The 144,179-nt window shown below is 40.5% G+C and overlaps 1 protein-coding gene and 1 long non-coding RNA gene across 3 annotated transcripts; one reads left to right on the forward strand and one right to left on the reverse strand.

Moving 5' to 3' along the window:
- Positions 1-20,143: 20,143 nt before the first annotated feature.
- Positions 20,144-86,143, forward strand: CEMIP2 (cell migration inducing hyaluronidase 2). Of its 2 annotated transcripts, none has more exons than XM_071581678.1 (24): positions 20,144-20,668; positions 37,003-37,339; positions 41,683-41,823; positions 42,355-42,916; positions 45,627-45,796; positions 47,097-47,285; positions 49,919-50,088; positions 52,441-52,650; positions 53,028-53,233; positions 53,794-53,863; positions 57,513-57,641; positions 59,297-59,385; positions 61,257-61,388; positions 61,879-61,914; positions 62,603-62,758; positions 68,563-68,740; positions 69,233-69,448; positions 70,135-70,343; positions 70,899-71,084; positions 79,567-79,786; positions 80,384-80,482; positions 81,615-81,763; positions 82,448-82,554; positions 83,303-86,143. In XM_071581678.1, the coding sequence occupies exons 2-24, from the start codon at positions 37,015-37,017 to the stop codon at positions 83,497-83,499; spliced, it is 4,146 nt and encodes a 1,381-aa protein (XP_071437779.1). In that variant the 5' UTR covers positions 20,144-20,668; positions 37,003-37,014; the 3' UTR covers positions 83,500-86,143. The 2 variants fall into 2 exon arrangements, with proteins under 2 accessions (XP_071437779.1, XP_071437778.1); XM_071581677.1 differs by lacking the exon at positions 20,144-20,668 and adding an exon at positions 21,284-21,456.
- A 42,816-nt stretch (positions 86,144-128,959) lies between these two features.
- Positions 128,960-131,352, reverse strand: LOC139685091 (uncharacterized). The gene is made up of 3 exons (XR_011700027.1): positions 131,316-131,352; positions 129,472-129,544; positions 128,960-129,018 (listed from the first exon to the last, which is right to left on the reverse strand). It is a non-coding gene; the product is annotated as an uncharacterized lncRNA (long non-coding RNA).
- Positions 131,353-144,179: the final 12,827 nt, after the last annotated feature.

Here is a 144,179-nt window from a genome sequence, read left to right on the forward strand (position 1 = left end):
ACTGATAACAGATGGGCTGCATTTTGATGGCCTGCAAATTACAGGCAAATGATCAAGTGTCACCACAAGAACTATCTGATTATGCCAGGAATATTATAGTACCCTGTAACTAAAAGAGGCAGAAAAGGGGGCATAGCTGTTTTGCTGCTTTTGTTTCTGTGTTTTGTGAAGCAGAACAGAAAGCCTGACTAACAGTGTTTTGTCTTCAGTATATGCAGCTGTGCTGGATTATGCTGATGAGTATAGGTTCTGTTCTCTTTTGCACCACTTATGCTTGATTATGTATTGCCTGGTTTTTCTGATGTGTTTTAAACCTAGATTTGTCATATGTTATTTACTTCAGGGAGTTAAAACTGGGGTTAGGCAAAGCCTGGCTTGTACTGAAGATTGTATTATGATAATAAACTTGTTAGTGACAGAAGGCAACTCTGAGCTGATGCAGCTAGGAGGAAAACATTTGACATCTTGGTTGTTTTTTCCTTAAAACCGTCGTTTTGGTGAAAATGACAGTGGGCCATTGTTTAATGTTATAAATGCAATTGTCTTCTGATAAATAAGAGTTGATTCAGCATTCATTAGCAAGACAATATCTGTATTTTAGTGAAAAAGAAAAGAGAACCTCGTGGTCTCATTCTTGTTTGTTTTCTTTAAGATACAAATATTTGACAGTAAACCGTCTTTTTCAGTTCTGGAAACTGTAGCAAATCAACTTTTGTAACATTCATTTATGTAAAAATATGAAATTACCTTCTAAAGATGGGGTCTTTTGGGACATGTTTTGCTGTGTTACATTCACAGCTACATAAAGCATCCCTCCTTTTACTTTCTGCTTGGTGCAGCAGAGAATTCTAGTGTATGTCCAGTTATGTACTCTTACTGACTAATTTAAAACTTGATTTTCAATTTTTTAGTGTTGAAAAAAATTGCATGTGTACTTTTGGGCTCCTTTAGTTGAATGATATTGGACAGCAGGCTGCCTTTCATTTGGAATATTCCAAGTCCTACAGATATTAATTTTTCTCACTATACAGTAGGCATTGCTAATATCTTAAAGTTGAAAATAAGGTAAACAGCGTGTAAGTAGGGATTTGATCCGTTGAAAACTACAGAAAAGGAGTTGTGAACACTGGTGTACTAGAAGCTATCCATGAACCAACAATGCACTCTTACAGCAAGGCAACCAACAGTATCCTGGTCTCTGTCAGGCACAGACTTCCCAGCAGGTCATGGGAAGCGATCCTGTCCCTGTATTCTGCACTGTGAGTGCAGACACATGTGAAGTGCTGGGTTTAGATCTTGGTTCTTGAATGTGAAGAAGATACAGATGTACTGGAGCAAGTTCAGTGCAGAGCCACAGCTATGACTGACAACATAGGAAAAGAGGCTAAGAGAGCTGGGGGTGTTCATGGTAGAGAAGAAAAGGTCTCTCAGGATATTAGTTGTGCATGAATATCTGAGGGAAGGAGTGGAGAGAGGTGGACATATCCTAGTACTTATCACTAAGAGGGCAGGAGTCAGTGATCACACACAGAAAAAGAGGAACTCTAATCTGAAATCATAGTACAACTTGTTCTTTTCTGTGTGGAAGATTAAACACTGGAACTGACTGTGAAAGGTCTCATCTTTGCAGATAGTTACGACTCAGCCGAACACAGCCCTAGGCAAGCTTGCAATAGCTGACCCTGCTCTGAGCACAAGAGTTGGAGTAGATGATCTCCAGGGGTCCCTTTCAGCCTTAACCATTCTGTGGTTTTTGTGAGGTATGCAAATCATTTAGATGGTTGATGTTACACATATTTGTGTGCCATCACTAGACCAGCGCAGAAGTGGAGACTGTTTAGGTGCTCCCTACTTTTGATGCTTTAAGCAACAGTGTGATAGGGTGAGTTCTACAATTGCTGGAAATAATGAGACTGAGCACCGTAGAGAGTTCAGAAAAACCCCGCAGTATTTTTATTAACAAGAGTGACCAACAAAGAGAAGGGAAAGAGAAAGAGGAAGACTAAAACAATGAGCCTAAATGTGTAAGCACTCCAGTTACGAAAGAGTTACTCACGTAAGGTTGTCTTACCAACTCTAGACACTCCCCCGAAGGCAGGGGCTACATCTTCTAAGCATTGGCAGACAGCAGGCATCCCAGCTGTCTTCTCAGGGAAAGAACTACCAATGCAAAGTACACGAGCTCTCTCGCCTTTTTTGTTGAGCCCCCTGGAGATGTCTGCCCGGGGGGATGAGGCCTCCACCCCCCCCTCCCCAGGAAGAAGTCACAGACCCTGCTGCTCCCTCTCGCTCCCTCTATTTTTTTCTCTTTCTCCTTATTCCCCCCCATCAGCCCTCCAACCAATAGGAGAGACTCAAGTAACTTTAGTTTATGCAAGGTCTGTCTTCAAGGACGAAACTTTCACCTTATCAGCCCCTACTCCCCAGAACTTGGCAGGAAGAGGATAAATCTTTTCACAGGTGGCAGTGGCAAAAACACAGACCAAAATGTCAACAGTTTTAATTCCCAATACAAACAAAGCAACAAAGAATCCTGCAATGGAAAGAGCCCTTTTTCTCTTGAGCCTGAGTCCATCACTGTTTGATGCACTGCTGCTGAATCAGACTAATACAAAAATTAATACTACAGACAGTGTCTTCAGAGATCACATTGCTACAGTGTACTACAAATGGTGCAAAACTAGATGCAAAGTATAAGCATGCTGTCCTGAAAGAAGGAAAAGTGCTTGAAAGATAACTTAAACATTTTCAAAGATGGGATTGTTACATTCACAACTATTATGATGCTATGTGCTTGGTAAGCAGCAGAGGAGACTTAATGGAGATGGGATTGTTTGGGTTTTTTTCAATAAAATTGGATAATAGAGTTTGTTGAATAGTACTTGTAAAACAAAAATGAGAAGTTGTTTATGGTGAAGTTTGTCATGAGCTAGTAACTGTGCATCAGGTTGCTCCTCATCATTTAAAAATTTCAAATAATGTTTGACTCTTTCCAGTTGTTAAAAGCTAGTGTGAAAACTAATAAAGCTTAAGTAGCACCAACTTGAAATGTTAGCATGATATAGCCATAGAACTCTTGACATATAAAACTTTATAACCAGTTTGTGTTTTGAGATTATTAATTGTAAAATAGCCATACAAAGGAACAATGTTTCCCTATTAAGAAATGCTGTTGTATGATTATAATAAACTCTACACTGTACCCCTTTCTTTTTTAATTTTTGGGTTTTTAATATTTCTCAGCTAAGGTATCTTCTTTATTTCTGTGAAAGGAAGTAAAGTTCTAGCAAACTTCTGGTAAAATGGCAAGAAAAATGCTTTAAGATAGAGGGCAGTATAAAAGAAATGGTCTTAAAAACATATTACACTACCAGTGAGGAAGGGCCAACCATAAAAAATTATCTCAGCATCAACTTCTTCGCAGAGGCATTAGTAACATGTCTTAGTCTAACAATCTATTTCAAAATAATTAGAAAATCTCAAAAGGGTTTTGTTGCCTAGAAGAGGTTTTGTGGTTGGTAAAGGAGGCATCATACAAATTACTGTAATTTTAATGTTTTGTTTTCAACTTTTTTTTTTGCTGAAAGAGGGCAAATAGTTTTCTAACCTTTAGGGAGCACTGCAGAGAAGACATGAAAAAAATGTTATTGAAGTCAATTTACCTTTGTATTATACTAGAAGCTGCGTGCATCAAAAGTAGATAATTGTGCCTTATCTCCTAGAGCTTTGGGCATATTCATGTGAATGTAATCAGACTGTCATACTGGGAGATTTTTTACTTAAAAACCCACAAATGCACAAAAGCTTTTCTTCTGGAATCAGGGAAATGGTGGATTTACTATATTGTAAAAATGAACTATGCCAAAGATCCAAACAAATCTTAAGCTAGAACAGCATTTTAAGGGCAAGTCTTTCTCCAGAACCTTAGGTATTGCAAAGGTCCCTGGTTGGGCAAGTCATCTGCTTTTAAAGGTCATTCAGTCTAAGTACACTATAAATGTAAATGCTGTAAGCCATTTTAAGGAGAGAAAGCAGAGTGTGGACTAAAAATCGCTCAAAGATTTTTCATAGCATTAGTGATTTGGAGGCACATATGATGCATTGCAATTTTGCCCCAAATATTTATTAAAATTTTTACTAAATCCATTTGGTAGATGCTGCACACTATTCAGAATAGGAACAGAGCTGTGGTGGTTACTCCTGTAAAACAGCCTCCAAAGATAGTGCTGTTTTGATATCATTTATAGTTCCAAAGCAAAAAGAATTGGAGTAATTCTAAAATTGTTAGGATTATATGGAGGCTACATTTTTTGTGTTTCTGTATAGTCACAAAGGCTAGAGGGTTCTGCTTCAAGGAGAAGTTGAGATTCACTTGTCAGTAGTTTGAGCTCTTTTGAGACCTGAGATATCATAAGACATGGTAAAACCACAAGGACTGACAAATCTGAATATGTGGCCCTGGAGGCAACTCCAGAATAACGCAGATAAAGTAAACATTAAATCTAGGCTATGATAATTTCAGACATTGGTGTCATAATGCATTATTGTTGTGCTCAGTTTTCAGTTACTAACTGTGAGGCAATGCAAGGCATTGTTCATCAATTGCAAAATTGCATTGTGTTTTTCAATAAGCATCTGATCTGTGTCATATATGCTTGCTTTCTATATAAGTTTGAATAACCAGGTATGTTTACATGGGTTGGTCTCTTGTCCCAAGAATTAAGTGGTAGGACAAGAGAAAATGGCCTTGTGTTGCTCTAGGGGGAATTGGATTGGATTAGACATTAACAAAATTTTTTCACTAAAAGGACTGCTGAGGATTGGAACAGGCTGCCCAGGAAAGTGATTTTGTCACCTTCTTTGGATGTATTTAAAAGATGAGTAGACACAGCACTTGGGAACATGGGTTAGTGCTGTGTTAATGGTTAGACTTGGTGACCTTAAATATTTGTTCCAACCTTAACAATTCTGTGAATTCCATGTTTGGAGAATAGCTGCTTTAAAATAACCAGTCACATATGGACAGTAGTGTTCATGTGGGAACAAGGAATTATGACTCTGATTATTGCTTTGTCAGTATTCAACAGCTATACTAGTCAAGTTTTCTCTGGTTTTGTGTGTGTGGTATGCAAGGACTTGGCCATGAGAATGTATGGTTAATGGTAGTTTTGTTGTTCTTTCATTTAAATTGTGTCACTTGTCCTGAATTGTAATTAGTACAGTATGACTTCAGTGAATAATAACCAACAATCACTAAGATGTGTTTAAGCATTTAATTACTTTTTTTTAAAAACACATTTCTATGTATCATAACTCTGTTAGACATATAGCTGTTGGCTAAATCTATACTTTCATTGTAGTCAATCATGTGATGATTTATGATAGCCTAGAATTGGATTCTTATTATTAGTGAATGATTTAGCTGGCTGGAGTGCTTTTCTGCACTTCCCTTTTACAAGTTCATAGGAGTTTTTTTTCCTGTTATGTAGGTCTGATTAAAAACAAATTTAGTTATGATGGTAGGAGTTGTTCCACTGCCTTAGACTTCCATGAAACATAGAGACATCTATTTCCACATTTAAGTTTTATGTCCTTGCAGCTTTCTGCACTGTGTAGACTGTATGTAGAGCAACATAATATGGGTGCACACTAAAGTTTTTACTTAAGCAAACATACAAATTTCTTATATATCAGTTTTTCTGCAATAACCCTGTGACCTTACCAACAATAAATGCATTATTACTTATGCTTCTTTCCTTTAATTGTATCACATTTACACATGACTTAGAACACACAAACAAATTGGCAACTAATGCACAATAAATGCTTTTCTTGCAGTAAATTCTCGTTAAAAGTGCTCTAATGTGTCAGGTAAGTTGTCAGTATGTCCCAGTGTTCTGACTACAACATTGCTAGTCAGAGGTGCAATTTAGGAAGAGCTTTTAGATCTGTGTACTGTCTAATGTCAGATCTTCATATGCTCCACTGGCATCCTAAATTATAGAAATAGAAATGTTAAGTGCTATGTCCGAACGTATATCCTTTAATATCTTTCAGATGTGACTATGTTTATTCCCTTTTTGAACTTCTTGATACTGCTGTTCCATGGCTACAAATCCAACAGTTTCATCACTGACTCTAAAAGAAGTACTTTTTTTCCTATTTTAAATCCATCCCCTAAAATTGTCACTGCTAAATGAATGTCCTCCATTTTATGTTTGCAGAACTTGGCGAACAATTCTGCCACCATCTTGCCCAACTTCCTTCTAGCAGGTTCCACATTTTTATTTGTAAAGCAAGTGCTTCTTCTCCTTAATGAAATACTTTTCCTGTGTCATGTCCTGTTCGAAAAGTAGTACACACTAAATGTAGTACTAAGAATCTCCATTACTGAAAATTGTGCACATACTTTCAAATAATCTGATAAAGAGAGACACAGTGTATATAAATAGTGTATAAATACATAATTTAACTTGTATATTATGGATCAGTATTTCTATAGGCATGTTTTTATTGACTTTTGAGACCATTACTTTAGAAAAGGAGATAGCGTTTATGGAATATAAGTGCTGATGCTGTTTCTGCAATAAAATAATTAAAACAATCATTATTAGAATAAAGTATGTCAAAAAAGGAAAATATTCTCTCCAAAGCACATAGTTTTGGTTTTCTTTTCTAAGTATGGTTAAACCAGTGAAACTATGTATCAGCAAATATTTTGAGGACTAGTTCAATGGTCATCTTTAACTTGTTAGTAAAGTTACCTGATATGTACTATAGTACTTTTACTTGATATTTCTACTAAAAATGTGCATATAATTTTTGTAGTTATCCTTTCTTTTAGGAATTCTTCTAAGAGGAAAAAAGATTAGGTGCTTTAAGTGTCCACATTACTATTTATTGGTTTATGCTTCACTGTTACTGATAATTTCTTATGCCACTGTGTGTGTTGAAACACTTAGGTTGATAACTTTTTGGAAAGTGCAGCAGCAGAGAAACAAATAATGTCAGACTACAAAGGCTCTTGACTATTAAGTTGCATGTTGCCAGATTGCTTATTATGTTTGCTGCTGTAACAGTATTAAAATTAAAGTAATTGCCATGTGCAAATATTGCCAGTCTGCCCTTGAGTTTTGTCTTGTTCTTTAGCTGCAGCTCTTGGATGGAAACAACAGTTTTTTCCTGCAGGCTCTAACCTGCTCCTTTTTTCACCCTTACACTCTTCTTGTCTAGCTGACCCTATACCAGTCTCAGCGCTTCACAATCCTATACATCATCTCAGAAATCTAACTTGCTGCCAGAAGTGGATGAGACTCCACTGACTGCATGCCATGTTCTGTCTTTCAGTGATGCAGAGGAGCACAGACAGGAAGAGACTTGCTGCAGCAATGTTCAGCTATTCCTGATTTCATAAGGGGAGGTTTGTTGCCAAGCAGAAGGGTAGCTGGAATGTCAGAGGAAACAGAACACTACAAAGGCATGTCACTACTCCTAAGTATTTCTCTTCCATTTCGTTGTAGGAAAATAACAGGAAAAAGAGGATGTTGAAAATACAAAGTTGCGCTTCAGAAAAAGAAAAAAGGTTAAGGTTCATCTGAGGGATAGGAAACAGGCCTGGTGAAAGCCCAAAGATGGGTTTGCAAATCAGATAAAAAGAGTTTGTGGTTAGGTAGAGGGAGGGCAAAACCAGCAAAATGAGATGGATTAATGTATTATGTACATTATAAAACATACACAAAATCAAAATTAAAACAGTAAAAGATAAAGATGAAACAAACAATATTTAAGAAATAGAATCATAGAATCATAAAATCATAGAATCGATTGCGTTGGAAAAGACCTCCGAGATCATCGAGTCCAACCCTTAATCCAACTCCCATCCATTTACTAGATCATGGCATTCAGTGCCACGTCCAATCTGCGTTTTAAAATCTCTAGGGATGGTGAATCCACCACCTCTCCGGGCAGCCCATTCCAATGCCTGATTACTCTCTCTGGAAAGAATTGTTTTCTGATATCCAACTTAAATTTCCCCTGGCACAGCTTAAGCCCGTGCCCACTTGTCCTATTGCTGAGTGCCTGGGAGAAGACACCAACCCCCACCTGGCTAGAACTTCCCTTCAGGTAGTTATAGACAGTCATGAGGTCACCTCTGAGCCTCCTCTTCTCCAGGCTAAACAACCCCAGCTCCCTCAGCCTCTCCCCATAGGGCTTGTGCTCCAGTCCCTTCACCAGCCTTGTTGCTCTTCTCTGGACCTGCTCCAGCACCTCAATATCCTTTCTGAACTGAGGGGCCCAGAACTGAACACACTACTCAAGGTGTGGCCTCACCAATGCAGAGTACAGGGGAAGGATCACTTCCCTGGTCCTGCTGGCCCACACTATTTTTGATCCAGGACAGGATGTCATTGGACTTCTTGGCCACCTGGGCACACTGTTGGCTCATGTTCAGCTTCCCGTGAATTAGTACCACAAGGTCCCTTTCTGCCTGGCTGCTCTCCACCCACTCTGTTTCCAGCCTGTAGCGCTGCATGGGGTTGTTGTGGCCAAAGTGCAGGACCCGGCAGTTGGCCTTGTTGAACTTCATCCCATTGGAATCAGCCCATCTCTCCAGTCTGTCCAGATCCCTCTGCAGAGCCCTCCTGCCTTCCAGCAGGTCGACACTCCCTCCCAACTTGGTGTCATCAGCAAATTTGCTGATGATGGTCTCAATCTCCTCATCTAAATCATCAATAAAGATGTTAAACAGGACTGGACCCAACACAGACCCCTGGGGAACACCACTGGTGACTGGCCGCCAGCTGGATGCAGCTCCATTCACCAGCACTCTCTGGGCCCGACCCTCCAGCCAGCTCTTAATCCAGGAGAGGGTACACTTGTCCAGGCCATGGGCTACCAGCTTTTCCAGGAGTATATTATGGGAGACAGTGTCAAAGGCCTTGATGAAGTCTAGATAGACCACATGCAGAGCCCTAGCCTCATCCACCATGTGGGTCATCTGATCATAAAAAGAGATCAGGTTGGTCAGACAGGACCTGCCCCTCCTAAACCCATGCTGGCTGGGTCTAATCCCTTGTCCATCCTGAAGGTGCTGTGTGGTTGCACTCAGGATGAACTGCTCCATAACCCTGCCAGGCATGGAGGTCAAAATAGTTTATTTCCTTTTTTATATTCCTGCAACCCATTTGGTTGTCTTGCCCACATAATGGGATGTGCTTTTCCCTACTACACAAATACTTTGGGGACAACTGAGCTGGAGTCTAATGCAAAGTTTAAAGCTTTATAATGAGCTCCGTCCAAAGCTATTGCTTACATTTCTGATGGCCTTGGTGGTATCTCAAGGTGCAGAGCTGCCTCAGCTCTTAATGAGTACTTCCAGGAGTGTGTAAGAACAGATTCTGATATAGCTGGTTAGGACAGTCAAAATCAAATATATGATCATTCAGCATGACCACAGCAGAATTTTCTGGGTTCTGTGAGGATGACAATTACAGTTTCAAAAAAATATATACAACTCACTGAAGGCAGTGACCATGACTTTGGAAGTTTCTAATCTGTTACAGCCAAAGTAGACCTAAAACTGTTTGATAAAGACATTCAGAATTTTATTTTAAGTTTTTGGATTTTTATAAGATTCTTGTCAAAGTAGAATCAGTAAATTGAGTTGTGTGAGTCCTTTGAATTAGACCTGCAAACATGCTTTCAGCTGCACAGATAAGATTGGACTCACTTCTTCAGGCGTAACTTTATTTACATTATGTTGACTCTTAGTTTTCAAATGTGTTTACTGTAACACAGTAGTGTTACATTCAAAACTTCATTAATAAATCATAATGGGCTTTCTTGAGAAGGGAAAGTCTGCAAACACTTGCCTGTATTTTGTCATTTTCCCATGTACTTTCCTATGGAAATTCATGTAACAAAGGTTTTGGGAAGGTAACAGCTGTAAGAATATAACCATAGACTTGTATTTAAAGAATGTGAATTTGTATCTGTTTGATACCATTTATATTTAATGTTTACAAAATTCATTTTCTTATGCCTAGGAGCATTAACAAAAGGCAATGTTGACAGTGAAGCAAATTTTGTTAAAACAATGGATTATTTAAAGGTATTTTCAGATTAGATTTCTACTGAAAGCTTTCTGACTTTTTTTGTGCCCTCTGCTGACAAATACCTGAATTACCAGACTTTAATACATTTAACATGCTAACCAGAAGAACCTTTGTTACCAGTAGATTGTCTGATACATTCTGCAGTTCAGTGGAACGGCTCTGGCTTTGAGCGGTCTCGGAATGTAGGAATTTGTGCCAGCAGAAAAGCTGGCAAATAATATCAACACCTTTGGATAAATTTATTATATTTCAAATATGTAATTGGATTTTAGTGTTTGGGGTTTTTTTCTGACTTTCTTGTCATTTTACGTTTTTGTAAGAGTCCATCAATGATATTGAGTGTTCGTGTTATTAACTTAAGGACCAGAAGGAGTAGATCCCCAAAAGATGCATTAAATTTTCTTGGGCTTCACCTTTCTGCTGAGAGTATCAGAAAAGACAGTAATTGTTACAAAACTGACACTGGTTTGGGTAGAATTGCACTGAGAAGATTGCTTGTCTTCAATATGTTTCCCCACAAGGGCATCAGGCAATTCCTCTGTACTTTGTTTTTAACCCACTTTATAAACACAAATCCATCATTCTTTTCATCTGCTGGAGTACTGATTGAAGTTGACTCAAAGATAAAAGGTATCCCGTTAGGTCTCTGCTACCCTTTAAGCAGTATTTAATGGCTATACTGTTTGTCAAACAATATTGACAGAATTATAGGAAGACCATACTGCATTGTGAACTAGAAATTGTATTACCAATGAGATAAACTTATAAAATAAAGTTTCCTATACAGCTATTTATAGATTGTGTGTTTGGAATTTAGTTCTATATAGAATGCATTCTGTAAAATTTTATATAAAATCTGTTTCCCAGAAGAGGTTTATGAGTCTTTTCAACAAGGAAGAGCTAGTAAACTCTTCAATATACCAGACTATAGGTATCAAAAACATATGCTGGACCGCAAAAGTTCTTGAGTTTATCCCTCTCTTCCAAACTAACCCAAGCCTAGTCCTTTTGATTTGCCTCCTGTGTTTTGAACCTGTAATGGGCACACAAGTTATATGGTAAAACTCTAGCTTCAAAACAGACACTGAAGTACATTTTTAAAAGAAAGGTTAGATTCTGATGTTAGATTCTGACCATAACACTCTAGAGATAATAAAAGAGTCTAGAGACTGTAAGGCAAATAAGTTCAACCTAATGAAGGTGGCATGGAAGCTAACAATGCCAAATGTGCTTGAGTTTCCTCATATCCTTATGTGCTGCTGACTTGCAGGACTAGTTCTGAGATTCCCCATACTGGGGCTTGGGGCTGTCAAGGACAGATATCTGAGGTCAAAACCAAGGTATCTTGTTGTATGTGACATGGGAGATCACATCTTTGGCCTCTTAATTCACAGCTTCTCTGAGTTTAACACATTTTTAATCTGGAGATTTCAGTGCTGCTACTGAAATATTTAATTTATTGCTGAGTGTCAGCCAGACATCAAATGTATCAAATATATCAGCTTTAGATTTGCTCTGTCCACAGTAAAATGCAGCTTTTTCATTCCTAGTGATTTCAAGATATTTAAAGCTTTGAGTCTTGGACTACTTTGTACTAAGTTTCTGTTCCTTCCAGTTTCTGTGAAAAGTCTAGGAATCATCTTTTCCAGGGGTGACATGCCTTGGCCATGTTCACATCCAACAGAAAGAAAAGTGACATTTAAATACTTCTCTAACTTGAGTTCTAGCTCAAGAATAGTTCAAAGAAAAGCCTCCTGTGAAGTTTCAAGTGTTGTCAACTGTATATGAAAAAGTCAGCATTTTATTCACAAAATAAGAAAGCTTGTAGCTGTCTACGTACCTCACTGAGGGAATATTTCAAATTACAGCTAGTGAAAAGGATGTCATGTATACCAGAATGAAAATAAAATTCTTTTAAAGGAAAGAAGAAACTTCAATCTCCTGGCAAGCAATTCCAGATAGCAAGTCAGTATGTGTTCCAATCCATGTTTGGACTAGAATATGGCCCTAACTAATAGGGATAAGGAGTCATCAGCCACGCTAACATTTTTATTTTGTTTTTCCTCCCCCCAATCAGGATTACTAATATTATTAATATTTCCCTTTAAAATTTGATTACTGACTTTCAGGATTAGCACCCATGAGATATATGGGAGCTGTTCACATCTCATGTATTTTGTTGTATGAGTACAGCAATCTCTGTTATTAAATTAATATGCATATTTTGAAAATTAATTGTAAGTTAAGGCTTTCCAAGGCAGATATTAGGACTGTTTGAATCTATTTGTATAGTATCTCACAAGAAACTTAGACATTAATTGTAAATACATCAGATAAAATAGAATTCCTTTTTGGAGGGGTGAGAGATGAGTGGCAAACCAAAGCTTAAACTCTGGAGACCAATTAAAACCATTTTAGAAAAAGAGGTCATTGCCACTGAATAATCCTCGAAACATGTATCTAGCAAAATGTTCCTGAGTATTTACTATACAGGATAGATGAATCAGGTAGTCCTGCTTCAAATTCAGCAGTATTCTCTGAGAAGAGATACAAAATAAGGATGTTGAAAGGTATTTGTGTCTGTTTGTGTCTAATTTTAATTTATTCAAGTTAATGTTTTGCATTGGGGAAATGGTTTTAAAAGTGGAAGTGATTTTTGTACTCTGGCTTTCAGAAAATTTATAGTTTATTATCACATTTCTCAGGTTCTGAAAAAGTATTACCTTTCCCTGGTTACATGTGACAGACTTCTGAAGATGACCAGATGTAAGGTGGTATCAAAAATGCAAAATAAACAGCCTGAAACCTCTTTGAAAGTCTAACTGTAGTGGGTTGACCCTGGCTGAATGCCAGGTTTGTTCACCAGCCATTCTATCCCTTGCCTCCTCAACTGAACAATGCAGGGAAGATATAAGGAAAGGCTTGTGAAGCAAGACAAGCACAGGGAGAGTTAATTCACCAGTTACCATCATGGGAAAAACAGACTCTACTTGGCGAAATCAACTTGATTTATTTCCAATCAAATCAGAGTAGGCTATTGAGAAATAAAAACCAGTCCAACCTTCCCCTGACTTCTACCTTCTTTCTGGTCTCGCCTTCACCCACAAATTCTCGACCTCCTCTTTGCCAGTGGCTCAGGAGGATGGAGAATGGGAATTATGCTCAGTTCTTCACATGTCTCTACCTGTCCTTCTTCCTCACACTCTTCCCCTGCCCCAGCATGGGATCCCTCACACGAGGGACAGTCCTCCACAAGCTTCTTCAGTGTTAGTCCTTCCCATGGGGTGCTGTTCTTCATGATCTACTCCAGTGTGGGTCAATTCCATGAGGTCAGTCCTTCAGGAACAGGCTGCTCCAGAGTGTGCTCTTGCTCCATGGAATTGTTCAGAAGTAGGACTTAACTATAAAATATTGGTGCCAATCCATCTTGTATATCTGCTTAGTAAATATGCTTCTACTGCAATAAAATAGACAAGACAATAAGGGAGTTGAACAAAAAAGCAAGTTTGGTAGCAAGAGAACTTGAAGGAAAATTAAAGGGTCAGCAGAACAGAACTTCTGTGACCGAGTAGCCTAAAGTGTATAAAAGCATGGCAAGCTTGCACCGAGAATGCTTCCTTGTCTTCAGCACGTGATATACTTTATAACAGGTTTTTTCCTGTCTTCCACTCCCCACCCCCCACCCCCATTGTGTATCTAAAATTAAATGACCATGTTTGACGAGACAAGAGGAAAGTGATGTTCTATTTTCTTCAAAATAATGTATTGCAAACATTATTTTTTGCATTGCTTCTCTTTTGTAAATGACGCAGAACAGAAACATGCTGTTCAGAACAGAACACAATCTGAAGGGTAGCTCCTTCTTAAAAACTTACTGATGTGATTGTCATAGGATATAGTACTTACAGATTCTTGGGAAATCTGAAGTAAAATTTATGTATAAAATTACAGGCTCTTCCTGTTCAGAAATGACATCTTGACATTGCAATGAATACTAATAAGAAAGCATCAGCTCAATATTCAGTGGTGACCAACGAAGTGAAAGTACTTCAGAGATGATTTAGGGAGAAAGGAGAGTAAAAAAAAAAAAAAAAAAGCAGTTTTTGCAGTCCATGGTGTCTAAATTCTGGAGCATACTGCTATTCTCTTTATGCCTTCCTTAAACAAATAGGCAGCAAAATTGGCAAAAGAACAATAAAGACGGTGAACTATGAAACAGATTCCATGTAAGGGACACAGAAATATGTTCTGTTTATTATTATTTCAAAAAGACATGAGCACAGAAGAACGTGATGGAGTGTCTTGGAAAAGGTGAATTATGAGTAACCGTTTCTTTCAACATAAGAACTGTAGGATATCATATGAAATGAGTAAGAGGAAGCTCTGAACCCAACAAAAAGAGGTATTTATTCTTACAAGAGGCAGTTCTGCTACAGAGCTCCTTGTCACAGGACATTCTAGGAAATTTTGTAGTTTGAAAAGCAACAGGTTACTGTAGCAGAAGCTGGTAAAAATAAGCATATGAACAGTGATACAATGCTGCAAATCACTGGAAGATGGGGAATTAGTTTACCAAGTGTTGATGTGTGTTTCCTCAACCTTTTTTTTTCATATACTCTCATAATCTCTTGTCATCAGCTGTGTTGGAAAGAGTCAACTTTGTTGAACCTCTGTTCTATATTTTAATATTGTTTTACCTTTTTCCTAAAGAAATAGATCTGCAAAACCAGTGGTGCTTTCACCTCAAGCTCTTGTTTAGGAGCTGACTTTGAAAAAGTAACATGATTTTTAGGATTATTGAATGTCTGAACCTGAAATTCCAGTTGCTTACGGGGATACATGTTCTGCAGGACTGCAAATGCACCTGATAGAATCAAAGGATTCATTTCTGTCGGGGAAACAAATAGTTCTTGTTTTTACATTTGGTTGGCATTCATATGAGACACTTCAATTCCTGTTTTTTATATAAAATCCCAAAAGGTCAGGATGATATCCTCTGCAGGGAAAACAACAGATAACTTTTCCTGTAATCATGATTAGCCTTTGTATTTGTTCCTTTCCAAAAGGAAAAAAAAAAATCAGACACTTGGTGATACACTGTGTTGGCAGAATACTGAAAATTTACTGGAAACAAACTCCTCTGACTTTACATACACATGTGATTACTTTGTTACAAAACAAGGTAAGCATGACTGCTTTCTTCTACAATATTACTTAAATATGTGTCAAATGTGTTTCTGCTGTACTTAAGATAACTTTTTATAAAAACGTAAAATTTTGAGGACTCTGCTTTGAATATGTATTAGAATTGAGAGCCCAAAGCTTTGTACAAGGATTTGCATTAGCAAATCATCTTGTGCAAGAAATGTGTCTTGGAAATTTCTGTTTTGAACTTTTGAGTGAACTTTTTTCAGCATCCTAAAGCTGCAGTTTGCCACTTATATTTTCAAATACACAAAACGTATTCCTACCTACATATGTTTCTTCTTGGAGGAATCAAGGTGCCAGGAAATACAGGGTTTCAGCACGTTCTATATCTGGTTTTGGCAAAAAATTTAGAAGCATTATAGCTTTGTTTTTTTTCCGAATGTGCTAATGTTTTTTTAAATATGTAATATTCCTGAGCATTTATCCTTGTGAAAATATTTATGTCTTCTCTTCAGTCAGATACATAATAAATAACCACTTAAAATGCATTTTTTCTACAGACAGAGTCTTTTCCTAAGGTTAAACCAACACAATTTTGTCATGTATCTGGCTTATTAGTATGTATCTGCTAATGTGAATGCAGACCAGAAATCTATGCTTTAAATTCAGAGAGTTTTAATTAAAATCACTCTCTATTAGGATAAAACAAAGCAAGAAAGTCAGGACATACATTTCTTAGATAGAAATATTATGTGCATATTTTAGAAGCAATTACACTAGGCACATGAGATGAAACACAAATGACCATAGGTATTTCAAATAGCTTTAAGTAAAGTTTAGCAGGCAATGTTTAGGAAATTATGCATGTAATAATTTTTAGTCTGCCTTATGGATTGTAGAATGTTTTATAATCAAAAATTTTTGACAAGATGTTTAAGGGTCTGTAGACTGTCCCTTTTGACTCATGAGAGCTCCCAGATTCAACTTTCAGTGGTCTGACTAGCCTAACAGTGTATCTGGTTACATATGGTTTTTGTTTCTTGGCCAAACAAGCAACTAGACCCAGTAGTCCTTATGGTTATGTTTCTGGTAATTCATTTAGCAATCAGTTTCCATCAATATTTACCTTAAATGCAAGCCAAATTTACTATTGCACTTACCTTGTAAAATTGACATAAATGTCAATCCAATTCACATTAAAATAAATATTGAAATGACACCTATAGGGAGAAACCTTCCAAAAGAAAAAAATGTTTAAATACAGAAGATAATCACAATCACATGTTTTCAATAACATTGAACTAAAATGTAAACACAATGAGAAAGCAGAATCTGCGTTTCTTAATGTGAGTGGATGGATTGTTTTACTAGGGAATTGTGACTTTTATTCAGATGTTTAAAATTAATACAATATGGACTTGTTGCATTTTCTTTCATAAAACTGCACTTTAGAGCTGTAAAAGAAAATGTGCAACTTCCTTGTACCTGTATCTGCTTCTGGTTTTCTTGGATTTTTTTTCCTTTTGTCTCAATTATATGCTTCTCTTCATGTATGTTTATGTAAATCTCCTTCCCCTCTCCTCCTTCTTATTTATTCTTTATACTTATTTTCAACTATTTTTTTAAAAAAAAAAACAATTTATTATATCTCCTTTCACCCTATGCAGCCTATACTCCCTTCATTAGCAGAAGATTTTTTAAATTATTTTGCTGATTCACTACCAGGATCTGATTTTAAAGGAGAAAATCTAAAAGCCAGTAGATATATATCAGGTTTTGTTGTTAGGTTTCAACAGTTTCTCATCTTTACATGATCCAGGATCTTGAAATTCTGGCATGATTCTCTTCTGTAAAACGTTCAGTAACAGCCAAAGGGAGGGAGGAGAAAGAGAAGTAGGATTTAGGCAGAACTCAGAAATGGGCTGCACTGTTTTCTAAACTTCCAAAAAGCAAACGAGTTGTATATGGGTTTGTTTCAACATAAGGAAAGAGAAAGGCAAAATCATTCAATGGGCAAGAGAAAATGGTACACTGAAACTGTTCCCTACTAAAACCTGGTTACAAATTACCTCTACATCCCCCCAGTATGCATTTTAAAATCCCATCTTCTCCCTTAAACTGTTGTTATACTTTGTTAACTGCTGTTAACTTTGGTTGAAGTACAATATGGCAAGTAAGAACAGGCTTTGATCAAGAGTAAACCTTCCCTCAGCCTATGCAGCTTTTGTATTTAATTTAATTTTTTTTCTCCTTTTTTGCTACACAATATGTTGAACTCACAGAGAGGTAATTAAAAATCCATGTGTTTTGTATGATGATTTAAAACATAGCTACTATATGGAAAAGGTATTACCACAGAGTGTCTGGAATATGCCAGAAAGGCTTAAGTAAGGTCACAAATATGTACATTTGTTCTCTTGTCTCAGTAGGCCAATGGTAATATTTTCTAAATCACAAGGATCTTGATGGGAATTCAGAGAATAGGACATAATTTTAACTTGTAACTGGATATACTTACCACTTCTCCCCTGTCTCCTAGTATCTCTTTCTGTTCAAAATGGCAAAAGCTGGCTTTCTTCTCTCTTGTTTAGAAATCATTAGACCATAGTGATGACATTGATAATCCCTTTCAAGTCTATCTTCTGGCATTTTAAAGCCTTGGTTTTATACATTTGCCTGAAGTTTTTTTTCTGCTGAAACTCCAAGCAGTATGGTGAAAGAAGTCATACCAGATGGAGGTGCACTAATGCTTTAGTGCAGCATAGGGGTTTGATACAGAGATTTCAAATACTTAGGTAACCTCGAAGTCTGATCTTTTGCACACTCGCAGTGTTTAGGGATTGTTTTATTCAAATGTGTCTCTTAAAAAAATTATAATATTTGCTGACAATTCCATTCTGTTGGAGACCTACAGCTGCCAGAAAGGTTGTAGTGAGGTGGGTGTCAGTCTTCTCCCAGGTAACAAATGACAGGATGAGAGGAAATGGCCTCAGGTTGTACCAGGGGAGGCTTAGATTATACGTTTTGTTTTGTTGTTAGGTTCTTTTGTTTGGTTGTTTTTTTTCCCCAGAAAGGATTTAAAGCACTGAAACAGATTGCCCAGGGAAGTGGTGGAGTCACTATCCCTGGAAGTGTTCAAAAAACCTGTGGCTATGATACTTGAGGACATAGTTTAATGGTGAACATTTAGTTATGCTAGTTTGATGCCTGGACTTGATGCTCTTAAAGGTTTTTTTTTTCCAAGCTTATTGATTCAATGATTCTATGATCCAATGCTTTTAAAGGTGACAGATACTTGTGATTTTCCTAAGACTAGCAAGAATGTGTTGTGTGGGTTGTCTAAAACATATACACACGCTTGTGCACTCATACACAGGCATACATATATAATGCAATATATTTTGCTTCAGACTATATAAAGTATGTAGAAGTGTTTCTACTCTATGCTGTCATACAGTAGTACTGGCAAAAAACATCTACATAGGTATCACTGGAGTGAACTTTTTTCAGGCTTCTGGCTAGGAATGTTGATCAGCAGTCTGTGTTTCTTCATTGTGAATATATGTATATTAAAAAGTAAATACTTCCTGTTCTTGGACTTATGTCTTTCCAGAGGATAAGCAGTGCTTTTTGTAATAAAATTGTCTGAGAAATAGCACATTTGTAGAATCTTTTTCTACTATTTAATGAGATCTGGGAAGATATGCTTTTAGTAAAATCACCAGGACATTTTTCGTAGAAGTACTGCATTAAGTGAAAATAATTTCTTAAAGGAGAAGAAAGGCTTGATCCTAAATAATTTGTGAAATACAGAGATAATGACAAACTAAATTGCATCAATGTTTTATTACAATTGGCATTCCTTAGGAATAATTCAGCACTACTTTTTGTACAGGATTATATCATGAAGGATAATTGAAAGAGTGTTTTGATATTAAAAAAACAAACCTCCAGAAGGTGAGACACATCCTAAAACCAGTACAGCTGCTACTTATTTACTACACTTTCACAGCACAGAAACACAGTTTGCCCATGTAAGTAGAGAATGAAACCTTCAGTGTCCACTTCATGGACATACATAATATTGCATGTGTAAAATGGGTGTCTATTTTAGCCTTCAGTGCCATGCTGATAAAATGTGTCTACTTTCAATTTAATTTCAGCCAAAATAATTGGCAAATGTAAATATTCAGTTTGCAGGTGTGTTTGTCAAAAAGTGGCAAAGTTTTACAATCACATGTGTTAGAATGATTCCTGGGCATTAAAACAAAATTAAGCTAATGAAGAAGGAATAGAAACACAGATACATGACCAAAGTGAAGATGAAACTGTCTTATTCATATACCTAAAGGCTTTCCTCACTGTGGTTTAGTGAGAAGGGCAAGTTAGGAACTGTCTCAACTCCTTTTGCATCTATACAGAAAAATCCCCATCATGAGTAAAGAATTACTGTAAATCTCAGTCCTGAAACCCTTGGCCTGAAGCTCAAGCTGCCCAGCAGAGCTGCAGTCACAGTTCCCTTCTGAGATAGTGAAGTTGCTCGTTCCATCTCGATCCCTTCGCATGGTAGCTGGTGTTCCACGGTGTGGTGGTTTACAGTGATACCATCCCGAACGCTGCAGTCCTGATGAAACATTGCAAGCAACGGGTCCTAGTACGAGCTCCAAGTTTTCTGGCTAATTAAGCTGATTTGCAGTCTTATTATTTAGGCGCTAGATGTCGCCGTGTGCTGTAAGTACATGCGGGTAAGCAAAGAGGAAATAGCTAGAAACAAAGTTACATGGTGCACTGTTCACAAACCTATAACTGAGTTATGACTTTGTTTTCACCTGTCTGGAATTTTCCCAAGGAAATAATTATGTTGGCAAACCCTGGCTGTATTTCCCGACACATTTCATTGAAACATCTCGAATGTGATTAGGGCGCTTTTTACTATTTTTTTCTTTTTTTCTTTTTCTCTCACGATTTTTAATACGTTCGGCCCAACTTTCGCGCACAGGAAACAGTGGGAGGTTCCAAGGTTAAGAGAAGCCCATTGTCAGATCTACATCAAAGCCTGGGAGGCTAAGGTACCCTGGGAGTCTGGGTCCCCAGCAAAGGCAAGTCCTGGAGCTTCACAGTCGCTCTGAATTTCTAAACCAATTGATGCTCTTTGCTGTGTAGCAGCTATAGTCACGGGTTCCTTGCAATTCAGAACACTTTGGAGTTTAGTTTGATTTTACTCCAAATCAGACACTTAAAGGAAAAGAAAAGAAAAGAAAAGAAAAGAAAAGAAAAGAAAAGAAAAGAAAAGAAAAGAAAAGAAAAAAGAAAAAAGAAAGAAGCAAACCAAAACACCAGAAAGCGGTGGAATCAGATTTTCCAGTCATCCTTCACCAGATCAGACTAGCCCGAGTAGGACTGCTGTAAGTAAATGTGTTCGGTCTCCACGGTCAGCCCGCGCGGACCTACACCTGCCCCGCGCCCCTGCTGTCTGATCCTGCTGCCTCCCGTGCGCTCCCAGTGTCGCTCTATCCTCTCTCCGCTGCTTCTACGAAGGCAACTCGCTGTATTCTCCGGCTTCTTCATCTGCTTTCGTGTCCGGTGGACCTTTCACAGCGCTCCGGCACCACCTGCGCGCTTATACTGCGGATTTCTTTTTCTAAACTCGGACATGGACATCTAGCGGTGTGTACAGTATTTAGGTGTAAATCAGTTTCTCTCTACCCTGCCAGGAGGAGACTCGTAGGTCAGGGCAGGGGTGCAAAGCACCCTCCGTGCCTCCTCTTGCTCCCTTAGCCCCGGCTGCTGCAGGAGGCGGCCTCTGGTCTCTCCGCAGCGGGCGGGCCGGGGGAGCCGTCCCGCCAGGAGCCCCCAAGCCGAGCCGAGCCGAGCCGGGCGGGGCCGGACAGCGCTGTGCCCAGCGGGGCGCGGTGCGGAGCCGGGGCCGGGCGTCCCCGCCGGATGCGAGGGGCGGCCCCGCTCCGCCCCCGGCGTGGGGGCGGTCGGAGCGCGGGGGGCGGGGCCGCAGCCGCCTCCGCTCGGGGCTGGCGCTGGGTTCGCCCCGCGGGGGTTTTGGCCGCTGCCAGTTGCGTAAGGGCAGCAGCCGGGGCGGAGAGCGGCGGGACTTGGCGAGCAGCCGGTGGCCTCCCGCCGTGTCTCGGGCGGGGAGCGCCATGCCGCCGCCCTGAGCGCGCCGCCGCGCCGGGCCCAGGTGAGAGCGCGCCCGGCCCGGCCGGGGTCGGGGCCACCGGCGGGCGGGGCTGGGCCGGGCCTGCCGGCGCCAACGGTCCGTCCGCCGGGCCTGGGCCGGGCTGCCGCCCCTGGCCGGCCGGGCTCCGCCGAAGTGGCCTCTTTTGTTCCCGAGGCCGGCGGGAGGGGAGGGAAGGAAGGAGTGGAGAGCAGAGGGAGGGAAGGACGGGGCGGGGAGGGCCGGGCAGCAGCCGGAGAAACCTCCCGGAGGAGCCCCCGGGGCACTCGGCGGGGACGGCCTGTGCCCGGCAGGTGTTGGCTCCGCGCCCCTCCGCCGGGGCTCGGCAGGTGCGGCGCCGGGGCCTCGCCGGCGGGGTCGTGGCTTTGTTGGTGCTCCTGGTCCGATGTTGCCGGAATCGGGGTGGGAAGCGACTGTTCTTAGACCAGCATCGTGGCAGTGACTGCGCTGGAACTTGTTAGGCATCCCCGAGTAACTGGGTTACCGTGGAGTGCCTTCCCTGTGACTGATAACCAGAAGCTGCTTTACTTGCCCAGGGGCACGGAAAAAACTGGGAGTTGTACATTATCCCAGCCCTTCCAAGAAAAGAGGGTGTCGGTGGTGAAAGCGCCGCATTTATGCTACATCACAGCGTAGGACAGGGCTGTGTGCTGAATATACTATCCTTGTTTGTATTTTACATGTGAATTAGTGACACGGATTCTTTAAAAGGGAAGAGATATTCCTAAGTAGTTATAAAACCAAAGTAGCACCTGGGGCGTGACAAAGACTAAATGAAGATAAATAAAGATGAAGTACTACTTAGTATTTTTGTGTAGCATTTGTCAAGTTTTAATGAATCACAGAAAAAAACCTTGCAACAGCTTAGCTACAATACTGATGTGAAATGGCCCATGGGTAGCATTAGCAAGGAGGGGAGGTTCATCTTTGTGCTTAGGAGAAGCAGCTCTTCAAACTGCTTTGTCCACATAGATCCTGTCCACTGCCTGCGTGGATAGAAAGTCCGCCTGAGCAAGTTTGTTGTACCTGTTTCTCCCTACTAATACAGCAGCCAGCAGACTCTATACCACGGAGTCTGAGCTAGGCAAAGTGTCCAGAGGAATAGCAGTTTTATGTAAAGTACACGTAAAGCCCCGAGGTACAAAGGGGTTCAGGGGGAAGAGGACAAAGATGAGGGGTGTTGTGAGGTTCATGATGAAATGAGAGCTTTTTCTGAAATCCAGCATATGATCTGAACAGTAGCTGTGCAGTGTGCTGCTTTTAGATGTGAGTAGATATTTTCCAGTGGCAGACTGTAGGTTTGTTTAATTATAAATATTAACACTTTAGCATTTCAGTGTTTTGTGAGGAAAATGGTGGTGAGGGTTGGCTGGAAGCTTTTAGCCAGTTCATCAGTCTTGTTACTAGTTGATGGAGACGCTAACTAGTGGAAGATGGTGGCCCCTGTGTGGAAATGGCATTTTTTCAGAAGGTCCTGTGAAATCCGTTAAAGGTCTCCCAGCTGTAACAGGTCCTATGGTTGGAAGAGTTCCCTTTTGGTGACACAGTTCACATTTCTTCCAAGTTGACAAAGCAGGGGATAGGGCAGAAGAACAAAGCAGTTGTTTTTCATCTAAGGCAAGATTATAAAAAAACGTAGAGGGCAAGCTGTGGGACTACCTTAGTTATTTTACAGCTTTTTTTTTTTTTAATTGAGTTTATACATGTTTGAGTAGCTTATATTTAAAAGGAGGTTAGGAAGTCTTATTCCCTTGAGTAATGAAAGGGTACAGTGGGACAGGTGCTTTTCAGTCTGATTTAAATACTTGAAAAAAAATTAACCAACAAAAAGGCAAAGAAATGCCTGTATGCCTTCTACAATCTGGAGTAGAAACATTCTTTAATTACAATTAATTATTAATTTGCTTTTAACACAAAGCACAGTCATTAGCTTCCTTTATTGTATGTCTAGCATGTTTCAGAAAAAATATATTAAACAGTTTTAATGTGCTTGGTTTTGTGTGTTTTAAGCTAAATCTGTTCAGCTTCTTGCTTTGGAAGACTTGTTTGCAGTAAACAAGCAGTGTTGTGCAGGTCCTTATTTTTTCACTATGTGAGAAATGAAAGATGGGTGTCAGAGATGTCAAGGATGTTATTTGGTGACTCAATTATGTCTGTCTTACCTGTTGAGTAGGAGGTAGCCCTTTGCTTTACCTGTAAATTGGCTCTGACCACGCTCTAGAGCTCCATCTCTGCTTTGTCCTGCCTTGTACAGGAACTGGAGAGAAGTAACTTGGTCCCCATTGTTTGATGGGGGCTGATGCTACAGCCTCCATGGCTGTGAGGGTACATCCCTACTACCCTTGTCCCACAGCTAAAGGAGTTTCTTGGATAGGCCTCGTAATGCGTGCTTTCAAAAAAACTTGTCCCACAGTGCTCGTGGTAATGCTCTTCTTCACCTTGGTGCTTGTACCAATGATTTAAAAAATTCAGACAGAAATTAGTAGAAAAATTGTGACTTAATGAATCTCACTTTCTATATGTTAAAAATTATAGGATTATGTTCTGAAGTATATCAGGAAAGTTCATGCTTTGCGTTAGTAAGGCAGTTCTGTAGAATCATCTGAATTATGCACCAAAGCATGATTAAAGTCAGGATTGTAAATTGCAGATTCTTGTTTGGAGTCAAGTCAAAATTAGACTCGATCCATTCTCAGCTTATTTTTACTAAAAGGGATTTCACTACCAATTTAATTGAGGTATTTTTGGCAAGACAGATGGGAATGAATTGTTTGTAGATGTCGGTGTAGAAATCCACTGAAATACTTTCTTGGAATACTAATACTGAGAAAGGAGAAATGGAGAAGGAGTAGAAAACTATATACCTTGATAAAAGATGTGAGGAAGAAAAGTGATGTGTGTTCCAATATGGAAAGGAAGTGCTGAAGGCATTAAAGAATGCATACTTTAGAATGCGTAACTGATTTTATTCCTTTGTTGTGAAGTAGTTTAGTGAAAGAGAACCTGCTAGTAGCTCTTCTATCTTTTTGGCACGTGGGATTAAGAAAGGGAACATGAAAAGAAGTGTAGTGCAGTACTGCAAGATGACCAGCTATACCTGGCAGGATATTGTAGTACTTAGTGGCTAGGTGCAAAGTTCTTGGAGTTTCCTATAACAGAATTTACCAGAGTAAGCCAAAATACGAATGTAGTCACCAGCTCAGCAGAATGCATACTTAATGATGGATTACAGGGAATTGTTTTGCTCTTTGAAGACATATTTATGTTTTGAGCTATCCCAAATAGCTGTTTGTGATTCTTATGAAAGGGAAATGGTAGAAAATGTCTTTATAAAATTGTCCAAAATTTTCATGTTGTACAAGTTAAGTTGCTGTTTCTTTTTCACCAAGCTCTTGACTCTTGATTCCTGATACCTTGGAACCATGGAGGATGTTGGCATTCAGATATACAGTGAAGTTACTCTTAACAGTTTATCAGTAGAAACTCTTTTCACGAGGCTCTTACTTTTAAGTCTTTGTGCCCCCGCGGATTGTACTGTTCCCTGCTGCTGGATGTCACCATTCCTGCAGCAAAGTGAAAACTGTACCTGTGTTTCAGGTACTGGCTATCAGGCTTTCATGTTAATGTAAGCCATCAGGTTAAGGTGCATTTTGTGCTGATAATGTCAACACACAATTGCAGTGACGGAGCTGAGGGAGATTTGACCCTTACAAGAGAATGGGTGATTTTGGAAAAGTGAAGGCATGAAGGTTTAATGAGACCTCTTAATGGCCCAGCTGAAGTGCATGTACACCAATGCACACAGTATGGGAAACAAACAAGAGGAGCTGGAAGCCATAGTGCAACAGGAAAACTATGACATAGTTGCGGTCACAGAAATGTGGTGGGATGACTTGCATGATTGCAGTGCTGCTATAGGGGGCTACAAGCTGTTCAGAAAGGACAGGCAGGAAAGGAGAGGTGGAGGGGTGGCTTTATATGTTAGAGAGTCTCTTGACTCTGTTGAAGTTGAGGTCAGTTGAGGTCTGTTGAAGTTGACGAGGTTGAGTGCCTGTGGGCCAGAATCAGGGGGAAGGCCAACAAGGCTGACATCCTCCTGGATGTCTCTTACAGACTACCCAACCAGGATGATGGAGATGAATTATTCTACAAGCAGCTGGCGGATGTCTCAAAATCTCCAGCCCTTGTTCTCGTGGGTGACTTTAACCTGCCAGATATCTGCTGGGATCTTAATACTGCAGAGAAGAGGCAGTCTAAGAGGTTCTTGAAGTGTATAGAGGACAATTTCGTTCATCAACTGGTAAATGAGCCTACCAGGAGGTAAGGCCCCAGTAGACGTACTCTTTACAAACAAAGAGGGGCTGGTGGGTGGTGTAGTGGTTGGAGGCCGCCTGTGGCATAGTGACCATGAAATAATAGAATTTTCAGTCCTCAGGGATGTAAGGAGAGCCACCATTAAAACCTCTACTTTGGACTTCCGGAGAGCAGATTTTGGCCTATTCAAAAACCTGATTCAGAGCATACCCTGGGAAACAGCCCTTAAAAACAAGGGGATCCAGGAGGGATGGACATGTTTCAAGCAGGAAATTTTGAGTGCACAGCAACAGGCTATACCAGTGTGCCGAAAGGCCAGCCGAGGGAAAGACGGCCAGCTTGGTTAAATAGGGAGATTCTGAAGGAAATCAGGGATAAAAAGAAAGTTTACAGACTGTGGAAAAAATGGCTACATATGAAGAATTTACAGATAGAGCTAGGTCATGCAGAAAAAAGATCAGGGAAAGAAAAGTGGAATTTGAAGTTAATTTCGCTAATTCAGTTAGGGATAACAAAAAGTCCTTTTATAAATATATTAATAGCAAAAGGAGGGGCAAGGGAAATCTCCATTCTCTGTTGGACTTGGAGGGAAATATAGTTAAGGAAGATGAGGAGAAGGCTGAGGTACTTAACACCTATTTTGCCTCAGTTTTTAGCAGTAAGACAGGTGGCTCTCAAGACAACTGGCCTCTGGAGCTGGTAGACAGGGAGAGGGAGCTGAATACCCCTCCTGTATTCCAGGAGGATATAGTTACTGGCTTACTAAGCCAGCTGGTTCCTAACAAGTCTATGGGACCAGATGGGATCCATCCCAGGGTGATGAGGGAGCTGGCAGAAGAGCTTGCCAAACCGCTCCCCATCATCCTTCCAACAGTCCTGGCTTTCTGGGGAGGTCCCAGATGACTGGAAGTTGGCCAATGTCACCGCAATCCACAAAGAGGGCTGCAAGCAGGACCCTGGCAACTACAGGCCTGTCAGCCTGACCTCCATGCCTGGCAGGGTTATGGAGCAGTTCATCCTGAGTGCAATCACACAGCACCTTCAGGGTGGACAAGGGATTAGACCCAGCCAAGCATGGGTTTAGGAGGGGCAGGTCCTGTCTGACCAACCTGATCTCTTTTTGTGATCAGATGACCCACCTGGTGGATGAGGCTAGGGCTCTGCATGTGGTCTATCTAGACTTCATCAAGGCCTTTGACACTATCTCCCATAATATACTCCTGGAAAAACTGGTAACCCATGGCCTGGACAAGCATACCCTCTCCTGGATTAAGAGCTGGCTGTAGGGTCGGGCCCAGAGAGTGCTGGTGAACGGAGCTGCATCCAGCTGGCGGCCAGTCACCAGTGGTGTTCCCCAGGGGTCTGTGTTGGGTCCAGTCCTGTTTAACATCTTTATTGATGATTTAGATGAGGAGATTGAGACCATCATCAGCAAATTTGCTGATGATACCAAGTTGGGAGGGAGTGTCGACCTGCTGGAAGGCAGGAGGGCTCTGCAGAGGGATCTGGACAGACTGGAGAGATGGGCTGATTCCAATGGGATGAAGTTCAACAAGGCCAACTGCCGGGTCCTGCACTTTGGCCACAACAACCCCATGCAGCGCTACAGGCTGGACACAGAGTGGCTGGAGAGCAGCCAGGCAGAAAGGGACCTTGGGGTACTAATTGACAGGAAGCTCAACATGAGCCAACAGTGTGCCCAGGTGGTCAAGAAGTCCAATGACATCCTGTCCTGGATCAAAAATAGCATGGGCCAGCAGGACCAGGGAAGTGATCCTTCCCCTGTACTCTGCATTGGTGAGGCCACACCTTGAGTAGTGTGTTCAGTTCTGGGCCCCTCAGTGCAGGAAAGATACTGAGGTGCTGGAGCGGGTCCAGAGAAGAGCAACAAGGCTGGTGAAGGGACTGGAGCACAAGTCCTGTGGGGAGAGGCTGAGGGAGCTGGGGTTGTTTAGCCTGGAGAAGAGGAGGCTTAGAGGTGACCTCATGACTGTCTATAACTACCTGAAGGGAAGTTCTAGCCAGGTGGGGACTGGTCTCTTCTCCCAGGCACTCAGCAATAGGACAAGGGGGCACGGGCTTAAGCTGTGCCAGGGGAAATTTAAATTGTATATCAGAAAACAATTCTTTCCAGAGAGAGTAATCAGGCATTGGAATGGGCTGCCCAGAGAGGGGATGGATTCATCATCCCTGGAGGTTTTTAAACCGAGATTGGACGTGGCACTGAATGCCATGATCTGGTAAATGGACGGAAGTTGGACCAAGGGTTGGACTTGATGTTCTCGGAAGTCTTTTCCAACCCAATCAATTCTATGATTCTAAAGCATAGTGGAAGAGTTATCACATTGTAACAGGCAAAGAAAGCATCAATCAAGGCAATTGCACAGTGTCCGACAGTGTCCTCAGAGAAGACACTTGTGTAAAGTTACTGCATCATGATGTTACTGCTTCCTGCCTCTAACACCTGACTGTTTACGGACTTCCTAAACTGGAGACAGTGTTATTTATCCAACAGTCCTGCAACTGAGACTGACTTTTCTGCAACCTTGTTGGTTTCTGAACCTACGTAAATTCTTGAAAGTCCGTAGCATATAGTACTGAGTCAGGCTCAGAAACCTCTCTCATCTTAGAGTTTTTGTGGGGTCTTTCTTTTGCAAGAGACATGAAGTCATTTGCATTCTTCCTGCTACTTCTGACTGTTTCAAGCTTTGTCATATATCCTCTTTCTTAGTCATTCACCACCAGGAGGAAGAATCCTTTGGGAATTCAAGCAGCTAAGAGGTGCTGATGTCACAACTGTTGTTCTCATTGGATGTGATTTGCAGCTCCGAATTATTTTTTAATAGAGACTCATTTAACTTTGCTCATACAAATCCAAGAGAACTTAAAAGAATGTGGGTGTGCAGCTGCAACGATTCAGCTTTTCAAACAGTATTGTTTCCTTTTTGGCTGATGCACAGCTAAAAGCAGTCCTTCAAGTATGGAGAATAAAGAGTGACATACCATTTACTGAAGGTTGAGGTGAAGTAAAAAAAAATTACAAGAACTTAACAGCTTTCCCTAAGAAGAAATAAATGCCCTTGATGAAATGGAAGAGAGAGTATTATGCTAGTGATTGTTGTTTTAAATATAATTAAAACATGACAACCCTCTGCTTATTAAGTGGTTCTGTCAGTACACTCAGGAGTATTTTTGCTTATGTCCATTGGCCAAAGCTAAATATGGGATCTGACTCTTTTCGCTGTTATCTGCTATATTCTATACTATTACTTATGCATATAATCTTAATTCTTCTAAACTGTTTATGACAGCTCTTCTAATTTGAAAATAAGAAAATAGATACCTAATCTTATTTTCATCTCTTTGGAGAAGGCTTGTAGGCCTCAACTCTGTTTCACCAGTGATGAAAAACAGTGTCAATACTGGCTTTTCTGAAGTGTATTACCATTATACAGAAAACTTCCTGCAGTGAAGTCCTAACCTATAGCTGTTTTAGATGGGATTTTTGTTTTTATAGAGACTGAAGATACCTGTAGATAGTATTTCTTATTGTCAATATTCTAAGTAGTTTAAATTTTCTGCCTCTTTTTTGGTATTTTTTTCCTACCATCATATTATTCAGGTTCTCTAAGGTGAATGTGGCAAATGTGTCACTTTTTCATGAAGCTGTTGACTTAAATGGAGCTATTTATTTACTTAAAAGTAGGCCTGTACTCAGATGCATCACTGAGCTGAGGAGACCAAAGTGTTTTCTAAACTAACCCTCACAGTGTCCCTCTTAGGCTAGCAACCATTTTTTTTTCTCATGTTACAGTCCTGGGGCCCAAATAAGCTGTGACTCATGCAGCAGGTAATAGCAAATGGGTGATTACAATGCAAGTTCCCACTCTTGCTCTTCTATAGAAATTATTAAATATTTCATTCCTGAAAACGAAACAGTAAAAATTCTTCCATTTATGTTGCCTATTTTAGCATGTGCCATATTTCATAGTGTTCTCTCTTGCATGTGCTGTAATTAAGTTCTTAGTCATTTCACTTGTGTGCAAAGAAACAAGTGATTTCTGTATGATTTCCTCCAGCAAAGCATGCTGTTGTTTTAACAGTGAATGAGAAACAGAACAGAGCTCTCCAATTTTTAACTTATTTGTAGAGGTTAACTGTATCAGAAAGAAATAAAGGGAGGGGGGAAGAAGAATTCTCTGGAAGCATCAGTTATGATTTTAGATACACCGACCACAGTTTGCTGTGGCTTCTGGGTTATGTTTCTTTGTTTTAGTGGGTGAAATCTGAAGATACTACAGTTGAATTGGAGCAAACTGAAACCAGCAATGTCTTCTGGTCAGTCAAGAATTCTTGAAAGCTTACAGGGTGATGTTTGGAAAAAAAACATGTCTCTGCAGTTTCTGTGGTAAGACACATCTTTGAAGAACTATAATAATACCTACATGTTGTAAATTAGATATTTCATCTCCTGCATCAAATGCTCTCCTGGCAGGTCAGTGAAACCAAGTGAGTCCTGCAGAGTTTATTCACACAAGTTGTGGGTGAAGGACAAAAGCCCGGTTATCATTGGAGTGGGGAACCATTTTTTCTTGTAGAAATGCCCATTTTGGCTCTATTCTTTCAGTCTCCTCTTTAAAGTCCATCTACCAAACACCTTCACAAGATGCTAGGAATGAAATTGAGGGCTCTCCTGTATGCTGTAAGCCATGAACCTGAGTGGTTTTGCTTGACATGCTGCAATTTCATGCTTGTTCCCACAGACCTATTCCAGAAACTACAAATTACCTGTCCACTTCCCTTGGGAAGAGATCTTCTCAACATCCTCTTCTCATCCCACCATCCTTTCTAAAATCCATAGGTAACAGCTTAATTGTTTTGCATATCACCTAAATATATGTAGTTCAACTTTCCCTACTTGTATGCAAGTTTGAAGTTTGCTCCTTACCTGGAGAGAGATCTAGTGTGCTCTGTCATGTGAAAAGGAGGGGCAGAAATGCAAAGATTTTTTGTCCCACCTGTATTAATATAAAGTTACTATCTATAAGCATCTCCAGAACAACGTCTTATGGACCCAGCACTGCCTGCCTGACACTGGGCAGAACACAGGTTGAAGAAGTCTTTGACACTCTGCTATGAGACTTCCCTTAATAGCAAGAAAGAACTTTCTCTATGGCAGCTGTGGAAATAACTTTTATTAATACAAGTATGTGCCAGTTATTGTGAGTTTCACTTTGCCTGTGATAACATTTAGCTGCAAGATTGTATTTAATTGATGACAAAACAGTACCAAAACAAACCAGCGCAAAACACACTCTACAGGCAAGCACACCAAACTTAAATTTCAATACAGAACTCGAGCACTTTATCCCCTACGACAGACTTAAAAAAGAAGCACAATAACCCGAAACACAGCAACCCAAAGCACATATCCAGAACCCCCTCGGTAATACAGAGAGCTGCAAAATGAACTGCACACAACTTTGTAACACAAAGCAAAGGGAAAGAATATAGCTGTGTCCCATTAACACACGTTAAAAAAGAACTGCACACCTTAAAGGAGCACAGCAACCACTATAAAATAAGATATATACCTAGTAAGTTACAAAGTATAAGGCAAGTTAAAATTCTTAGTATTAAAGTAGCAGAACACAATAAATAAGGTGCCTATAGAGTGAAATTATAGCCAAGTGAAATTAGCGTTAAAGTAGCTGTGAGGTGAAAGTGAAAACATATTTTAAGGGTATAAGGTACTTTATAAGGTATAACGTAACAGGCGTAGTATAAGATATAAAATAGAATGTATAATGCAATAGGCATTGTGAGAGAGTAAAGAATAAGACATAAAGTATAGGGAGTACATGGTTTTCTCATACCTACATTGTCCGAAGAGGTGGCAGGAGACAGGGCAGCTCCTCTCAGCTACCCCCGCAGAGAGAAATGGCATTTCTCCCCAAGTTTGCTCATGCCCTTCTATACTTTTTTCCTTAGGTAATTTGAGTGACTTTTGTCAATAATTGGTTTGGGGGTGATAGACAGATGACATAGGCCTGAGGGTTGTCTCTCTGTGTTCCCAGATGAGGCAAAGGGTGGCCATGTCCTTTCCACAACACTCCACCCTTTGTTAAACTTATCAGTCTGGCTTTAGCAGCTTTAACACTTTTGGAAAGCCAGTGGGATGCCTTTGACAATGGTTCTGGGAGCATCCCTCCAGGGGGCTGAGGCATTTCCCTCAACTCATCAAGAGCTTGTCAGGGCTATCACTCCACAGTGCTCAAAGATTTCATTAAGTCAGCTGATGAAGATACTTCTGTCTGTAGATCTGATCTTATAGTGTAAATGTAATGTTTGCTTTCACTTCAGTCTCTTGATATGTGGTACCAAAGTGGTTTTGTGATTCTGCACTTTGAAAGATTTGGTTTAGGAAATGAGGTCCTTGGCTCAAGTCATTGTGTATCATGCAATTTTGCATGTTTTATGTGTGCCAAAAATTCACTAAAAATTAGTAGTTGCTACACAGGAAATTCAGAAAATCAAGGGAGAAGCCTCAGTGGTGGCATGCAGCAATCAACATGTCTGTCTAGAAGATGTCAGTAAGAGGTTTTACACTTTTTTTAAACTCAGCTGGGATTTTTTCAGGCTAAGTATTGTGATTTCTGACAGTTGCTTCATTGTATTAGTGTGCACATGTTCTTTCCAGCTTTTGTACACAGGTGGAAAAGTAGGTTCCTACAAACATTGCTGTCTGTTGTCATAGTGAATACGTGTAATTTCGGAATGAAGCAGTAGAAAAAAATATGGAACCAGATAAGAATGCATATAGGCACCCTGTGTATCTATTTGGAACCATTCTTAATGGTGAGGCTGTGATTTGTTGAACTGGGAACTTCAAGGCACTTGAAGCATTAAATTTAATATCTCCATTGTAGCTGACCAGCTTGGAGGTTTGTAAAGATGTGTGTGTCAGTCATAGTTTGGAAGTTTGCTTTACATCACTTTTTGTTCAGTAATTGTACTTACGAGCTTTTTAATACTGAATTCTTGTCCCTTTTCTTGTGTCTCTCATTGCACTTGGATTTCATACCAGGCAAGTACCTCTAGCAGGAAAGCAGCAGTAACCATTGTCGTGCTGCATTGCACAGGTGAATACTTTTTTTGCTACGTGTTATTTTCCTTCACTCTTCCTCAGCCTTTTCCCTAATGGGAATTACATACTCTGAGAATGAACAGTGTCATAATAGGTCGAGCACTACAGCTAGTGGTGTTTGATAGCTCAGATCAACAGAAGTGTGTGATTTCTTCTGGTTTCTCTTTTGTTTTATTTTTAAGACCTATGATCCTTAAAACATGCTTTAAGGGAAGCATTAATTTCTTGGCACTGTATGGAAGTAAATGTACTTTCTTTACAAGCTTTTCAGAAGGTGTAGGAATGTGGGAGTTTTCCAGCATGTTTGGCATGTCTTATTACACTTAGCATTTGACAGTAGAGAAGCGTGAAATATCTTGGAATATTTCTCACATTTGGGGTGGTATCGGGTGATGTTTTGAGTTATCTGGTGAAAGAACCTGATTCCTTTTGAGGAAACCAGCCCCCAGATGAGAAATGGATAAGAATACCATCTGCTTCTGAGCATACAGTCATGTCTCAGGAGGTTCAGGTGTTACACCTTGGTTGTACAGTGCATGTGTTCCACAGTCGGGAACAATGTAGGCATGTGTAAGTGTGGTAGTGGTGCAAGTTAAAAGTGATGAAGGAATATTGAGGAGACCGAAGATGTTGCAGCCTGTTCAGCAGCTCGTTGCTGTCTGCCTGCTGGGGTTTGCTGTCCACACAGCTCAGATGTTCTGTAGGCAGATCCAGACTTGCAGGCATTCACTGTTTTCACTTAGATTTTTTTTTTTTTTTCACTTTGAGTGGTTTAAGCTGAATTGGGTGATGTGATCAGGATGAGAAGTGCTTGCTTGCTTATGTTGTAGGAAGAGGTGCGTGAGCAGAAATCTGGATTGTGTGGAGTAGCAGTACTCTTGTAAAAACGAGTGATATGCAAGTAGTACAGTCACCTAGCAGATGGGTGGCAGTGAGTACATCATGGACTGAAGCATCTGAGATACTCCAACTGAATCTGTGCATAGGAAGCTTCCTTTTAACTGGTGAGCTGAAGTCAGATTCTTAAGTGTGGCCCTGACTAAAAGCTGTGTTGAATAATGGATTTAAAATTGTGCATAATGTGCTGTTGAAGGTTGAAGTACAAAAGTTTGGGAATACTGAGACAACAGCATGCCTAAATGGCATGACAAGTAACACATTTGTATAGATGGAGCTCTGTATAACTGATCATTGGTTGTGTATGGTGTAATGACTTGAGTGTTACTGAAAACACTCTGAAGCAAGCTGCACAGTAAAATACATTCTGTATACTACAGTAGACTTGTAAAATTAGGTGGTGTTCTTGTCTCAGATTGTACCATCAGGAAGAGATGACTGTATCATGAGCTCCTTTAGGAGACCACAGCATAGGCATAGGTCGCAGAGAAACATGGAATAATTCCGGTGCTTGGGAACTCACAAGGAAAAGTGATCTTTAAGTAGTTCAGCAGTTTGGTTTTTTGTCCTGCATTTTACTCTGTAAATGCATTTACAGAGATAAATTTGTATTTTTGCTGTATTTATGACATACAGACTGTATTTGTGCAACTAAATAATTACATCTGGTGGGGCACAACCGCATGCATTTCTGTGGTGCTATCTGAAGGCTCCTACAGAAAGGAAATAAGCCAATAATTTGAATCAGATTATCAATCTGTGTTTAAAAAATACAGTAGTTGCTCTACAGGATTGAAGAGATCGTTTTTCAGCTACAGAATTTCAAATAACACATGAAGAGGAAAGGAAGCGTTGCAATGGTTACTTCTGTTGTAATGGAAAACTATTTACTAAGTCTCTAGAATGTGCTAGCCATCTCCTTATAGCTTTGTTTCATTTTTTTGTAGTGGGTAAGACAGCATTTCTGCAGTCTCTTTTCTACCTGTCTTTGGGATGGCCTGTGTTTGCACTTTTCCCATTTCAAAAATGAGATTTACAAACAAAGCAGAATGCTTTGTACAAAATAAAATATGCTTGAAATGTGACTCAAGTGTTTTCAATGTCTGTTGTAATTAATGACTTTTGTCTTTTTTCCTTTAGAGGTCTGGCAGCACTTTAGGAGGCCTTGATAGGCAAAATTATGGTAAAATTATTTAAAAACGAAGTTAAGTTTTACATTGCCAGCCTGGATTTAATTGATATAGCTGAGTATTTAACAAACTTGTTATCTCTTTGTGTTATGCTATAATGAACACCGCAGTAATTTTGTCAGTGTCGCAGACAAGTGACATAATTGAAAACTTTTTAAGTTTAAGGAGTTAGGGTTTCAAACCATAAAAACAATCTCAATGCTGAGTAAGATTTCTTAAAATTTTTAATCAACAAAGTAGTCCAGTATTTGTTTCATCTAGACTGTCTTTGAATTAGTTGAAAAGCTCCTCTGCTCAGCTTTTAATATGTCTTCTAAAACATAGAAATGATTGTATTTTCACTGCTGAGAGATGACAAGTTGAGTGCAAAAGCACACATATAAAAGCAAACTGTTCCACAGTGCTCATAACACATTAGGAAGTTAAGTTTGAGAGGAGAAGATTATGTTTGGGAAATAGTTTCTCAAAGAATAGAAAGGCGAATGGTGAAAATCAATTTGCTATAACAAACAGGTATGAGAAACACTGCTGGAGGACTTGGAAAAACTTTATACTGTGGGATAGCTATGCCAGTTAATGTTTCAATGCCTTGACTGTCGTTGTTTGTACATCTGGAGTTGCATTGTCTCCCATGAAAGGGTAATCCAGCCTGTTCAATGGTAACAAGTCTTTTGCTGAAACAGTGAAGTATCAGATTTTGCACCATGTGAGACAGCTACTCCTACTTCACATTTCTCCTTCATCAGTATGCCTGACACTTCAGAGTATGGCTCAGACTTCCCTTTGTTAATGGAAGAGAAAGAGGATCTCTATGCTCTTCCATTATTAGTATCTTTTATTTTCCTATTTCACTTTGCTGTTTAATACATGTGGCTTATGCCTAAATCCCCTTCAGGATTTAGTTTAGAAAGTTAGGTTCAAGTGAACTGAAACTTGAACAGCCTTCTCAAAAAATTTGTTCTATAAGGAATGTTAATAGTAATGAGAAAAAAACCCAATCATGCTGGTTTTGTGAGTACTCTATGCATCACTGTTGACTGCAAAACCTGAGAAACCAGTCAAATGCAGGTTTGTGTCCCTTAAAGCAGAAGAGCGTAGTGGGTTAGAATCACTGGCACGGATGGGCCAGGCAGTGATGGCATTAGTAAGCTTTCCTCTTTCAGTGCTTCAGAAGACGGAAGTAGTAACTAGTAACTGAAATAAAACCAACACTCACTTCTGGGTGATAATTACAGAGGTCTGGAGCAGTCCTGTTGCTTCCAGGCTCTGCATCCAAACCCAGGCATCTCAGCAGTGAGAAAATGAGATGCAGATTGCTTCCTTACAGAACCATTCCTGATGCACCTTTATTTTAGTCCTACTGTGAGTAAATCGAGGGTTTGTGGGCTCTATGTCTCAGCTCATTAAAAGTGTTGACTAAGTTGTGTCAGCATGGATAGATATCAAATAGTATTTGATATTTAGTATATTAAATTTAAATGCATTTTAAGGCTTCCAATGTGGAAGAAAGGCTTTTTCAGCTTCTTTTCCGTAAAGGAAAACAGTGAGGAGTTTGTTCAGCTGCTGCATGCAGAAGAAATACATCTAGGCATTCATTGCGTAACTGTGGGGAAGGAGGGGTTTTAGCTTTCTCCTTGTTCAGCTTATTTCTTAAATGCATTATACAAGTTAATTGTAATAACACTCTGTGAAAAATACCTCTTGGAACTATGAAGAAATGGTCTGTGCTGTACTGGGTTCCCACATCAGATGCTTTTGAGTTTAATTTTGTTGAAGACACATATACTGTCGTTCCATGCTGCTATACTATGGCAAGTGCTCAGTAGCAACTGAGTAACTGGTACTTTGTAAATAGCCACAGGTTCAATGGCTATTCTTGACATACAGCTTAAAATTGCCTTTCATTATTGTTATTTCTTTTTTTGCTTTATTTGTTTTGATCTGTATTCTGAAATCCTGTCGCTTATCTTTTCCCTCTGTGTATGTGTGTCCATGTTCCAGTGACTTTATAACATGCAAGACACTGATGCCAGGGGGAGCTCCCCTGCATTCCTCCAGCCTCAGAACGGAAGCAGTCACAGGTCTTCGGGGTATGTCCCAGGGAGAATTGCCCCTCTACGTCCCCCACCGCCCTCGCAGAGCCATGCTGCAGCTGAATTTACCTCAGCAAGACAAGAAGCCCGGACAAGACTCCCACCCTTACCAGTGGAGCAGCACCGCCGACAGGCAGAAGCCAACAGGCATAAAAATACTCTTATTTGCTTTGCAATTTCTAGCCTTTCACTTTTTGTTGCACTGGGGATTTTTTTGGGAATAGCTTCAAGATATGCTCCAGATGGTAAGTTCTTTTGCAAACAAAATAATCCTAGAAGTTATACTATCTGTGAACATAACTCGGTAAGTCAGCATCAGGATTAGTGTTGGAAGTTAAGTGCAAAAATAGGACACTTACTGCCATTTTAACATTAAAGGAAGCAGTGTTTGGGGCAAAGATCATCTCTTTTTTTCTATTATCAGTGTCATTTTTATTATGCATGATTTGATTTAGTTACATGGAACAGAAAGGCATAGTAGTAAATAAAGATAACTGGTGAGGGGTAGAAAAAGCATGAATGTTTTATAAGCGTAATTATTTTTGTCTGCAAACCTATCTCATAGATTCACAAATTGTAAACAAAATGAAATCCTATCTGTTTAAGCAAATAGTAAAAAGCATTCAAGTAAAAAACATTTAAAAATCTGTGAGAACCTATACTAACATTTGTGTTTGTTTTGTTTATACACAAATCAGGCAGAGACCTTTTTGGATCTATAGGCTCTGGATTTCGGGTTTTTTTCATCTCATTTAGAAAACTAGCTAACTTTTGTGGAATTTGGAGAGTCTCTGAAATGTGTCATTGTCTGTAAAGCATGAACATGTGATGTGATTAACTGTTGATTACAAAATGCACATCCTTCTGGCCAGTTACTCCTAGGAGTTGCTATGAGGTGCAGTTGATAAATGCTGGTGGTAGTTTGCAGCATAGGTTGATTTGGTTGTTTCACTTGAAATTTTGGGGTGTTTTTAAGGCAGAAATCAGATTTCTAAAAGCTAAACAGGATTTTGAATTGAAACTGTTGGTAATTGTAATAACATATTTAGACTTCTCTGTGGCTTTTGACATAGTAATTAATCAAGATGCAGTTTCCAAAGTCAGTGCAACACAGGCTGAACAAATCAGATAATCTATTGAATATTTCAGATGACTGTACAAAATGAATGCACACATCCAACTGAAGTGCTCTTGGTGGTGGCTTGCTGAGATGTTTTGGATGAAGTTACTGAGTTTTCCTAATAATTATGAAGGAAAACAACAAAACCTTAAGGAGTAGTAAGTGGAAGGTTACCCCTGTGTTGTGATTCAGATCACTGGTAACTACTTTGGTTACATTGAACAGAAGTCTGAAGGTGGTTCTTCTCTGTGGCGCTGCACAATAGGACAAGAGTTAACAGACAGAAACTGATGCACAGGAAATTCCACCTTAGTGTGAGGAAGAATTCCACTGTGTAGGTGGCTATGCAGTAGAACAGGTTGCCCAGAGAGGCTGTGGAGTCTCCCTCACTGGAGATATTCAAGAGCCACCTGGACACAATCCTTTGCTGTGTATTCTGGGATGACACCACCTGAGCAGGGAGGTTGGACCAGATGACCCACTGTGGTCCCTTCCAGCTTTTTACCCATTCTGTGATACTGTGAAACTCTGCCATAAAAGAAGATCCTGTGGGTACCAAGGAAATTCTGGCTAACGTTTTAATCTTGCAGTATAGTTGTTGGAGCAACTTCCCAAAAGTTCCCCAGCAGTTTGAAATGTTCACAGGCTTAGCTCCAACACGAGCATATGCTGTACTGCAGTCAATGACACCAATCACAGTTAGGTGTGTTCATCTTCAGGGCTAGTTGGAAATACATACTGTTAAGTACTTTTAATGTGACACTTGGTAGCAATTGCTTGTAAATCCTAAACCTCCAGCATACCTTCCTCAAAGGGAAAATGTTACTTGTCTGCATTTCTGTTCCTGCCTGTCAGCTGGTTTCTTTTTTCCTCCTTGCTTTTATCATCCTGTCATCTCTTTTTCTAAGAAGTCATGAACACTAGAGATCAGGAAGAGCACTGGAAATGCAGTTTCCTTCCACATTGCTCTGTGCTTGTGCTGCAGGGTCAGGATGACAAGCTGGATAGGTTTTCAGTGAAAAGGTCTGCTTTGCACTTGCAGCTCTTGACTGGAGCTTGCCCAAGGTAAACAGGATACTCAGAAAATTTAACTGCCCAACTGTGATAAACTTCTGAGCACAGTACAACACTGGTAACTTTTTCCCGGAGGCCTTAAAAACTCCAGACTTGGTGTCTAAGCAGGTAGAAACTATTTAACTGTATCTTGAGAACTGTTTCCTGCCCATCTTTTCTCCTTCCAAATTTTGTATGCTTTCTCCATGGAAAATTCTATAGTCTATTATTTTTGTCAAGATGTTTTCCTGTGGGTGGAGTAGTGTATTTTTCCTCAACGATTTGCAAAACCACCTCTTCCTCCCCCCTGCTATTTGAAGGAATTAAACTGTTAGGAGAGCTGGCCCACTTTTACAGAAATGCTCTGAAGCAGAGAATTGACTTGAAAAGTTTTCAGCATGAGTGGCTAAATTTGGCAAGGTCATCACTGCCTAGTGGCTTCTGATCTCGTCTTCCTGTTTTCATTTAACCTTAACTGTAGAGGCAATGACTGTCATCTGCAAAACCTAGCTGGTAATTTTGGAGGTAACAAGCATACGGTGAAGTCCTAAGTATCTGATGTTTCCATGCAGCCCACTGTAATTACTAAGGGAGAATTTGAAAACACTCTGCTGAGCACATCAGATCCATTTGCCAAAAAGTTGATCAACTGCCTCAGAAGGATGTTTGTGTTGCTAGAGTGCCTGTTTCTGATGGCTTTCTTGATGGATTGCAATATACAGCAGATATTTAAAATTGTATTTTTTTTAGTTACTGTGCTATACCTCTTCTTTCTGACTCAACAGAAAAGTTTACAGTCACTAGATCTGTTTCTGTGATTCACACTAAGCAGAAGTCATCAAGTTGTGCACTCATGTTTTCCTCACACTGCCCTTTGCTACCAGCCAGGAAATAAGCATTTCTTCATAGTGCTTATGTGTGTGGTATCTGGGGAAAAGGGGTTAGGGACTCTGCATGAGTCAGGCAGTAGACTTGCCTTCATCTGGTGAGTGCTCAGCGGTCTTGCTAATTTCAATACTGTTTGCTTTTTGGCTCTCCCTCATTGAATTACATTTTCTAAGTGCTGCCTTCACTGGATCCTCTCAAAAGATTTTATTTTGGTTTTGTATTATTACTTGTATGTCTTTTGCCCTTTGCAGTTTTCTAGTTTTTCCCCACTGGTAGTCAAATCTTGGTGTATGTGGGTTTCCTGAGCGGGGAAGAATTTGAAATGCAGAGTTAATACCGAAGGAAAAAGATTTCTGTCAGCAAACTAAGGCTGGCTTGTGTTAAACTTGTGGATAGGTTTTGCTTTCTTTAGATTTTGCAAGAATGGACTATTGCTAATAGGTTTTTGCCTCTGAAATTGCACTTCAGATGTGTGGGTGTTTTTTTCCGGAAGATAGATTGTGAAAAGGCTGGTTTTGACTGTTACTCTCCCTTTGGCTGCCAACATGTTTGTTCTGGCATCTTTTTAGTTGTCTTTTGCATAAGAAAAATATTTTTAATCTGATTTTGGTAAGATATTCCAAGAAATATACTTTCTGTTTTTTGCATTATGCCTCTGCTGCTGCCTTACTCAGATGATTAATATGCTAAGAGGTGCATGTTGTAAATACTACATTGGTGTACCTTCATCTGAAATCACACAAGCCTTTAATTTCCTGCTGCTGCTGCTTTTCCTTTTCTAGCCCTGTAGCTTGGCATTGTTGCCTGTGTAATGCCAGACCTGCAGTGGGGTTTCGGCAAGGATTGCATGTATCTCTACTCTAGCATGGTTTGTAGCCCAATATTTGAGCTGATTTCCTAAGGGATACAAATCAATAAGTTTAAACACAAATGTCTTGTCTCCCAGGAAACATTAGGTATTATATTAAATATACTAAGAATGTCTTGTCACTCTTATCCCTTACCTGCAAACTTACACTGAAAGAAGTGATTTTGCCGCTTAAAAGCAAGAAGGTACCAGCCTTTCTCACATAAGGAAGAGACTTTGACGGAAGTGAGATACCTAGATGCTTTACAACCATGTTAGTTAGCCTGGGTAACTGGCCTAAGATGTCCAGTGCTCAGTGTGACTGCTCTGTGTCTGAGTGCATCCTGCTCGCCTCTTGTCATCTACTACAGGTGTTACAGCAAATAAGAAAAAAATCAGATGGTCTTCAAAAGTATGTATATTCAACAATGTGTGATTATCAATAGTTTAGTTCAGTGTAAGAACGCCTTCTACCCTTGATAGTTAGCTATCTTTCAGGTGTCTTTTTGGCTGCTCAAATACAAACAGTAGTATCAGTGGCTGCAGTGTTGTAACCATGGAAAGAGGTGGGAATCCTTTGTGAGTGACTACCTCTCTCTTACTCATGTTCATCCTAATGATTCCTTGATTGATGTGATGATGTTTGTGTTTTAAAAGTTGAATTTCACACTGTATTGCAGAGAATTGTCCTGATCAGAATCCTCGTCTTAAAAACTGGAGCCCTGGAAAGGATCCTGAAAAACAAGTTTTTATCAAAAAAGGGGATTTGTTTCGTCTGAATTCAGATGCTACAGTACACTCTATAGTTATACAGGATGGAGGTATAAAACAGCAAGATAAACACCATGCTTCAGTGTTCTGTGTATTTTTTGCTTCTGTGATAACATAAAAATACATTGGAAATTTATGTTGCATCTTATTTACCAGTTGCTGTGCTTTTACTTTTCAGCCTGCTACCAGGTCAGGTATATCATTCAAAAGATGAATGAAAACTGTAATATCTTTTCAGTGCAGCACTAATGTAGTTTTCTGTGTGATATAGTAAAACGATATTGTTCAGTAGCCTTCTTTGTACGAGATCCATTTGTCTTCTGATGGTAATTGTTGTATATTAGTAATCCTACCAATATGGCAGAAAAATATTAGGAATAAAACAAACAAATTCTTACAAAGATAAATCACAATTGGTAGCAGTTACCTTCCCAAATATTCTGAAATATATGTAAGAACATAACAGCTTAATGCATGGGCATAGAAAATAAATCTGTAATTTTTCTGTTGTTTTATTGCAGAACTTGGTTTTTTGAGCCTATCTGAATTTTGCTTTGACATACAGAAATTCTTTCTTTTAGGTTTACTTGTTTTTGCTGATGATAAAGAAGGTTCTAAAAATATTACCTTGAGAACTCGATTTATCCTGATAAAGGATGGTGGAATGCTTCATGTTGGAGCAGAGAAATGCCACTATAAATCCAAAGCAACTATTATTTTGTATGGCAAGTCAAATGAAGGTGCTGATGTGCCAGAATTTGGTAAAAAATTCATTGGTGTGGGTCCTAAAGGAACACTGGAGTTGCATGGGCAGCAGAAGGTATCATGGACTCTTTTGTCAAAGACTATGTATTTCTCAGGGCTAGCTTATGGTCCTTATGCGTTTGAAAAGAATTTTTCCCGAGGACTAAATGTTAGAGTGATCGATCAGGACACAGCAGAGATTTTGGAAGTGCTGAAGTTTGATACTCATGAATTTTCAGAAGAAAGCTTGAAGCTCCAAAACTTACTGAAAAATGGAAGTCCTGGTCGCATTATTGCTATTGCTGTAGGAGATTCGGCTGCTAAAAATCTATTGGAGGAAACCAGAGTGACTATTCAAAATCTTCTGGGAAGTAAGTTTGTCAGAGGATTAAGTTACAGGTAAGTATTTTATTTTTGCTTTTGTGCTGAGTAAAGATGAAATGCAGATTCTGCTGTGGAGGATTTGTTAACTTTGACAGTGTCGACAGTGTTTGTACATGAAGTTTTCAGAGAATTCTCAGTGTTGCTTGTAGTTCTGCAGTAATAGTATTCATTTAGTGATAGAGTGCAGAGGCTGGTAGTTACAGGTATCTGTGTGTCAGACTTTTATTTCTTACTCATAATTGCTGTCTTTCACTGTTGTTTACCGAAATGAAAACTGAGTGCGGCAAGGATTTTTCTCTCATTCTAAACACAGGTAGAAAACAGCTTCTAGGTGAAGCTTTTAATGCCTGTGTCTTTAGAGAAGCAAGTAGTGGAAATAAGTGATCTTTAGGGTCCCTACCAATGCAAACCATTCTGTGATTCTAAGAGATGCTAATACTGGGTATCAAACAGCATCTTATTAATACTCCTGAACTGTTGAAATGAAAGTACATTACCCCTCCACTGAGACTACAAAGGAACTTATCTGTAAAATTATTTTGTAATTGAAGTGCACTTATAAGATATTTCTGTATCTTGTGACCATTCTTTTCAGTTGGTCATGATTTGGATGGTGAGAGAGTAGAAGAGGTTTAATGAGAATTATTAAAGCAGAAAACTTAAACTACTGTGCTGTTCATTTAGTTCTTGCAAATACCTTTTTACAATGCATGTTTTGGACTTTGCTTTGTGCTGCAGAGGGTTATCCACACTGCTCTGGGCATACAAAGCAATATGGCCAAGACAGCTAGTGGTGTCCTGGTTTTGTATCAGCAGTAGTGTTGCCAGCAGGACCAGGGCAGTGATTTTTCCCTCTGTATTGAGCACTGGTAACATCACACCTGGAGTCCTGTGTCCAGTTCTGGGTCCCTCATGACCAGGAAAACATTGAGGTGCTGCAGCTTGTCCAGAGAAGAGCAGTGAAGCTGGTGAAGGGTCTAGAGAGTAATTCACATGAGGAGCAGCTGAGGGAGCTGGGGGTGTTTAGCTTGCAGAAGAGGAGGCTGGGGGGAGACCTTATCACTGTCTGCAACTGCCAGGAAAGAGACTGTTAGCTACGTTGGGGTTGGTCTCCTAAGTAGCTAGTTAGAGGACAAGAGGACTTAACTTCAACCTACACCAAGGGAGGTTCAGGTTGGTCATCAGGAGGAATTTCTTTATGAAAGAGATTGTTAAGCATTTAAACAGACTGCCCATGGAGATGGGAGGATGCCCAGGGATCCCTGGAGTTGTTAAAGAAATGCCTGGACATGGCATTTAGTCTCTTAACTGATGTCAGTCTGTTCTTCAGCTGCCATTGAGGTGGTGTTGTATAACCTCTTTGTATTGTCCAGTGTTTTCCAGAAAATTGGTCATTTAGTTTTTCTGTTCTATTCTTATCCTCTAACATCTGGATTCCTGTTAGTTTCCTCCCTATGCTTTGGCAGAGGCAGGCTAGTGCATCAGTCAGGATGGCATGTTCTAACCTCAGTTCCCATCAGGAACACATTGATGTCACTGCCTGTGTAAGTGTGGAGTCATGGAATGGAAAGCATTTGCAGTGCTGCATCTGAAGCAGTTTGGTCAGGAATGCCAAGAACTGGATGTCCTGTAATAGACCACCACTTCCTGAAAGCAGCGAAGCCCATGTGGCTTCATGTTGTTCAGATTTTGGTGCAGTCTGCCCATCCTGTCTGAGAGGTGTAGATGGTTTTAATATCTGCCTTTGAATCAATCATTAGCAACAACTGCAGTCAAGCTAACTGACACTATTTTCATTTGGGATGAATGATTCAACTTTAATGATTCAAAATTGTCCAGCTTTTTAATAGATGATCTTGACTGCTTCCTCTTCACACATCATTATGGCATTAGAGAGGACAGCAAAATAGACTTGTTTTGAACTAGGTGCCAGCTTTCTGTGGCATGTTGTTTGCTTTTAACTTCCAAAAACTTTGGTGCATTGAGCAGAGCCATGGGAAGGGCAAGTACATCCAGGGTAGTTCCCTGCTCTGTGCTGGTGGTTAGCCAAGTAGGTGTCCAGCTGAGGGAAGGATCAGGGAAGGATGCAAAACAAAAGGTTTCAGCCTTCAGAAACATTGCTGATCTCTCGTGCAAAGGTTGTGTAACAGGGTGCAGTTCCTTTTCTGGATCTGAGCATTGTGAAAGATGCAAAAGCTATTGCCCATCCAACACAGTGGCCACTGCCAATGGCCACTGCTGGCTGTGTCCTTTCCTCTTGGCCTGATGAACATGTCCTCCCCTGGGAGTCCTGATCACTGCTTTGGGGTGCTGCTGGCTGGTGGCAGTGGGCCATGGCAGGAGCGTTGACACTGGCTCCTGGTTGTCCTGTGCCCTACTAAACCTGATTAGGGGTAGGATCCTATATTGCTTTTGTCACTTATCTCTAGTAATTCTGCTTTTGGAAAAAGGTGTATCTTGCTGAATGTTTTTTCTAAACTGTGTATGAAAATCTCATCCAGTAAGAGCTCTTGTATTTGCCCATTCATATATTGGACATGCAGTTGTTTTAAACAATTTTTCTTTTCAAGGAGTTCTGCCCATTTTCTTCTACATTTTCAAGTTGCATTTTAAAATTAATTTGGAAGAGCAGGCAAAAGAGTTTTTTTGACTTCAGTGCTCAATGTTTTTGTAAAGAATTTGTTAGGCGCCATTAAATTTAAACATTTACCTTTGATTTTCACAGGCAAGCCTGGGCTTTAGTTGGTGTTATAGGTGGTGGAAATTCTTCCTGTAATGAATCAGTGAGAAACTATGAAAACCACAGCACTGGTGGGAAAGCTCTTGCTCAGAAAGAGTTTTTCACAGTGGACGGTCAGAAGTTTGTTGTGAGAGCTTACAGCGAATGGAATGATGGTAGGAAAGTGTTTTGTGAAATCCTACAGTTGGGGAAGAAAAAAAAGTATGTGCTTTTTTTTTTTTTTGCTGGAGTGGTTGGTTGCAGTTCAGATTTTTCAGTACTACTGTAAGTTGGTTTTGCTTGCTATGGATGAAGTATGAGGATATTATTCTTCAGAACTACCTATTTTACAAATCTGTTTGTATACAGTATGTGAGCAGTATCATACTAAGAATCTTAATTTTTAGTATATTTTGATGGAGTTAGGGGTGTTATAAATGCTGACACTTTTTTACATTTTAGTAATTTTTCAGCTGCATATATTTTAAATCTAAGCTTCTGAGATGTTGATTATGGTGCTAAAAAAAGAAAACTTGATAGAAGCCAAGAGAAATGTTTTATTGCAATTTTCTGTTACTGTTTGAATGCTGAACTTTAGGCAGCTCTTCTTATATAATGTTGGACCTTGGACCAAGGGTTGGACTTGATGATCTCGGAGGTCTTTTCCAACCCAATCGATTCTATGATTCTATGAAATCTGTGGTCTAAAAAGCTAGAAGGCCTACCACTTTATCCTTTATATATTTTTTAAACTTATGATATCTTTGATCTGAGTTTTTATAGGTAGTCATCTCTTTCTGTTTTTAAAATTACTAAGCAATATGGTGTTTTCCTCATAAGAATTTTTTTATGATAGTCATGCATTTATTTGTTAAGCAATGAAGCTATTAGTTATCATCCTTTTACTGTTCATTATGGCCCTATGAAAATGTATAGACTTGTATTTTTAAAAAAAATAATCCTCCAAAATACTTCTTTTACTTTCTGGTACTCTAAAGTTAGGTTCAAGAGATAGCAAAAACAGCTGAACTTGTTCAAATCCATCGTAAGCCAGTGAAATACCATGTGTGTGTCATTTAGTCTGCCAAACTGTTCTATTAGTTGTGCTTAAAAGTCCCTCTACTTTGTTTTCCAGTACCTTTATTATATCTGCAGAGTTTAAAATGGCAAAAAAATGTCACTCAAAACAAGCAGAGGTAGTTGGACCTACAAATTGTTGCCATAAGCTATTAGGGTATTTTTTAAAAAAAGATTTTTCCTGTTGCTCTTAGTTACGTCTTTTCCCTTTGTTTTATTTGAGATCTAATAAATAAGAAGGTTTTAAAAGTATCTCACACTGGCATGTTTGAGGTGAGAGTTGTAGTTTTGAAGGCTTTGGAGCTTGTGAAATACACATATTTTAATAGTAACCACTTGGGAATGGTTTCATAAAGGTAACTATAATCTTACATTGTGTTTACTTTTTGTTTTAATTAGGTGTCCCAATTTCAGGCTTCCAGGTAGAAGCAATAGGTGGAGTAATACTGAATCTTCTGGATGATGTTAGTAGTTGGGAACCTGAAGACCGGATTGTGGTTGCAAGCACAGACTATTCAATGTATCAGACAGAGGAATTCACCCTTCTTCCCTGTCCAGAATGTACCAAACATCAGGTTAAAGTCAAAGGTATGAGAGTAGTCACCACTGGAAGTTCTGTGTGAAATATGTATTCGCTCTTGGACAGTTCCTTGCAATGGGAGCAGTAAAGAACAGCCTTTTCACCTGTCTCTGCATGTCTTTGTTGCCTTACATATGAATGTGTAATTCTTCTTGGTACAAAATGGCTCTGTATAGTGTGAGGTCTGCCTCACAGCTTACTGTACTAACTTTTCTTTCTCATTTCTCCCCAGGTTCATTGAATGTCTTAGTTTTTTTCCAGGAAGATTATGTTTGTTTTTCTTCCTTGGCTTCTTTCTGTCTTTTCACAAGTTCTCTTTATTAGGTAGCTTGAATAGCTTTTCTGGTCATTACCATTTCCTTTGTCTTTAGTGTCTTTCCCAGTTTGAACTGTTATCATTATAACTTTTTCTGTTGTTATTAAAAAAGGAGAAATTAAAGAAAAGGAAGAAAAAAGAAAATTCCAATATGAACCTGCCCCTCTTGTTTTTTTCTCCTTTGTCTCTACCTTCGACCACCAAAATGGTTCTGAAACAAGTGGCCCTTCTAAGACTCTGTTCACACAAGATAACCCTGACTAGTTGCAATCTGTTTGTTTTAGGGGATGTGATGCACACAAAATGGTCATGTCTGTTGTTGGCCATTTCCTTTTTCTGTGAGTCATTCTGCGTGACATCACAAGAGCCTCCCGGGAGACCGGCTTGCCAGCTATGCTTTCATGCATGTTTTCCTTCTGCTGCTCCACACCCACTCCATGCTGGTGCCCTCCTCCTTGGGGGTCCTCTAGCTTCTGGTCTGGAGCTTTCCCTCTCACTCTTTCTGGTGGACTGCAGTGTCAGTCAGTAGTGCAAACTAATGAGCAGTGTTTTGCAGTGTTAGTTTGCAGCAGTTCAGTAGCGCTGTGCTGAATCTGGTGTTGTCCCATTTAATCTCATCATGCAACTTCCTCTTCTTCAAACTGCTCTTCTCTTTGTTCATTCTTGGAAACTTCCTGTGAATGCCCTCAAACTTCCTTATCCCCCTATGCCTTAAGGGACTGCCAGTCTATATGTCCTCCTTGCAGTGAAATTTGCTTCCCATAGCATTTGTTAGCATGGGTCACATAGTTTTACTGCATTGAGAAATCTCAGGTATGGATAAAGCATATCTGAGTTTACCATATTATAGGCTGGAGAATACCAGGTTGCATGAAGCTGTAGTGATATCTTAGTGCCACTGAACATGATACTTCCTCAGCTTTGTTTTTAAGTGCCATGTTGTGTGTTTTATTGAGCACAGTGTTTTAAGGAGCAAGCTTAACTTGAAGATTGCAGTATGAAATTTAAGAAGCTTTTTGTCATGACTGAATAGTGTATGTGCAAAATTTTTTCTCTTGCAAATCGTGTGCTGTGAGAAAGCACATCTAAAGATTTTTTAAAAATACTCTGTTTTCACAAGATTTACAATATGGCATAAAATACAAAATTTTGGCCTTTTTTTTTTAAATTAAGTCTTATCTAAACTATTTATAGATCTTCAAAAGATGCCAACGATGGTGAACTTGCCCATTTGTGGTTTTTTTACTCTCAGTATAGTTTTCTTTGTCACAGTAACATATACAGTTTAAAAAATCCCCAAACCACCCTACATATTTGTTCTACAAAGAATAAATTTTTTGTGGAAGGATAAACTTTACATGCTGAGAATACACTATCTTCTGAAATTATTTCTAGAAGTTTTGCTAGGTTCTTAGCTGTTTTCTCCTCTCTCTAGTAGGAAAACTGAAAAGTGTTGTGTGGTAGGAGCCCTAGTTGCCCTTTCTTCACTTGATTTATATTTGCTTGTCAAATACAGGGCAAAACAATAGCTAAACCTTCAGGGAGAGGAGTGCAGTCCTATTCACAGACATCTCTTGTCCTTTTAAATCTTCAACAGCAGATGCAGAGTTAATATCACCCTTTGTTTTCTTCTCTGGTAGTTTAGGTTTGTATCCTTCTGTAAGCCTTGAATGCATAGTGACAGTCTGTATTTGGCAATCAGAAAATGCATTTTTTAAGGTTTATAGGACCAGATCTTTTCTCAATTCAAATAAAAAATTGATTGGTTCTTGGATCAACAGTATTAAACCAGAGTATCTTCTTCTCCCTAATTTTAGTTTATGCATCTTCAGAATAGCTGTGTAGGAAAGGGGAAACTTAAGTAGGAAAGGTAATCTTTTTTTCTGTTAGGGGAGGATGAATACAGTATTTTTTGGAAGGTGTTTGGGCCTTATTTTCACTTCTTAATTTGTCTTTGAAACAGTTTAAGCAGCCAGTTCCTTTTTTCATTTCAAAGCAAGTCTTCATCCATGTTTCCCTAAAAGTTTTCTAAATACACAGGATTAATTTAAACTTTTCTTTGGTTTTTTTTTTCCCATTTTGTTCACAAACTGTTGGACTGAAACTAAGACATATTTGCAAATAAAATGCTGATATTTGTTTAGGATTAATTTCTTAATCAAAATGAAAATATGTGTAAGAAAAGCTAAGAGAGAGCAGTGTGTTAAGGAAGAGGAATGCATGGGTTTTGTTGCTAGAATTAACTTACTTATTTATATGTTTGTTCTGGTTTTAATTAATGACAACTTTTTTCTTTTTCCCCCCTTCAAAACTGTTGTTGGACAGAAAATCCTCAGTTTCCTCATGTAGGAGAAGTCATTGATGGAGTGGACATGAGAGCAGAAGTTGGAGTTCTTACAAGGAACATCTTAATAAAGGGACAGACAGAAAACATCTGCTATCATGAAAAGGAATGTCAGTTCTTTAGTTATGATACGTTTGGTGGACATATCAAGGTTTGAAAAACATTTTAAAGTAACTTCCTGTCCTGTAAAGGCACATTGAGGACAAAAAAAATAATGTTAAACTTTAACAGATTTGAAAACTTTAAGAACATCAATTCATACGGTTGCTCTGTGTGGAAATGACTTTGTCCTTTTCCCAAGAGCAGATTTTTCTCCTCAAGATTTCCTCTGTAGAATCGGAGGAAGGGATATCAACGCACAAAGTGTTCTAGAAATATCCAGCCAATATTGGAACATTGTATTGCAGGAATTAAACCCTTATAAGTGATGTCCATGTAGGAGCATCCCATAATATTACAGAATAAAATTGGATCTCCCTCTTATCTCTTTTCTCTCTTTTCACTGCCTTCCTCCCTCCCCAGGTGATGAGCATTGAATCCTAAAGATCTGCCTCATCAGAAACTGCGCCCTAGAGAGGCGTGGAGAGAAAAGAAATTGAGTTGGACCATGGGTTTTTGTATTTAATTTCTTAAAAATTTGAAAGTAGTAAGGTTATGTAAAGGGAGCTGCTTCCAATTTCTTGTGTTACCTACATAAAGACACCTGAAAGTAGTATTGTAGAAACTGATATTTAAAATTGTGTTCACTTTCATTTTTAGATGAAAGTGCTTCACTGATGCTAGAGAAGTTTGAGGCCTCATTTTAATTGCAAATGTATTTGTGCTTATTATGTGCTCATCATAGTTTAAATCTCTTTCTAATATATTTGAATGCAGATTTTAATTTTATAGTTCTGGACATAATGGTGAGAAAGAAAATACACCCTTTCCCTACTGTGTGGCAGCTTTTATTTTGTAGAAGGAAGTAGGTAGTCTCAAGGCTTGTATTTAAGGTAATGTAATGAAAGATAATAATGACAAGCTACACCTCTTGCAAAGTGTGACATTGATTGCCCCAAAACTGTAAATACAGCAGACACTCAGATGTCTGGAAGGCAGAAAAGAAAACAAACATTTTTAGTCATTGAAGCTGTTAAACTGTTCCCAGGAGATTGTTTAGAGTAGTAGGTGTCTGCTGCCAAACCTAGACTTTAGCACTGGAAGCATTTGCAGCTTGTGCAAAACTGCATGCTCAAGCAGAGAGATCCTAGATACTAAGAAATGTAATAGCTTTTGATCATCCTGGATTTCATACTGGTCACTAGGACAGTAGCATAAAGGAGGCTTAGTGGCAGTGAAGGAGAGGCATTTTTTTGCAGTTTTGGTGCTTTTCCATGTTAAGAGTCAGAGATCAGGAAGGCCTGTATTTTTGGCATGCAAACCTTAGGAGTTCATATGAAAATAATTATTTTGGATAAATACTTAGTATGGATAAGTTAATGAAATTAAATTACAAAAAAAAGTAAGGCCTGTTTTCATTTGGTTTCTGTGGGTTTTTTTCCATCTTAGCTCCTTGCAGTGTAGCTGTTGCACTTGGTTTATGTTTTCGTAGCAGAATAGGTGGAAGAAAATAATTTCTCTTTCTCACATTACTGGTGCAGCCTCATTATGATTTTACTTCATACTCAGTAGCTTTCTGTGAAGTTGAATGATTGGAATAATTTATCTTCCTTAATAAAATCCTTTGGAGTGCTGTGTCCAGTTTTGGGTTCCCATTGCACAGATAATGTAGATGCACTGGGGTGTGTCCAGGGGAGCCTTTGTGTGGCACCATTTGATGATGATTGAGGATGAGCTAAGAAGGGATCTTGTTGCTGTCTTCAGGGACTGGTAAGGGTTCAGAATGGTCAGAGCAGTTCTTTGGGTTGAAGAGGACAAGAGACAATGAGACTAGGCTTCAGCAAGGCAAATAATGCTTAGATAGTGGGAAAATGAAAGGGTAGAACCAATTGTCCTCTCTGTGGCTGGAGGTATTCTTCGAAGCAACTGTCTTTAAGCTGACCGAGCACTGAGCTCCCAATTGGACTAGGTATCTCAACATCTTCTTTTGAATCTGTATTATTTTGCACAGCTGGTTTTTATTCAGCTAAGCCTGTCCCAGGTGGACTAGGCTGGTGCAGCTTCATCACAGACAGCTTTTGATGTGGGTGACTTCTGTTTGTTTGGACAGTACATATAAAGAATATGTAATGTGCCACCTGGTAAAGACCAAACAGTAAAGTGAAAATTCCTCTGTTTTAGCCATGGAGATTTAGCTTTTAAACTTGCTTATAAAGGATACTGTTTTATAAGGCATTGTGTAGAGCAAGACTGTAATGATTGCTCTTTTATTATGTTGGCCTGTGGCAACTATGTGCATCTAACTTCTGTACATCTGGTTTAGATGATGTATTAGCTTAAAATTTCCATTGGTTAAAAAGCAAATAATTGGTTATTCACTCTAGACTTCATGTTATACTTTTAGGTATTGAAGAATTTTACATCTGTTCATCTATCCTACGTGGAATTGAAGCAAATGGGCCAGCAGCAGATTGGAAGTTACCCTGTTCATTTTCACCTTTGTGGGGATGTGGATGAAAAAGGAGGTTATAGTTTTAAAACTTACTTGGAAGGTCTTTCCATTCATCACTGTTTTTCCAGATGTGTGACTGTTCATGCAACTAATGGCTTGCTGGTAGGTGCAAGGAGACTAAAACATACTGTGTTGGAATAAATGTTAAAGAGCATTTAGACCCCAAATAATCCTATCCCTTCTGCAAGGCTCAGCAATATTTTTCTTACTTCAGTTAATAAATTAACAGCTGAAAACAGTAATATTTTTTTAGCAGCTCTCACCATTCTGTTTCTTTCAGATTCTTTGAGGCATCTAAACTCTCTAGTCATAATAGTGTGTTTATGAGAGATAGATAAAACTGTGTTTGACTCATCTGAACTGCTGCTACTGAGGCTTCATTCTTCAGCTGTGCCAAGATAGTAAAACTAGATGGTATTTGTCAAGTAAATCTCAGTAAGTGCTATTACAACTGACACAATAAACTTGTATTTCTGCAGATAAAGGACACCATTGGCTATGACACACTAGGTCACTGTTTCTTCATAGAGGATGGCATTGAGCAGAGGAATACTTTGTTCCACAATCTTGGGCTTGTCACAAAACCAGGCACTCTTCTACCTACAGACAGAAACAGCAGCATGTGTATTGGTATTAGGGATAAAGTGTACGGAAGCTATGTCCCAGTTCCGGCCACAGACTGCATGTGAGTATGTCATGGTGAAAAGCTAAAACCAAGCCAGCCGCAGCAGTTAAACTGCTGATTATCTGTTGAAAAAATACTGATGGGGTATTTTTATCTATAATTTAGTGAATGCAGAAACCTTAAATGTAGTTCAATAGTACTTGTATTGAAAAAAATAAAAATAAAAACTAACATTTAGGGGTTTTATTAAAAAAAATAAGTTGTTTTATAGGAAGATTATTGTTCGTTGTGATACTTGTGGCCTTTGAACATCTTTGCTTCTTTATACATATTCCCAAGCTGTCACCACTAGAGACATAAGTGCTACTTGTGAAAGCTTCTTAAAACAGTTTATCATTGCATGGAATATCTGCACAACTTTAAATACAATACTGTGCATTGAACTAAAAAAGGCATTTTTGACTTCTAAATGTGAGAGGTTTTATGATTTTTATTGCATGTGATGATGATGAAGTAGTAACTTCATGAGTTTAACTTTTTCAGATGTGCTTGATATAGAAGGGAGATATTTTATTGCACCTAGAGCTTTTCTGTAGTAACTTGTTTCTTAAATATTTCAGGGCAGTTTCAACATTCTGGATTTCTCATCCCAACAATCATCTTATAAATAATGCAGCAGCAGGCTCACAGGTGAGGCACGTGGATGTAATTCATCACAAGCTACTCATGTCACTGACATTCATAAAATCTGTAGCATTTACACTGTCAGAATATGTTCTTTTATGCTTGGCAGTGAAAATGTATTGACATTGAAAGTGCGGGGTGTGTCTAGACGTGCATTTAAGAGATGCCAAAAATCTTTGTTCTAGCTAGAACAGAGGAGATCTCTTCCATTTTGTAGTTAATAGACCTGACAATAATGTCAATGTGTATATGTAGAAATTCTTTTATTTTCACAGTACTAGTGCATTTCATTTAAGGCTTTTATATTTTCTGTAGGTTATCATGAGTTTAGTGATTTGTCTTCATAGCTGTAGTCATTGTAATGAAAAATGACTACAAAAGGTGTTCATTTTGTGAGAAACAGCTAAACTACTTTTTCCTGTCATTAGTTAGTCATTTGTTTCCAGTCAGTGACTGCTACATGGTTTTACTTGTTGTGAACTTTTTATTAGTGCAAATACTGTGTTACAGCTGCTTGCGAAGTAAAGCTGAACTATGCTGTACATGTTGTGGAGGAGGGGGACTGAAGTCTGTCCTACTTCTGCATTTGTTGAGACACTGAGTTATGTATGGGTTTGAGTGGATTTTTCTAAGAGATCGTGGGAATGGAAACAGGAAGGGTTGTTGGTTCGTGCGACGTTGAGCTGGCAAAATGCTAACTGCCCTACACTGAGAGAGAGAGAGAGCCCCCCCACAATGCTGAAGAAAGAAAGCTTTTTTATATTTTGCATAGAAAAGAGAAAATAAAAAAAATTATCACATAACGCATCTATATACAACTGTGGAAAAAAAACCCAACAACAACAACAACTGAGTCGCCCACCCAATAAAATAACTTAGATTCAGACACCCCAGCTGAGAAACACCCAACAAGAGAGGAGGAAAAACAAACGACAAAGAAACGTTTACTTCCTGAATCAAACACCTGTGAAGTGGTGATCAGGCCTAACACTTCCAGCAATGGTGATAGCAGGTCTGCTCAGCACCTGACCATGAAGGGTAGAGAGCTGGGAACCTCCTACACCTTCTTTGATACTTGATTTGACATCAAATGATAAGAAATACTTCTGTTTGTCCCCTCTAATCTATGTAGCATTTTCAGGGCCTCCTAAACTGCGGCCTACTAAAATTCAGGCCTAAACTGCCACATGGTTATTGTTGCAAAAGCTTCAATGCTCAAAGAATATGTGTGCATATTCTTACACAAATAACAAAATAACCTGTGATTAATAAATCGAATAGGATCCAAAATATTGAACTGAGTTAAATGTTTAGGGTATAAAAAAATAATCAGAAAATTTTGGGGTTTGTTTTTTTGTGGTCTGATTTTTGTTGGCCTGGGGAGTTTTGGTGGGGGTTTTTTGATTGGTTGGGTTTGGGTTTTTGGGGGGATTTATTTTTGTTTCGTTGGTTTTTGACAAACTTTTCTATTTGACTGGGAAGGATTTGGAAATGTATGGCGAGATTTCACAAACGAAGATTTGGGAAGGGTCTCTCCCCACGTGGGTGTGCCCTTCCAGCCTGCCCAGTGGATTTTTTAGGTGAGGCACAGCATGTCCAGAACTGGCCCCACCATTTAAATCCTAAGGTCCATCTGCCACGGTCGAGCGAGCTTGGACAGTGACAGTGAAGTCCTCGGGACTGTCACAGCACCCGGTATGAACCAGTGCTGACCCTGCTGAGCATCCGAGAGCTGATGGGATCAGATGGCAGGGAGGCATTGAACTGCCAGGGGATGATCCCCACTGAGACTCGAACTCAGAACCTTGGGATTCAGAGTCCAGAGTGCTCTCCATTACACCACAGGACCGCCCTGATTTGGACATACCTACCAAATTAAACCATTTCTTTTCCTCCCAATGCCACGTCTTTCCATTTTGCCTGCTTTATGTAATATACCTAGTTTTAGTGTTGCAGGCTAAGTTAATGAAAACAGTTTCCTTGATCTGATTTGTGAGTCCTGCAAGGTCTTTTTCTGCCTCTGTAGAGCATCCCAGTGGATGTCACTTCCTTTCCTTACCAGAATGTGCTTGATCAGAGCAAGCATTTGTGTATGTTACAAAGTTTTGCCAATCTGACATACCTTCCTTGCATGGATGTAAATGCATTAGTATAAAGGGACTGCAGCTTAATAAGTTTCAGAAACAGAGTGCTTCAACTCTGTTCATACAAACTCTGCACTGTAGAGCTTTTTCTGGTATAAAATATAGCAATTCACAAGCAAATAATTCCATGACTCCCCTCCCCCCCCCCCCCCCCCGCCCCAGCTCCTTCATTACACAATGAAACCTATTGTAAGGATGTATTGGCAATAGATGTTTATTTTGTTTTGGCTGCGTATGAGAAAGAGGAGGGGGAAAAAACCCCTTTTCATATTTCTAAAGGCTTTCAAGTGCTTAAGAAGCTTTTAAGTTTATTTAACAAATTTTCAAGCATCAGGATATGTTTCGGGTAAAAATTTACTTGAATCTGCCAAGCACAGAGCTGTATTTAATTATATCTGAAGTAAGATTTTGGTATTTTTATTAAGGGGCCATCCACATTTGCTTTGTAACGGTTACTCACTAGAAATGTCAAAGTGTGTCATCATGACGGATAGGAATGTTGTTGTGAAGCAGAATTTCCAGGTAATGAAAAATGAGTATATTTATGGAATGAAATGTATGAAATCTTTTAAGCCAGAGTGAATCGGGTTTTTCCATGTTTCTAGGAAAGGATGATGACTGTTTTTTATGAGATGACACACTCAGTATGCAGTGTTTCCTTAGCTACTGTTTAACCCTCTAATGTACTTTTTGTGATTATTTTCTTATGTTATAAGGGCACAGAGCATGTGGTCAGGAAAAGTTTTTCTGTTAGTAGGTATCTGCCATGCAGATGTTGTCTTGATGCCACTTCTTGTGAACACAGATGTAGTTGAAGGAGGAAATTTTGTGGATTGCATTTAGCAGATAAATCCAGCTTCCTTAAGAGCAGAGGTGTAGAAGTAGAGAAAATGAACAGATACTGAAATTATTGCTGCATGTTATTGGCACAGTGCTCTGAACTGGTCAGACTTCTTTTTATGCTTTCTTTCCATTCTTCTGAAAGCTTTTGTGGATTTTTTTGGCTGTGCCCTTTAAATTATGATGTGAGCAGAGATAAGCCAACCTTTGTCAGACTGTAACAGTAAGGAGAGGAGGAATGATTTTGAGTATTTTGCTGTAAATAGAATGATTTATTAGTAAAAAAACAAAAATCAAGTGTGTGGGATGGCATGTAACTGAAATGGCAAAGTTACGTTAACATGTACATTTTTCTGTTTTGAAGTATTAAAGATCCTAAATGTGATGGTGTTACATGGCTTCAGTGAGAAGCAAAACACTTCTTAGTGCATATTGTTCACTGGAATGTAACCTTATTTGCAAATTTCTACTTTCTCAGTGGGCAGTTTTTTGGAGATTTTATTAAAAAAATGTATTCTCTTTGGTACAGTTGTTTTGTCCTATGCTCTTATTTGTTTCTGTACTTAAAATGTCCAAGTTCATGTTAGCATACATTTATTTTGTGAATAGGTGCTTCAACACCAATAGTAGCATCAGAATCACAAGTAATGTTATTCTCTGCTTACTTGCAGGATGCTGGAATATGGTATTTGTTCCACAGGGTTGCTACAGGAGATTCTCATAGTTTAGCCATTGAAACCAAATCAGAGCTGACACCCTTGGGAATCTTCTATAATAACAGAGTTCATTCTAATTTTAAGGTAATGTATTATCTCATTTAAAAAAATGTGAAGTTCTTTATTTGCAAATATTCTGTATTAGGATTTGTCTGTTCACATTTTGAGCTAGTTAGGTGATAAATTTGTGCTGTGTTTGAACTGTACTGTAGAATGGTGTACAATAAGCATGGGTATATTTTCTTGTCACATTTCAAGTATTTATTCTGTTTCATATCTTTGGAACACAAGGACAACTAAAACCAGTTAATATTTCTAATAAAATACTTTTTCTCAGAAGTAGTGTTTCAGATACTACTCTTTGTAGCTTTGTTTTCTACTCTGAAGAAAGCTGACCCCTGAAGAATCAAAGGTCTTTTCAGCTGTAATTCATCTGATAACTTCCTGGAGTAGCTGTGGCTTGTATTCCTGAGTGTCTAACATACAGTAACTCAAGAGTTTACACATGGTGACAGTCTCTGGCTAGAGATAAAGCTTCAGTGTTGCCTTCAGGAGCCCAGTAATTTGTGATAGTTTTTTCTTACAGGGTTCTCAGCCTAGATACAGTCATTGATGATTGTTTTATTAGTGTGACTTTCATACCTTTTCCACATGTCAGCTAAATGAAGTTAAAATCCTTACAGTATTTAATTTTGAATCTACCTGCTCTCTGTGTGTGGGTGTATAAATATGACATTTACAAAGCCATCTAGACTCTAAATCCTTATTTGTGTTTGAAGTTTGCCTTATAAGGAATTATTTGGTCCATGGAATTGCTACAAGACATTTTCATAGTTTAGCCATTGAAACCTTATAGAATCACTACTGGCCTTTTTATGCCAAGTGAAACTGATTTTCCTTGACAATTGATTGTTTAGAATACCAAGAAATTATGCAATATTTTATGGAAGTTGTGTTAACAATGTGTTTGGGACATTAGGGGATTTTGTTCAGATTGGAATTCATACAAATGGAATAAAAAAGTGCATTGGGAAAAAAAAACCCCTTTGGCTGTATAGCTAGTGTCATCTTTAAACACAATTTGTGTGCTTAAATTCCATGTTTAAAGATAACTCCACTAGCGGGCCTGAGTATCTACTTGTGCATAGGACTCACTTGTAATCATAATTTGGATCACTGGTGAAAATAGTTGCAGGTATTTGTATGTAATTCAGGTCAAAGAACGTACATGCTTCCTCCTTGCTTTTGTTTTCTCAAGTAAATTATATCATACTGAATTATAGATTTCCAAGCTGATGATTGTTAGAATAAAAATAATCTTTAGTGGTGAGAAGTGTTTAGTTTTAAAGTGAAATACAAAGTATTTTTCATAGTGGGATTTTTTTCTGTTTCTGAGGGTAATATTCACCACAAGATTGGATTCCAGACTTTCCAGAACACCATCTGGAAATTAATGCAAAACCTCAGAGAGATGTTGTGAAAGAAATCTGAGATGAACTTTTGTGATTGTCCATTACTTTTTTTTTAATCCCCAAGAGTTTATTTCTTCTGCTCAAATTAGCACAGACTTGTTTATTATATTAATTAGCTAGTTTTCCCTTAGACAATATGCTAATTGAAGCCAAACCCAAAATCTAAGAGTTTCTAATTTGTGTATGGAATGCAATATTTAAATTTTATAAATTTAATATTTACTCTAATGTTGGAGACTATGAATTTTCTTTTCTTGCTTGTTTCAGGCTGGTTTGTTCATTGATAAGGGTGTTAAAACAACTAATGCTAGTGCTGATGATCCCAGAGAATATCTTTGTTTGGATAATAATGCAAGGTAAAGGATATTTTATTTCAATTGAGTGAAAAATGGTGAATTTTTTGAGATTGCTCTTGCCTTCACAGGGCGAAAAACACTTGTAAGACAATAGCATAATTTATAAATTGTAATGAATCAATAAGTTCATATATAATTCTTTTCCCTCATTTGTTCATCTGTTTTGGGAACAACTCGGATGGTGTGTCAAAGGATTTGGCTGTTTCTTCTGAACTCTTGGTCAGGGTAGTTTTCAGGTTCCTAGAAGACATTGTTTTAAATGTGCTCTACCATGATGCTGAAAATGTGTTCTGGAATCTCTGCTAAAAGGGGAAGGTTTCCTTTCAAATGTGATCTTCTGACTTATGATTCAATTTTAACTAATTGTTAGGAAAAGGCTTCAGTAATCCACTTGCCTTTCCGAGTGCTAAATGCTTTCTGCTGTACCTTGCAGGTTATAGCTCGGTGTACAGTTTTACTGAAGGCTACGTGCAGAGATGGTACATTTTCTTTGGTTTATAAAATGAGAAAAAACAAGGGAGAGTCTAGGAAAGTTCCAAGTTATACTGTTCCTGGTTAGTCCTGAACTTCAAATAACATAGCCTAGGATAGTGATTTTACAACAATATGGGATAACTATATCTCAACATTTTATTGTGACAACTTAGCATTAGGACTGAAAATATGATTCTTAACATTATCTTTATTTTCAAGCCCTGTGTTTAGGACAAGGACAGTTAAGTGACAGTTAAGCTGCAGATGCAGAGAGGAAAGTTTCTGATTTTGTTGGCGCTCAATAGCTGGAAATGAACTTGCTAGTTCCATATTTTGACAGAAACCCCATATATACACTTGTGGTTTACCTCAGTTATTACAGGTAGTCAAGATTGGCAAAATGTCCTATGAGAACCTGTAGTGTGTTGAGAATGTAAGAAACTTAGTGCATGAGATGACGTTTTGTTTCACAACAGATAAAGGAGTAATGAGGCACTGTGTAACTACATGAGGCCACTAGTTATTGTACATGGAACCAAACTGTGGGGGTTTAAATGCTAATTGAGGAGACTGAGACTGTCAAACCCAAACATTTACCTATTCTCCCCTTCCTGCCTTGGATGGGGAGGAAGCAGATCTGAATCCAAACAAAAGAGTACAAAGTGATGATTGAGGAAATGGACATGGATATCTTTACCCACTCAAGATGCGTATTTGTAATTTTTTTTTAATGTATTACTTTTTCTCTGGGGTCTTGGGGATAATCAAGTGAAACCTTCACCAGTTCTTAATCAGGATGTTTCTTCCTAATCTTTAAAATAGGTTCCAGCCCTAATTTACAGTACAAGACTGTCTTGGTAGCAATGCAGACTATTCGGTTTGGAACAGAAAAATACCTCAGATGTTCTTAAAGAAGGGGCATTTCTCTGTGTCAGAAGTGTTTGAAAGATTTGAGGGAACAGTTAGACAAATGTCTAGCCTGCTTTTGCATAGTTAATGTCAGCCCTGTGAATCCTCCCAAGGAGCTTTAATTCCCTTCATCAGACTCTTACATTAATGCTGCAGTAAAAGTGGGGAAGGCAAAAAGTAAAAGGGTGTAAAGGCAGTGAGATGTACCTAAAGAAACTTAGGGAGACTGAGGAAGAGCAAGAGAGTTACTGGAAGAGAGAAGTTTTATATTCCTGCTTCATTATACCTTGAGACACTTTTCTAGTAATCAGAGAGTTAGAGATGTACCTGAATTTATCTTCTCTCATTCCAAACATGAAGCAGAGTGAAATTTGCTCATCAGATGAGCATGAGTGTTTATCTTTCAGGCTTACTTAACTCAATATATATGACACATGTAAAACAAAGAGTTTTCTTGTACTGAATGTTTGGATTTTTATCTCTCCCAGGTTTCGACCTCATCAAGATGCAGACCCTGAAAAGCCCCGAGTTGCTGCCCTGATTGACAGATTAATCTCTTTCAAAAACAATGATCATGGGGCCTGGGTCAGGGGAGGGGATATTCTCATTCAAAATTCTGGGTAGGTATTCAGAAGTAAACAGCTGCATGCTGTTACAAAGTTTTACCTGAAGCTTTCTTTATGTAAGTACATTACAGAAGGATTCTGAGAGAGGATTGATGGTTAACTGGACAAATTTCTCACGATCATGATCAGCTTTCATGCCATGCTTGAAATATACAAGTTTATATGAGATTCGATGAGAACCTGCCTTAAGCAGCAAAAAAAGAAACTGTAATATAGAGAAGTCTAAAATTTGGTAGACACAGTAACTTTAGATTGAGTTATCAATGCCCTGAAGCTCTCATGTCCTGCTTAAAATGTGTAGAAAATTATTTGATTAGTTTTTAACAGCAACATTTTTGGAAGAGTTAAGTGTGTGGTGGTTATAAATTCCATTAATAGAAAGATTCAGGTTTTTTTTGTTCAGTCCATAGCAGAATATGGTCTTACAGTAGCCTATTATAGGATAACTCAGGAAAAAATCCTGATGCTTTCAACTTTCTTTTAGGTTTGCAGACAATGGAATAGGTTTGACCTTTGCTAGGTGAGTACTTTGTTAATCATTTATGTGTTTTCTTGCCTAGAAGTTTCGAAAATCTACATGCTGCTATTAAAATTAATAGATATACTTTCATAAGGCTGTGGTTTTGTTTTTGGGCCTGGTTCTATTTCCAGTGATGCAGATGAAGTTATAGAGACTGTAAACTGACACAGCTGCCAAGCTTATACTTTAATTCATCCTGTACTTGGTTTACACCACAGTTTGCTGCCTCTTCACCAGAAGGGATACATTTATCCAGATATTCTTGGTTTTGTATGATTCCTTTTTTGATTTTATTTTTCGTCTGAAGAGTTGAAAGGAAATAATGCAAAAGAAGGCGGACAAGCATTTAGAGAGGGTAGAGTCTCCTTCTAATGAAAAAACCCCAAGTAACTTACATAGTAAACCAAAATTGTTGCCATTTGAGTTATGACAAACTGGCCCTAGGATTGCAAAAGAAAGAGTACTGCATTAGAAAGGAAGTGAGATATTTTAATCTTAACTCTCTGATGAACATTTCAGAGAGTTAACCTCAATTACTGTTAATGACCAAATTTGTGTATTATAAATGAAATCGAAACTGCTCTGCTTAAGGAGGACTGTTACAGAAGTAGAAGTAGGACTATGCCTTGGTATGTGCATCTGCTGGAGAGTCTTGGCTAAAGACTTAACTGTGATGTTGCTTTGATAGTGATGGGAGCTTCCCAAATGATGAAGGTGCCAGCCAGGAGGTATCAGAATCACTGTTTATAGGTGAGAGCAAGAATTATGGGTTTCAAGGTGGCCAAAATAAATATGCAGGAACTGGAGGAATAGACAACAAGACACGCACTCTGCCTAGAAATCGGTGAGTATGTCATGAATGAAGGAAGTAGAAATGCAAGATACATTCTCTGTATCAGATGTAAACATACTTCTTGCTGGAGCTGTGAGAGACTGACGCCACTGAAGGTGATGCTCTTTATACTGCTTTGTGTGCAGCTGTGTTATTCTTACTTTTTTGCTGAGGCAGTTTCTTCTGATGCTACCACAAGTCACTTTGCTGTAGCAATTTTAGTTACCCTACTTAAATGAAACCTTCATCTTGAAAAACATTCAGTTCTGGAAGAGAGAAGGAAAAAGCTTTCCGTTAAAAGAATTTCAAGGGTCAGTTTGGCTCCAGAGACTGCAATCTGTCTATAGCAAATCACAATCTGTGACCGTGATCCTTTTCTTTTTTCACTGACTTGCTTTGTGACTTGTTTGACGTAGGGTCAAGTCCTATCCTTGCCATAGACTAGGAGAGAAGACTTGTGGTTTAAGCCCAGCTGGAAATTAAGCCCCACGTCGCCTCTCCCCTCCTCTCACCCCCTCAGGTGCGAGAGACAAAAGGCAGACATCCTGAATTAAGATAAGAACAATTTACTGGAAACAGCAATAAGATAATAAAATGAACAGTCATAGCAACAATATTAATAACAAAATATACAGAATGAGAATGACTTACATATAAAAAAATGCTGACCAAGACAAAAAATAAAATGGTTGACAGAACGTCTATGCCCACATTTTCCCTACAAGCCCAAGACAATGAAAAACAGTGGTGAACAAACCCTCTGGTCAAGACCAATGTTACCCAACAACTCTGTTTGCCAGTTGCTCCCATGGAAAAAGGAGCAGCCCCCTTTCTAGGAAGTGAGAGCCCTTTCCCCTGCCCCCCAGACATGATGTAAGATGGTGTCAAATAGCACAATATCTTGGTTACACCCACAAGGCTCCAGGCTCTGCTCCCTCATGTCCTTGGCCAAACCCAGGACATTATCCACCCCTTATTCTATACCATCTACTCATGCCCCAACCCTACTCCTTCACATGCTGTCCATCTGTCTATCTGTCTATCTATCTACCTAAAAATATACACAAGCACAGGTGTCATTTCTGTTATCTGTAGCTGTCCTTCCAAGATGTTTTGCAGAATGTTTTCGTCCAAAAACCTAATCTCCTTGAGGTACACATTGTGTTTCCACATCCCTCTGCACTGCCCACCAAGTGCACCCCGGTCCTTGAACAAAAATAATCCCATAGATGAGTTTGGCTTTGCTTGAGACAGGACTAATCCACACTGTTTTCCCTAACACACTCCTCTATATGCACCATGGGGATTTTACCCTCTTCCATGGTATGGGAAGATTTTGATGGGCAGGTTCCCCCACCCATTGCTTTCAGTGTGGCACTCAGTGGTGCTGTGACTTTGTTCAGGTCACAATAGTCTACTGTCAGTCTCCACTGGACTTAGGCACTGGCCATATGTGACTATTAAAGGATGAGCAAGTCTTGCTGACCGCTCCCTGGCTCTCCAGTTCACAAATCATCTCATGGATGGGGGTCACAAAGTCCCTGTTGGTACAGTGTTATCGATGGTGCACTGTTGTGGTAGCAATCAATACCTGTTGTTCTTCCACCCCCAGCAGTCTCACAGCAGAAAGGTCCTCTGAGAGACTAGGCAAGGTGTTCAACTTTCTAGTTTTCTCTGTCTCCACAGCAGCTATCCACCAATGCCTTTTGGATCCTTGAAATACCCTCTCCTGAGGTAATCTAAGTGAAGGATGACAGGGCCTCTGGGCTGATCACAGTAGGATATTTTTGCCATTCGTTCCCAGTCAGACTCACTTCAGCTTCCAGCATAGTCAGCTGTTGGGATCCCTGTCACTCGAGAAATCGAGGTGGTTTCTGCCCCTACATATCCTGATGGCATCAGGGTGTACTGTTGACACTCTTGTGGGTCTGACGCACCAGGCCATCAGATCCAGTAGATCTGATTGTCCCTTTCCCTCACCTGTCTGGAGGAAGCGCCCCTCTAGCGCTGGTCATCATGCCATTGCTCACTTCTTGTAAATATGAACTGAAAGCCTCTTCAAAAGGATCAGAAGTAACATCATCCCTCCCGTTCTATCTGAGGACCTACCTACTGGAAACTGAAACAGCACTTACCTTTGAAGAATTTCCTGCAGTGACTGTTCTTTCTCTCAACTGAAGTACCCTTGCTGCTAGGCCAGAGGTGGGTTTTCCATCCCACTTCCTTGTGTCCTCTCTGTGATCATGCAGGTAAAAGCACAGGTTACCTTGTGGTTTGTGCCCTCTCTCTCGAACAGTGAGGTTCTTGCTCCCAGTAGCAGAGACTCTGGTCCACACTGGGACATTTCCTTTCTAACTTGCTGAAGTCTTTTGAGTCTGTTCCACAGTTGTGGGCAGTCTTCCCACAGCTGAAATTGGCTGGAAGGCAGGGAGGGAAAAAGATGATCATCTTAGTGCTGGAGTTGGGTAGTCACCTGAAACACTGTTCTTCCTTCATTGACATCAGTGCCAAGAAGTTGATAAATGATGATGATGGCAGTCCATACAAACTTCTGCCACGTGGATTGTGTACACTGGATGTCATCTGGATCTACAGGGGACTGCTTGTTATTTGAATCCCTATAGATTAGCTCCAGCACAGCTAATTCTCTCAGGTACTTGATAGCTTTCTCCATGGCATTTCTTCTGCTTGGTTGCACTACTATATCATCCTTGAAAGAATACCTTTCCCTCATGCTTGATACGAGTTGCCTCCAGAGGCTCAGAGTTTCTGTCCTCTTCCCCATCCCCTTGTCAATGGCCATATCCTGGGACAGGAACCCCAGCTGCTTGGGTTCGCTATCATCATTTCATATGGACCATGATATCTCAGCACCAGATCACCCGTGTCCCACCCCACCGACAGCTGAAATCTTTTCACATATCTTGCAGTACCTCTGGGAACAGGGGTCAGGTGATTATCTCTGGCTTTACCTCTTCCTTCTCTTGTGAGTGCCCTACTTCCTCTTGATCTGTCACCAAGCAAATTGATTTAGTCTTCAATTTCTTTTCTATATTGGGATGACTGCCCCCAGCATGGGTTGTTCCCCTGGTTCAGCTCCAGCTTGAGTGGCCATGGTGCCTGTTAGTCTGTTTTCTTCCACCTGCCCCTGAGGGTGCTGTCTAGTATTGAACTGTGTCCAGTAAAGAGTGACTAGGGTCCAGCACACTACAATAAGTTGCTCCTCTCTGGAGTTGCCACAGCATTGTCCTTGCAAATATTCTGTTCACTTTAACAAGGTCCTGTAGTTGTTCAGGGGTGAACTTCCAAACTATTGGAGCAGAATAGTCCTTCAAAAGCTGGCCAGTTTTCTCCCACATTCCATGCCACTCATGACTATCAACTCTTGGGCAGATTTCTGATCAACCTTCCTAGAAATGTTTTTCTTGACTCTAAACATGGTGTAAGGAGGCCTGGCAGACTTAGCAACAAGAACATGCAAAGGGAATTCAGAATTCTCAAAAGCTGTTGTAACAGGCCTGAAGGAGAAAAAGGGATTGAAAGGTTGGGAAAATCTTCCATGTTCCCCCAGAAGATGGGTACAATTATTAATGAATTCCCAGAGGCAGCATACAAAGCCAGAGCAGGAGAGCAACACTGAATACGCATCCCAAATGACCCTCGTTGCCCTTGATGTTATCATATCCTGTACTCATAATCCCCAGTACAGCAACAGAGCAATCCTGATCCCTCTCCCTATTCTGAAAAATATCATCACAAGGAGCACATCTGGGAACAGAGACAGTGTTTGGTACTAACCCACATGAACAGACCAGGCAACATTGTGATCAGTGGTCCATGTCTAATACATGAAAGCTTAGATCAAGTTTGTTTCCAACCTGTGCTGGGTGAGTTTGTTGTTATCTCAATGCTTCATGCCCCACAATGGGTGCCAGTTAAAACTGATGTGGCTGAAAATTCAGCCCCACACAGCCACTCCCCTCAGGTGAGAGAAACAAAAGGTAAAGATCCTGAGCTGATATAAGAATAATTTACTGGAAACAGCAATGAGAGAAGAAAACAAACAGTAACAACAGCAATATTTATAACAAAAGTGTAGCAAAAGAATGTGATTTATGTACAAAAAAATGCTCACTGACTGAGCTGGTGCCACGTGGCTCCCATCACAAAGAACAAAATGGCCAAAAGACTGTCCATGCCCACCTTTCTCCCTCAAGCCCAAGACAATGAAAAGCAATGGTGAACAAATCCTCTGGTCAGGACCAGCATTACCTCTGCTCTGTTCACTGCTCCCTCCGCCAGAGAAAGGGAAGCAAGGGAGAATGCCTTTCCCCTGCTCCTCAGCCATGACAAAAGATGGTAGCAAATAGCACAGTGTCTTGGCCACACCTACAAGGCTCCAAGCCCTCCTCTCACAGCTGTGGCCAAAACCAGGATAAGGGGTGATGTAAGTCTGGGCCACCCAGGGTTTTTCATGCTTAGCAATTTAAAGGAAAGAAGTTAATGTGGCAATGATTTATAAGGCATTCAGTCTAGTTCACTGGAATCACAAAACAACTGAGGTTGGAAGGGACCTTTGGAAGCCACCTTGTCCAACTCCCCTGCTCCAGAAGTGTCATCTAGAGTTGGTGTTCCAGGACCATGTTCAGTGGCTTTAGTGTATCTCTAAGGATAGATTCTCTACAGCTTCCCTGGCCAACTTGTGCCTGTGCTCAGTCACACTCATGGTGAAAAAGTTTCACCTGATATTTAGGAGGAAACTCCTGTTTCTCATTTTGTGCCTGTTGCCTTTGATCCTTTCACTGGGAGGATCCTGGCTCCATCTTCTTTCCACCTTCCCTTGAGATGATATTATACATTTTGATTCCTGCCTTAGCCTTCTCTGCTCCGGGCTGAACAGTGTGAGGTGTCCCAGTGTTTCCTCTTATAGGAGATACTGCACAAACTTAGCATCTTTGTGGTCCTTTGTTGGACTCCTCAGTATCTCTATAGCTGTCTTGCATTGCGAACAAGCACTGTGGGTGTCAGCTTGCTGAGAGTATACTTGGCCTAATCATCCTGATCACTAATGAAGATGCTGAACAAGACTGGATTCACTATTAACCTCTGAGGTAACACCACCAGTTACTGGCCTCCAAGTAGACTTTCTGCCATCACTTTCTAGACCCAACCATTCAGCTGGTTTTCAGTCTGTCTCCTCTCAGACACCCTGTACTTCATGAGGATCTTATGAGATACAGTGTCAAAAATCTTACTGCAGTATTGGTAGACCTTATACACTGCTCTGCCCTCAGCTACCAGGCCAGTCATTTCATCACAGAAATTTATCAAGATGGTCAAGCATGACTTCTTGGTGAATCCATTCTGATTACTTGTGACATCTGGAAATGGTTTCCAGGATTAGCTGCTCCATTACCTTCCTGGGGATCATACTGAGGCCTACCAGCCTGCCACTTTCTGCATATTACTTTTTCAAGTTAGAAGTGACATTTGCTTTCCTCCAGTCTACAGTCACTTCTTGCACTTGCCATTATTAATCAACAAGCATGTGGCATTATTTTCCTGCTGTATTTCTCATATTGGAAAAGGGGCATATTTGCAAATAGGTCTTCTAACAGGAAAATTTAAGAGTGGGGGATTTTTGACTCATTAGAGAAGTGCAAAAACTGTATTTCCTTTACTGATACCGATCTTGTGAGTCGTTCTTTTAATGTTGCTTTCTTGAATCCTCTGAAAGGAAATGTATTTATGACACAGATTCAGACATATCGTGGGTTTTGTTACAGGATGGTATAAATATTTGCTTGCATCAACAGGACATTTCCAATTAGAGGCTTTCAAATTTATGATGGACCTATTCACCTTACCAAGTGCACGTTCAAAAACTTTGTGCGAACTCCAGACAGATTTACCAGTGCAGTTGGATTCTTGATGAAAAATCCATGGCAGATGACACCAAAAAATAATATTTCTCTTGTGAAGTTTGGTCCAAATGTAAGTTTATTACAAGTTTTTCTATGGTCTTGTAAATGGTTTTCTTTTCTTCTTTTGTTTAAAATAAGGAGACGAGGATCCTAGGTCATCTTTTCCATGCAACCATATTCCAGAGTTTTTCTCTCTTGGTTGGCAGTCACCCAAGGTGTCTCCTGAGCAAAAGACTCCAATACAACAGAGATACAGGATCTGTTACAGTAAATGATTCATGGCATATGGTAAAGCTGAAAGGGAGGTTTTAGTAAGATCTTGTAATGAGGGGTATCTTCTTAGTAATGAATTTTCAGTTGGAAATATTAACACCTTTCAGAAGCAAGAGTTGGCCTGAGCCTATTACTAAAAACAACATGTCTGTTTTGCAAGATTCCACTATCTTTACCATATGGTTTTTAATCAACTTTGTCAAATTTCTGTGTTTCTGCATGTGTGCAAGTGTTAGTCTGTGCTTCACCTGCAGAAAAAAAAAATTAAGATTTTAATTGTTGTCGTCAGGTTTCTTTGAAAGCCTTCTTTGGAAAGCCTGGTCCCTGGTTTGAAGAAGGAGATCTGGATGGTGACAAGAACTCAGTATTTCATGATCTAGATGGTTCAGTGACTGACTACAAGGATACCTATGTTGGCAGAATGGATAATTACTTGATTCAACACCCTAAGTGCATTAATATTACAGAATGGAATGCTGTAGTTTGCAGTGGGAACTATGCACAGGTTAGTACTCTTGGCTTTCTGGTTTTTGGGGCAAAAATATAATATGAACTACTTGTGGGGTCAAAGGTAGTATAAAAAATACAAAATTACCTATCTTTAGGTTTCAAAATTTTTTTCTTTTGAAGTCCTTTTATGCATATTACACTTTTCAGCTAGTTCTGTATGTATCATGTTCCCTTTAGCATGTGGACTGGGAGTACAGTATTAGGTGCTGCAAGGTAAAAGTGCTTGCCAAGAATTATAACTTGCAGCCCTATCAGCTAAAATATTTTTGGATTGGAGGTGTTGAATTCCACTTGAATTCTGTTGGATTTTTTTCAAGTGGATTTTAAGGGGTTTGTTTGGTTGGTTTGTTTTCTGGAGATGTTAAATACCATGTTCTGAATACAAGTCTCACAGATTTGATTCCCATTCTGGTTCCTGGTCTATGTAGTCAAGTGTCATAGCTGATTTTTTTTTCCTTCTTCTTCTCCTTCTCCTCCTTTTTTGTCTGCAAAATGGGCACAGTGCGCAATAGTTTTTCAAATAGGACCTTTATTTAGGAGATATTTGAGTATTATGTAACTCAGAATACCAAGTTGCAGCATTTTGATTAATTATGCACTGATTGTACTTCATTGTTTCATTTCCTTTTGCACAGTGTCCAAATCTCCCACTTTCTTTTCATTCTCTTTAATATCATGTAGGTTTATGTCCAAACCTGGAATGGACAGAATCTTTCCATGACGATCATCCGTGATGAGTACCCAGCCAATCCCATGGTTCTTCGAGGTATTAATCAGAGAGCTGCTTTTCAACAATATCAGCCAGTAGTGATGCTCCAAAAGGGCTATACAATACATTGGAATGGAAAAGCTCCAAACATCACCTATCTATATCTTATTAACTTCAACAAGTATGTTTACTGCTTTTCATGTGTTTGGTCCATAAGGCAATACTGAAGTTACATCATACACAATTAGTGTGCATGAGAGTTTGCAACTATGAAGAAGACTGAAGCTTGGGTGGGGGTTTTTGTTTCATAATTACAAATACTGAAGTATGAAAAGCAAGAAATTAATCAGTAGACTTCCACATGAAGTTAAATATTTGTCCACTACAGGGTCTTTGAGAAAAAACCTTTGGAGAAGAAAATGTACAGACAGTGAAGTTGAGCAGAATTGGAGTTGAATAGTTTATCACACTTGCTTTTGTTGTCAGATGAACTTATGAAATATCTATAAAGGATAAAATAAAATATATTTGACAGAATCAGAGTTACTATAACATTTAATGAAAGACAGTGCAGAGAGGGAAAGAAGACTTCGTGTAGAGAGACGAATAAGAGTCTTCTGGTTGAGGGTTTGGGAACTTTGGTGTTCCTGTTGCTTGTTTTTGAAATTATGTTTGCTGAGTATTGACATCTAAACTCTTCCTACAATGACTCATACACTTTACTTTTGTTTTTTAGGAATGACTGGATTCGTATTGGTCTTTGTTACCGACCAAATACAGATTTTGTTATAGTTTTGGAAACTTTTCAAAGGCGGTCATCTCCGCTGTCAAGCAAGGTAGAGCGTTATATGCCTGCCTCTTCAATGATGGAGCTCGAAAAGAATCGATCAGACAAGAAGTTTTACTTTGACAACAGTACTGGGTAACTCCTTGCAACTTGACCCTACTAGAAGATATTGTCTAACCTTAAAATGTGCAGTTTGATGGTGTTATAAGCAATTGATTGAGACATGCTCATAAGAGAAAAGCTGTAGTGGTGGAGCCTCAAACCTCTTTGAAAGAAGGTTTCTCCTTATATGTCTTTTGTGGTAGTTTTGGCATTAGTTTTAGCTAGACCTCAGTTTGGCAGGCCCAGACAGTCTGACATAGATGAGAGGAGACAAGCATCACCTGACTTAAGCAACCAAAGAGATGTTTCATATCGTTTTCATGTCAACTCAAGTATAAAAGAAGGTGTAAGAGTGGCCTTGGTCAGTACACTTCATATCCGATGCTGAGTGAATATGTTATCACCACGCCAGTAGTGTTGGACCTCGTCACCACTTTACAGCTGCTTAGTTCGTAAACCTTTTTTTTTTGTCATTGGTTTTTCTTCTGTTTTGCCGGGGAGAGTCTCTTGAGGTGCTTTTGTGCTCTGAGTGTTTGGAATGTGTTGTTAGTTGGGTGACTGGGTGGTTGTTGTTGTTGGGTTTTTCCACTTTTGTATATATATGTGTTATATCATGTTCTGTTTTTAATTCTCTCTCTTTTGTGTAAAAATAAGAAGGTTGCCATTTCAGATTGTTTTTTCTTCTTTTTTTTCTCTTCCTCCTCCCTCCCTTCCCTTGGCAGGGGGAGGGGAGACCCTGACAGACTACTGGGCAGTAGGCATTTTGCCAAGTGTCCTAGTTGAGCAGGAGGGACCAGCTGACACTGTGTAAGGGTGATCAAAGCTGTGTATTCTACCCCCTCTATTCATTCCCCAAGGACAATGGGCCATTAGCAGCAGCTGCCCAGGGAGTCATTATCACCTTCACACTCAGCCTGAGGGGTCGGAGCTGCTAAGGGGCCATCAACAGTTCAATACCCCCTGGCTCCCAGAGATAATCACCCATTGTGTGAGTCCCCGCTCAGGAGCAGGGACTGAGTGCTCCCTGAGGGTACATAAGTGGTGGGTAAGAAGACTTTGGTAACTTCTCGTTGGATCCAGAGGAGCAGCAGGACCTCGACAGGAGGAGATCACCACTCTCGCCCAGACCACAGCCCTCGCCTACACCAACAGGTTTTTCATTTCCTTTTGCTCTGGACTTGGGGGAGCCACAGGGGTCTCAGCACAAGGGCAAACAAACCCCCTTGGGTTTGTGCCCCAGGACACTGGGTTATATTGCTGGGTTTTTGTGAGTTGAAAGCAATTTCCCTTTTGTGTCAGTGTTTTGATTGTAATATTATTATTAAATTTTAGGTCTGACTTATAATCTCTCTCTCGTGGTGAATTCATTTCCCCTGCTGGTTCGCCTTTAAACCAGCACATCTTTTGGCGCCCAACGTGGGGCCACGAGAGAGAAGTCAGAATTACAATTTGATTTTGTGTATTTGGATACAGAAACTCCCTGACTACCATGTTGCTTGATGTATTCATGTGGATGGTGTATCTGGGCCTGTTCATATTTCGACACATGGGGAACCATTTGCCTATTTTGATGCTCTCTTTAATACCAGGGAGAAGGATCAAAATTGCTTTATTAATATACTATGTTTATGTTGTCATAACATCAGAAGCAGTGAATTTCATTGTGAATGTATATTCAGTCTGGTGTGCCTGTCCTGGTTTGGGTTGTTACCTCTGGGGTCTCATTAAAAATAGCACCCAACCTGTGGGGAAAACAGGCAGAGATGGTTACTTCCACCTTTTCACCTCTGCTACAACAATCATTGAAAATATTGAGCTTCCTTTTGATGTTAGGGACAGCATAATCTTACTGTTAGTGCTGTTAGTGTTGCTTTGTCTCCTCTGTACTGTATACACCATGTTTAGGGTCAGAACTGGGCTTTCTAAGGAGGCTTGCTGGAGGCCTGCCCTGGGAGCAGATGATGTTGAGTGGCACGGGAAGTGGGAAGATATGGGCCAGTATTTGGAGACCTTCTCTCCTCAAATGATCTGGAAATTCACCCCGGAACAACTGCAGGACCCTGCCAAAATGCTAAGCTATGTGAAAGGAAGATGCTCTGGTAGTCCCAGAGATGTGCAGCTCACAGCAACCTGCTGGGCCCTGGCCACTGCCTACCGCACACTGCTTGGTGTGGTACAGCATCATCAGGAGGAGGAGAAAAGGAGCAAATCCACAGGTGCCATGTCCACCCAAACCACAGCTGAGCCAGAGAGAAAGGGAAACAAATCAACCAGCACCATGTCCGTCCAGACCATGGCTGAACCAGAGAGGAGAAGAGATACATCAACCAGCACCATGTCCGTCCAGACCATGGCTGAACCAGAGAGGAGAAGAGATACATCAACCAGCACCATGTCCACCCAAACCACAGCTGAGCCAGAGAGAAAGGGAAACAAATCAACCAGCACCATGTCCACACAAACCATGGAGGAGCTGGAAGGACAACAGAAACCAATAACAGTTGCCCCTGTCCAGAAAAGAAAATCGAAGACCAAATCAGTTCGTATAGTGAATGATGAGGAAGAGTCAGGACCTTCACCTCGAGCAGAAGAAATGGAGCCAGAAATAATCACCCGGTCCCTATCCCTGGGAGAGTTGCGTGAGCTCCGGAGAGAGTTCACAGGACAGGCAAATGAGTCCATCTTGACCTGGCTGCTTCGAATCTGGGATGCGACAGCCAATGATACAATTCTAGATGGGAGTGAGGCAAGGCAGCTGGGATCCCTGTCTTGAGATGTGGGCATTGGAAAGAGACAGGAAACTCTCAGCCTCTGGCGGCGACTGTTGTCAAGCGTGAGGGAGAGATATCTTTGTAAGGAGGACCTCCACATACAGCAAGGACAGTGGAACTCAATGGAACAAGGTATCCGGTGCTTAAGGGAATTAGCCGTACTGGAGATAATCTTTTCAGAGGATGAGAGATTCCCTAAAAGTCCAGATGGTGTCCAGTGCACATCCCAGATGTGGTTAAAATTTGCACGACTTGGGCCAGAAATGTATTCTCACTACCTTGCAACATTGCAGTGGAGAGAGGGAGAAGACAAGGTGGGTGCACTGGTCAGCAAACTCAGGATTTATGAAGACACTGTCACTGCTCCATTACGAGCTCACGTCTCAGCTGTGGAAACAAAACTGGCTGAACTGGAAGAGAACATTAAGGAAGGACTCTTCCATATCTCTCCAGAACAAACGAGAGTCTCTGCCATCAGAAGCAGGCGTCTTCCAGCTAAGGAGAAAGGGTACACTCCACGCGGCAATCTGTGGTTTTACCTCCATGAGCATGGAGAAGATATGAGGAAGTGGGATGGAAAACCCACCTCTTCCTTAGCAGCTCGGGTACGTGAATTGCAAAGAGGCACAACTAACACAGGGAATTCTTCAAGGTTGAAGGCTGCTCCGGTCTCTCATGGGCAAGGCTCCAGACAGTATAGGAATGATGATGTTATGCCCGACCCTCTTGAAGGAACCTCCCGGTCATATTCACAGGGAGAGCGCAGTGAGTACCATGAGCAGGATTAGGGGGGCCCTGCCTCTAGCCAGGTAGAGGAGAGGGACAATCGGGTTTATAGGACTGTGTGGATTCGGTGGCCTGGCACATCAGACCCACAGAAATACAAAGCTTTAGTGGACACTGGTGCACAATGCACATTGATGCCATCAGGATACGTCGGGGCAGAATCCATCTCTATTTCTGGGGTGACAGGGGGATCCCAACAGCTGACTGTACTGGAAGCTGAAGTCAACTTGACAGGGAAGGAATGGCATAGACACCCCATTGTGACTGGTCCAGAAGCCCCATGTATCCTTGGCATAGACTACCTGAGGAACGGATATTTCAAAGACCCAAAGGGACTGCGTTGGGCCTTTGGCATAGCTGCTGTGGAGACAGAGGAAATCAGACAGCTGAGCACCTTGCCAGGTCTCTCAGAGGACCCTTCTGCTGTGGGACTGCTGAAAGTTGAAGAACAATTGGTACTGCTGGCCACAGCCACAGTGCACCGTCGGCAATACCGCACTGACCGAGACTCTGTGACCCCCATACACAAGATGATTCGTGAGCTGGAGAGCCAAGGGGTGGTCAGCAAAACTCACTCTCCCTTTAATAGCCCCATATGGCCAGTACGAATGTCCAGTGGAGAGTGGAGGCTGACGGTGGATTACCGTGGCCTCAATGAGGTCACACCCCCTCTGAGTGCCGCTGTGCCGGACATGCTGGAGCTTCAGTATGAGCTGGAGTCCAAGGCAGCCAAGTGGTATGCCACCATCGACATTGCCAATGCCTTTTTCTCCATTCTGTTGGCAGCAGAGTGCAGGCCACAGTTCGCTTTCACCTGGAAGGGGGTGCAGTACACCTGGAATCGACTGCCCCAGGGGTGGAAACACAGTCCCACCATTTGCCATGGACTGATCCAGACTGCACTGGAAAAGGGTGAGGCTCCAGAACATCTACAGTACATCGATGACATCATTGTATGGGGGAACACAGCAGGGGAAGTTTTTGAGAAAGGAAAGAAGATAATCCAGATTCTCCTAAGAGCTGGTTTTGCCATTAAACAAAGTAAGGTCAAGGGACCTGCTCAGGAAATCCAGTTCCTAGGAGTGAAGTGGCAAGACGGGCGTCGCCAGATTCCAACAGAGGTGATCAACAAAATAGCAGCTATGTCCCCACCGACCAGCAAGAAGGAAACTCAGGCTTTCCTAGGCGCCATGGGCTTTTGGAGGATGCATATCCCTGAGTACAGTCAGATTGTAAGCCCTCTACCTTGTGACACGGAAGAAGAATGATTTCCAGTGGGGCCCTGAACAACAACAAGCCTTTGAGCAGATTAAACAGGAGATTTACCCATGCAGTAGCCCTTGGGCCAGTTAGGACAGGACAGGATGTGAAGAACGTGCTCTACACTGCAGCCAGGGAGAACGGCCCATCCTGGAGCCTCTGGCAGAAAGTACCTGGGGAGACTCAAGGATGACCACTGGGATTCTGGAGTCGGGGATACAAAGGATCTGAAGCCAGCTACACCCCAACTGAGAAAGAGATCCTGGCAGCTTATGAAGGAGTTCGAGCTGCCTCAGAAGTGATTGGCACTGAGGCACAGCTCATCCTGGCACCCCAACTACCGGCGTTGGGCTGGGTGTTCAAAGGAAAAGCTCCTTCTACCCATCACGCCACTGATGCCACATGGAGTAAGTGGATCGCTCTGATCACGCAGCAAACCCAGACAGGGAATCCTAATCGCCCTGGGATTTTGGAAATCATCACCAACTGGCCGGAAGGTGAGAGTTTCGGATTGTTATCTGAAGAAGAGGAGCAGGTGACACGAGCTGAGGAGGCCCCACCATATAACCAGCTGCCAGAAGAGGAGAAGCGATATGATCTCTTCACAGATGGCTCCTGCCGCATTGTAGGGACAGGCCAGAAATGGAAAGCAGCTGTATGGAGTCCTACACGGCAAGTTACAGAAGCGACTGAAGGACAGGGTGGATCAAGTCAGGTTGCAGAGCTGAAAGCTGTTCAGCTGTCTTTGGATATCGCTGAACGAGAGAAGTGGCCAAGACTCTACCTTTACACTGACTTGTGGATGGTGGCCAATGCTCTGTGGGGATGGCTGGAGCATTGGAGAAAGGCCAGCTGGCAGCGCAAAGGGAAACCCATCTGGGCGGCTGAGATGTGGCAAGACATCACTGCCCGGGTAGAGAAGCTGAGTGTGAAGGTCCGTCACGTAGATGCTCATGTACCCAAGAGCCGGGCTAATGAGGAGCATCGTAACAACGAGCAGGTGGATCGAGCTGCCAGGATTAAAGTCTCTCAAGTAGATCTGGATTGGCAGCGCAAGGGAGAGTTGTTTCTAGCTCGATGGGCCTATGATGCCTCTGGTCATCAGGGCAGAGATGCGACATACAGATGGGCTCGTGACCGAGGGGTGGATCTAACCATGGAGAGTGTCTCACAGGTTATCCATGACTGTGACACATGTGCTGCCATCAAGCAGGCCAAGCGGGTGAAGCCTCTATGGTATGGTGGACGGTGGTCGAAATACAGGTATGGGGAGGCCTGGCAAGTTGACTACATCACACTTCCCCAAACACGCCAAGGCAAGCGCTACGTGCTGACCATGGTAGAGGCAACTACTGGATGGCTGGAGACATACCCCGTATCTCACGCCACTGCCCGGAATACCATCCTGGGCCTTGAGAAACAAGTCCTGTGGAGGCACGACACCCCAGAGAGAATAGAGTCTGACAATGGCACCCACTTCAAGAACAGCCTCAAGAACACCTGGGCCAGAGAGCACGGCATTGAGTGGGTGTATCATATCCCCTACCATGCTCCAGCTGCCGGGAAAGTTGAGCGATGTAATGGACTGCTGAAAACGACCTTGAAGGCATTGGGTGGGGGAACTTTCAAACACTGGGAGCTGGATTTGGCAAAGGCCACGTGGTTGGTCAACACCTGGGGCTCCATCAATCGAGCTGGCCCTGCCCAATCAGAACTCTTGAATATTGTAGATGGAGATAAAGTCCCTGTGGTCCATATGAGAGGTATGTTAGGAAAGACTGTTGGGTTTGCCTTTGTTTGAGGTGGGACTAACCCAATCCGAGTGATTGTTTTTGCTCAAGGACCTGGTTGCACTTGGTGGGTAATGCAAAAAGATGGAGGAACACGTTGTGTACCACAAGGGGAGCTAATTTTGAGTGAGAAGAGTTTGTAATGTTTCATTGTATATATGTATATATAGGTAAAAGGGGAATTAAATTTGGGAATGACTAGATGGTGTAGAATAAGGGGTGGATAATGTCCTAGTTGAGCAGGAGGGACCAGCTGACACTGTGTAAAGGTGATCAAAGCTGTGTATTCTACCCCCTCTATTCATTCCCCAAGGACAATGAGCCATTAGCAGCAGCTGCCCAGGGAGCCATTATCACCTTCACACTCAGCCTGAGGGGTCGGAGCTGCTAAGGGGCCATCAACAGTTCAATACCCCCGGGCTCCCAGAGATAATCACCCATTGTGTGAGTCCCTGCCCAGGAGCAGGGACTGGGTGCTCCCTGAGGGTACATAAGTGGTGGGTAAGAAGACTTTGGTAACTTCTCGTCGGATCCAGAGGAGCAGCAGGACCTCGACAGGAGGAGATCACCACTCTCGCCCAGACCACAGCCCTCGCCTACACCAACAGGTTTTTCATTTCCTTTTGCTCTGGACTTGGGGGAGCCACAGGGGTCTCAGCACAAGGGCAAACAAACCCCCTTGGGTTTGTGCCCCAGGACACTGGGTTATACTGCTGGGTTTTTGTGAGTTGAAAGCAATTTCCCTTTTGTGTCAGTGTTTTGATTGTAATATTATTATTAAATTTTAGGTCTGACTTACAATCTCTCTCTCGTGGTGAGTTCATTTCCCCTGCTGGTTCGCCTTGAAACCAGCACACCAAGCTAAGCCTAAACATCTTTACATCTCCAAATTACATTGTTTGTCATTGAAATACATTTCAAGAGAACTGCAGTTGCAGGCGATATTTCCTACCTCATATCTGGGGGAAAATGTGGTATCTGGTGTGCTGCAGAGCAGTGCCTTTCAGGAGTTAGTTTCTTAGTCTTAAAGAAAATTTGTGCCTTCTTGTTAAACTGAACATTCTAGACATTTCCAAGAAGCTTTCTCTTCCAGGAATATTTAAAAATTGTATTTCTGAAAATCCTAGTATGTTTTCATCTGTCTTAAAAGAACTTAATATGTTCTCTCTTTCAAAAGTACTTCTGACAGTGGCCACTGCAATCCTTCTGAGAGGTTTAAAATGCAGTCAACTTTCAATAAATTAAGTCCTATGTATATCACTTGTGTGTTTTGCAAACATTGATCTGAAATTTTTAATTTGTTCTTGTCTGCTACTGTGTCTGTCTATAGTAAATACTCTGATGAGAGTGGTTTTTGAAAAGACATTTATGTTGCTTTGTCTAAGAGCTATAGTGATAAGTTGAATACCTATTAGAAGAACTACCAGTCTCATTACTGGCAGAATAACTGCCAGTAACGTTCTGTGAACATTATTGACTATTACATCCTAATGTGCATTTCTCAGCATTTGCAATAGCACAATTTCATTGGCCAGTGCTGGTGCATGAGGCTGAATATCCAAGCAGTTACTGCTGTGTGTCTGTATAGATCTTATGATCAAAGGAAATATTTATGCTCTACAATTTGGTTTCCATATCCTGCAAGCTACTGATTTGAGGACTGGTTCTTCTTTGCAAAGCATCTGCATTCACTTGATTCCTTTGATTGTTGGGAATTTCAGATATATCATTAGATACTTCCTAACTCTAGTAAACTGTAAATACTTTGAAAAGGTTTGGATGGCAGTGCAGAAGTGAATACCGTAGTTTCTTTGCTTCTGAAAATCATGAAATATAGCTGTTAAGGTTTACTATAAAACCCTATATTTCCACCAGCTAATTTAGATTCTTTTTCCCCTTTTTGTGTAGATTACTTTTTTTATTTCTTCAAGCCAGATACAATAGGGATGGTCACAGTTACTGCTCATCTCAGGGATGTGAAAGGATCAAGATTGTGACCAAAGATTCAGCAAAAGGGATAAGTAACTGCATGACAAAAGCTTACCCAAAGTACTACCAAGGACCAACCGTCATAAAGCAGATGCCAGAAAAAACTACTGTACCATGTACAAAATGTGGCACAACTCAGGTAAAATAAAATAAGCAAAACTTTTCATGAAGTGTATAATTGGTGATGCTCTCTACTCTGAGTCCAAATATCAGTTTTTCATCACAGAGTACTGAATTTACTAGTTTACAGTGGTCACATTGTTAATCTGTATGCCATTTAGGCGGGGAGTCCTTTGTAGCATGAAGATTTCAGATTTTGTTCTTTTCGCCTTTTGTTCACCTCTCACTCCAAGTGCTACAGAGAAGGGACATAGATAGATCTGATGTCTTGCACTTCAGTGTTGTCTGTACTCCATGTAGGGTGTAGAAAAGCTTTTTTGCAGATACCTACATGGCCAGCATTCTCTCCTCTCCTTTTGGATCTTTGCTTATTAGAATGACCTTGAAACTGCATTATCTGTTTCATCTATACAGGCTGAAAGAGATATCGAAATTAAGGGATAAAATAGGTTACACTATATATCATTGTATTTATTAGTATTACTAGTACCATAAATAATGCCACTGACAAATGGATGCATTTGCTTTGGAGCATAGGCTATGTGTTGTAAACTGGCATGATAAAGTGTTGAAGACACATCAATATGCTTACTTGGCTGTTTTATTTCATATGCAGATGGTATTCACCAGTGATCCTCACAAAAACTACCTCCTTGTGCAGATTAATTCATGTGATGAAAAGGAGTCAAGGAGAGGTCAGGAAGCGTTTATATCTGTAAGTATTCTTTATGGTTTTCTTCTTGAGTATCATTTTGTCGATTTGTATTATAACAGTTGTATAGCTCTACATAATGCTGACCTTAATTTTTGTCACTTGAATGAAAAGATTGGTTCATTGTTTCAAAAACAAACAATCAAAAAGCTGATGTTTTAACTTTAGAAAATGAGGCTTCAAAGCTCCATTTTGTATTTGTATCCTTTCCTGCTGGAGAGAAAAATGCTCCAGTAAGGGAGAGTTTAAATGTTTAGTTTTGTGCTTAAATCTGGGTGGGTATACATTAGTGGCTGGTTTTGGAAATAAAAAAACTATACAATCTTACAGCCTGGTAGTTCAATCCCTGTTGATGAAATTGTCCTTGTGCTAACAGATTAGCATGGTAATGGGATGGGTCATGCAAACCACTAAACTTTGCTAAAGTCCTCAAAATGGCAGTTACTAAAGAATAAATAGAGAACTCTGTGTTTCTTCTGATGTGGCACCAAAAACCCTAGTGAATGTGACACTGTATAAATAGTAGTTTAGTTTTACTTTTCCATTCAGATGCTGAAGGAGACTTGCATGTGTTGCTGAAATAGCATTTGTGGACAGTCTTGCATGACAGAGCTTAGTTTGCACAAGCCTTTCATTCTTTTAGTGTCAGTGCATTGGCTTTATTGAATCTTCAGTTATCCAGGTACACAAATGGCATGTGAGCAGCATAACCTTAGCAGCTGCAAACTTCTGTAGGAACCATCTCCAGAACAGTAAGAGTGTTCAGTAGGAAAAAACTGGATCTGGAACTGGGCTGTGGTAGGTCCCAGTTAACCATACTGTTGTCTGGAAGTCCAGGTGGTTTAGAATCTGAATTTTAGCTTCCTGAAGCAGAAGGAGTGGCTGAAGCATGCAATATCCCTGTAGAAACCAGGGATTAAAGGCTTCCATGCAACTTCAAAAGTCCAACTGGCAGCATCCTGTCAAAGGAAGAATTGAAGGGATGTTAGGGAGAAGCAAGCATTTGTAAGGAAATTACTACACTACTGTGTCTAAACTAGAATAAGATTAACTCTGAGTGGAGTAGAATTGCTGTTTGATTCATATTAATTTTAGGAAAGGAAGAAAAAGTTCTTTTCTTTTTCCTCCCATTCAGGTCAATGACACCATGTTTTCCTTCAAGGATAATGGTATACTTGTTGTTATAATAGATGCCTGCACTGGCACAGTATTGGGAAACAAATTATTTTCTGAAGTAGACATTAAGCTTGCAGATGGATATTTAAAATCTGGAATTCCACAAAGGTATGTGTAATGACCATTTATTTCCAGTATGTCCTGTAGGCTGTAGCTCTGCTGTCTGATGAGGATTTAAGTAATGGTGTCAATACAGGACCACTGAAAGTGAGCTAAGCAGATATCAAGGTTGAGGGAAAAGGGGAAACATAAGAGCATTTTAAGGGACAATGCAGCTTTATTCAAGAAAATAAATTTTGAACTTTTTTGATTTTCTGGTGTTGCCTGTCTTTCACATCAAAAATGTTTTTTTTTTAACTAAACATCCTAATGATACTTCTTTGCTTAAAACAAGAATAATTTTTTGTTTAATAAGGACATTGGCAAGGACTGTGTGAAAGACATACTGTTCTCTTCCCATAGGGAGAAAATTACTTATCATTAAAGGTAAAGAGTTAGTGTCAGAAAAAAATTACTATTCTAATATGCTAATTAGGGATGAATATCTAAACTTGATTTTTTGATACAAAATATTAAATACCACTTTTCAGTGATTTTGCAGTTATATTTAAAAGTCAGTTTAAAAATCAAAAATTTTAAGTACCGCTTTCAGAAAGGGTTGACTATTTCCATGTCATGAGCACTCTTAAAAAAGTGGGCTACGAGGCCAGCTAGCTGTAAAGGCATGTAGCATAATATTAAGAAAGTGTTGTGTTTATAACAACTACTGTCTCTTCACTGTTCCTGCTGCAGGTCCATCGTTCTACTGAGCAGAAAAGGTGATTTAGCAATTCCCAATAATTTAGCAGAAACCTTAGTGTCCCTGGGAACAGCAAAACCACCTTATCTTCAGAACAACGGTTGGTGCAAATTTGCACATTTTCTCTGACACCGCCTTGGTCTGTGTGTTTATGTTGGCATGGTGGGTTTCTCATGAGGTGTGTGAAAAGTATGCAGCTGGTGGAGAGGCATTGCCAGTTTGCACTAGTGTGGGCTGTTGCACGTCAGCTCATGTTGAGAGAGGAAGAACATCTTGTTGGTAGATTAGAAAACCTTCCCCTTGCCCCGAAGTGTGTTGTGTGATGGAGAAACAGAGAAGTGACTAGCAGTTTTTTGTGCCTGTGGATTATACAAAAAGAGTCATGGGCTTTTTTCCTAAAGCCTGTATTTTGTGCCTCTCCCAGCAAATCGATCTTTAAGCAATCTCCTGTGCCTGAATAAGTATTTCCTGTTTTATTAACAAAATTTGAAGCTAGAAATGAGACACTCTTGGTGTTTTGAGGGATCATCAATTTATAAGCCACATGGGGTATCTCTTGTCCATTCAGAGTCTTGACATAAGTTGTGTCTCAGAAAGCAGGTTTTGTGAATGTCCAATTAGATGTGTTTTCATATTAAGATTTCAGAGTATTTAATACTGAATATTGAAAAAGGAAATTGCTAATTGTGAAGCAATATTTCCTTGTGAGATAGACGTGTAGCTGACAGTGTCCTGAGTAACAGGGGGAGAGAATTTTGGAGGAGCATTCCCTTTTCTTTCTAACTGGTCACGTACTGTGCTTCAATGATCTTGGCTGGTTTGGTAATGCTAAACTGTTTTTGTTGCAGGAAGCCTGGCCTTCCTGGGCTTCAGGGGGAACTTTAAGCCATCCTGGATTAAGCTGTTTACTGGTCCTGCTGGGCATGGGCTCATTCAGATAGAAAAGTATATCCCTTTACAACTGGAAGAGTATGGCTGTGCCAGAGCAGTCAAAAGCCGACAGAAAGACCTCGAACTTCTGAAGAAGGCTACACGATCTCGTTAAAGACTCAGATGTACATAAAAGCTGGGGGAAAAATGTGAACTAACTTATTTTTTAATTTATGGCATTTTAAACTATATTGTTATCCAAATAAATCATGTTATTGTCTGACAGATGTTTGCCAGCATTGACTGCTTGAATGCCAATCTGCGCACCTTCTAGTTGTACAAAATATGAAAGAATTTATTAGTATTTGTATAAACAGATTTCGGAGATTTTTTCAGATGTTTGTATTTACTGTAAACGATTTCCTTCTGTTTAATGCTCCTTTTATATGTAAGAGGGTGTTCATAAAAGCCTTAAATTTTTAATAACAGGTGTTGGAGTGCATCTTGGGTTACTTGAAAGATTAACACCTCCATATACAACTTGAATTGGTCTTTATAATTTATGCATTTTCCCTCGGCTCTTTAGGTGTTTTCTTGGGAGTTTATTTATCAGCTTAGTTCCGTTCTCAATCTGCTTTCCAAGGTGTTAAAACAGAATTTCCCCTGTGTATGTAGCTGACTCAAGGGATTTTAACTGCACAGTAAAATTTCTGCTTTCCTATAGGAAAGATGGAGGGAGGAATTCTAAGTTTCAGCCTGGGGCTGGGTGAGGATTGTGTACCATGCAACAGTTTTACAAGGCTATGTGTACCAGCATGGCATGCAGAGCAGGAAATTACTAGTGTTCTTTAGGATCACTGTTTACTATTCTCCCTAAATACATAGAGGTGTCTGTGAAGGTTATTACAATAAATAGTCTAGATGTTAAAGCTGTAGTCTAGAGTACAGCTAGACTTCAGTTTAGTCTTTTAAAGCTTGTAACTAGAAGGGCAAGGCTGTGATACTGTTATTCACAATTTGTTAGGAAACTAAGTTTCTACTGTTGCAGTGATTTGTGGTGTGGTTTGTTGTTGTTTTGGTTTGTTTGTTTTTTGGGGTTTTTTTAAATGTTATGTAAGGCTCTCCCAACTTTAACTTTTAAATAAATGGAAAGTACGCTCAGTTCATTGAGGCATATATCTTCAGTTCATTCAGGTTATAGCTTTTGCCTTAACTTTGGTTCTTGTAGTATACTCTTGTTGTTGATTCTTACTGACTTTATATTAGATCTGTTCGATTTCGTTTGGTTTTGTTGCAATTATTTTGCCCTTTCTGCAGGTACTGTGAAAATCATTTAGAACAGAGGCACAGTTGCCCTTTCTAGGATGATCCTGATCTTTGAAATTAAATTTCAGGGACTGTAAAGAAGCATTTCACAATAGGGAACAATACAGCTAAAATGTAACCCTAGTTTTAATAAAGCTGCCATAGTTCATTCTTCTTGTATATTTTTTCATTCAATCTAGCTGATACAATGTATTTACCATTCAGAGACTCTTTGTGCTTTGACTTCAAAATGGAGTGGCTGTTGAAAATGAGCTATATGCCTGTCTTCTCCAAAGAAGTTAAAAAACTATGGGGATTTTTTTTTTTGGTTGGTTGGGTTTTGGGTTGGTTTTTTTTGCTTTAGAGGGGAGGAGTCACAGTAGCAGGTGTGTTACTCTGTTTAATTGAAATGTCCTACCTCAGTGCTACAATATAACTGCCTGGTCTAGTGTAGTTTCCTAAATGCAAAAAGAGGGAAAAGGAGCACAGCAAAAGAGATGAAGTTAACAATAGATTACTGACCTTATTTTTATTGTAAAACCAAGCCAAATGGATGATTGTGTATTTTGCAGTTGTTCTGATGCACAGTTCTCTTGTATGTTTAAAAAAAAAAGTCATTGTATTAGGGAAAGATGTGGTAAATCTTTCGCTATAATATTTGGTGTTAGTGATTCATGGCAATGTGATTTAAATGCTCTGAGTACAGTAGTGATAGCATTTGGGGATTAAAATGGCTTTAAGGCTTCCTCTGTTTTGTGGGTTATGCTCAGCAATGAAGTAGTGATGTGGTAGTAACCCTCAGGCTTATGGAGTTGGCCATTATTTATAAACGTCTGCTGTTGTAAGCCATCTTGTAAAAATTTTCCTTGGAAGAGTCAAGGGTATTCTGATGTAGGGCTTACTGATGAACAATTGGACCCGAAGTTGAAATATTGTCTTGGGTGTAAATTTAAATATTTGATAAATAGCATAAATAAATTTTTACATCTGACAAAGCAATAAAATTTTGGGTGTCTTCTGTTCTTGTATCAATTTCATAATATGTGCTGTGTGAATAATTTATTTTATTTCAAACACCAGTTTACCTATGACATTTGTGAAGCATATCCTACTCCTCATTGAAAGACAAGTTAGGAATACTGGGAAAGGAGACACTGGTGGTGACTGAAGTTACAGGCATATCTCAAATCTCTGGCATCTCAAATCTGAGCTGTTGAGTATAGAGTAATTTCAGCTTGTGGGGTAAAGCAGTGCAGCATTGTTACTGACTCAGGGGCTTCCTGTTCATGTCTTTTGATTGCCTGATGAGGGAGTAAAGGAGATGCAACCAGCCTATTCTCAGTGGTGCCCAGTGTCACAGAACAAGAGGATGTTGGCACACATTGATTTGCAGGCAATTCCACAAGAACAGAAGAAAAGATTTTAGTGAGTTGGTGGTCAAGCACTGTAACAGATTGCCAGAGTGGCTGTGGTGATACTTAATCCTGCAAAAGGCTTTCAAAACAACCTTAGTGGAGATAGAGATAAAGTAGTTCCTTTATTAGAAGCTTCTAAGGTGCACACTAAAAGTATGCACATGCACGTCAGCCAGGTGTTACAGTTTTTGTAACTTTCAGTGATTAACATATTTGATAGATACAACAACCCATGATACCATTTTCTCCTCATGCTCATCCTCAGAACTCCTTAGAATTGCCCCTTGGAGCTCCTTCAAGGGCTCTGAGCTGACTCTTGACTACAGGCTCTTATGGACCCAGCTGGAGTACTTGCAAGTGTTCTTCCAAACAGTGTGTCCTTGGTAATCTGCGTCTAACAAAATTTCTGTAATTTCTAAATACCATCTAAAATATAAGAGACTTAGGAAAACTTGACATATGAAGCTTACTCAACTCTGTGAAAATCTACAAAATGCACATTAAAATCCTCAGGCATCAGCTGAGCCTTTGTCAATGGAGGAGCAACTTTAACTAATCCTGCTTTAAGACAGCTCATGTCCTGGGCCCTCTCTAGCAGTGACTGCCAGTCTGCTACTGTGGTTGCAGGCAGTAAAAATCAATGATGACTCAGCCTCTCTTTTGGAACACTCTAGCCACTACAGCCAGCAAAGTCTAAGCCACCCACTTTTCACGTCAAACTCAGTGAGACCTCAAAAGTGAGGAATCTCTGCCCCAAACCCAGTCCAAAAGGCATTGTATTTAGCTTGTCATCCTTGAGCTCTCTATACAAATAGATTGATTTTCATTCCTTGCTCAAGTGGCATAGTCTTGCAGTAAAGAAATTTAAAAATAAGAACAAAAAAGATAACAAAAGAATAAATAAAATACTTGGAGCAGGTAGCAGATCAACAAAGTACTCTCTCTGGCCAAAGGTCCACTGAAAATTCACTATATGAGGGATGGGGAGACACTCCCCTAAAGAGCCAGGATGAAGGACATGCTGTAGGAAAATACTTAGTTCTGTGTATTATGGGAATGGAGTGACAGCTGATGCCCAGATAACTTCTGCCCTGTTTTGGGCAAGACCCTTGATTCCTCTCTGTCGGAGGTCGTGACAGCCAAGAAAGCAAAAGCAGGTCAATGTTGCAGCAGTACTGATAGCCCTTATTCTGGGTTACAGTTTTCTTTTTATATGTTTAGTACAACATCATGTTCTTTCACAAATGGTTATTCAGTTCTTTCAAGCATAGATATATATCATTGGCTACAAGGTTTGCACTTACTGTTTTTGCTACACATCCTGTTCTGTAGTTGATACATTCTCTAACTTGTTTATCTTTTGCTTTACTACGTGCCTTCCTCTATTTCAAGGGTACACATTAAAATGCTGAAGGTCGATTGCTTCAGGAGTCAGGGAATCAGCAGACCTGCTATTGACCCCAACAATTCCCCCTTTTTGTATTTCTGCTATAAAAATGGCCATGGACATCTTCTGCAGGGCACTTTGCAGAAGTCTGACTAAACACAGTATCATTAACAGCACAACCATCACAACTACAAAAATCAACAGTTTAGTTTTCACCAAAGATAAAAGCTATCCAGTCAGACCCCATCCTTGAAACAGATGGTTTAACCATCCCCATCCATCATTTACCTTCAATTCTTTTACCTCTTCCTTCAAAAGCTGGATACTCTTGTGGATGGATTCACTATGATCTGATAAATTCATACAACACATTCCTTCAACTTCATCACATCCATGACCTTGAGCCAATAACAAAAAATCAATTGCTGCCCTATTTTGCAATGTACCATATCTGACACTGTCAACATCAGTTAGTAACACATTCAAAGCCACAGAAGTAGTGTTAGTCTGCTTGGTTAACCAACATCCTAATTTTCTTAGCTGAGTCAGAGCCTTGGTGGTGCCACCCAAGGAACAAAAAGAGATGTCGCAATGGTTTCTCCCTAATTCCAAAAATATACACTGCTGTCACAGCCCTCCTCAGAGGCATGAGCAAAACGCTTATGCCATAATTTCTGATGGATCAGGGTCAAATTGGGAGTTAATAAGGTCAGTCTTCCCCAACTACAGGACCACCATTAAGGTTGGACGGCAGCCCCACTCCAGGCTCTGTCTCCACAAATTTAAAACAATCCTGTAGGCAGCGCCACAGGTACACTAAAGGATCTAGAAATATTTGCAGAAGTATAATTACACCAAGCAGCAGCATTTCTATAAATCACCTGCATTGCATTAACATTCTGTCCTTGCCTAGATGTGTTTTGGATTTGAATCTGAGGGATTAAATTGATGGCAAAATGGTGCAGTCAGGCTGCCCATTAATTCTTGAGCTCTACTGAAATTTAAAGAGAGCTATTTTTAAAGCTTTGATCATTGGCACACCGTAGTAATTGTGCCTTGTGGAGTTTGGAACATTGCAACAAGTGTTGGAGCAGAAAAACAATCCATTGAGAGCTATTAAAAGGCAGGCCTACTTTACAGGTACGAAATGGATTAGCTGGACTGGCTACAGACAAACAATGCACCAGTCTCTGTAGCATTTGCAAGTATCACCCAGATGTTCTGCTGATCAAAGGTTGGTTCAGTCAGGAGGCATTGTGCAGGCATTCATTAATGGCTTCAATCTGTGGAGACAAAACCAAAAACGTTTCTCCAAATTATGAAATGCTTGCAATACTAAGTTTCTTTTTACAAGAGTCAAATCTAGAAAGGGTATTGATTTAGAATGGCATTTCTTGCAGGCTTCTCTTGTTGCTCTCTGCTTTGCTTTGGAGATGGGGCTACCCTGTTTCTTCATGATTGATTTCAGGACTCTGGTAGCAGGGTTTGAGGTGGCTGCATTGTGATGTGCTGGGAACCTGTCTCAGCTGCTCTGTATTGTATTGTATCTGTGCAGCTATTTCTTGTATCGATAAGAGCTAGGTTTTGTTTTCATCTGATACCTGTGGACTTCGTTTCCCAGTAGTGCTTTTCAAGAATGGAAGTGTGTAACAGGAAGTTGGATATATGTGGCAATGAGCTTCCTAGTGTGTGATTCTCCCTTCCATCCTGGAGGGGGTCGGCGCCATCTTGGGCTGATGCAGCAAGAAATTCTCATGATGGTGGTAGCAGGCTGTATATGAGTCTTGAGGGCCTGTCAGAGGGTGGAATGGATTGAAATGGGACTGGAGTGGCTGCAGGAGCTGGCTCAGGGCTTTACACAGGGGCAGGGGCAGGGGCAGGGGCAGGGGCAGATGGAGATAATAAAACTTAACCTGCGTCTGTTTCTGCAGCTGTAATCTTTGAAGCTGCTCTCCCCTCCCGCTCCTGAAGGCAGAGTTTTCCTGTTTGCAGCCACTTCTTAGTTTGTAAGTTTGTTTATTTAGGTAAAATAGCAATCTCAGATTGTTTTTGCTCTGGGAGTGGTGCTGGCTTAGAGGATCTGTCTTTTAAGAGTTTCAAATACTAAGCATCACAGTTTTAAACTACTGGTGGCTGTTTCATTCTTCTTTGTCACTGCATCTCAAAGGGCTGTTTTAATTTTAAGTCATTCCTCAATATTAGAGAAAGTCAAATTAGGATGATATTTCTTAGCCCAAGAGAGGAGATTCTCTAATAGCTGATCCTGTAGCCCAGAACTGTGCTCTTTGAGCATGCACCTGATAACTTCATAACCATTTTTCTGCTCAGAGGACATATTTGACCACATATTTCGTTAAGATTTCATTTTAAGACTTTTTTATCTCTCCTGCATGATCAGCTCACCTGTTGTCTAGCAGCAGAGATTAGGCACCTTCTTTTCTCTTATCCTGATCGTGCTGTGTCACCAGTGCTCCAGGCCTGTTACTGGAACTTGTGAGTCTGAGGTTTCTTCAGTTCGTCTCTAAATATTAGAGGTCTAAACTGATGTTCCTGTTTTGGGGTTGCCATTTGTTGCGATGCCTGTTTCTCCACAGAGACAGTTCTCAGTGTGCCTTGTCCTAGTTCAGCAGTTGGGACCAGTTTATCACTGTGTGGGTGTGACCAAAGCTATGTATTCTACACCATCTATTCATTTCCCATGAACTGTTAACAATCGACCATTTGCCGAAGCTGCCCAGGGCACACCTGATCCCTCAGGCTGCAAGCTGGGTGTGAAAGAAGCCTGTGAGATAACAGCTTTGATAACTCTCTTCCAGTAAGTCATTAGCACCTCCACACCCAGCTTGAGCTGTCATTTCTGCTAATGGGCCATCAGTGATTCCAAATACCCTATGACTCACAGAGTGAGATTACTCATTGTGGAATTCCCCCCACCCCGGGGGAGGTACTATGTGGTCCCAGCTGGACCTGAGGGGATATAATCTTTGGGGGTTTGGGACTTGGGGAACCACTTGTTGGATCCAGAGGAGGACCAGAACCTCAACAGAAGGAGACCACCACTCTCGACCAGACTGTGACCACCACTCTTCACCAGACTGCAACTGCCATCTGCACCAACAGAGTTTTTTTTACCTTCTTTTGCTTTGGACTCGGGGGAACCATGTGGGGCTCAGCACAGGGGCTAAAAAATCCCTTTGTGTTTATGCGCCAGGGTGCTGAGTTTTACTACTGGGTTTTGTGGGTTAAAAGCAATTTCTCTTTGTGTCATTGTATTTATTGTAATATTTTTATTAAACTGTAACTCTGCCTTATAATCTCTCCTGAGCTGGGTTCATTTCTCCTGCTGGTTTACCTTTAAACCAGCACAGCCTTTAAGAGAGGCTTTAAGAGGTTTCTACCTCTATCATTAAATAAAGCACTTGACTGCATCTAATTTTAGGTTTTTCTGGTAGTTTATTTTGAAGTCCTCTTCATCATTGGTTACACATTCTCAGTGGCTCACCCTTCATGTCAAGTGTCTGATCAGGTCTGGACCAGGCAACTCTCTGCCACTCTCTGCTACACCGAGCTCTATCACCACCACTGCGTCACGCCAGCAATCCGTGTTTAGCTTTTCTTCAATGAATCACATTGGGGTCACTATTTGGTGGTGTCACAGTCTTGGTCTCTTTGGGAAGGGACCAGACCAGCGACGGGGTTCGCAGACTGCCAGCTGAGTTGTCGTTCGCTGCTATTCTCTGGCCCTAGGTAAGGTTTGCCTCGCGAGCTGAGAACAAACACCCAGGAGCCAAGGATGGTCTGACCTGATCCGAAGATCCAGGCTGATCCGCTGATCCACTTTATTGAGGGGAACAGGGGTTTATATAACTTGGGATAGGGAAGGTTCTGGAAAAGGGGAGGAACTAAGGCGGAGCATGCAAATCCGCTAACAACTATAGGGTAGGAGAACTGAGGGGGAGTGAACTGGGGTGTGGACTTGTGCCTGGCCAGACTGGGACCACCCCCAGGAGGAGCTGTCCAATGGTAGCTGTCCCTTTGCTGACAGCTCCTGCCTGCAGGGGAAGGTTCTGGAACAGGAGACAGAGGCAACATGACTCCAAGAAAAATGAAATGGGGGTAGTCACGAAGTCACTGTCCAGATTCATGGGGGTCCTCCTGGACCTTCCACACGTCGAACTCCGTATGGCGATCCCTTGCCCTCCTCCATTCCTGCATGTCCATATAGTCCCCATCTCCAACATCTCCTCCTTTTTTGTCTTGTAATGAAGCAGGGAAGACCTTTCGGATGATCAGATTCTTAGCAAAACCCAAAGAATAGGTGAAAGCTGAGGAAAGGCACACGAGCACAATCTGTTTCAGCCAATTGGGCATGAATGGGATTTGGACACTTTCAAAGATATCTTTAGAGTAAAAATTTGGCGGGGCTCGGGCTGCAGAGAGTAGATTTTTAAGTTCTGCAAAATTGTAGAAGGCAAATTTGGTTCTCTCCTGCAGCTTATCAAATTCTAAACAGCATAGATTGGGCCTCTCCGAGCAGCCGATCATGCGGGCCAGCATGAGATAGTCTACAGCCGCTCGGTAGTTTAGAGACCCAGGGGTAGTTAGGGCAATATTGTTCAATTTTGCATTAAGTGGACTGAGATACTTGTTGATGTGCCCGTTTGTCTTTCCCACAAAAGAACGGTTAATGAAGCGGTCTAGGAGGTCGAGATCTGAGGTGGTGTTAATAGAAAGGAAAGATACTATAATGGACTTTGAATTGTCTGGGTCCGGGTCCTCGTTGACGCGCCTGGGCATGGTGGGTGTGGCTGGGTCAAGGCGGACCAGCCGGGCGATGGTACACGGACCCCCTACTGGCAAGGACGGAATGCCTGTCCAGGCGCGGTCACCACAGACCAGGAACCAGCCCTTGGGTAGATTTTTAGGCCGAATGAAAACGTGGGACTTTAGTGGCTCTCTGTACCATTTGTTAAAGCACCAAAACGAAATGTTGCGGTAAGCAAGGGAATCGGGGGTTAGGGTGTTGTTAGCGATAGCAGAGGTTTGGCAAAATGAAAAACACATGTTAGTGCGGGGGGAGCCCAAAATTTTTATCTCGATAGGTTCAGAGTCAGCCGGGGTCAAGAAATAATAATCGTTGAACAACCGACTGACTTTGGAGCTATCGGGGAGAGCCATGAGGTGAGATTTTAGAGTGTCGTCTATGTTAGTGCTGGTTAAACAGATTTTGCCAGAATTCATCACATCCGAAAGTTTGGTCCAGATGTTACCCCGAAGGGCTGCCTTAGGTGGTAACTTGGGAGATGCCGGAGTCGGGACGGGACGGTGTTCGGTCGGGGACACGCAGTTGAGGAGGATCAGGATCGCGCATGGGTCGGTCAAGGAGACGACGGTGGCTGCGATGATGATGGCGATGGTCCTTGGAAGACCCGGACTCTCTTGGAGGGCACCCATCTTGGTCCGCTTTCTGTAGAAATACAAGCGTAACCCTTCCCCCAGGTTATTAGGGGAAAGGGGCCCTCCCACCTATTGGTTTCTAGGTCTTTATACATTATTCTAGGTTTCTCATCACTTAAGTTGTTACTTTCGTTAAAATGACGAAGGATGGGGGTCAGATTTCCTTCTTGGCGGTTCAGGAGATTGAGGAAATACAAGGCTTTAGCCAATTTTTCTTGGGGTGTTAGTGATGCGGTGCTCTTTTCTTGTTTTTTCAGCATGTTTTTTAAAGTTTGGTGAGCACGTTCCACTATCGCTTGCCCCGTAGGATTATGAGGTATCCCCGTGGTGTGTCTGATGCCCCACTGCTGGAAAAATGCTTGCAGGCTGGCCGAGACATAAGCAGGGCCATTATTGGTCTTTATTTGCGTTGGCACTCCCATGAATGCAAAGGCGGCAGTTAAGTGCTTCTGAACGTCTTTGCTTTTTTTCCCCGTGTGGGCAGACGCCATCATTAATTTGGAAAAAGTGTCAATTGAAACATGTACATATTTTAGTCGGCCGAATTGAGGAATGTGTGTGACGTCTGTCTGCCACAGCTGTAACGGCTTCAGCCCCCTAGGATTGACTCCCGAAGGCTGAAGGGGGGAAACTTTTTGGCACTCAGAGCAATTTTTGATGATTTCTTTAGCTTGACTTTGGGTGAGACCGAATTGTTTCTGCAACGCCTTTGCGCTTTGATGGAAAAATTCGTGGGAGGTGCGCGCCTGCTGCACCAGGTTAGGGACAACAGACACACCTGCCAAAATATCGGCTTGGCGATTTCCCTCCGCTACGGGACCAGGGAGAGTGGAATGAGAGCGGGTGTGGACAATGAAATAAGCGTGCTCTCTTTGGCCAATTAACGTAATTAAGAGTCTGAAATAGGGTGAAGAGTTGTTGGTTACGCAATTTTTTGAGGTAGGAGTGTTCCGCTCTCTTAACAACTCCTACTACATAGGCCGAATCACTGACAATGTTCAGAGCCTGGCTGGAGAAGATGGTAAAGGCTCTGACCATTGCCGACAACTCCACCACTTGGGAAGAGCCTGTGGTGACATGGCAGTCATGACACCACTCATCTTTGACTTTCCATGTCACCACAGCCTTGCCCGTTCTTCCCGACCCGTCAGTGAACACTGTGACGGCGCTGGGAATAGGGGTCAAGGACCGCATAATTTTTAAATTTAGGGGGATAAATTTGAGTTTTTGTGTGATTTTCTTACCGGGTAAGGAGAATTGCACTTGGCCCTCAAAATCCTGGACCGCCAATTGGAAATCTGTGGAGAGAAGGACCATTTGGTCGTAAGTTTCCGATGTTATGGGAAGATAGATGGTATCAGGGTCTCGGCCTTCCATTTCCCAGCACCGCTTCCTCGCCCTGAGAATGACTTTACTAAGCATCTCAGGGAGAGTAACGATGGTTTTAGAGAAGCAGTGCTGGAGGAAGACCCATTCCCAAATGATCACATCGTCGTCCTTCTCATTAATTTGCCCTATGATGGCAAAGGGCTGTTTTGGGCCTTTTAGTACAACCAGGATAGGCGGGACCCCTACCAGCTTCCTCTGGGACTGCATTTTCGAAATTTTATTCTCTACAATTTGGAGGGCATTTTTAGCTTCTTTTGTCAGGGACCGGGGAGAATCGAGGTTGGGATCCCCTTGCAACAGGTCGAATAGGGGGCTTAACTCATCGGTAGTTATACCCAATTGAGGCCGAATCCAATTAATATTTCCCAATAGTTTCTGCATATCATTTAGTGTCGTGACTTCATAATCAATTTTAATTTTCTGTGGAGTAATGGAGGAATGGGACAGTCTCCAGCCTAGGTAATGCCAGGGAGAATCCCATTGGATTTTTTCTGGGGCAATTTCAAAGTGGAAGGCCTGCAACGCTGTTGTGACCGAATTAAGGACCCAAATTACATCTTTTTTGGATTCTGCGCAAATTAATATGTCATCCATGTAATGGTAAATGATGACTGTCGGGTTTTGGAGCCGAATTGGAGACAGAATTTTGGCGACATAAATTTGGCACAGCGTGGACGAGTTCTTCATGCCCTGTGGCAGAACCTTCCATGCAAATCTCTTATGGGGTTCTCCGGCATTCCTAGTTGGAACAGAAAACGCGAACTTGTCCACATCCTCCGGATGCAAGGGGATCTGGAAAAAGCAGTCCTTGATATCAATTATCACAATGGGCCAATTTCGAGGAAGCATGGATAAGGCTGCCATACCTGGTTGTACTGGGCCCATGGACTCCATCACGTCGTTTATTTTCCTTAAATCATGTAATAACCACCACTTGCCCGACGCTTTTTTGATGACAAAAATGGGAGAGTTCCAGGGACTGGTTGATGGGGCGATATGGCCTAATCTTAATTGTTCTTATACTAGTAACTCCAATTGGTGCAGCTTCTCGACAGGAAGGGGCCACTGGTCTACCCATATAGGTTTTTGTGTTAGCCAATTAAGTTTGGGTAGCAGCTGCTCACCAGTGGCCGATGTTAAAAATTTGTTTTTAATTTGGCACCCCACTGCCCCAGTATGTCCCTCCCCCAAAGCGTCGTTGGCAGTGGCAGTATTAGTGGCCTGCAGGAGGCCACATTTCCGTCAGAGTCGGTAAAGGTGATCACATGCCGACTCTGCATGGGTCGCAGAGTTCCTCCCACCCCAGTGACACTAAGTACTGTCTCCTCTTTTGGCCAGATGTCCGGCCAGTCCCTGACGGCAATGATGGTAATATCCGCCCCTGTGTCGAGTAGCCCCTCGATGTTTGTCCGTCCCAGGGGTGAGGCTACTACTACTGACAGCAGGGGTTGTTCGGCCGTCGGGGTGGTGGTCCAGTTGACTGCCTTCTCCACAGGTTGATGTTGTTGTAGCTGTGACGTTGGGAGAAGGACAGCCACCGGATCCGTTGAGGAGACTTCCACTGGGGGGAGAAGAACTTTAAAAGAAACAGTCAAGTCTTTATCATTGAAGTTGTCATTATCAGGAGTTATAAGTCTAGAGTAGGCAATAATGCCTCTTTGTGAGGCTTGCGCGGCTGGTTGTAAGAGGTACTCCTCCCCCATTACCAATGGCTGCATGGGTGTTACCTTCATCTCGCACTCCTCCCCCTTCAAGATGACACAGGGATCACTGGGGTGCAAGATGATGCAGCGAACCCGCTCTAGTGCAGGCTCGGCTCCGACTGAGCCCGTTGGAGGCACGCAGGAGAGGCATTTATTGTCATCGCGCCCCTCCCGGCGCTCGGTGGGGAGTTTCCCTGCCCACCACCCTCTTTGCGCTGCGCTGGGGGGTCGCTAAAGGTGACCTGCTTCCTATATTGGGATTTAGGTGACTTCGGAGGAAGCGGGTCACCGTTGATGTCAGTTACGGACCTACACAACGAGGTCCAGTGCTTCCCCTTACCGCAGCGCTGGCAATTGTACTTCGGCAAAGTCTTGGGTGAGGGTGGTGGTTGGTTGGCGGGGCAGTGTCTTTCATAGTGCCCCACCTGGCCGCAGTTGTAACAGCGGCCCGTAGCCGCGCAAGCAACAAGTTCAAGGTCTTTTTTAGAATAGTCCACGTTGCGGCAGGCCTCCACCATTTCCAGCAACGTGGGGTCCTTCAGGGGCCGGAGGATTCTCCGGCACTCCTCGTTTGCCTTCTCTACAACTAACGATTTGAACAGTACGTCCCGGGCTTTAGGGTCGCTAATTTGTTTTGAAATAGCTTCCCTAAGCTGGGATGCAAAGTCGTAGAAAGGTTCCCTTGGTTCTTGAAATATCAAGGCGTAGGAAGGTGTGCTGGAGCTGGTTTGCTCCACCTTCTTTATTGCCTCGAACACCAGGTCCGCTGTTTTATGTAATATAGGCAGGGGAATTACAGCTTGCTGAGCGTTGGTGACAAACCTTCCCTCCCCATACATCTGATCGATGGCTCTATCCTTGGTAAGCCCCCTAGGTATGGGGACAAAGTCCCCCTTCGGTGACATGTTTCCTTATTAATGCCTTCCACTCCGCCTCAAAGGTGGAGTATTGTAGGGAAGGCAACCAGGCGCTCGTCACCTGCCGGATGTCGTTTGGTGTGAGGTCGAACGCCTGGAAAAAGGACTCTAGGAGGCTTAACGTGTATGGGGAGTCCAGGTTGTGCTCAGCAATGGCCCTCTTGATGTCTTTGAGCACAGGGTAGGAGATAGGCCTCCATTGTGGTGGCCTACCTCCCTCCACATGTACTGGGAAGGCCTTTAACATGTCCAAATCCCCTGCCTGGGCCGCCTGCTTGTGCACGGCCTTCCACGCTTTCTCCTGCGCCTCCACGATGTGATGCACCACCTCCACTTGGGAGGTGGAGGAGGCTGGGAAAGCGCGGGCTGTGTCTGCGGCCGTGGTGTCAAAGGCGTTTGGCCTTGGCGCCGAGGCATGTGTAACATCCAAAAAGTCACAGTCCGATAAATGTCCCGTGGGACTAGTGGGGGGAGAGATGTTCGACTCCCCCTCACTGTCCAGTTCATCACAACCCTCCGCCCTCGGTGTTATCGGGGCAAGAGGGTGTGCACACTCCGGAGGCGATGATGTAAACCGGGTGACGCGGTGGCACTCCTGCGATGTCCGGATGGAAAGTTGCCGGTGCACGACGGATTGCCGCAAGGCCTGCGGCCTGGCCAGGGCCTCGGGCCTACACAGCTTCTCCGGTGCCGCATCGCAGGGTAGACTGGGCAGGGCACGTTGGCAAGGAGGCCTCGGTTGCAACGGTGGGTAGGCCTCCCTCGAGTGGGCCTTGGGCCTAGCTGCATGGGCGCGGCCATGTTGACTCAGGTGGGCGGGGCTATAGGCCTGGGTGGAGGCGTGGCCACCAGGTGAAGGCGGGGCCATGACGCCATGAGGGGCGTAGCCTTTGGGCGGTGCCTCAGGGGGCGTGTACTCGGGTGGTCCCTCCCAACGCTCCCCGTCAACGGCTCCTCCCACAGCTCCTCCCTCATTGTCCCAGGCCACGAGGTGTTTCACGCCGCCGCCATTTTTGCCGCGAGCCATGCAGTGTCCTCCCTCCGCCATTTTGCCCTTGTTCTTGTCCTTGGGGCTTGAGCAGGAGGATGAAGGCTTCGAGGCGCCATCTTGTGCCCTCGCCGAGTTAACGGTCGGATGCCCAGTCCTTTGGCGGTCTTGGAGCAGCATATAAACTAACCGCCAGGAGATAAGCGCCTTTGCCGCCGTTTTGTCCCCTTTTTTCTCTGCTTTCCAGAGTGTGGCTCCCAGATTATCCCAGTGCTCGATGTTTAACTCTTCTGGGATTTGCAACTGGTGGGTGTTAATCCAAGTTGCTAGGGCCTTCAGGGAGGCTTTATCGTACTTGTGGCCCTGATATTCGATGACTGCTCTGATCTTTTTGTAAATTGGGCGCTCGGATTTCCCCAGAGCAGCTCCCATGACGTTAATATAGAGTTCCGAGTCTTTCAGTCTTTTCGGGGGTTTTGGAGTTGGGGGTAGGAAGGGTAGGGGCTACCCCGAGAGCTCACCTCTCTCGCTGGTCGCCTGCTCCAACGATGAGGTGGGGCCGATGCCCAGTCTCTGCCGGGGGAGACTGCCAGACCGCAGGGTCTCAGACACTCCTGCGGCTCTCACCGAATCGAGACTGCAGTGAGCCTATCTTGAACGACAGACTCAGCAGACAGTCCCGGGTTTCGGCACCATCTGTCGCAGTCTTGGTCTCTTTGGGAAGGGACCAGACCAGCGACGGGGTTCGCAGACTGCCAGCTGAGTTGTCGTTCGCTGCTATTCCTTGGCCCTAGGTAAGGTTTGCCTCGCGAGCTGAGAACAAACACCCAGGAGCCAAGGATGGTCTGACCTGATCCGAAGATCCAGGCTGATCCGCTGATCCACTTTACTGAGGGGAACAGGGGTTTATATAACTTGGGATAGGGAAGGTTCTGGAAAAGGGGAGGAACTAAGGCGGAGCATGCAAATCCGCTAACAACTATAGAGTAGGAGAACTGAGGGGGAGTGAACTGGGGTGTGGACTTGTGCCTGGCCAGACTGGGACCGCCCCCAGGAGGAGCTGTCCAATGGTAGCTGTCCCTTTGCTGACAGCTCCTGCCTGCAGGGGAAGGTTCTGGAACAGGAGACAGAGGCAACATGACTCCAAGAAAAATGAAATGGGGGTAGTCACGAAGTCGCTGTCCAGATTCATGGGGGTCTTCCTGGACCTTCCACACGTCGAACTCCGTACGGCGATCCCTTGCCCTCCTCCATTCCTGCATGTCCATATAGTCCCCATCTCCAACACGGTGGGGGTCATGATGGCCAAGAAAGCAAAATCAGGTCAATGTTGCAGCTGTACTGTCAGCCCCTATTCTGAGTTACAGCTTTCTTTGAATATGCTTAATACAACTTCATGTTGTTTCACAATTAGTTATTCAGTTCTTTCCACCATAGATACAAATGTATCATTGGCCACAAGGTTTGCACTTACTGTTTTTGCTACATATCCTGTTCTGTGGTTGATACATCCTCTAACTTGTTTATCTCTTACTTTGCCTTCATGCCTTCCTCTATTTCAAGGGTATGCTTTGAAATGCTGAAGGTCGATTGCTTCAGGAGTCAGCGGATTGGCAGACCCACTGTCACCCCCAACATCCCTCAACTCCATTTCCCATTATGTAGAAAGGATGTAGATCTAGGGATAGTTTTCCAGCTGTGACTGAAAAGCCCACTGAGCTGGGTTTGATGATAGCTGTATCTTATGGTACACTGATCAGTAAAGGTATTGTAAAGGTTTGTCATTGTTGTATTTGTTCAAGGTAATCCTTATGCCCAAACATCTATGAAATGCAATGAAAAGCCATAGCTTCAGAATTACATTTATGTTGGCTTTTCCTAGTCATTACTTTCCCAGCTCTTCTAATCATATTTGTTCTAGCACTAATGGGAAGGTTCGGTCATTTCCTAGAATTCACAAACTTTTTTCTTTCCTAATGCCTTACCTTTGTCCTTCGTCCTAAGCTAGTTGAAATTCTGGGATAATACTCAGTATTGAAGTATATAAGGCCACCTTTAGCTTGAGAAAATTTAAGAGTTTTTTAATTGTATGACCTGGTAGTACTGCAGTTTTGTAGAAAAATTTTTACTAACAATTGTAACTTGCTAAAATCTCAAAAACTTGTCTGGCCATTGACTTGCACGACTGAGACTGATGGGACTACAGGTCACAGAATTCAACTTCTACTTTTTTATATGATGAAATTCTGAACAAATAAATAATTTTGGGATAGAAAAGGAACAGTTTTAGGGAGAGGAAATATTATTGCTACCTCCTAGTACTTAAGAGTACAGGAGAGCTGAAGAGGGACTTGTACAGGGACATGTAGTGATAGAACTAGAGGTAATGGCTTTAAACTGGAAGAGTGTACCTTTTAGATCAGTTATTTGGAACAAATTCTTTACTGAGCAGGTAATGAGGCACTGGAAGAAGTTGCCCAGAAAAGTTGTGGATGCCCTGTCCCTGGAAGTGTGCCAGGCCAAGTTGGGTGGGACTTTGAGCAACCCGGTCAAGTGGAAAGTATTCCTGTCCTTGGAAGTTGGCCCAGCCCATGGCAAAGGAGGTTGGAGTGAGATGATCTTTAAGATCCCTTCCAACTTAAACCATTTTATGAATCTGTAAATTTTGATAGAGAACAAACTTGGAATCTCCTGAAATCAGCATAGCCTTTTCTGGTACATCATCTTGTACTCTTCTTAACCTATACTGAAAAAATTCAGAGACTTGTGCTCTCTTGAAAGTTTTGCAGGTGTTGCATTTGATGTATGAGAAATTTGCTTGGTCAGAATACAGAGAAATTTAGAAATTACCAGTCTGTAAAAGCTTTCTCCTTAGAAGCCAACTTCTTAAATTTTTCAATTTCTTTTTTATTTAAAAGTACAAAGCAGACTTAATTGCCTTGCCTGTGAGAAAAATTCTCTATCTTTTTCCAAGTTGAAGAGGTTGATGGATGAATATCCAAATTTATAATCATTTTCAGAGGAAATGTTCTTAAAACATGTGAAGACCTGTTTTTAGGTGTAATATATTCTAAACAGAAAATTAAATCAAAGCGACATTTTGAGATTATTTTGGTGTGTGCAAGTTTCTAAGTAATAATGCTGTTATAGACCTGCTATTAAAAAGCTAGAAATACAACTGTCTCTTTCCATGCAGCATTTAAAGTGACATTTTCAACAGATACACTAAAATTATTTCAGGCTGTGTTTTGTGTAATTGGTAGCTTTTAGGGATGCAGTGTCATCTTTTTAATATCTGTGAGGTTCTTCAGCAGAAGATGGTTTATTTCATCTGGAGGGTGTGAACTATGACCTAATAGTTTTTCCTCAATTCCAATGCAAATATCTGTTGTATGTTCTCAGTAATAGCAGGCAACACTATAGTTATCTCATTTCTATTTCTAAGAAGTTATTCTATGATGAGCATCACTCAGTAGTATATATTGCACATTTCTCCTTTTTAATATTTTAATAGTGTAATACAAATTTCCATATGGCAGCATGTTTTGCTTTTAACATTCATCTGTTGCTATCAGATTTTCTCTCCTTCATGACAGTGAAATACAAAGTGTTTGAAAATATGAGTATCTATGCTCACGTGAATCTTAGCAGGATGCACAATTGCCATTGGTTTCTTTTTGCTAGTGAGCAGACAAGTGTGAGAACTCTTGTCAGACTTTAATAGCTGGACATGCAAGGAAATGAAGATACAAGAAAAATTTGTTTGCAGTCTCTTTTCTCTATAAGCCATTCACATATTTCTCCTCTTTCTTTACAGGGAGAGAGTTCTTCTCACCTCTTCCTTCTCAGGCCTTAAGTGCTGGAATGCTGCTCTAGTTAAGGATCTTATTCCCACAGAATTTTTATGTTTCTGATATTTCCAATGTTTTGCTACCTGTGAATTTCTCTGAGTACCTGTCAATCCTTCTTTTCCATTATATCTATTTCCAAACTACCTTAGAGAGCGGGTTACATACACCTCACCTGTTTTCCTGCCCTCTGTGCTCAGCTTGACTTGAGTTTCAAAATGTAATCTGTCTCTGTGGTCGTGCATCACTTCCTCCTTGAGCTGCACTATGTTTTCAGAAATGCTTATTAGGCCTCATCCTTGATGTGGAAAATTACTATCGCTAAAGCCAACTGTCTTGCACCCCTATAAAAAATGGTCCTAAGTGAGACCCTTTGAACTTCCCTTGACCACTCAGGCCATGACCAGAAATCTCCCACTGAGTGAGCACCTCAGAGCAAACAAACTCTCCAGCTTACCATACTTGCAGGATGCTGCCAAATGCTGGTAACTCCAGCTTGTCAAGGCTCAACCCTTCACCTGATGAGAAGCTGCAATGGCATCCACTGTGAATACTTCACTGAACTTGAGGGAATTCTTCACAGCTATGTGTACCTCATAACTCCTTTAGGTCAGTGTGCATGCAAGTGTGAATATGCTTTTCTTTTAGTAATCTGTTAACTCTTACTTGAATTTCTACTTCTTGTAAACCAGGTTCTTATACTGGATCTGTAAATCTTCATTATAAACAACTAGTGAATCCAAATTAAGGCAGCGGAGACATCTGTGAGATTTTTGAAGGGGGAAAAAACCCCCAAAAAACCATTTCTCAGTGTAACAGAAGGTAGCAAGAAATGTGTGTGTGTGTTTTCACTGACTTTTACAGACTTCTCTGCATCCTCCTAAGCATTGATACATCTGCTGTAATACATCTTATTTTTCATGTGAGACAGTTAAGTTGCATGGATACAATTGTACATGACCTTTTGGAAGACAGGAAACCAATCACACTGGTACTGAGAAAATGCAGTCCACAAGTACATCATGCATTAGGAATGGGATATACAGATCTTCAGGTCTGGTTTTGAAAAATCCAAGGCAGCAATTATAAATAGAAATAGCTTAATTTCCAGCCAAGTCACCAAAGCTCATACAGAAAAGCTTCTTTTATCGAGTGTGTAGAGACTGCCCTGGAGAAAATTTGGGAGGATCACAGAATATGCAGAGAGTTGAGTCATCATGAAAGAGAATGACTTTAGGAAAGAAATGCAGGTATCGTCTTTCTTTTTCAGATAAAGTATGTCACAAACAGGAATAGGTTCCTGTGTGGGAAACAGCTGTTCTGCCAAAGGGGCCAGGGAACAAAGGGTGTTAGGCAAAGGCAGTGCAGAGCACACAAAACAAGTGCAATGGCTACCAATTTCCTTCCTTTATCATGTCACAACATAACTTAATGCAGAGCTACAGAGAAGCAATTGCTCCAGCTTTCAATACAGTTATCATGTCTGATTCAAATAAAGAGTAATGCATGCTGTCATCCTGACAAACTTAGAACAAAAGGTAACACCTATGAAAAAACAAATCTAGGCAGAGGAATATATTTGCTAGCAAAATCATTTTTCTGGAAATATTACCAGAAAAAGGGAAGTTTTCTTCTCAAGAAAATGGTATAAGAAAAGATTGGCATGAGGCTACAGAGTGCTTTGACCAGCAAAAGTTACATTTTTGTGCCTCCAGTTAGGTAATGCTCAAGAAGAAAGAAGTGCTATGATGTGCAAGGCCAAGATTTCCTCCTGTTGGTTTTACAAGCACCACCAACAGATGCAGAAAAAGCCCTGTGTTGCACATTTTGTTCTTACTCAGAGGAAACACAAGCTCCCAGAAGAGAAGTACAGGTGTCACATCTGCCTGACAGGAGCCAGCAGAGAGAGAGAGAAAGGATGTGGCTGAGCAGCCCAGAAATAAAAGTGACTCTGCGGCAAAATATTTCAGAAGTGAAACATTTTTGAGGGAGGTTTTTTGAGGCACAGTTTTTCTTAAGCCTTTCAGGAACATTAATTACTTCAGGGTATCTGAGGCCCTGGCAGGCTTGTGCTTATTTGCAGAAGTCGTTTTTGGTGTGTCTCAGCTATAGACTGTAATGGTGAGTAGATAGGAGCCAGTCTGGGAGGGATCACTTGCTGGGGTGTTTGCAGCTGCAGCATGCTTGGAAACAGAAGAGGCAAGCCTAATTTACTTCTTGGCACCTGTCCAGCAGATATTTCATTTTCTCAACAAGATTTCCCGGCCAGGCAAAGCAACACAGAAAGGCTTGCTATCACACTGACTAAGTAAGGTGAAGCTGCTATAATAAAAAGAAGGTCACTTTAATTAATGGTTGTGAGCCTCTAAACTGAAATCTTGATGGACGGAATTAGAATAACCTTTGAGTGAACTTAGTTGGAGCTATCGGTTGAGCTTCACAATAAGAAACATAAAGTGTGCATTTTCATTGCCACAGATTAAAGAGTGCCTTGGATGGGAACACTGGGGAAATGAAAGAAGGATTAAAAAAGAACACAAATTATGAAAAAGAGATTTTTCTTAGCTCCCACTCCAACCTAAGCATTAAATTCCATATGTTACTCAGAGAAAATCTCCAACAGACATCCATCTTCAAAGAAAAACCTGAGAGTAAGCTGTTGAGTGAGATGTGGGGCTGTCTGTCAGCTTGACTGAGGATCATAGTTTAATCAACTAGCAGAGATATTCTCATATAGGTGTGCCGTGGCTCTTATGCCATTTTACATTGTAGTTGAAAAAACAACAACAAAACCTCAGAAGTTGTTGTCTTTTGAATAAAATATAGCAACAATGCACTGGAAGCTGAAATTGGTTGGGAGGTAAGAGTCTGGTTTGGTCAGTTAGATAGTTTAATCTTTCTTTTAAATGTATGCTTCCACCAAACATTAGTCTCTGGACTCTGAAGAGCAGATATGCATGGCAATAAAGATAGCTTCAGCCTTTCAGTGTCAGATTGAAAGGTATAGATGGAGACAGAGGACAGCGACTGCATGTTTGCTGCCACCTGATAATTGCAACAGCAGCCTGCTCTGAATGCATTGTAGCTGACCCTAGAGAGGTGTTTATTCCTACACCAGTGCTTACATATCTTCCTTAAATACTGTGCTGGGGCTCAGGCCCAGCGTATCAGGATAAGCCCTTTCTTCCTTGCATGTTCCAGAGTTCCAAGATCAGGGTTTTTTTAACAGATGTCAAATGCTTAAAGCTCATTAGTTGACATTAGTTCAGCCTTAAACCTCTCCTAGATAATTTTCTCTCTGCTGTTGTCTTAGTTTGAGGGAAAAGCCAAACTGTTTACCAAAACCAGAAGGGAGGATTCCTCCTTAGTGACCACAACACTACTTATTAAATTTGAGAAAAGGAACTTTAATTAGAAAATGGATGTGAGAAGGGTAACTGTCCTTAACTACTACATATATATATATATATGTAATACCAAGACAAAAAAAAACCCAAAACCCAAACAAGTACCCAGTACCAGCAAAGAGAAGGAAAAAACCCCCAAAACCGCCTTTAGGTGAAACTGAGTTCGGTTCGTCTCTCTGGCTTATTTGCTGCAACAATATATGCAGAGAGCAGGGGTCACTGCTGCGCCTCAGCTGGCAGCGAGGTGGTGCAGTTTTCCTCCAGGGCAAAGCAGTCAGCAGCCGATGACCTCGCCAAAAATGACTCACATGGAGAGATGAAAGCCGAAGAAAAGCCAACAGGCGATGCAGAACCTCTCCCCTCACAGATGGGAAAACTCCCCTTCTCTCTCTGATGAGCAGCACAAAACAACAGTCTTGCTGCGCCTGCCTGCCACACAGCCGGCCCAGAGCTGCTGGGCGGGACTCCAGGGCCGAGCCACAGGCAGCAGGCCTGGAGACGCCATGCACTGGCCCTCGTCTCCTGAGGAAGGAAAGTGGACAGACGTGATCCGCTTTCCCCTGGGATCGCAGAGGCTGAGCAAGGGTTGCAGATGGCCAAAAGGAAAAGGAGAAAGCAGAAGAACCAGAGCAACCCAACTCCCCCGCCAGCCTCGTCCCCAGTCCCGCAAAAAGTGATAGTTTCTCCTCCTCTCCACCCCCAGCCTTAACTCAGGCCATCAACATGGAATTCAAAGTGGTTGGGCTATTCCTTTGTTCTGTAGAGGAGGGAGAGAATTTTCATTCGCGTTCAAAACTACAACAGTTGTCATGGTTTCCCTCAACTATTAAGAAAAAAGGCTCAAGACAGCAAAATTACATTTATTATTAACCCTTCCTCTTGTAATGCGTGGGTAAGGTTAACTAGTCAGTATTGTTAAACTAGATAAAAATCAGGGGTTTGCACATTTTACTGCCTATTTTTGCAAGACAAGTTTACATTTTCTTCTGCCAATGTAAGAGAAAGATCCTGACATAAATGTCTGCATCACTAAGATCAGCAAAGCTGTTGGGGAACACATTTGGTGCCAGTAGCTCAGTTTGCAACCTTCAGTGTGAGATACAGGCTAAGCTCTTCCAGCTCAAGCTGGTTTTGTGTTATCACACCATGAATACATGGGTTTATGGAATGAGATATCTGAGGTTCTGCTGTGGGAGACCTGGGATCAAACCACTAAGGAAACCAGGTCTAATTATGTGAGAATGTGTAGGGAGTCAAGTGGGGACCTGTCAGGTCACTGAAGCCACCTACTGCAAAGGGGCTTCGAAGCCAGCAGTGAAAATCTCTGGTGTTGGGAGTATGACAGCCAGAGAGCCTCATGAATGGTCAGGATGGAACATTTCCTTAATGCTTTCTGTGGGTTTTGTTGTCAGTTGTGCTGCACAGTTTTCATAGCAGAGCAACAAAACCAGAAACAAAATGTTTCCAACTACATTGCTGTGAAGGGAAAGCTTTGGGTCCCATACAGCTGTTCAAAATTATTTTTACCATTTATATTGAATAAGAATTATGTTATTCTTATGCTAGTTTGGTTTTTTAATGTTTATGTTTTCATGTGGTGCTTTGTATTTCAGCAGAGGGCACTGTGATCATACTTAGAATTCAATTTGTTAATTGGGTCATTTGAGAATGGAAAAATATTACACTTTTTTTCCTCAGCATTAGTCCTTAAATCATAGGATTTATTATTTTCCATTTTAGTCACTGCCTCATCATCGTGGTTAAAAGACTGGAAGCAAGTGAGAAAAACACTTAAAGGAAGCAATATGTTTTAAAAATAAAATAATCTCTGTACTTTTCTGTAGGGAAGAATTAGCTAAATAAAGGCCTAGACATTTTTCCTCTAGAGTACTGTAGTTTTCCACAGAATAACAATGTGCTGGATAGGCATTTTAACAGTACAATATAGGCTTTTTAACAAAGAATTTACAGCAGCTGCTATATCAGACCTCACTGTTGTGTAGAAGTCACAGAAACGCAACCTGCTGTTCTATGCATTAACACAGAGGGTAAAAACACTAAACCCACCTCCACTGCAGTTACACCTGGGGAGGTCAGGCACACCGCAAGACTGGCATCCCCGCTTCCCTCCATAAACCAATCCCATGCTGTGAGCCTCAGCCAGACCCTGCCTTTGTTTTGTGCCCAACTCTTGCATTTTCCCACCAGCACATGGGCCTATTTTGAGTCTCAACTGCTGACTGAGTAGGTAGGCACTACGAAATTGCTGAAATGAGGAAGAGAGGAAAAAAGAAAAAGGAAGAAAGTCTCTACCACCTATCACCCCACTAGCCTGGGATATACACTGTTACCCAAGCTTGCTTCACTGTGGAACTTTTGGTGATAAGCATTTCACAACCACAATGGGAGGCACAGGGACGAGCAGAAGAGATGACATGACCTGGTGCCCAATAGTGTGATGTGGCCATCAGCATTGCCCACCACGACCCAGCAATGTACCCTTGATCTCATCAAGTGTACGCAACACTAAGGTTGGACTCGATGATCTCAGATGTCTTTTCCAACCTAACTGATTCTGTGATTCTGTGAACCACCACGTCTCCAGCATCGCTGTCCCTGCTCTGCCAAATGCTGTGAGCTGAACAGCTCCTGTGGGAGTAGAGAGCAAAGATGTTGCTATCAGTTGCACGTTTCCTAATCAATTCATTCAGCTGCTACACAGAAAATGCCAGTAAAAGGGTAGCAATACACAGAGATCTTGCATGTGAGGCAGGTTAGATGGCTGATAATATTGCCTAAGGGATAAATCAGTCATTCTTTCAGGGATTGTGTGTGTATATTTGTGTTGGTATAGAAAAAGCAAGAGTGAGCAATTCTGATCTATATAAGACCCTGTGAGACTGAAAGCAGCTGAGAATAAAGAAGGCCACAGCTGCACCAGACCTTTGGAGGAGTTAGCAACTCCCCAGAGGTTTCTCATGAGAACTCCTCAGGTTTCTCACAGCACACCAGAGGTGTTTCAGAAAACAGTTAGGATGAGTTCACCAAAACATTGATCTTGTCAGATGGGTTATAACCAATTGGGATTTGCAATTAGGTGGTGTGAGGTTCAATTTAGCCAATTGAACGTAGCTTTAACCCTATATAAACTGTGTGTAGTGTATAATAAAGGGGGCATTCACTTGATCACAATGAACTGTGTGTGGTGTCCGGTTCCTCTGCCATTATTTATTGTTTAATTTATATTTGTGAAAAGATGAGGTCAGGATAAAGCAAAGAAACTAATACTGGCTAAGAACCTCATCCTTTGAATTTTCTGCATTGAGTTGCTTATATCCAATACTTATGTATATTTTATGCTATTTTATCCAAAAGTGGTATTTGTATTTCTCTCAGATCATGCATCACTTGGCAGGATTGCTTTGTGCTATTCAGCTAGGAAAGCTTACTCAAGATATCTCCATTTTGTTTTGATGATAGCACATGTCTGAAGAAAAACAATTTGGTTTTTAAGAATCACCTTCTTCTTTCCCTTTCTCTCTAGGCTTAAATATGATGTTTTTACAAAACAGAAACAGGAACACCTTGTGCTTTAGACATCAGGATTCTTTGGGGATACCTTGGCTAGACACTACTTTCTGTTACCTGTGATCCACTCCTTGTAGGTGCCCTGATTGTGTCGGTTCTTGTCTATAATACAGTGTTTGTACAAAAAGACTTCTGGGAACATGAGGGTTGTTTACAGGTATCCAATGCCAGTATTGGAAACAGCAAATACAAAAAAGGGGACTTGGCTGTTGGCAATGGGGTAGTGTCTTACTGTGCAGGAGTCAAGTGCCCTGAGAGTTATTTCTAGCCCTGTGGGTATGCAACATACCTGACAAACACAGTAGTTATGCATTGTTTGTATCAAAAGTTTATGACATACTTGCCCACCACCTGGTTAACAGGCTGTCTTAACAGGCTGCTCTCAGCAGGATTCTTCTAACGAGACAAATATTTCTTCAAAATGTATTAAATAACCGATCTACCTGCATACAGAAGGTATATGCCACACAACAGTGACCTCTGGCTAATTATTGTTCCTATTCTACCCACAGCACCCACAGGAAAAGTTGCAGCAGTTCAGTTTGTCTGCATTTTCTGTCTTTGATTTTGGAGTAAACATGACATCTGAAGCTAAGAGGATCCTCAGTGACAATGTGAGAACAATGCCTATATTTTAAGTTCTGATTATCATTTGGCATGTTACTGTCCTTGCTGCTTTCAGAAGATTGATGAGTTGTGTGACTGCATTTGTCCCCCATTCCCACCCTCCCCATTCCCCTCCCCTCCCCCGCCCCCAGAAATTACCTCTGTGACAGTGCTGGCTTGGGTAGCTAAACCAAGCAATTTAAAAAATATGCTTACCCCACTTTGTGATTATAAATGCTGTAATTTCCATTGTGTTTAAAAGGGTCTCTCTGGTATCTTGTTGTGAGTCTGTAGGTAATGCAGGTTCCTAAGAAAGCAGTGGTGCCTCTGTACGTTGACACAATATAGCTGCCACTTATTCTTCATTTCTTTTGTCTTGTGAAATGCACAATGAAATCCCACCTGCTATACTGCCATTTCCTTGTCACCTTCAGACTTGTATCAAATGGGAAGCATGGAAAGTAAGATTGGATATTTAACTTCTTAAGAAATTTTTCAGTGATTTAACATTATGGTGCCTAGGAGGAAAAGGAGGAAAAAAGACACACTGTGTATCTATACTGGCTTGAAAAGGAACAGGAGATGACCACAGTGATTAGAATAAACTATGGCATAACTGGTATAAACCCTTCTCTTGATATGAAGGTGGAATTTAGGCAGCCGTTGTCATTTATATCTATGGATTAAAAAAAAATTAATTGTGTTCTAATAATTTGTAGCAAATCCTTTGCAACAGAAGTGAATTAGAGCTCCAGTCTGACAGTGTAAATAGTATTTTGGTGATATATTCAGTCTTGTATTTCCTGTGGGTAAAATTGCAAATTGTCCCCAAGAAAGCTCAGCTGTGCCTTGTCAGGCTTCAGAAGACTGCAAAAGAAAAGTAGTTAGGTGTAATGGCATTTCACAGAGTTAAGTCTTAGATGAAGATCTGGTCTGAGAGTGTGACAATAGTGAAGATGAGAAGCTGTGCGGGCTGTTGTTGGAAGTTTCCTATGGTTGTAGGAAAGGGAGATTGGCCCCCGCATCCTGTTCCCCCAGATGTGCCACAATGATTGGATGAACAGTGACACAACCAGGAGCGAGGGTGAAACAGGTGCAATTTATTGGGGTAGAACACTCACTTATATAGGGTAGGGGGGAGAAACTTCCTGAAAAAGGGGTGGTCTCCCAATCTCCATTGGACAAGAAAGGGATTGAGAAACACACCAATCAGAACATAGAGTTGACAACCAATAGGAAGCATATTTAACAACCAATAAGAAACCAGATACAGCAGCCAATAATTGACCACAATGGACAAAAGGGTGGGAAACTGGCCATAGGGGGTTATGGGAAGAAGAAACTGGGATGGGGATGACTAAGGGAAAATACAAGTGGGATGCCATAATAGTTTTATTTAAACTGCATCATAAACTTAAAAACATCTTTAAACAGCCATATTATTGTTCTGTTTGTCATTCCTTGACAAAATGTTTTCCAGCCCTGTGTCATCATCTTAAATCCACTTCTTGTAATAACTGTTCACTGATTATATCCTTGATATTCTCCCACAAATCTCTAAGGCAGAGCAGGTACTGGAGGCATGAGAAATATGTGCAAGTTTGAGTGGCCCCAGGAGCTGCAGGAGATGCAGGAGATGGGGGAAAATGCAGCATTGCTCATTGTAGCCATGGATGACCACGACTGGCAGTGGAACTGGCTCTCCCAGGGCTTGAGCAGGATGTCCAGGTGTCCCCAGGGCAAGAATGCCCCTTGACCAAGAGGATTTCCATGACACCTACTCTTGGCTGCATGCTTATCACACAATTCTGCTCTGGCTATTGGTAGACAAAGGAGATCCTGCAGGGCAGAAGAGAGGGCAAGGGGACTATGTCAGGATGTCAGAAAAAAGAAATATGATCTGGTTCATCATTTATTCCCCCATCAGCTCCTTTCCTCTGCCCTCTTTCTTAGTTTTCTTACATACCACTCCTTGCAGAGGCAACTTTTCTCCAGTGTCCATATCAATTATATTAACTATGCTGATGGCACTGAATATACTAATTCATTTAAACTATTAATCATATTTGATTATTTCCTTGCAGAATGGCTTAAATAGCTCTTTTCAGGGCCTAATGTTCTTCCCTTTACAAATACTGCAGGCTGTGAGCATGGCCAGGTTTTGATTTAAAAGTGACACAAGGGTGTTATTTGATTGTAATTATTAATTTTGTAATCACTTTTGCCTCTTTTAGATCTGATACATGTGAATACTTCTTACCTCCCACTTAACATTGGTTATATCTCAATTAGTGCATAAATCCACCAGTTCTTGCTTATTTCATTGTAGTCTCCTTCTAATCTTTAATACAGTTCTGTAGATGTTTGAGTTTTGGTACTCAGCAGTATTTTTCAACATCTGCTGCTGTGTGCACATACCGAGTGTAGTTATTAAAAACTCTCCCAATGACAACACATAAATTTCACTGCAGAATATAAAGGGAGGAAGCTGAAAATTGCATACATGTTTTCTTAATGCTAAGATGCTAGTAAAAGTTTTCAGGCCCTGGATGTTGTGATTTAATGTGAGTTGATTCTATAAGAAGACTTTTGCTTCTCTCAGTCTAAGCCGGTTACAAGACAATCAATTCTTCAGGAAAATTAGTTTAAATGATGGTTAAAGAGTAGAATTGTCTTTGTGCTGAGGCTTGGAAACTTTAACCTGAAAAGACTGGTATGACAAGGAGAGTAAAGTCTTGAGTCAGCCAAACAGCAACTGCTTATAAAAGTATGTCATTCAAACCCACTAGTTTACAATCCACACACATGTTTAGCTCGGCAGGCAACACTGTATTATAAACAGTCTCAAACACAGTTCAGAGCCAAGAGCAGCAGACTATGTTTACCTCAAGACCTAGCTTTGTCACCCCAATATGCTGATGAAATAAAGATCTCCAGGCGTGTTCACAGTGAATCATAGAATATCTCAAATTGGAAAGCACCCATAAGCCTCATTGAGTCCAACTTCCTGATCCTCAGAGCATGACTTAAAACTAATCCATATGACTCAGAGCATCCATATGCTCCTTGAACTCTGACAAGCTTGGTACTCTGACCACTTCTCTGTGGAGTCTGTTCCAATGACTCTTCATCAGGATCTGATAAAGTGATCACATTTTCAAAAAGACTGTAGGAAATGCATCATTTTTGACATGTCCTACTTCATAACAGCTTTATTTCTCAGTTATGTGTTCTTACTTTTCAACAAATGTTTTTATACTGCAGCAAGAATCTTGACGGTTACTTTTATCAGGCGATAACTATTAGACAAGTAGTTATTGTAATATAAATATTTTAGAACTTGATACTTTATGCAGACTTGTTCAGATATTGAGATACAGTCCATAAGACAGAGTGAAAAAAGGATTCCAGTGGATAGATATTTAAAGATACAAATACTGGATCCTGGTGGTAACTTTGGCTCTTGGCAGTTGTATGCAGCATGTACCATAGTTGGTCTTTCAGACCCTCATTTGCTCAATTTGAAGTATCATTGGATTCATGAAATTATCTTCCTTAAATGGAAGATAATTATATGAAAGGTCTTGTATCCAAACTTCAATTTCAACCCCTTGTTAATGCAAAAGGCTTTTCTCTGTTTAGCTCAATCCTCATTTATCACATATCACACTGATGAGAAAACTTCCTTTCCTGAAAATTAACTTTACGGTCACATAGGTCTGCATAAAGTAAATAAATCTCAAGTGGAGATTATTGGGTAAAAATGTTTTGAAGCAAGATTTATTTTTCATCGAATATCTTCTATCTAGTCAAGAAACCATGCATATCACAATTCAACTGCCTGTGTTTATGTTAGACTTCATAAGTAACTGAGTTTTTCTTAGGGTTTATTTCTGGAAAACCTATGGAACAAATAATTTATCCTTTCCTCCTCCTTTGTTTTGATTCTTTTCTCTGTAGTATTATCTAGCATTTTTGCTGTTGTTCCTTTCTCCTTGAGAGGCAAAAGTGATGCAGACACAAGACAGACTTACACAGAAAAGTGTGTTCTATGTGCGGACCTACCGACAAGAGTATTGAATTGTAGATTGTGAAGGTACACAATGAATAAATCTTGCAAAGGAGCAATATCAGCAGCCGTCAAGTGCTAGCATTCTTCTAATCATCTTATCTAACCTATTCAGAGTCAGAACGAAGCCACTGCTCTGATATTTGAATTAGAAAAGGGAAATTATGAGAATGAAGGCAGTTTTAAAGAATGACTGTCCGTTGTTCCTCACCGATTACCACGATTGACAAAGGCAGACAGGCCTGTAGGTTTTAATGGCAATAACTCCATAAACATTCTCTTTTCCTTCTGACATGAGTGTTACTTGCTGCTTAGCTCCTTGAATGCTCCTACCTTCAGCCCCACAACAGCTTTCTGCTAACAGCTCTATACCCTTTCACCTAGGCTGTGAGGACAGTATTTCCCAGAGCCAGTGCAGTATTTTCCCCATGTTGTTGCCATACTGCTGTTGATATGCTGGTGGTATCGTGGCCTTACCCATGGTCAGACCTGTGCTGTTATTATAGCAGTTTCTCTTGGGAAATGGTTACTGATGAGAATCATTCCCTTATTTCCATACCTGGCAGCTGCAGCACCAGCTTTCATTTGGAGATCCAGTAATATACCAGCAGAAAGCCCAACAACCATCTGAGCATGAAGTTCCTGCCCACACCAGGGCATATAACAGCAGCCAAAATATTGTCTCAAAACAGGTTCTTCTTTTCAGATAGTTTTTACTGAATATATGGCTCTGCTATCAATTAAAAAATCTATTGTTTCATTCCCTGGTTTTACTGGAACTAGGGAATCTGTTGGAGGTTCCCTGATATTTTTGCTTTCAGACCCCCAAATCCCTGCCTATTCCTCTTCTTTCACCTTCTTTTCTATCACTCTTTTCAATATAGTCTGCATGTCCTCTCAGTTAGGATCATGAGTCAGCTTGACAGTTTCCTGATACATTCCTACAACATTCTTTCAGTATAAACCAACAGATCATTTCCATTTTGACAAGTCCAAGGGATATATGCAAAAACTGGCAGACTCTCTGTCGCCACTACTTGTTCTAAAAGCTCTTGTATCACTGGCTGCATGTGTCCCCAAGTCCAACCTGCAACAAAAATCCTGATTTTCCATATGTCCTTTATTGTGGTCTATAACCTCTTTATCTATTCCTTTCTTGATTTTACAAGAGGTGGAACAGAGGGAACTAACATTTGCACATCTTTCAGCCCATCCCTTCAGCAAGATACAATCTCTTGCCCTTTCTCCTCCTCAATACATAGCATCAGCATATCTCCTCCCAATTTACACTTCTTCTGAATACCTGGATCTCTATACAATATCATAAAAGCATCAACGTAAAACCAACCTCATCCTGTTTTCCAAGTCAGTGGCAAAACGACACCAATTCCATGAAAATACTAAACCACAAGAACAGATTTTCCTCATTCTCCACTTCACAAGGCGGCAAGGTGGCCACTACTGGTTACAGTATTTAATCATTTTATCTTTAGTCATCAGATCTTCCCCAGACATATTCCAGTTTACAAATACAATTCTACAGGGTAGAATTGTAAACTGGTTTGCCAATATGCAATTACCCAATTTCTTTATCCTTAGGACTGGGCCTCCAGTACATCATCTTAACCATGACTTCATACACTCCAGTGGTCTCTGTCAAGCATGTATGAATTCTCCAAAATCCTTCTTCTAGTATTTTATCAATCCCACTGGTCGGCTACAACAAAATGAAATTTGATAGTCACCAGACCAGAATTCACCTTTCTTTTGGCCTTGCTCAAATACCTCAAGAGCGTTGCACCTTTAAGTTGCTCACAACCCCAGTGCTGTAGCAGATTCAGTGAAGTCCCCGGTCAAACTGGCTGGTGTGTGCTGGATTCCTATCTGATTCAATTCTCCTTGGCTGTGGGCAGCAAGATGGCCATCTCAACTGGGTCACCGAAACTGTTGTTCCAAAGTGCATCTTTCTCCTGATGTGCAAGAGACCAATACATACATTGTGGTGTTTGATTCACCCTCTTCTGCTGAAATTACCTTTGATCCATTCAGAGTAGATTCAGCACAGTTGCTGACTTGGCTTTATTAGGTTCTTCCTTATCTTGGGAATTCTGTGAGATGTCCTTGTGGCCCCTAAATTCTTCATTCTTTGTATACACTGTCCGTGGTACATCCTTTTTCCTCAGCTTTGCTAATCTCCCCTTAAGTCTGAGGTCACTGAAACGTGTCAAGCCCTAACCCTTAACAAGGCAATTCTACCAACAAGTAATTTATCTTTTGAACACCTGGGCATCAAAAGCATCGATAGCCAGTGGGGACTTCAAGCAGGTCCTGACGAAAACCTGTGTTAGTATGGGAAAGAGCTTTGAGGTATATTATCTGCTGCATAAGGGAGGAAGGATATCTCCATTTGTGAGAATGTTCCTCCTAGGAATCCCAGCATTTTCACTCCCTGCTTCTCTCCCTTTTTTACCTAACTTTCCTCTATTAATAACTTTGACTATTAGAGTCATTCAATGTGACCAGCTAGAGACCCTGTCAACATGTCTTTGTGCATGGAAATCTGTGTGAAGGCATTCTGTATGGCAGCTTTCTCCCACTACTGTGAATTCTTGTGAAGAGTGTATTTGTGAGGTTTTATTCAAACTTTGTAAGAATTTATAAACCTGCTGTATTTACATGCTTAGCAGTCCTGAGCCTAGAAAAGAAATACAGATTTTTGAAGCAAAATAAGTTGCATCCATTGGAAATGTGCCACGTTCAAACTTGTTATCTAATTAAATTATATACTGGGCTGCTGCCACCAATACCTAGATTTAGTAGGTTAGTTTTGTAACAGTGGTTTTTGCTATTTGTTGTATGAGGTGAAACTATCTTGTCTACTATTCTGTGTTCCTCTCTATCTATTAGAATTATTCAATGATAAAGGATAGTGCTTTTATTTGCACTAGGGAAACCTTTTGTTATTCAATAATAAAAAAGAGTAATTCTTAAATCTGGTAGATTAATCTTAATTTTTCTTTGTTGGAGTGTAGAAATCTGTTTTTATAAAAATGAAATGGTACACACAGAAACAAACATATATGTCTGACTGTTCAGTGTTTTTTCCTCAAGTGCAAACATATGTCTTAAAAATTTTTTAATACAGCTATGGAAACCCTTGGAAAACTTGGCACCTTGTGCAAAAATTATTGAACTATCATTCTAGGTAATCTAAATATGTTTATTTTGCACAATGATTAGATTATACAGCACATCACAGTCTTCTGGTTCAGTTTGATACCTGTTTTAGAAGATAATAATATAATTTGAGACCTTATTGGTTGATTATTGGTTGAAAACAGAAGTGTAGCATACATGTGAAAGTCTCCCTTTGGCCTAATCTGGAACTAGACTTAAAACTTTACCTCAGGAAGCACAGCAGTAACATGTAGTCAAAGATGTAAGTATAAATCAAAATTTTGTAAATTTTTTTCATGGTTTTTAATTAGCAACAATTACCAACTTGCACATGACTATTAGAACATTTCACTGAATTAAACTCATAAGGTTTGTGGATATCATTAACTCTTATCTGGATGCAAACCTTGAGTATGTGGTATAAAGTTCAAATCCATAAAGGTTTCATGCATAAGCATGAAATCAGAATTACATGAGCAGGCCAGTTTCTCCATACATAAGCTTCCTTTGGTTTGGCTTATTTTTCTCTCTCTTTGAAGGTAATTTAACAACATCTGGAAATCTGCGTATGCCATTTCATCAGTATCCACTATCTTGTTCTAATTTTATTATAATATAATCAGAGCTACATTTTATACACAAAGAAAGTTTTGGTTTCATCAAGATAACCAATAGAAAGAAAACAACAGAAATTATGCAGCCATGATAGTATAGGTGTGGGAATGAGGCACAGTTTGTTGAAGTGGTGAATAGTCTTGGAGGAGGGAGAATGTAAACTATCAGCTACATTGGAAGTTAAGGTGAGAACAAAAAGGTGTTTACTATTTTTCAGAAAAGCTTTGGTTACCTGAAGGGGGAAATTTTTCTTCCTCCAGATGTACTCTTTGAATTTTAAAAGCATGTGCTGCCTGTCTCCTTGGAAGGGGATGAGAGGCCCTGTAGCACAGTCCACATGTCTTTACAATACACCACTTCCCTCCTGTCACTTTGCTCACACTCTCTAATGTTGATTTGTTTTCTTCACAGCTCCAGAGGTTTGATCTGACTTCCTAGTCTGGCCTTTCCACCTGGCATGCTTAAATAGTTTTCTTATTTCAATTTTTTAGCTCTGTTTGAGTGTTACATTAGCCATCTTAAGTCATTTTATGGATGGCAGGAGAGAGGATATAAAGTTGTCAGGGGGAAAAAAAGTGGCTGTTTGAAAATAAATTAAGACTAAAGTAGAAACATCCAAAGATAAATGTCCGATGTATTTCTTAATGCATTAAAACCTTTCCAGACTGATAGCATTTTTACACAGAAGATTTTTTAGGGGGTCCTTATTGCAGATCCAACTGTTTGTCCTCTTCTGTAAGCTGACTTTTGATGCAAAACACCTGTATTTGCAACAGCATGATCTGATTTTCTCTTTTGGTGTTTCATTCTACATTATCTACAGTGCCAGAAGCACCCTCTACCCTGTGACTAGCTGCTGGAGAAGGTTGAACCATTTCCAATCTCTATTTAAACCTTATTCCTCTTTGATATTTCAATTGAACAAATATAAAACAAATATAAAATAAATTATGGAAATATTTGTATGCAGATCATGGTCATGACACAATTGATCTCTCATCATGCTAGTGAAGTACAAGTAGAGGATACAAAAATGAGAGTGATAATAGCATGGAACTCACAGAAGCCAGACATTCTGACATGGTGTTAAAAAAATGATAGTGATCTTTTTACCCTTCATTTGCATATATACAGGATGTATTGAATATCTTCTGCTCGATCACAGTCTTTTCCAAGCCTTCCATAGCCATAAAGTATTTCTGCAGTGGGAGGGAAGGTTCTTAAGCATATAAAAAATCGATTGACTCTGTACAGAAATAGGCAAACACCTGCAATTGCTGTACAGAATGATGTTTGAGATGTTATTAAATAGTTTTAAAGAAGTCATTCTCATCTTTTTAAATGCTTGCTTAGACAGACTGAGTACTAGCTTAGTTTTAATGAATGCATTATCAACTATGTTGTTCCATCAACCTCTAACTATTACATCGCAGCTTAAATTGAAAATTCTATTAATGTTTTGGCTGTAAGTGTCCTTTCACTTGTGACATTGACAAACACTGCTCTGAGAACAGAAGAACAATAAGGCATCTATAATATGAGATTTCTTGAGGTATGCACCACCAATAATACCAGCCCCTCCTGAGGATTTCACCATCCTGCATGATGGTCGTGGGTTAGGACAGCTGCTATGCTTATGTCAGCCATGGACAATATTCTCCTTTGGCCACTGAACAGCAAACTACAGTTTGAAAGTGCTGTGATGTGTTTCTGCAGATCTGGATGTAGGAGCCTGTACATAAGTGCCATTAAAAAACAACATGTCATCTAGCTAGCTCCTTAAATCTTGGTCCAGATTCACCTCTGCCTGAAGGATAAATTCTTTATGTTAAAACTAGATGAGATGAGCTTTGCAAATCAATTTCTGATTTTAAAAGAATGGAAAAAAGTGAAATCATGAGTGATTCATGTTGCCTATCCGAGGGACTGTGTTTCCTACTAGTTATGTCATTGAAAAAATGAAATATTTGAGCAATATAAACATATGACTCTGTTTAGAAATGATAACAGAATTTAACTTTCTAGGGTCAAAGGAGAGCACATCCCAGATAGGCTTTTTTGGCCAACACTGGTTGTTTTGTTTTTGTGGTCTTAATATACTCATTTTATTTGAAGTATTTAAAATTACTTAATAAAGTGCACTACTCCCATGCTAGTGCTGGGGAAAATCAGTCCCGCAGTCACACAATACAGCAAAAATAGAGTCCATAGTGTAGTTAGTACTTGTGCATCTCTTTCCCAATTGAAAGAACTGAGAGTTTACAGAAGTCCTGTCACTAGGAAAAGTATTAGCATAAGTGAAATTCAAAACTGCCTCAAGCAATTTCAATTTTTTAATTGTTGACAAAACATTGCTATTCCCTTTATACAAGATGAAATTCCCAGTACAAGGTGAAGCACCTGTTTTTTTCTCACTATTCAAACAACTTAAGACACTAAACATCTTCAATCTCATTTTGAAGATATTTATGTTTTGTGCCATTCAGAAGATTATTATATATATCTTTTTCTTAACTAATTTATTACTTTGATTATTTTGTTTGCTTACTCTGATCATATCAAAATCAACTACTCTCCAGAGAACCCTTGATGACAGGAAAGGAGAGTTCTTATATGACATTGGGATACAGAGTACAAAGGATGGCTATTCATGTTGTATAAATGATTGGTTCAGATGTCTTGGTTTTATGGGGAACAGGCTGCGCAATAATGTTTCAGCTTCCAAAATGCGCTTGAAGTATACTGTATGGTTTAGTTTCTTTAGTATATACACTCTCTTCTGCATGTTTACAAATAGGTTAAACATAACAATCTTTAGAACATAGAAATTACATATCTGATATACAATTCTGCATCCAAATAACTAATTCTTAATCTGCCATTTGTAAATTTATAATTATTTCCCCTGACTTTATTGATGGAGAACTGCAAATAGAGAAGTGTGTAATGATTTTCTCCATAAAACACAAGCTTATGTTGGTGTCAGACTGAAGATTGGACTTTACAAATCTCAAACCTCAAATCTCTTCAGCAGCGCATACTGTCTCTGGGCAAGTTATTCTGCAACAAGAGAGACTCATAGACTAGAACAATGTTCTGAGTAGAGGACAAGCAGTTTCTGAAATGTCACCATAGCCTCCATGGGTCACACAACATGCATAGATGTTATTCCATTTCCATATGGCAGTACAACTGGATCATTGAAGAAATGGTTCAGCTGTGATGAGCTAAGGAAGAAGCCAAGCAGTCTGGCTGCAGAGGGTGGCTGGTGCCTTGCAGCAGTGAACTCCAGCTCTTCTCTGATCTTTCACACTCACCCGTGGCTCTGAGCACAACCAGCCTTGGGCAAGACTCCTAGGAAAACACAGGGAACGCCTATCGACTGGTCTACACACAGATTTGGGGATATGTTTATGTTGATTTTAGAAAGGATTGTAGCACTTTGGTTTGCATCAGTGAATTTATATTATCATCATGTGGCTTTCTAACGCAATGGGTGATTGTTAAGATTCACTGTTGGAAAATAAAATAAAGAACATTGGCTAGATCAAGAATTCCTCCTGCCTGCTGTTCTTCTGTTTGCCTAAGATTGCTGCTTTTTTTTTTTTTTTTTTTTTGAGAAAGGACACACCTTTAAAGTAAATCCCAATTGGAATATTTTCACTAACCTTAGAGAAAGGAAGGGATGGGGTGGCAACCTGGAATTTTCACTGAAACTAATAGAAGAGAAAGCACACATGGAAGGAAAGGCAGTTTAAAGCCATGTGAGAAAGAAGCACTCTGCGTTTAATCCATCTATCAGATTTTCTCATGAAGGTCAGAAAAAAACTCAAAAATGCATTTCTTTTTGCCATAGTTCTGTATTTTGAATAAGAACTGTCAGGCTAGAGCGAATGCCAAGGTTTTGTTGTTTAGAAACCTAAGAAAATTGGTGTGTCTTAAAGATGATCCAAAAAGCATTCACCAGATCTCAGCCAACAGGACAGGGAAAACAACCGAACACCAAAAATGCAATGCTCGTTTTTAAAACCGTAATAAAGCCCTAATATTTCAGTATATCTTTTATGCAGTTTCTTCATATTATCTGAAAGCATTCAGAGTAAGTTAGAGGGCTCATTCTCTCCAGGTGAAAAGTGAATACTAGGCAGAGATTGTCCAATGGCATGATGAAGTGGTTTGCAAGGCTCAAGCCAAAGGTAAAGGGATGGGGAAAGGCATATCCATATTGATAAGATTTTCTTTGAACTTGAGAAACCAATCTGTCAAGCTGGGACAATCTAAGTGTAAGAAACCTTCAAAAATCCTTCTCATTTTTCTGTCAACTACATTATCAACACCTTTGCAATCCCCAGGAAGACTGGCGAGCTTTTATAAAATTGTGTTACTGTAAGCAACAACAACAACAAAACCTCCCCAAAACTGGGTTATGTGGTTTTGTTTTGTTTTGCTCTTTTTTTCTTTTTTTTTTTTTTTGTATTCATTCAAAGTATTTCCTCTTTAATTTTGAACCTCTTCTAACTTAGCTGCAATTTTAGGTCTTGGCTCTCTGCTGAACGTCTAAGACTGCTTAGATATCACTTTATATTTTGTTTTAAATAGAGATGATTCAATTTTTGTCTCATCTTTGGTGTGGAACTACAGTATCTCATTCAATCATTCAGCCATGGTTTTTTTTCTGCAGAGTTACATTGAGTAGGCACCTGGAAATAATGTAATATGTTTAACTTTGGAAATAATTTTTTTCAGCCTAATTATTTAATATTCATTTTTCTTGCCAAGTTTTAAATGTCAATAGATAAAATCTTTTGGTTCTGAGCCTGGCATGGCCTTGTCTTCAAGGCTTACCTGCTCTTAGAACAGAAAAGATAAAAGAAAAGAGCGAATATTCATCACATCTAAACTAATTTCTACTTCACTGGTGTGTAATTTAAATGTGCTTTCCCTTTGCAGCTGTTTTGCCCTCGTTAGTCATTCTTGATATGAGCCATATGCCAGTTGCAGAGTATGTCTGTTGGAAACAGAGATTTGAAATAAAAATAGATGTTTCTGGACAGAAACTATTGTTTCAGCTTTCTGGCTCCATAGAAAAACTTACATCACATCTTAAAACTGTCTTAAGTGAAAGGTATTTATTCTGCCCAATCTATAACATTAAAACTTTTATTACTTTTACTAGTAGTTGATATTGCCAACTATCCCTGTAGCATTTAACTCATAAAAACATCTTTCTATGTGCATTCAGACTTTTATGCAGCCTTAAAGAACTTTTAACATTAGGTTAATTTTACTTTATTTGTGTAGGTTTTAACATTTATGAGTGCTCCTAGAGCAGTACCTGTCATGTGAAAAGTTCTGTTGAGTTTTAGGTTTGACAAACAAAATTGTTTCGACCTAATTTATTCTTAGCAGGGCGGCAGTATATGATATTTTATTACATGCTACATCTGACATGTTTCACTACCTGGCTGTATGGTGGAGAAAGTAAAATGTATGTATTGAAACTTCCCCAAAGCAGCAGGAAATGCCAAAAGTCCTTGTCTTTTGTATCTCTTGAGGCCTGAAGGAAAACTGGTTTTCAGAATCATCAACACAGGTCACCACATGGGCAGAACACAGAATATGAATAAACAGGATACAACAGCTTTCATTTGCTTCTCATTATCCATGATGTATCTTCCAGCAAGCACAGAGGTCCTGCAGAAATTCTCCTTGTGATATATGTTTGTGTGCCCAGCTCCTGTTCTGCTACAGTCCAATAGCTTGCAAACACTCCAATGTCTATAGAAACTTTGCTCTTTTCATGTAGGAGCCATTTTTTACATCCTCATCTATTTTTCTTAGCTGGAAAAGATCCTGACGTTAGTGTTTTTTTCTGTTTTATTTTTTTGTTTTTATTTTGAAATATGTTGATAGTTGACTAGATTGGTAATAAGTTACTCAGAGCTGCAAATCACACAACTTGGTGCACAGAATTTGGATTTTGATGTCTGTCTCAGTGGAAGCAGTCACAAGAGATCCCAAAGTCCAAGCCATTTACTGAAGCATGTTAAATATTAAACAATGATGTTAGGCATAAATTAGATATTCAAATGGGAGCTACTGACAAGTATAGCCAAACTGCAGACAAGATACAGTGCTACAGCAGAACCAAATCTGAGGGAACAGGTGGGTTTATGATAATCTCAGAGCTCTGGCTCTGCAGCACTGCAGCAGGACTGTCTGGTAACTACTGCCAGAAATGTGATACCAGTGAATACTGTAATCCCAAACAGGCTCATTGTGTCGGTGTTGTAAAGTGCAGTAAAGTATTGCTGGCTCCCCTCCCAAGCTTGCTATGATATGCTGTGTTTCATCTTTTGGGCAGAGAAGACAGCTACAAACCCCATCTTTTTGGAATCCAGCAGAGTAAAATCTTCAACGTCTATGCAGGAAATCTTTTTACTCTCAAGATTCCTGCAGCAAATGAATATACATAGAGACGAGAACAAAACAAGACAAAACAAACAAACAAAAAAAAAAAGAAAGAAAAAAGGTAGGCTTGACAAATGTTGTATTTGCAATAAATAAGAAAGTCTCTAAAATTTTGGTTTTGTGTCAGGATAAGCAGAATAAAGGGTCCGGTTCGAGATAAGAAGAAAAGGCTCAAAAAGGATTGAGGTTGCTTATTTCAGAGAACAGTTAAAGCTAAATGGGTTTACACTGGTACCTACACATTCTGCTCAGAGTCAGTTAAAATACTAAATACCCTTTTCAATTTACAAATTGATTTTTAAAAAAATACATTCTGACTTTCTTTTACCTTGTTTCTAACAAAAGCTGTCTCTAATGCCCCTTTGATGCATCTCTCTAAGTTTTCGTTAGACTTTGAGGGAACAAGTGTAACTTTCAGATAAAAATGGCTTTCTGATTTTTCTACCATGTTTGCATCCCCAAGGTAACAAACTTACCTTCTGGGGAGGAAAAAATATGCCAAGAAATATGAAGACTGCTACTAATTTTAGATTAGATCAGACTAAACCTGACAGTACAAACACTTTACGAGGCTGTTTTGTATCCAGTGCGTCCTTCTCTTTGAAAAGTCTGACTGTGAGCTCCGGGTTTTGTAGAACTTAATCTGGAAGGCATATTTATGCCCTCTCGGAATGCCCCTCTCTCATGACAGTATGCAATTTCAACAGTTTAGACACCCCCAGTTGTGAAACTGTTTATTACATAGAATCATAGAATCATAGAATTATTACACAGAATCATAGAATCCAGCCTGGGCTGGAAAGGACCTTAAAAAGCAACCAGTTTCAAAACCTTCCTTGGCAGCTTCAGGTAGCAACATCTTTTCAAGTATGTTTTCTGACCCTTTTGGTGATCTCTGTTCACACCTTGTTCCTTGTCCTTGTTCCTCTCTGTGGATGACATTTATATCCTGAAACCTTATTTTCTATCCTCTCCTCTTGTGACTCTCATAAGTCTGCACTGACATAGGCCTTCTCTCACCTTTGTATATCACCTGTCTCTGTCAGGTTATGGTAACAAGTGTCCCTGTAATTGGTCAGTCTGCACAGTCCTCCCAGTTCTGAGGTAGAAACAAGGTGGTTAGTTTATCCTGAAGCAATAAATTCATTGAGCTATTTCCTTGGAAGCTAGGGGACAGGAAGCAAGGAAGGCAGTGAGCTAGTGGTGGCAGGTTAAGCTCGAGGGGGGCAATTCAGAGATTTGCATTTTATCTCTGAGGTTTCAGTGATTCCTTCTTCATATGAACTATCAGGATTAAAAAGAGATAGGATAAATAATGCATGTTGTTATTCGCTGAAAAAATATTGCTAGAATTCACTTCAAACAGCATACTCTATTACATAGAATTTTCAGACCTCTTCCATTAGTACCCATTTAAACACGTAATATTTTCCAATTAAATGTGTTGGTAGGACTTATTCATTTTAATAATTAAAGCATTTCCAGAGCTCCCTGAAGAGCGTTACCATGGAGGATTGGACCCTCCGCTGGGAACACTCACAGCATGCCAGTGTACACTGTAGGCCAGATGCTTAGTGTCAGCTGTGCAGAAGCACAAAATCCAATCCTGAGACACATTAGAATTGGTTGCATATATCTGTTCTTTCTGTGCCTGTGTCAAAGTAAGATATTTGAGGCAGCTTTTGAATTCCTGCTTGAGCATCCTGCGATGGGCTGTAAACCCATGTGTCTCCACTGCATGTCATAGTGGTGGCTTCCTCTTAGATTTGGTCCTCTTAGCTTGTTCATCAAGACCAAAAGTGAAGGCTTTTGTGTTTCAATTATTTGCCTTGTCTCACTTTTGGAAGACTGCTAGTTCTGACTTATTGACAAGTTGGTATTGCCCCTTCTTCCACTAAGTCATGTTGTTGGCATGCTCCTCTTCTTTAGTGATCAAACATCTGCTCCTTCTGCTCCTTGTGGGTATTGAAAATCCCATGGCATACTCCAGAGAGGAGGGTTTGATGTGGCATCCTTGGCCAATATTCCTATTTGCCACTGCCTTGCACTGGCTGGTTACCAGTTGGTTTATGTGACTGTCACCCTCCTACTAGAGATGGCTGATGCTCTATGTTTGTGTGTGGGCAAATGAAATGAGACAGACAGACTGCAAAGTGCTTAAAAACAAGCAATAAGATACAAAATTAAGTTTTGCTGCTATAATAAATCTCCAGTCCACATTCAAAGGCTAAATTGAAACAAAGGAAACTTGACATGCAGCAAATGAATATGGGAGTCAAAGTTCATTTATCCTTCCAGCTTTGTAAAACTGCTTCTGTTTTGGTTTTGTATAAGGAAGAAGAAGGAGCAAAGAACTGGTTAAGATTCTGTTATTGTTTCAAAATCTTTCATGGATTTTTTTTCTGTCCCTTACCAACACCAGGAGGCCAGGATAGAGGGTTTGTGGAAGCCCATCCTACTACCTGCTTCCAGAGCCAATTAACTGCCTAAAGGCTAAACAAAGGGATGGCTGATAGCTTTGCATTCAAACATGATGGCTGGGGAGACAACTGGGGGGATGTGGAGGGGGAGAAAGGTTTTCAGGTTTTTGCTACAATTCTCTCCTCCGGCTGCTTGGTGTGCCAGCCTCGGTTTGCTGGGCTGGTGGAAGCAGCCGGAGGGGGTTCCCTGGCTCAGCCCCCAACTCCATGTGCCCTGTGCTGTTCTTCTGAGAGAACAGTTGTTACTGCCTGGATTCACTACAGACTCCTTGAAAGACAGAAGGAGTTAGTCTCTTCTTTCTGGACAAGAGAAGGCTCAGGGAGACAACATCAATACTTAAGGGGTCCATACAATACTCTCAGGGAGACCATTTCAATACTTAAAGGGTCCATACAAAGAGAACGGAAGATTTCTTCACAAGTAGCCCCATAGAGAAGGCATGTGGCAATGGGCAATGTGGCAATGGGATTTTCACTTGGAGAGATTTCACATCAACATAAAGAAGAAATCGTTCCCAGTGAAAACAATCAATCACTGGAACAACCTCCCCCTGGGTGTGGTGGAGTTCTCATTTCTGGAGGCTTTCAAGATGCAGCTGGAAGTGGTGGCACTTAATTCTTCAGGTTCTTTGTGTTCCATAACTTATCATTGACATTATCTAGTGAAAAACAGATTGGCATAGTCATATTAAACTAAGTAACAGACAGTAAAACTGGCTCAAAATGGTTCTCATTTAGAATCATCTGCTAAAATGACGTTTGTTGCACTCAGTGATGGAGTAGTGTAAGCAGATAATGTCACTTATTGTGGTAGATTTTGCCTTAGTTTTACCTAGGCCTAGATTAGGCTTTAATTTTAATAGGCCTCAGTTTAATAGGCCCAGATTGTGCTACATAGGTTAGAAGGGACAAGTATCACCTGATGTAAGCAGCCAAAGAGATATTTCATTTCATTTGACATCAAATCAAATGTAAAAGCAGGTGTAGAAAATGTCTAGTCCAGTTTTCCTTCATGACCGGGTGCTGAGTGGACATGCTATCACTGTGCTGGGAGTGATAGGCCTTACCACTACTTGCAGCTGTTCTTGTGTGGGAAGTAAATATTTTTTTGTTGGTTTTTCTCCTCTCTTTCCAGGTGTCTCTTGTCAGGTACTGCATCCTCCCTCCATGCCCGTCATGCCCATGATTGACTTCCTCCAGTTCAACATGCGCTAGGCTGTCCCTGCAGCTGAGAGAAGATGGATTTCAGTGTCGCTTGGCTCAGACATGAGCAGAAAAGGCTTCCTGGAATGGCACACAAGGTTAGTAATCCTCCAACCTGTCCCTGGAAAGATCTATCTGCTTGAGAAACTGTTGTTGACAGCACAGTGTATAATGGCAGACTGGCACTCATTTCACTGCTCTGCCTTAATCCATCATAGCATCAACTACACCCAATGAGAAATGAATTCCCAAAAAGTGAAGTCCATAGTGCCAGTCCTAATTCCACAGAAACTCCCTGTATCTAGTTCTTCTTTTGTAAACCCAAAACTTGCAAAAGTAATTGGTTTATAATTAGTTCTTCAGACACAGGAAGACACAGAAATTATCACTTGAGTGAAACATAGACAGTAAACATGCTTAGCAGCTGATAACAAATTCAAATATTTGACAAAACTATCTTTGTCCTTAAATATATTTTGCTTGTCTAAGTTTCTCCACAGCATTTGACCATAGGTCAGAGTTTCCTCTGGAGCCCAGGATCCCTAATTCTACAAGCTTCCTTGCCAACGTGCCGCCTCAGTATCTCTATATGGCCCCTCCCAGCCCCACCACTTTCCAATACTTTTCCTTCTACAGTCATTAAATAAGAGCTACGTACTAGGAAAGCATCTTTTTTTCCTGCTGCATTATCACTTCCTAACTTGTAAGACTGATACTCATATGTCAGGCTTTGCCTAACTTAAAAAACCCCCAAACATTATTTTGGGTACCATTTTTTTTCTTGAGAGTCCTCCTTTCCTGTTTGCCCAAGCCTCACCTCAGTGGGAGCTTTTCAAAAGATGGAGTCTGCACACACACAGTCACATGAATGCTGTCGTGTGGGAGAAGGTAAAGATGAAAAGTTGACATTCTGACAGAAACAAACTTAAGAACCTACAGCATCGAACGGTGTTTCATAGCAGTCAGTAAGATGCCCTTAATGCTACTGCACATTTTATTCTCTCTCTTTTACATCCCAGAAGACAACACTGGCACCACTTGTTGGTCAGTAAGGGCAACAAAGGAGGGAATTGTCTGTGGGAGGAAAAGGGGTGAAGGGAGACGATCAAGGAAACTTGTCCTCCTTGCCAGCTTCTAGTCTCAGGTAAAAGATCTCTGAAGTTAGTGAAATTTGACTATGAAGGCTGTGAACCAGGTTGTCAGGTGGCTGCCAGGGCTGGTTTGAGGAGATGAGAGGTTCAAGCAAGAGGCAGTGGTCATGCAGGAGAGCTGAAACACATTTCTATAATGTCCTTCTTAGTATCTTTCCTAATTGCTAATGAGATAATTAAAATACATATATAGTCATTACTTACACCTCCCCCCAGTTTTGTGGTGCAGATCTGACCTGTTTCTTCTCCACTCATCTCCCACTCACTCCACCCACCTCCAGCTGGCTACCAATCTGTGACATTTTTTGCCCATTTTTTAACATTTGTGCAGTCTGGCTTTCCTGTGCAGGGAAAAAAAGGGGTTAATTTCCCCCCTGCATTTCTACGCCGTATACATAGCATCAACATGGAGCTCTTTTGAACTATGGTGCTACAGCAAGGGTGTATCTCAGCAAAAGCATTCAGTACTATAGAAAAGGTATTCGGCTTGATATATTAATCCATTGCCAGTTTTGTTCCTGAAAAGAAAATTAGAGTTCAAAATTAGAGAATTAATGAATGCTGAGTATTTGGTAACAAAGAGCAAGATGAATACAAGAATAAACAATAAAAAGGAATTTGTGTCTTACTTTCAAACTCTTACTTCAAGTAAGATATCCCACTTCAACTTTCAGTGTTCAAAAATCAAACAAATTTGAGCAAACCTTTTCAAAGCTGCTTTTCAGTGGCAATATATGACAGGGAAGACTCAGCTTTATGAATTCTTGTGGAGATTTTTAATTCTAAATCTAGAACAGTCCAGCCTATCTCATGGATATTTAGTTACATGACTGCAACAAATGTTTCTTTCAGCACACGAGGATTAAGAAAACAGATGGATTTTTAGATTCAAATCTAATACATAACTCGAGGAAAAAAGCTTTCTTAATGTCCTTATTGTAAATCAAATGTTTCTGACTGTAGTTGCGTACCCAGTAAGATTATTTCAAGGTTCTGTAGTAATTGCAGTGGTGGCTCCAGAGCTTTTTCAGCTGGTGAAGATACCTAAAAAAAAAAAAGGTAGCAGATTTAAATACATGTGTGTGCATTTACCCAAGCACAGTTTTGCTTGGGTAAATCTACAGCAATGTACAACACAAGAAAAGCATAGTGTAAAGAAGATTGCAACTTACTTCTCTATGCCCAAGCTGTCAGTGATGTTCTCAAGAAGCTTGAGAACACTAGCAAAGTCCAGAGATAAATGCAGTGCATGTCTGTATTTGAGTGAAAAGGGTAATTGATTTTTGTGTAAGTTAAAAATAGTAATGGAGTGAGTTTTGCTACATCCCAAATCCTTGTCATATGTTACCTCTGTTGAGCTATGCTGCCACTGCATGTCACTCACAGCAGAAGTGAGATTTTAGCAAGGTTTGTGATGTTCTGGTGGGTTCACTCTGTAGCTTGCAAAGAAATAACAACCCTCATTAAAAGCAAAGTTGATTTTGACTTCCATACAAGAATAACTATACATTGCATTATGTTATTGTAGTTTAAATTCCAAGAACACCTTATGGAAGTCTGTCCTTTGTTTCTGGAGTTTACCATTTCATTTTCTTTCACATTAAAATTTCAGTGGGTGCATTACAGATAAGCCATTTTCATTAGCTCAGTTGGTTAACACTTGGTCGTAATAATGCCAAGGTCATGGGTTTAATCCCCTGTGTGGGCCATTGACTTAAGAGTTGGACTCGATCCTTGAGGGTCCCTTCCAACTCAGAATAGCCTGTGATACTCTGTGATTATTATTTTGTGCTCTATACTTCTAATCAAACAGCTTGGAAGGAAGTCCACCATAAAATTAAAGTGTAAAAACTACTTTTAAAATACCTGGAAATATTTTAAAATTTTTTCACTGCACTGTATATATACCAACACATGAAAACTATTTCTAAAATAGTAGTAACATGTTCACAAAATATTTGAAGTTGAGGCATTGCTACATAACTGAAAGAGAAGAACATCATAAATCATAGCATTAATTTTCTTGCATTGCTACAAGTCAGAAAAATTTAGGTTGTAAAAAGCATACATCTGTCAGGATGAATTCTTAGCATTCATTGACTTTAGACATATTTGAGGTGGTAAGGGTAACTTACCTTTTTATTTTAAGTTTTTAAGTTTGTACTGTAGCTCTACATGTTAATGAAAAAACTTTATTATACAGTTTTTCTTACCAATCCTCCTATCTTTTGTTTTAAAATAAAATAGATTGTAGTTGTTCTTCTCTCCAGGATGAAATTTGGAGAAAGGTCTGACTCACACCTGCTGTTTTATCCACATGTTATCTTAGCTGTCAAAATCGTTATTGGAAGAAAATAATATGGGTAAGATGAAAAGGATAAAGAACCTTGTATGACACCAAGATAATGTCTTTCTCTGCTTTCTTCTTTCTACAAAAAGAATGTGATTGAGTAGTTTTTACTTTTTATTGTAAAAAGTGAAAGTCTCTGCAATAGGGAAAAAAACAAAAGAAAAAAACAAAAAGAAAGAAGAAGAGAAAAAGAGAAAGAAAAAAAGAAAAAAAAAAAGAAAAAAAAGAAAAAGAAAAAGAAAAAGAAAAAGAAAAAGAAAAAGAAAAAGAAAAAGAAAAAGAAAAAGAAAAAGAAAAAGAAAAAGAAAAAGAAAAAGAAAAAGAAAAAGAAAAAGAAAAAGAAAGGCTTTGACTTTCTTTATCCTATTGGGGGGGGGGGGAGGGGGGAAAGAAGAAAATGTGAAAATGTAGTTGAAATGCAGGAGAGATCCAGATATCTGGTACCTGGAGAAAAATTTTTTGTACCTGGAATACAATTTGTCATGAAAGCTCTTGGTTCATGGTCCACCTCAGACCTCAGTTCAAAGTCTGTTCACATTGCACAGCAAACTACCCCAGAACAGCATTGCCTAAAGGTAGTAAGAAAATATCAACATGATCAGGGACTTTCTTCAGGCCTTTCAAATGCTACACTGGATGTAGAGAGGTGTATACACATGCTCCAGAAGAGGCAAAACCTCAAAACTAACTTATAGGTGCAGAAAGTGGTGTTCGGGTCTCCTTGTGCGTAATAGTGTCTATATGTTCCTTAAAAACAGAGAGCAGTGGTTCAGTGCCTTTCTTTGCTGTGAAGAACAACATAAAAATCCAAGTGTGTATGAATGCATGTTGGCTGCTGGGGAGTGCAAATCACTATGTGGCAACCCAGGGACATCCCAGTGGGAACAGGCTGAGGAAACTTTCATGGCTGGGGCAAGGGGATGGTTTACAAGAATGAGTGTTATAAACAGAGGGAATTCTGCTTTCCATTTCTGGGGATGCCTAACATTTTTGGTCATTAAGGTAGCCACTGGAAAACAAATGCCTGTTATAGCATATGTAGCGAGCCTTTATCTGGAAGTGAGAATCTATACCCACTTATGAACATCTGAGGTCCCTGCCGCACCAAGGCCCTGTCCTTGGCTTCTCTCAGTCCTGCGTGAATCTTCACTAATGCACTGCATTGCAGTGGTTAGGGTGAGAGTTGTGAGATGGGAGAGAAATTTTTGATACTCTGGAGCAAAGAAAGGAAAGGAATTTGGCTTTGTTATGTAACAGGTGACCTTGTTAACAGATGGAACTGTTTTCTTCAACAGTTCTCAGTGACCATTTTAAATGACAGCAGTTTCACAGAGTGTCCTGAATAGAGAAAGATTATTTCTAAAAGGTATTTATACACAGTGTGAATAATAGCTTGCCAAGCAGAGGGCATTACTATGAGAGCTGAGGCAGGAGTGCTTCTGTCTGAATGTCACAGTTACAGTATGAAACCTGTTCCTGAGGTTATAGCTACCTACTACCTATAAAGTTTAAAGATTAAAATAAAAATGGAGGCATTTAAGCAACTTTGTCAAATTTTGCAGAGTGGCAGAGAAAAAATCATAGGTCTGGGTTTACTGAGTCACTGAACTTTTTTGTATTTGCTAAAGTAAAACTAAACAAAGTCATATATAATATGTGGTAAAAAAGTCTCATTCTTATTATGGTTTCTGCTCAGAGTATTAGATTTTACTTCATCATAAATTGTTCAATATTCTGAGACTTGTCCAAAGTCACACTGAGGCAAGCTTCAGTAATACAATATGTTCTGTTCTTCTGCTAACAGTAACTTGAAATTTCTCAATGCTCCTTCACCAGCTTACAAAGAGGTGAAATGATCTGATGAACTTGTTGCTTTTTGGGGACCATGGGAAATGCTTGAAAGCAGAGCTCAGGCGGTAGGGGTGCTTCATCTGCTAGCTCATAACCCTCAAGATGTTAGAAAACAGTCCTGGCAAAGCCGATTCTCAGCCTTTACTTCTACAGTCATAAATAAATCAAGTGAACTGATAAGTAACCACCAACTGTTTTACTGTAGTTTGCTATTAGTGTGAAAGGTCTACCAATTTACGCATCTAGCAAGTAATGATATCTACCAGGAAAAGTGGAAGCTCTTTTCACAGGAGAAAATTCCTATCCCTTCGTGAATTCAACATGACAGAAAACAGAAAAAAATAATCTATAAATAAACTCAGTGAACTCATGTTCCACAATGCCTTTCACACTAGTTTTAATAATGACATTCAGTGCCATTCATTGATTAAGAACCAGCTGGGATAATTATTACTTAGCTTTGAATCCAGCCTTATTACTGAAATTAGGAAATTGATCAATTTATCTCAGGTGACAGATGTCAGATCTTCTTTCCTCCCCAGGTATTTATTGCCTTCACAGCTGATAAAACCCCTGAGCTTACTGCAGGAGATAGCTCGAGGTGTATAATTAGTCGTCTGTGCTCTCCAACTCAACAGGCAACAATGTCAGAGGAGACGAGATCAGCTAAAGCCAGTCATAGCAACCTGCGGCAATAATAACATGCAAGAACTCTTAAACTGCTGTGAGGACTGACTTATCCCTTCAGCCCCGATTTTTCTGCCTTCCTGCTGTAGAAATGCACCAGTGTTGCACTCTGCTGATACACTTGAACCTGTCAAATCTCCTAACCTCCTAGAATGAGGGAAAGGCAGCTGGATTCATAGCACCTCTGCAGAGAGTTGACTGCCCAAATGAAGAATAAACAGGCAAATTTGGTGAGTTTCTTTTTCTATTCTATATGTTGAAAAGAAGTTAGATTTTTGGTGGTGGTGATTAAAAAAAATCAGATATTGGAATTGCTTTTTCATAAGTCCCTACAGAGTAGCATGGCTCAGAAACTCAGGAAAGTAAATTCACTTTAATAATTCCTTCTGAGATCAGGTTCACAATCACACCGTTTGTAACTACAAAGCCACAAATGCCAGAAATTGCCGCTCCTCTTGACTGATGCACTGGAGACATTGTATCATACAGCAATAAGCTGCTTATAGATTTCCTGTCCCATGATGGGTAAACAAAATAATGAATATAGAAAGGTTTCAAATGTCTTAAATAAATTGGAACTGTCCGGGGAGGGGAAAGATGAAGTTCAAAACTGCCACAAAGTTTAATGTAAATAACTCTTAGTTAATTCATAATGCTTTTAAAGAATAAATACAAAATAAACCAAAGTTACTTTTTTAAGTAATGAAAGAGTATTACTGTCTTGACTTCTCTATTCTGCTCATCCTATGTTTAATTCTTGTACACAGAGTGTATATGCAGAGTGTTGTTGTTTAGGTCTTTGTTAACTATGGAGCGGTTCTACTTTTTCAGAAGCATTTTTGTATGGGGTAGAAGGTATCCAGAAGTTTAAATGACAGTTGTTTTCTGGACCCTGTTCTGGTGCCAGTATACAAATGCCTTTTGAGGGCTGATATTTAACTCTGTTGAGAACTTTGTTCAGGTGGCACTGGTTTTGGATATGAGTGAGATGTTTTCATCTGGTGTTTTGTTTAGTTACCACTTTGGACCTTACAGGTGCAATAATATTTTTGTGTTATTTAGCTGATAAAAGCATAGAAAATTTCTTGCTCTTTAAAAGGTATTTTGCATGGAAAATGTTCTTGTATGACATATATAAATAAAAGAAATTTTCCCACAGAAAGCTAATTGGGAAAGGTGTCCTGGCTATGGTAAGTAATCTCACTACTTCCTTAAACTGTGAATGTCTTGCTTGCTTCCTCTGTTTGCCATACTATGACTTTATCAGAACTCTTGGTGTAGAGGCATTCTAAGTGAGGTAAGTGCTGAGAGCTGATGCCTAACAGCAATATTATAGTTGGGGGCAGAAGGAGCTGTCTTTGGATAGAGTAGGGTCTGGACAAGATTAAAAAGAACTAAAACAAAAGTATTATCTGGAATTGCCATTACAGCCCTCTGGTACAGAAGGGCAAGGACCTGCATTTTAGGTTTGTGGCTTGCTGTAAGCATTCAGGTTGTTTTATTAAGACCTATCTACAGATGGCTGGAAATAACACTCATTATCTGGAGAAGAATAAATGAAATGCAAAATGGATACTCTGGGTCATTTCCAGTTCTATATCAGGTTTTAGAGCACAAATACTTTGAGATGCAAGACAAGGAAGTACCAGGTCTGTCTTGCTTGTGTGCAGCATCAGAGGCAGAGTTGTTGAGGCTCTGACATTGTAAAGCATAGCAAAGAAGCTGAAGACAATCAGGGATAAATCCCCAGGAAGTGAAAAGCATGAGATCTCAGTGCTTCTGAAGGATTATTAAAAATACATGTTGTTTGTGTTGTTAGCTATGTGCTATGAGCCTCTTTGAAAAATATTATCGGAGGAGGGCTTGGGAGGAAATTAGGACTGGACAATGAAATGGTTCGTAGTTTCTGGATCCCACGTATGGTTCTATAGCATCTTAAAATTATATATAAAAATATTTTAGAGATCTTGCCATAGAAATCCAGTCATAGAAATAAACTTTTTCTAATCCCACTTTTCATGCCATTGTAAATGTACCAATACTCTTTGAAAGTCACTGACTTTTCATTAAGTTGTCTTTTGGAGTTCTGATATGTTTTTATATATTTCTGTATTTCCTCTTTTGATGTAAATAATTGCACCAACTCAAGGCCCTATTCCTACTGACTTTAGTGCCATAGTCTTCTCCACAGCAACAGACTGTTACATCACAAATGGTGAAGGGAGCAATAATCACCATAAGAGTATTGATAAAATAATAAACACAAATTCACTTGAGAACAAAATAATATTAAAAATGAGAAAATTAAAAACTATATTGTCCAATAGCAGGAATTCTTCTGATAGGTGACATTCTTTTCAGAAAGGCATCAATACATTTTAAAATGGGTAGGAATGTAATCTGGAAGATTTAATTTGTAATAGATATTAAAGGATTAATTGTTGATGGTTTTGCTTCTAGACACTGAAAATGGTAATTCAGCCATGCAATGCCATTCTCCCAGTCTTAAATTTCTTCATTGAAAAAAGAGCAGGTGTATTACAGTACAGTATTAGCATGAACAATAGTGACCCAATCTTCATGTATACACCTCAAATATATTGAAAACTGGGCTTTTTGTTTGAAGGATGTGTCTTGGAATAACCCTTCTGAAGATATGATAGCAATATTGTCTGAGAATTCAATTTAAGTACTCCCCTTGTTTCATGACATCTCTTCTTGAGGAAGTTGAGGTGTCAAGGATTTCCACGGCATAAATGAAAAGTTCTGGTCTCTTGGAATCTGTATCTGTTGGTGTCCTCCACCTCCATCTCTGACCAAGACTGTCCAGCTCACATCAATGGGTCCTACTTCAGGAAAGCATGAAGCAAGTTACCTCAAGGAACATCTTTTCAGTGCAGTCAGGCCTAGAATTATTTTTGAATTAGACAGCATAAAATTTTCCTTTCAGAGATTTTAAATGGGTGGATGTCCTCCTGATCAGTACCATGTGGATTATTTTCTAGACCATGGGCAAAGTAGCCTATTTGCTTGCATTGATTCTTAACACTGCCATTTTCCAAACATCTGGGTCTCAATTTGCTCCACTTTCTGACAGTCAGCTTTGCTGGCCAAAGGGTTGCCTTTGGAATGCTTGTTGCTGACAAGGTATGTTTCATGGATCTTCAATGTATACCAGATCAGATTTTGCTGGAAAAGGATTGCTCTACCAATGGGCTGACTAATTCTCTAGGCTGGAGGGGTGACATGCCGGTGTCTGGGTCAAGAGAAGTGTATTATGACTGAAAACTGGCTGTGGTGATGTGTATGTGAGTGTGGTACAGGAGTTGTTTGTTGTATTGAGAAGCAGGTGTGAAGACTTCATGCTATGCAATGGCTTCTCACTTTGCTGTGAATGACTGGTTGTTGATGGCATTGCTACTTGAGAAACACTGTACTCAGAGAATGAATTCTAGAGTTACATTGATTTTACTGATCATTAATTTGCTTTTGCTGTTTACTAATTTTCTTCAGTACTGTCTTGGGTTGAGCTGGCAAAATGCAAACTGCCCAAGTACAGAGAAAAATTGTTCGCCCCCCACCCCAACCAGCCAAGGGAAAAAGAAGAGGGAGAGGAAAAAACCTCCAAACTAGGTTTATGCTGAAACTAACTATATGTATTTATACAGAAAAGAGAAAATTAAGAGAAAACTACAATATAACACACACACAAGTTATATATAACAACAAATAGCCTCCCACTCCCCAGTTAATACAAAGTCTATTACTCTAGATCTATAAGTACTCTAAAAGACACTTAGCAAGAAACATAAAGAGTAACAACAAAATGTTTCTACTTCCCTGAACTCAAACAAAATGCAAGAAGCAGCAATAGCAGGAGCAAGGCCTAGCACAGCAAAACAACTCTAGCACATCTTGCTGGTACTTCAGCCATGGTGAAACTGACCTAACACCTCCCACTGCTGCACTCATAAATTAGGTCTGCATCATCTGGTATGAAATATTTCCTTGTTTACCCAGTCAGGTGATAGCTATCTCCCAATCCACATAGATTCTCTGAACCTGCTAATTTGAGGCCTAGCTAAAACCATGACAAGTATGAACAGCACAGAGCCATAGGGGAGAAAGTAAACATGTTGGGAGACATTGCTCAGGAAGAGAGAAGGGGAGTGGCTTTTATGTGGAGTGTCAGAGACAGATGTTTTGTCTTAAGTACAGGGAGATGTAAATGAATTTTGGTTTCCCTTAAATGAGACCTTCTCTTAAAAGATCATGTGCATGAATGATTTTGAAATACATGTTCAGAACTGAATGCTTTCTGTGGAAGAATTGCATAGTTGCTAAGTTTTTCTGATCAAACAAAAAACCTTCTCTAGCTAACATTTTAAATAGGATGGGTTCTGTTATGATTGCTGTTTACTCTACTGAGATTTGAGATGTGCTATATGAACACAACAGTAGTGTTTTGCTGAAATGGAGACCGCATCCAAGTTTGAGGGTCACTCAAATTTAGAACTAATGCTTCCAGAGATGAAGTTCCAAAGCTTTTCTCTATTTAAATAAATGTCTAGGGCACAGCAGCTTTTATTAAGTTCAGAATTAAGAGCTGAAGTATCTAACATGTGAATCATTCCTTTAGTTTTTCTCATGTATTTTCTTTAATTCCTTATAGCAAAATTTTGGGGATTCCCCTGGTACTGAACAAGGATATCAGAAGTTAATGGGGCTGTTGTCTACTTATGCTGCCTGGCCAATGATTTCATATCTCAGAGATGCTGAGGCTTTCCTGGAAACAGGGGGTTTTGGCTGGTGATTGGAAATAGTTACAGTTCTGATATGTACTGTGTGAACTGTGAGCATACAGGTTCCTGACAGGCTAGTCCTGAAGCTCAGTCAAACTCCAGGCTGCAGGGCAGAGCTGCAGTGAGCTCAGATGTTCCTGATCCGGCTTTGCCCTCTGGTGGTCCCCGCTTGAAAGATTCTCCGGACTCGAAAGAGGAAAAAGGCTTCAGAATCTGAAAAGACCTAAGAAAATGGAAGGTTTGTGTGATGGATGTAATAATAAAGACTAAAGGAATGAAAGGTCTTGCAGACATTAAGACTGTGTGTACCAAAAGTGATGCCAAGGAAGAGTCTGAGGCAGGGAGGATCTGTGCTCCTACATTGAGGTAAGCCTAACAAGGAGTTTTACTAACATGCAGTTCCTCACTGCTTTAACCAACCCTTTGACTTGACATATGCTAACAATTGAAAAAAACCCACAAGTATTGTCTTATTAAAGCTCAGTTCTTTACCTGATTATGAAGACCCACCCTGTAAGGCTCTCTTGTATTCAGTAATAGAGAGAATTTTGAAGAACTGGCTACTTTAATGAGACATCATCTCACCAGCCTTCATAAAGCTGTGAGTAACACTAAAGGGCTTTCATGAAGTACAGCCTTTCATTTAAGTGGCAGGTGCATTTTGAGAGGAGGCAATTTTTTAATTTTATTTTTACCACCTGTGTGGTCTATGTTTTGGAAGTTCTTCATGTGTGTGAATGAAACTTCTGCTTCTCCTCTCAAAAAAAGAAATGAGCAATTGTTTATAGCCTGTAAGGGAGAGAAATGCTCATCTGAGAATACAGTTGAGGTGTAAATCAGGTGCCAAGCAGCAACTAGAATAAAGAATAGTGTGTTTCTATTTGAGTAGAACAACTCTTATAGGCAATATCAAAAAAATGTACACATTTTGAATGTGTAGATGTAGCTATATTTAATGTTTTTGCTGTTTTTCTTTCTACCTTAAACTAGGGAGCAAAGACATGAAGGCATTTCAGGGAAAGGATGTTTTATTTTCCTGAACAAAACACTTTTTAGTTTTGAGGAAAAAAGTTTGGAATAGTTGCTGTTATATCTAGTCATACAAAAAAAGCAAAATGGATACTTCCTTTTTACTTTTTTTTAGCATTCACAAGCAGAAAACTGCCAGTGGAAAGAAAATCAATGTACTTACAGTGGATATGCAAATGTAGGGTTAATCTCTGCAATAATTCCTTGTGGAAAGATCACACAGGGAAATTGCTACTTATAAATTACTAAATAAAATCTAGGGCAGAGCACAAGATTATGCATTTTGACTTATTTTCCATCACATTCAGAAAGGATAAAAGAGATCATTGGTCTTAGTCTTATGCTTGGACATTTCAGTTAGCATATCCCATAGCATGTTCTGTCAAAGAACAGAATAAAATAATCCTTCCTGCCATCTATACAAGCACATATACCTCCCTTCTTGAAAGCATTTGTTTTCTCTTTTATTTTCTGGTTTCTGACTTTTGTTATTTAAGTCTTGCAAAGCAATGTGCTAGAAATGGACAGAGCTGTACAGTTTTGTTGTTCTGTCTGTATCACATAATCAGAAATTGCTCCAAGCATCCTGATAGTGAAAAACACCTAAAAATAAGTAGCTGTGAAGAGACTTTTTCTTCTTTTAGCAGTAAAGGTATTTATTGACAATGTTGGAGGTAAGCCAGTTCATACTGGGCAAAAACTTGCCTGACATTTTTTGTGTAAAATAAGCCATTTATATAGTTTTGACATCATAGTTACCCTTCTAATTTTCATATTAATGACTAGGTGAAATCTTGGGTGGAGCTTTCCTTTTTGGCTTGAAATTTGGGAAGTGGTCTTCTGACTTCATCCCTCAGGTAGTCTTCAGGCATCTGCATTACTGTTAGACTTTTGCCTTTTCTTTGTTCAATGACATGACCTGTCAAACTTGTAAAATCTTGGCTTTAACTCCATAAAATCTTGTCTCTTTACCATTTCATCCTATTAAGTGTCTATCTTACCTTAATTTTTGACTCCTATAATACATGATACACTGGTCTCTGTAATTGCTAGACAGCCTGTATAGAACAAAGCGACTTCATCATTTCATGCTATATTTCATGAGTTAAGTAGTCTTGCTATGCAAACAAGAAGTTGCAAAGCAGAATTAGAAATTTAACAGAACTAGGATTTTTGGTCCCTTTTGTCTTTCAATTTCGACACTCAGAAAATCGTGTACTGAGAAAGGTGCCAAAGCATTACTAAAAAGCCAAAAGGCTCTGGAAAGCATTCACCTTACACAGATTAGCAGTTGTTTTACACCAGAAATTACAAGATTCTCTGTACTCAAACTGATGTTCCCCATTTCATTGTAGCAGGGTTCTACTGATCTTTTGAACTTATGGTAGGAGAATGAATAAATTTAAACCTGAAATACACATATTTGTGAATATTTTCAAGTCAAATATTTCTTGCTCTCCTCTTCAAATTTCCTGGTTTGGTCTTTAGCAACAAAAACAAAAAAACCTCTCCTGGTGTAAAGGAACCACATTGCTACTGGTTCTAATTCCAGCAATCCATTTAAGTAAATAGGGTTTCTTCTTAACAAACTGTGCCTGTAATCACAGAATCACAGGATGTGTGGAGCTGGAAGAGAAACACAAGGATCACTGAGTCCAACTGTCAGCTCTGCACAGGACCATACCCAAGAGTCACACCATGTGCTTGAGAATACTGTCCAAATGCTTCTTGAACTCTCTCAGACTTGGTGCTGTGACTGCTTTCCTGAGGAGCCTGTTCCAGTGCTAAACTACCCTCTAGGTGAAGCACCTTTTTCTAATATCCAACCTAAACCTCCCCTGACACAACTTCTGTCACTGGACACCAGAGAGAAGAGATCAGTGCCTGCTCCTCCTCTTTCCCTCATGAGGAAGTTGTAACTGCAATGAGGTCTTCCCTCAGTCTCCTCTTCTTCAGAATGAACAAAGTGCCCTCAGCTGCTCCTCTTACAGTTTCCCATCAAGGCTCTTCAACATCTTTGTGTCCCTCTTTAGGACACTCCAATGGCTTTATGCCTTTCCTATATTGGGATGCCCAAAACTGTACACAATATTCAAGGTGAAGCTGCCCCAGTGCAGAGTAGAACAGGACAATCCCTACCCTTGGCTGGCTAGTGATGCTTTGCCTGATGCCCCCACGCCCAGGACATGTTTGGCCCTCCTGGCTGCCAGGGCACTGCTGACTCATGTTCAACTTGCCATGGACCAGGACGCCCAGCTCCCTTTCCATGGCACTGCTTTCCAGCATCTCATTCCCCAGTCTCTATGAACGTCCAGGGTTGCCCCATGCCAGGTGCAAAATCAGGTACTTTCCCTTTTTGAACCTCATGTGGTTGGTGATTGCCCAGTCCTAAAATTTGTTGAGGTCTCTCTGCAGGGCCTCCCTGCCTTCAAGGGAGTCAGCAGCTCCTCCCAGTTTTGTGCCATCTGCAAACCTCCTTAGTATCCCTTCCAGCCCTGCATCCAAGTAATTTATGAAGATGTTGAAGAGGGCAGGGCCTGAGATGGAGCCCTGTGGAACCCCATTAGTGACAGGTCACCAGTCTGATGTCATAAAAGGAAATCATGATTCATAAGCAGGACTTTCCTCTCATGGAGGGTGTGGCTGTGGCTGTGGCTGTGCTGGCTGTGTTGTCTTCCAGGTGTTTTTGAACATCTCTCAGAATAATCTCTATAACTTTACCAGGCACTGAAGTAAAACTGACAGGCCTGTACTTTCTGGACTCCTTCTCCTTGAAAATTGTGACAACATTAGCCCGCTTTCAGTCAGCTGGGACCTCTTCAGATTCCCAAGATCACTCAAAAATCATCAAGAGAGGCTTTTCAATTACATCAGCCAGCTCTTTGAGGATTCTGGGATTAATCCCATCACACCTCATAGATTTGTAGGAATCTAGCCGGAGCAGCAGATCCTGCACAATTTTAGGGTTGACTGGGATTTGATAATCCTAACCATCATGGTCCTCTAGCTCAGGGCACTGAGACTCCCTTGGTCCCTTGTCTGTGTTGAAGATGGAGGCAAAGGAAGCATTAAACACCTCTGCCTTGTCTCTGTTCCTGTTTGTGAGGTGACCGTCCTCATTTTGTAATACGCCAATGATATTTGTATACTGCCTGTTGCCATTGATATACTTGAAAAAAATGTTTATTGTCCCTCACATTTCTGGCCAGCTGCAACTTCAGCTGAGCTCTGGCTGCATGAATTTTCTCCCTACAGCTGCAAACAGCATCCCTGTATTCTTTTCATGCCACTCGACCTTGCTGTCACTGGGCATACATGTTCTTTTTTTGCCTTATTTTCAAGAGAAGATTCCTACTCAGCCAAGTTGGCCTTCTGCTTTGGCTTCTTGACTTCCAACATTTGAGAAGTGCCTGCTTCTGTGCCCTTAGGAGGTGATGTTTGAAAAGTGACCAGCACTGATGACCCAGCATCTACAAAAATATTTTCCCAGGAGACCTTACTGCCCTGAGCAGCCTGAAGTCTGCTCTTCTCATGTCCAGAGGTGAGGTTTTGCTGGCACTTTTCTTCCTATCAACAGAGATTTTAAACTTGGTAAGTTTGTCATCACTGTGACTGTAAAATGGCCGCAAAACTCGATTTCATTTGCAAACTGTTATGCCCTGAAATAAATCATTACTAGAGATATAACCCATATCATCAGAGTTGCTACATTGGTTTAAATCTATATTTTGGGAACGGGTCATTTGCATGCTTTAAAATGTTTAAAATTTCCAGTTTATTTCATTAAAATACTGGACAAAAGTGTGAACGACTTCTTTAAATAGTCTGTTCAAGACATGCCTTTATTTTTTTCAGTCAAATTATTTCTAACTGCTATTCACTTTAAAAATATTGGTTTTGCACTTGTTGAAGATAAATAACCAATGTACTTATTGGTTTTTATTTTCCTTAAAATTTTATGCATTTGCATGGGCATTTTCTTCCATCGAAGGATAAAGGAATATAAAGATCAATAAGTGCATGAACATAGGCTTGTAAAGCAGACAATAACCCTGGATTTCTAAGGTGGTAAGGATAACACATGTTCTATACACCATGGAGTGCTACCTTTGGTAGCTTTTATTTATATGATGCATTTTAAAATAAAAATATAAGCTGTTTTGAATTACTCTTAGATATCACTTCAGTTTTCTTAAATGATTTCTCTTAAACCAGTATTAGCAATGGAGATCTTTCTGAATATTGACAAGAAAGTGTACAGCATCTAAACCCATATAGAAATACTCCTAAAAAAGCTGAAAAATGGGTAAATGAGATAGAGTAAGCAGAAAATAAGGAGACATGGAACAAAAATTGAACTTAAATTTAGTATTAGGATTTTCACATTTTGATATCTGAGGTGTTGGAGGGGTTCAAGATTTAAAATATAGATAAAATTGTAAGTTAGAAAAATGGCTTATGACAGGCATTTGAATAGGTGTGGGCAAGACAATGAGGGGGAGAGAAAATTGTGACTGACACTGAGACAAGTGAGACCCAGGCAAATGTTTAGGCAATTGTCATTTGAGTTGGAAGACCAAGTTCAGTCTCACTGCTGCAAATGGCTGCACCTTCTGTCTGGCTGCAAAATCCCTTGCCTTTTTCTTTAGCCCTCTTCTTCTTCCACTTCAGATGGAAGTGGAAGAAGTACACTGTACAAAATAGTGTAGGAACAATAAATTCCCTAGTAGAGTCACTAAAGTTTAGCAATTGTTTCCAAATCATAGTTTAAATCAACATCTTACATAGTTTACCTAAGTATCCAAATAACGAATTGTCACAGTTCCTTGCTATAGAAACATATTTTGCAGAAGATTTGCAACGCATCTTACAGCTCAGCTGTTTAGCGAAAGTTTCATAGTTGGATTATAGGTTGGCATTTACATAGTATGGAATGAAATTCTGATTGCTGAATCCTTCT

The sequence above is a fragment of the Pithys albifrons genome, chromosome Z (assembly GCF_047495875.1).
Source record: "Pithys albifrons albifrons isolate INPA30051 chromosome Z, PitAlb_v1, whole genome shotgun sequence".
NCBI lineage: Eukaryota > Metazoa > Chordata > Aves > Passeriformes > Thamnophilidae > Pithys > Pithys albifrons.

What these genes read in the sequence shown, in the direction of transcription:
- CEMIP2 (XM_071581678.1), top strand. Translation starts at nt 37,015, where the DNA reads ATGCAAGACACTGATGCCAGGGGGAGCTCCCCTGCATTCCTCCAGCCT. An exon ending in ATGCAGCAGCAGGCTCACAG is followed by an intron (nt 53,864 to 57,512) that starts GTGAGGCACGTG and finishes GCTTACTTGCAG; the next exon opens with GATGCTGGAATATGGTATTT. An exon ending in TTGTGAAGTTTGGTCCAAAT is followed by an intron (nt 68,741 to 69,232) that starts GTAAGTTTATTA and finishes TGTTGTCGTCAG; the next exon opens with GTTTCTTTGAAAGCCTTCTT.